Source organism: Lygodium microphyllum, chromosome 11 (genome assembly GCF_053477565.2).
Source record: "Lygodium microphyllum isolate KBCC chromosome 11, Lygodium_microphyllum_v1.1.10, whole genome shotgun sequence".
In the NCBI taxonomy this organism is placed as follows: Eukaryota; Viridiplantae; Streptophyta; class Polypodiopsida; order Schizaeales; family Lygodiaceae; genus Lygodium; species Lygodium microphyllum.
The window spans coordinates 123,029,532-123,173,710 of NC_141145.1; the positions used below are offsets into that span (position 1 = coordinate 123,029,532).

At 42.0% G+C, this 144,179-nt stretch overlaps 1 protein-coding gene across 3 annotated transcripts; it reads left to right on the forward strand.

The window, feature by feature from the left end:
- The first annotated feature begins 11,482 nt into the window (after positions 1 to 11,482).
- On the forward strand, positions 11,483 to 91,538 carry LOC148029322 (uncharacterized). Of its 3 annotated transcripts, XM_087688101.1 has the most exons (9): positions 11,483 to 11,724; positions 36,145 to 36,327; positions 63,977 to 64,261; positions 64,608 to 64,816; positions 88,302 to 88,350; positions 88,437 to 88,526; positions 88,888 to 88,950; positions 89,565 to 90,765; positions 91,397 to 91,538. In XM_087688101.1, exons 2-9 carry the CDS (start codon positions 36,160 to 36,162, stop codon positions 91,405 to 91,407), a joined length of 2,076 nt encoding a protein of 691 aa, XP_087544227.1. In that variant the 5' UTR covers positions 11,483 to 11,724; positions 36,145 to 36,159; the 3' UTR covers positions 91,408 to 91,538. The 3 variants fall into 3 exon arrangements, with proteins under 3 accessions (XP_087544227.1, XP_087544225.1, XP_087544224.1); XM_087688099.1 differs by lacking the exon at positions 91,397 to 91,538 and having other exon boundaries at positions 11,484 to 11,724; positions 36,142 to 36,327; positions 89,565 to 91,367; XM_087688098.1 differs by lacking the exon at positions 91,397 to 91,538 and having other exon boundaries at positions 11,484 to 11,724; positions 89,565 to 91,367.
- The last annotated feature ends 52,641 nt before the right edge of the window (positions 91,539 to 144,179 follow it).

The following is a 144,179-nucleotide window of genomic DNA, read 5'->3' on the forward strand; positions in this document are numbered from 1 at the left end:
GGAGTATAACATTCCATTTACACATAGATGCCTCTAAGTTTGCTATTGGAGATGTTCTATGCCAGCCTGGTGAACATAACCTTGATTACCCCGTGAGCTTTACCAGCAGGCAGCTCACCAAAACGGAGATGAACTATTCCACTATAGAAAGGGAAGGGTTAGCCATGGTGTTTACTGCGAAAAAATTTAGGCATTATTTGTTGGCCACACCCTTCGTCTTTTTCGTTGACCATCAAGCCTTGCTTTATCTTATGAACAAGCCGTGCACTACAGGTCGCATAGTGAGATGGTTACTTCTCTTGTTGGAGTTTGATTTTTCTATGGTTGTACGTAAGGGAAAGCAGCACTACATGGTTAATCACATGTTCCGCATACCCACAGGAGAAGTTGTTGGACAAGGCATACCTGACAACTTACCGGACGCTCATCTCTTTGGCCTTTCTAGCAAAGGAGAGTTGTTTAGGGCTGATTTTATGCCATATTGGGCCGATGATGTAATTCAAGTGCTAGAGAATGGTCTGCCTGAGAGACCTATTGAGAAAGCCAAGCTAAGGAGACTTATCTTAAAAATCCAGCCATACCAACTGATTGCCAACCAACTCTATAGGTTAGGACAAGACAGTTTGTTGCGTAGATATGTATGCAAGCACGAGATGCACAATGTATTGAGAGAAGCGCATGGCGGGATAGCTGGAGGACACTTCAGTGGGGATACGACTGCCCCTAAGGTGTTACAATCCCAACTATGGTGGCCCACCCTATTCCGTGATGCTACTAAGTTTATCAAACAGTGCGATGAGTGCCAGAGGACTAAGGTGCCCATGCACAAGGATAAGATGGAGTTGACCCCCATAATAGCTCGACAACCCTTCGAAAAATGGGGCATTGACTTCATTGGACCTATCAGTCCTACGGCATAGTACTCCCAGGCACGCTACATCATTGTGGCAACTGATTACCTGATGAAGTGGGTGAAGGCAAGAGCCACTAGAAAGAACGATGCTAGAACCACTGCGAAGTTCCTGTGGGATCTGGTCTTTTCACAGTTTGGTTGTCCAATCGAACTAGTGAGTGATCAGGGTACACACTTCATTAATGAAGTGATACCCCGCCTGCTCTCAACCTTCCTAATCATTCATAGTAGGTCCTTGCCCTACTACCCTCAAGCAAATGGCCAAGCAGAGTCCACAAATAAAATCCTAGTCAACGTCCTTACTAAAATAGTATCCACATCACGAAGAGACTGGGATAATAAATTGATGGCGGCCTTGTGGGCCTATCGTACATCTTATAAAACGGTCGTAGGACAAACGCCCTTTAGACTGACTTATGGAACGGAAGCCATTCTACCCTTAGAGTTCTTTGACCCTAGCTTAAGGGTAGTAGCTCAGGAGCGTTGGGAGGGAAGAGAAGCTTGGACCGACCGCTTAATGGAGTTAGAGCGTCTCACGAAGACTCGACTCTTAGCCACCCACGCTCTGATTTGTGAGAAGGCATGACGAAAGATGTGGTTTGACAAGAATATCAACTAGTGCAACTTTGATCAGAGGGACCTCATTCTACTATACTATGTGAAAGGTCACAAACATAAAATGAAATTTCAAGGACTGGGACCTTTTCGGGTACGTGCAATTAGTAGAATGGGCAATGTCGAGTTGGAAACTCTCAAAGGGGAAGGAATAGGATTCTTCAATGGTAGTTGCATGATAAAGCACTATCCTCCTTCCCATCCGTTGCATGAGCCACCTATGCTTGAAGCCCTGTCAATGTCTACGTGGCCACAATTACCGAACTAATAGATCAAGATGAAGAAGCAGTAGCACTCGCCTACCTACGAATCACAGTCACTGTAAAACGAACGTATTCTTTTGATGCCTTGATCGACGAAGGTGCTGACTGTAATAACTTGACGCATGACCATTGGACACGCATCGGTCAACCTAAATTACAACCCACAAACGCTAAACTCAGTCCATTTGGGGGTAACACTTACTCAGTCTTAGGAAAATGCAAAGTGGCTATCTCCATCGAGTCTGAAAGTATCCCAGTCTTCTTTTATGTGTTACCAAACACTAAAGGGACCGGTAATAAGTCACTACTAGGTTACACTTTTAAAAAACAGACAAACTACAATGTGGACTACAACCTAGATCGCATCCATCTTGTTGTAGGCAATGTGTGCATAGTGACTACTTTCAACAAGGGTTATCTTGCGCCCCCTACAACTGCAGAGCCACCAATAGAGACCCCTATGCCCACGCCCATGACCAAGCCTAAGGAGAAGGGCAAGGATATCTCACCCCACACTCAAACTGCTAGAATCAAGCCCACCCAGGCCATTCACAAGGACAAAGACTCCACACTCATATGGGTGCCAAAACGACGAGGGCCACCTCCTTGTAAACTGCAGAAATGTGCTTCTAAATGCAAAAACTATCAGACGCAGCCTAAGAGGCAGCTCAGATGCTATCGACATAGGCACACTACCACGCCACGATGGATCCCCAAAGATCTCTTGCAAGCACAAGGATACTATGAGGGCAACCCCTAGATATGGGTGCCTAAGAGTGGACATTCAAGAGGCTCAACTCTAAGCAACCCCACTCCAACTAGACAGGCTGGCACATACAAAGCACAAACTGCAAAGAAAGCTGAACCAGCACCAATGGCGATTAATGAATCCCAACACATTTATCGTCCCAAGCTAGATGCCTCAGCATTATCCAAGTCAGAGGACCCCCATGTCGGCTTGAATAGAATGCAGTACACCTCCTATGCCACTGAAACCCACTGCAACATCTCAAAGTGCTCTAGAGTGCAAAGTCCCATCTGTGACGCCAGCAATGGAGTCACCACTGTCCAACCCAATTGCACCATCACCACCAGTAGGTCTTAACCCTTCGTACGAAATATGATCTTTCCTTTCAGTGGTGGCCAAGGATCTCGCTGAGACCTCGGGAAATGACGTAGTGACATGCATCAAGGAGTTGGATGACACCTTCACCACATTCGCTAGGAGCTATGAGAGGCTTGACCTAGGACTTCTTGACAAACCCCTTGCTTCTGATGTTCATGCGTTGCCATGCACTTGGGAAGACTACGAGTTTATGACCATCAAATTTCCCAAAATTGCCACCGAATTAATTGCTAATGGAGAAATCTCAAAGGAGCAAGCTGTTCTCAGAAGACTAATCACCTCTTACCGCAAGCCTGCTCTCTCTACACCTAAACAAGAATTGGAGGAGCTCACGCAACTTGCCAGCTCTGCTTCTTCGTTCTTATAACTGTGGTATGCCTTATGACTCCAATGGGAGAAAAAAGGATGTTGTATCATGACCAATGCTAAGCAAAGGAGGGCAATCAAAACAATTGAGCACGACCCTACTTATGTGGCACCTCTTTCATTTAGGGTTTTGGCCATTACACGCAACATACACTTAGATGACCATGTGTTGGCCCACCCTTACATTGACCAATTCCTCATGAAAGAGGAGTTGCACGTTGCTAGTCCCCTCAACTCCGGGGGCATCCTTCATGATGTCTTGACCTACATCACTCAAGCTTCCATACGACCATGCAAACTTGATTGTCATGCCCAGCTTGAATATAACCCTAACCTTTATACTTGGCTGTTGGCCAAGTAACTCACCCCACACAACCCATGCGAGCCTTCCTCCTCTCCTTACTAATCCTAGGAAGGATTCCCTTAACACTTGAGGGAAGGGGGGGGAGCATATGAGATCCAAGTGATGTAACAAGATGTATAATGGATGAAAATGATCAACTGAATTCAAATAGGAAAGAATGCAAGGAGGAAATAGATGTTGGTTGTGAATTATTTCCAAGTTTCATTCCTCTGAATCAGCACTGCAAATTGTCACACGTATTCTTTCTTGGGTTTTTGTTAGTGATGAGTCAAGTTATAATGCTAATGTTGACTTGGTGTGATGAGAGGCACCTACCATGGGAGGACAGAGTAAACTCCCATTCACTGAAGCGGAGCTAACAAAGTATGGAATCAGCGTCGAGACGGGTGGATTTAGCCAATTCATGTTTAAGCATACCATGAATTTAGATGAAGCCATCTTGGAAAAGCCAGCCGTGAGGGAGCTGGTGGACAAATGTAACCTCCAAAAGTACATGGAAAAGGTTGGACAGGCTATAGACTACAACATGTGCGTGGACCTTTTAAGGAGCTTTGATGAAGGAAGGAGCTATGGCACGGTCACAGTAAGGGCGGGTGACTAAGAAAGAAGGGTGCAAGTGCCCCTTAACGCAGACATTGTCGAGAAAGTCCTGGGGCTTGTGCCCAAGAAATAGAGGCACCCAAAAAGAGATGTGTATACCATGATGGGAGTCAGAAAAGAGGACATGCACACGGTGGATGGAATCAGTTTGGCTGACATTCCAGACCCTGCGACAAGGATGCAAGCTAAGATGGTCCACTCCCTTTTCTCGGGCCACAGATACAACGCACTAATGAATAGAATCAGGGTGTCATTGTTGGAAAGCATCATGACAGGAGTTCCAGAGGAGGTGGATTGGAATGGCTTTGTCCAGAAAACTATCAGGAGTTCATCCACGCTCCTGGCTCCAGCCGCAGCACCAGCTAGTGGGGAATCTCCGACCTCTACCGCATGATCCACAAGAGAAAAACCTACCACAAAATCCTCTACAATCAGATACGAAGGTGTCCTCATGGCAATCATCGACAAGGCTATCAAGGATGTTGGCGTAGAGAAAGAGCAAGCTATGCACCAAAGCTCACCTCACCACGAGGAAGAAGGCTCGAGCGAAAAGACGGTAAGCTACAAAGGAGAGCTGAAAATACCACCCACTCAAACGGCCAAACCACAGAAGCAAATGAAGACTGACAAGAGTTAGAAGAAGAAGGAGAAAGACTGAGCAAAGAGGAGCGGGCCGAGGTGAAGAGGGCTCAAAGAGAGTCAAGGAGGGTGGAGGAGCAACAAAGGAAAAAGGAAGAGGAAGAACTCGAAAGAGTTAAAGAAGAGTCAAAAAGGGCAGAAGAAGAGAGGCAAAGAAGGACGGAGGAGGAAGCCAACGAGCTAAGGATGAAAGAATTGGCTGAGTTGGCAGAGGCCACTCGCAGATATGTTGAAGAAACCCATGGAAGAGGAGAGATCAACCCTTTGAGTCCCCACCATGAGGCCGAAGCAAGTGGTAGTGTGGAAGCGGCCCCAGTGATTGTAGGCAAGGGCAAGTCCCTGTTGCACCCCCTGCCTTCCTTCTTCGTGCCGGTGCCAACTGACACCACAACCGCCCCGCAACCCACTCCCTCTCTGGACACGGCCCAACTGATGAGTATGATGCAGATGCTTGTCAGTAAAGTAGCTGAGATTGTACCAAAAATCGGAGCAAAAAGACCCGCTACTGAGATGTTGAGTCTAGGAAAGATCCGAAATGGCAAAAGCTAGAGGCGTCAACCACTACAGCCCCTACTCCCATGCCACATGGTGCGGACTACGACGCTTACGTGGCTGAGCTCCTGGCACAGTTGGACAAGGCAAAGGAAGAAAAGAAGGTGGCCCTGGTGGAGTTGGAGAAGGAAAAGGAAACTTCGGCAACCTTGAGGCTAGAAGTTTCAAGGCAAGGAGCCAATCAAAAAAGGGAGGTGAAAGTGTTGCAAGATGAATTGGAAGCAAAAACGAAAGAAGCCCAGGACAATGAGAGCCGCCTAAGACAACGGCTGAAGGACGAAGAGCAAAACGTGGTGGCAGAGCAGCGGAGCTTAAAGTTGCTAATGTAGCAATATGCTGACCTGGAATAGAGAACTGCCAAACTAGAAAGGTATGGACAGTTAGCAACTCAAGAAGGCGAGCCAAGCGAGCGGCAAGAGAATACCATAACAAAGCTATGGTATGAACTCGAGAAACAAGACAGACTGGAGAGAGAGATAGAGTTCCTAGCAAAGGAAAAGCCGGCAATCCTCGCAGTAGAAGCATAAGGGCTGCAACAGGAGGCACAACAACTGCAAGGTGCTTTGGAGATTGCCAAGGAAGACACAGAGGCCCTCATGGCCATGGCCTTCACACAAAGAAGATTGCGCCTTGCGAAGATCCAAAGCCAAAAGCAGCTGGCGCAAGAAAAGTCACAACTAATTGCTGAGGCAGAATAGAGATTCAGCATCACAAATCAAGTGAAAGAGATTGCTGAAGCAGAATAGAGCTTCAGCATCGCAAATCAAGCGAAAGAGATTGTTGAAGAATAGATGGCTCGAAAATCTAGGGAGTGGAACCAACTCTGGGTCTTAACAAATGAACAGCAGCAGGTGGTAACCACCTTGGCAAGTGAGCTAGAAGAGGGAAGAAGGAAGATGGACAAGAGAGCCAACAAGTGGAAAAAGAACAATTTTGAAAGGGTTAGGCAATTAACGGAATGCTTGGCGGTGGCTGAGTGCAAGAGAGTGCTTGCCAAATCCAGGGCAGAAGCAGCCGATGTATGTGCCAACGCACAAAGGCAACCCTTTCTCAGCACAGTACTACATGTCACCCAAGCGGAGGGCAATGATTCAGTGGAGAAGGTAAGAAGAAAGCTAGAACTGACTACTCAAGTGCTAAGATATGGCCTTCAAGAACGAGAGCTTCCAACAGGCACATGAATCACGAAAGAGCAGCAATTTCACTACTTGTGTCGTGCCGGCCTCTCCACTGTTGAGCTTAAGGAACTTGGGTCCGAAGAACAGGAGCAACCACCACCACCACCACAAGTGGCCCTAGCAGTGGCCGAGCAGAATGTCGAAGAGGGTTCGGACTTGGAGCAAGATGCTAAAGAAGAACAACGAAGAATGCCCAGTCCGCCTCTACCAGACCTCCCGCCTAAAGAGCCTGAAGATGCCCACATGCCCGAGCACATTGTGGCAGCCAGAAGAAGAAGGGAGGAACTGGCAGAGGAAGCCCAATGCAAAGCATGGTCACTGCCCAGACAATTCCCTGAAGAGCCGGTGCCACTACGAGGGGATCCCAACCCTATCGATTGGCCTCAGGAATTGATCATATGGCGTGACCGGGAGTTCCATACGAGACCATTTGAGCTTTCATTTGCTTATCCACGCTCTCTGGACTATGCGTTGACTTTAGGCATTCTAGCCAAGATCAAGGACTTGGCCAATGATCTTACAAACAGGTGGATAAAAGAAAGGAGCCTCATAGTAACAAGGTGGAGGCAAGAGCCTATAGATTATTGGTAGGACAAGGTAAACAGGGTTCCCAAATCGTCCAAGGCTAAGAGGCATAGCCAAAGTGGCAGAGGAGGATTTGGGATTCCAATTTTGATGCCTGGACCACCTTCTGCAACTCACTTCCTGAAGAACGCAACGACCCTAGCTACATGCCCTACCCCTGTAGGCATGGAGTTGATTATGACCAAACCATTCATGGGGATTTTGACTTTCCTAGAATATATAATGTAAATGCGCGGAGTCCCAAGGAATGCCTAGTTTTTAGAATAGAGGATCTCCTCCCATCCATCAACCGCTTCCTAGCAGATTTTTCTTCTTGCTCGGATCCAGCCTTCCTAACCACCTGTAATTATCTTAAGCTTATCAAATTACTATTAATGCTGAGACCTACAGCCGAGGAAGCCCACCTCCCTCCCCTCTTTTTTGACATTTGACAGCCGTCTCACAGAAGGGAAGCTACAACTGTGACAAATGCCGAGCATCTTCATGAAGATCAAAGCATGCCAAAATCTCTCCCAATCATCAGGAATCAAACTCCATCATCTCTCATTCACAACAACAACTTTTGATTGTGGTCATCTACCCACCAATTCCACTTAGCAGCAACCCCAACTACCATACTGCTCCCCACCCCAGTGCCATGGGACTGGCACTTAGCTAGGAGGGGGGTAATGTTTACCGCAGCATAAAGGATCGGAAAATGGAACAGAGGTGCGGAAAAAATGGAAGAAGGAGATAACTAAAAGAGCACAGGACAAAGGAAGAAAAAAGTACCCCGGATGGAGGTCAGACCCTGAAAATTTGAATGACGACCTCTCCAAAAGACTACTAAAAGAGTAAAAGTGCACCATTAAATGTGAAGGCGCTCCCGAATCCTTATAAAAAGAGTGTTGGGCTCACTCCTATGCAAATTGTATGCATTAGTTTTGGGAATGGGATAAGTTAGAACGGTGGGAAATAGGAAAAGAGGGCAGGCTAATGGCCGGCCATGTAAAAAGTGGGGATGACCGCCCAAAAATTAGGGCATGTATATAAAGTTCAAAAGTGAATGAGAAGCTCATTCTTGTGTGTGGCCAAAGCTTCTTCTTCTTCTTCTCTTGTTTCTTGCCTTCTTGCTTGTGCTTGAGTGAGGGATTGAGGGAGTGTGAGGAAGTGAGGGAGTGAGTGTGTGAGAGTGAGGGATCGTGGAGAAGAAGCTCCCCATATTCTCTCTTCATCTTCTCTTCTTCTCTTCTCTTCTCTTTTCTCACGCGGCTATGGAGGATGGAGCTTGACGGAGAGGGCTTGAGGTTGCTTGGGCTTGCCCTAAGGATCATGGAGCTACCAGAGTGCAAGAGAGAGGAGGGAACTCAATCGAGCATCAAGGTAAGCTCACTACACCCGTAAGGTAGGCATTGCGCGTCGACTATGTGAGAGGTAGCCATGGCCACTCGGCTTGAAACACTTGATCAGTAAGTTGTCCGTAGGTCTCGGGGTAGAGCTCGGTAGCTCCCCTCCAGAAGATTAGCCCAACCCCCTAAAAATGTGTCGAAAATTGCACTGGCTATTCCTGGGGGGCTGGGGGATCTTCAATAGCCCTCGGGGGCACTTGGCAATGTCAAGGGGGACTCCAATGTAGCTCGGGAAGAAGCCGATGAAGGTCCAGAAGCTCGGGGAGGAGGCGCGATATCAATACATACCTACAAATGAAGGTGCCATGGCTGCCATTGAAGCTCGGGTTGAAGCTCTTCAAATCCGAGTTGAAGAGAATGCCAGGCAAGCTCCAATGCCTTTGCTCTGATACTAGTTGAAAGGGAAGGGGAACTCAAGAGGAAGAAGCTTGGCAGTGAGAGCTTTGACGGAGAGCAAGAGCCAAGAGAGAGAGAGAGACTCAAAAGTGGGAACTCCAACGACCACAATGTGTGGCAGGGCCTTCCTTAATTCAAACTGTCACTAAAAGAATAAAGAATAAGTGACTATGACGGACGCCCGCCACGTGCATTGTGCAATGGCGGGTACTGTTAATGTAGTAATACACGGGCGGCTAGGCGGAGGCACCTTTACCCCCAACATATTTGACCCTATTGACTTGTAAGATGTGCTTGGAGTTGATTTATAATGATTGTTCCCCCACCTTCCAAATTCTCCCCTTGGTACCAAGGTGGACTATGATGTGGTTGGGTTTACTCCTGAAATTTGACTTCTAATTTCTGAGATGGGTCCTCTTAGGGAGTTTGGTCTTGTGGTCCAAGAGTTGGTGGTGAGGTTGGTGTTGAATCTATCATGGCTCCCTTGGGTGATCCTTCTTCTTTTCAAATCTACTAATCTTTTAGCCATCCTTATGGCCTCAGCCAGACTTGTTGGTTCTTGTCTCTCTACATGCCTTCTAGCCCACTCATACACGTCAAATAGGAATCCATGTAATTTTGGGTCTATGTCCACGTTTGGGAGCTACAACATCAATTGCCCATACTTTCTAATGTACTTCTTCATCTTTCCTTGTGCTTGCTTGAGGTTTCTCTACTTATCATGGGAATGCTTGTCCGTCATGGTACTGGATCAATTCCGAGTCGACTTGGGGCTAGAGATGGATGATTGGAGATGGGCTAAGCATTAATGGTGGACTATTTTGTTGTCTTGAATCTAGTTTTAGAAACCCACAACCATTAAAAAATGGTAATTCTACTTTATAAAGGAAAAAATGCTTCTGTTTTAGGTTTGGTTGACCAAATGATGTTCATATTGTCTCCATTCTTGACCTCAACTCTTTCACTCTTCAGCTACCATCAGTAGGATGGGTGCATTCCCTCTATTTTTCTCCATGTTGTTGTGAGAAGTTGCATCTTAGCTTTGGGTGGTATATTGTAGGGTATCCCATGCCTCGACTCTCGAGTTGTCACTGTGGGGAAGTCGTGTTTTGCCTTTAAGTGGTGGTTGTGTCATGGAAAAGTCATGTCATGTCTTCATATGGTATGGCATGCTAGGGTCATTGTGTCATGGAGCATCATGCTATGGCATTGTGACATAGGGCATTATGAGGTAGGTCATGACGACACGATTTCGGGGCATTGGATCTTCTCTCCTACTTTTGTGAGCACTTCTTAAATCCAAGCAAGAGTTACTTTGATACCAAGTGTGATACACATGCACTCAATTGCTCACTCAACACGGCACAAAGAGGTAACACGATAGGTGAGAGCAAGGTATACTCTTGTATTATTCAATGAAAGAAATGGTACAACATAGGCCCATCCTAGGACTATACCCTTGTGACACTGCACATGTGAGGGTTCACTATTGGGTATAAGGAATCACACGAAGTGGAAACCAAGCCGGACTCAAATTTCATCATACAACTGGCCCACATATGTACTTTTTAATAAGTGCTCCACTATCACCTTACAAAAGTTTATTTTTGTTAGGGTGGTCTCACACTTGGGTGAACAATCGAAATGTAGAGGGAAGTGTTGCTTATATGTTGACTTCTTTTGCTTCTACAAATGTGTGTATGGACCGAAAAACTTGACCGCGGCTTGACCTTGGCACTTAAACACATACAAAAGCAACAAGGATTTGGACCTATAAGTTCACAAAATCAAGGTGATTTCTTTTAAATTATACCAACCACTATTTGAGGTGTGTGTGGTTGTTGCTTTTAAATTTATATAGTTATCCATTATGTTTGAAAGGTCTATGCCCATTCATTTTCAAATTCACTCACATTGCTCGCTCGATTGTGACTCTAACCGTAGTTAGGATGTTATATTCACATTTGTACTTTTAGGTAGTTTAGTATATTAAAGAATATCGATGATTACAAAATAGGAAACCTTAGGCAAAGAGTTGTAATGTGATTGCCAATTCCCTCTTATTGATTTTTCCCCATATACAAGACATGCAAGAATCCATTTTACCTTGGGCAAAATATATTCCCACTTAACCTCAAGATCCAAGCCTGCAAACACCTTGCTAGTTCTAGCTTTCCCATAAGGATTCCATGATAAAAACTCTAGCTACATGCATTCCAAGGAGCATAGCACCCTTTGCCATATGTTGTTGGCCAAAAACCACAAACAAAAACATCTTCTTGATCATCTCTCCTCAGGTGCAACTTATGTCGCAATAGTTGTTGCCAAACACCCACAACCTTAAATCCATCCGAAAAAATTGTCGAGGAGTTTCCTTGTCACCACATGAGCATAAACCATCGGTTATATCTCTTTTCTTCAATTTATTTGCCCTGAAAAGAGCTCCCAAAACAACTTTCTAGGGGAAAACTTTATATTTGAGGGGAAGATGCATTTCCCAAAGGTCGTGTTTTCACTCATGCTGATCCTCCATTAAAAAACTGTTCAATAAGTGTCCGTGCCTCGCTGTCGCCTTACAAATGTAGATTTTTGTCAGTGGCGATGTCATGCTTCAAATCGTCGTCTTCGCCTGCGGAAGCATCGCGGGGTGAATTTCTTTAGCTGTTGTTTTAGTGGCGCTTCTACCCCTGCCACCATTTCTCTCGTCTGTGAAACAATCCGACGCGCGAATCCTGACAGGTAAACAGCGACGCACTCTTTGTTGCCGTCTTACTCCACAAATCGTGCTGCTGCATCAATCATTAGTCTGGAAATATCTATCGTGCTGGCGGATCTGCATACCTTTAGTTTTAATTACGACTTTCGATTTGCTATTACTATTTCTCCCACGTTTCTTTCTTGATTGTTTATGTGTGCATCAGATGATAAGGCACCAGTTTTATGGATTCTGTGAAGCATAAATATCGAATGTGCTGTCGATAATCCTCAATCCAACAGAGCTTCTTTATTGCTATATTCCATGAATTTGATAGAAAGGAGATTGATGGATCGGTATGAGCCTATTCGTCTCACAAGCATAATTTGAAGTGAGGTTAGCAGCGTTCAGCAGCAGAGACACAAATGGGCTGTAGACGTGTACTGCCATCTAAAAGCACTAGTAGGAGAAGGCTTGAATTGATAAAGAGCCAAGGTTGGAGAGTATATTAAGCCGTCAGAAGGCTGTCAATATTAAATGACTCAGAAAATCATGCTATTTTTGAGGTTAACTGTATCTCTAGCCCGGCTTGTGGCCAATCACTCATATAAACTATGCTGATTTGAGGTAAAGCTCCATCTTGATCATTTGTTACTTTTCTTAACATCCAAATCAGCAAAGCTCCAGCTCGATCATTGTTGAGTCTTCCTAATACCACGTGTAGCTTTGCATATTCTAAAGTACCTCTCCTTGTCATCAATTTGAAGAAGTAGGGAAGGGTGCACCCAAGCCAATCTTGGGTAGAAGGTATTGAAGAACTACCCGATTGACCGCTTTGATCAAAATGTCTGCAAAATTGTTTGATAAATGCACAAACTTTAGGCCAATAGTGCTTAGCTCAACTTGCTCTTTGGAAAAGTGGAAGTGGACTCCCACATGCCACATCTGTGGTGTGATGATCGGATTGCCCGTAAGGGCAATGGCACTCTGGTTGTCGCAGTAGACAATGGTGGGAGAGTCTCAAAGGGAAGTGAAGCGCTGCTAGTAAGCTCCTTAGATACATGGCCTCGGTGGTTCCATCGAAGAGAGCCCTATACTCAGCCTCGCTCGTGGAAGCCACCATCGTCTCTTGCTTACGGTTGGACTAATAAATGGGAGCTGTATCTAAGGTGAAGAGGTAGCCACAATGGAAATGTTGGGTGTCAGGATCTCTTGTTTAATTAGAATTAGTGTATCCTTGCAAACATAAACCAAAACCATGAGGCCGCTAGCTCAAGATGTCTGTAAAGCATGTTAGCTTGAGAAGTAGCACCGTATTCTATTCCCTCAGCAGTCTACACAGAGCCGAGGCGCCTCTTAGATTGATTCATGTTAATCTTTGTGGGCCAACATCCACTGCCACCTTTAACAAGGCGTTGTACTTCTTTTTTATAGTGGATGATCATTTGAGATACATGTGGATGTACTTCCTCAATCATAAGTCCCATGCTTTCACATATTTTTCTGCTTGGGTGTTGCTGGTTCATATCCAGATGGGTCGTCGTGTTGGTGACATGAGGAGTAATAGCGGTAGTGAATTAATCTCCCATGAGTTCTCCAAGTTTCTACAGCAGCATGGCATCTCTCGCCAGCTCACCAACTCCCCCTCTCAGAATGGAGTCATAAAGGATAGAAACCAAACAGTCATGGAAATGATACACCCCACGATGTTCATAGTAGGGCTCCCTGAGCACCTTTGGGTTGAGGTTGCTAACACCGTAGTGTACATCCTCAACCCGTGCCCCACTGCGGCTCTTCCTCAGAAGACCTCATACGAGGCATTCTTTGTCTCTCGGCCTATCATATCCCACTTCCAAGTCCTCAAGTGTTGTGCATAAACACACACGCCTCATGATAAAATAGGTTGGCCCTTCAATGCGCTTACTTATAGGTCTGTTGAAGGGAAACTTCTTTGGTTAATCCATACTAGGCCAAACTTAGCTTAGTCAGTATTTCACAACACCTAGGATGTCACATTGGATTGCATGTCTTCATGTGCTACATTATTTAGGCGAGGAAGGCCCTCAACCTTCTCACTGCGAGACAACTCATAAAGAGAGTCGAGTCATAGCCAAGATACCGAAGGCGGAAATGCCAAAGACGCTCATTGTTTATAGGCTCCGAAGATGTGGTTAATGCCTGGAAGCTATGGAACATGGAGCCCTCGATAGACGGCTCGGTAAGAAAATGGGTCATGTACTATAGGCCATTAGGCTGTGCCTCATGGCAAGCAATCTTTAAATCAGTATGAGAGTCAAGGACCTCGACTGTGGTGGTTGTAAAGAAAATTGCTCGCCTCATCCAGTAAAGCTACTGAACAGATAATAAGTTCACCCCAAGCTGAGGGTCATGGTATACATTGTTCAGCAAAGCCAGATCCGGACCCTTGCCAGTGGCAAAATTGACGCAACCTTGAGCCTAGATATTGACCGAGGAGTTGTTTCCTATGCGGACCTGTCCGGTTGTAGGGGCTCGGGTATGGAAGATGTCCTCTATAGGAGTCATGTGATGTGTGGCCTTACCTGTCCACAATCCAAATAGGTGTTGATGTGCACGGTGTGACGAGCAGTAAGGTTCCTAAGGATGACCTAGGACTCCTAAAAGACTAGCCTAGGGGAAGGTAATGACCAAACTAGTCATAGATGCTATGAGGCATTTGATTGAGGGGGAGATCGAGGATCCATTGCATTAGTAGGCAGCCACTGATGAACGTGGATACTAGGGGGTGGAGAAACGACACTCTCTCCTTAGGAAAGACCCACTCATTGGAGTGCACCAATGGGCAACCACTGATGAACATGGATACTAGGGGGTGGAGAAACTGTGCTATCTCCGTGGGAAAGAATAGACTATTGAGGGAGCCAACTTAGTGTCCATGGAGTTGAATATCGCCCATAGTTGCCTTTGTGCGTCGGACAATATGATTGTATTGTGCGTCGGACAATATGATTGTATTGTACAAATTCATACACTACGGCACCGTACGATTTCGTACAAAAAAACAAGCCCTCTTTTACCACCACATATGTTGCATCTTCCCGCGTCTCCTTGTCAGAGTGCAGCGGTGCGGAAGCGTAAGACTGAAAAAGAGAGAACGCAGAGAGAGGAGAGAGAAAGAGAGTGGAAGACGAAGATCTGCTGTATAAAGTGTGCTGTATACAAAGATATGCAGATATATACACGGGCGTAGTGCGCTGGACTGCGTGTCTCCACCTCGACGATGCAACCTGCTGTTCACCTCGAAGTCCGTTGCAATCTGCACGATCTCCTGTTTGAAATCTGCGAACAGAGACAGAATGTGCACGAGCCTCCAGCCTGTAATCTGTGTACAGAAGTGTGTGGGCAGACTGCTGAAAACTCGGCTATAAATAGCCAGAATCTGGGCGCACCAAATAGGCAGGTCGGCTGCATTAAATGCAGCCGACTGTACTGTACCAGGTCGGACTGCCACGTGGCAGTCCGACTGTACAGTCCGACTGTACGGCCGATTGTACGACTAGTCTCTGATCTGCTAACACCCCCTCTCAGAGCCTGGGCGGGGTTGAAGCCTGAGGGATTCTGGAATGGCTCCGAAGTAGAGCCTGGGGAAGCGCCTTCGTAAACAAATCTGCAAGATTGTCCTTCGTCTTGCAGTACTCCACAGTGATGGTCTCATCCAGAAGCTTCTCTCTGATAAAATGGTACTGGATCTCTATGTGCTTCGTCCGGGCATGGAAAACAGGATTCTGTGCCAAGGCAGTGCAACTCTCATTGTCGCATTGCAACAAAGTAGGACGAGTCTGGGGGCAGCCAAGCTCCAACAATCTCCGAAGCCACACAGCCTCACGTGTGGTGGAAGATGCGGCCCAATACTCCGCCTCAGTAGACGAAAGGGCTACCGTGGATTGCTTCTTGCTACTCCATGAGATAACACCTGCACCCAAGGTAAAACAGTAACCTGTAGTAGACCGCCTGTGGTCCACATCACCAGCCCAATCCGAGTCGCTCCAACCTGGAAGTACAAGATCTGAACCACCTGTGCCTGTTGGATAATGAATCCCTAAATCAGATGTCCCCCTCAAATACCGAAGTATCCTCTGGGCAGCCTGCCAATGCACCGTCTGAGGTTCACTCATAAACCCCGCCAAGAGCCCAATAGCAAAACAAAGATCAACACAAGTGTTGAGGAGCCAAATCAATGATCCAATCAATTGACGATAGCGGGAAGCATCCTCCATGGGAGAAGCTGAATGGGAAGTGGCCTTCCAGTTCAGATCCATAGGGGTAGAAAGGGTCTAACAATCCTCCATCGCAAAAGAAACCAAGAGCTCTTGTACATATCTCTGCTGAGAGATGAAGATCCCCCTCTGAGACTGATAAATCTCATGGCCCAAGAAGAAATGGAGTAGACCCAAGTCCGTCATCTCAAACGTCCGATGTAAAGCTGCCTTTGTTTCTTTGACCTTTTGTGCATGATCACCTGTGACAATTAAATCATCAACATACAACACAAAAAGCACACAACCAGTCTCGGAAGTGTGTACATAAAGCTGCGGATCGGCCTTGGAACGCCGATATCCCAACTGTGACTGAAGGAACGAATCAATCTTCTCGTTCCATGCACGCGGAGCCTGCTTGAGGCCATACAAGGCCTTCGTCAACCTGTAGACTTGCCCATCTGAAGATCCAAAGCCAGGAGGCTGTTCTACATAGATCTCCTCCTTCAAATCACCATTGAGGAAGGCCGACTTCACATCCAACTGGTAGACAGGCCATCTCCTATGGCCAGCCAAGGCAAGAACAGCTTGAATAGTCGCCATACGAGCAGTGGGGGCAAAAGTGTCATGACAATCAATCCCTGGGCGCTGTGCAAAACCTTTAGCAACAAGGCGAGCCTTGTGCTTGTCCAAAGAACCATCGCTAAGGTACTTGGTCTTGAAGACCCACTTGACACCAATCACCTTCTTATTCGGGGGGCGAGGCACGAGATACCAAGTGCCATTCCTCTCAATAGCCTTCAACTCGGCTTCCATAGCTTTCTTCCATGGTGCGGAGTGTAAAGCCTCCTTCACGGAGGTGGGCTCTCGATCCTGCATGACACGGGTCATCAAACAATACTTAGAGCAAACAAGCTCTGTAGAATGTGCCTGGTGCCTTTGTGACCGCCGCGGATCATCCTGCGGTCCCCACTTCTCAGGAATCCCCTCGATCCCTGAATCACGGAGTGTGTCACGGGCCCAACGAGGAGGAGGTCGGACCTCTCCTCGTCTCTCTCCATCAGCTGAAGACTCTGGGATATCCACCGGTGGTAACTCCTCGGGGATGACCGGTGGAACAATAGACTCTGTATCAGAAACAGAATCGGAATCAAAAGGCGCGGGCTCCAAAGGAACTGTCGCGGGAGCCCAACTCTCCCCTGGATCTCCAAGAACGGGATGCTCCTCACCCGCTGTTACGGCCGGAATCTCCACGAACCGCACATCTCGACCGGTGTATACATCCCGCTTGACGGGATCATACAAACGATAGCCTTGGGACTGAGAGCTGTAGCCAACAAACACCTGTCTTCGAGAAGCCGCTTCAAATTTATCACGGGGAATGTGAACATAGGCATCACACCCAAAAACCCTAAAATAAGAAACATCGGGCTTAGTCCCAAAGTAAGCCTCAAAAGGTGTCATCCCATCAACGGCTGAAGTGGGGGATCGGTTAAGGATGTGGACTGCAGTAGCCACAGCCTCGGCCCACAGAAACTGAGGTGTCTGTCGGTGCTCCATCATGGTACGCGCCATCTCGATCACACTTCGGTTCTTCCGTTCAAGAATGCCATTTTCTTGAGGAGTGTTGGTATTAGCAAACTCCTGGTGAATACCTTTATCTGCACAAAAACGAGCAAACTCATTAGAAACAAATTCATCACCCTTGTCGGATCACAAGGTCTTCAATCTCCGGCCTAATCGGTTCTCCTCAAAGAGAAGCCAATCCTTGAAGTGGGAGAAAGCCTCTGACTTCAACGCCAAGAAATAGGCCCATGTCATCCTGCTGTAGTAATCTACGATCAATATGAAGTACGAGCTCCCTCTCAAGGACTCGTTCCTCATAGGGCCACAAAGATCCGTAGATACAAGCTCCATCGGTGAAGTAGACCGCCGCGAAGCTTTGTTGGGAATCGCATCCCTATGCTGTTTCCCACGAATGCAGGAGACGCATGGCTGCTGGCTCACCACTATGTTCGGCAACCCTCGAACAAGCTGTCCACGTGACGCCCTCTGAAGATAATCATAGTTAAGGTGACCAAACGGAGCATGCCATAGCTCTGATTGTGTTTGAGAGGTAAGAAGAAGAGTAGAGAGGGCGGTAGAAGACCTCAATTTTTAGATGCCATTCTCCTTATATCCTGATGAGAGAACCTTTTTTGACCCAGATCAAGGACTCGCACCGAATCACTGCCAAACTCCACCAAAAGTCCAAGAAAACAAATCTTATGAACTGACAATAGATGATACCCTAAACCTTGTACATGCAAGACCTCTGAGGTATGGGTACCACCACGTCCATCTGGAATAAGCTGCATCTCACCCCGTCCTGCAATAGACACCGAAGAGCTATCTCCAATGAGAATCTGCCCACGCGGTCACAACTGGGCAACACCATCTGATAAAGGAGTCATGTGCCGGGAGGCACCACTGTCTACGATCCACTCTCGAGCCTGGGGAGTTGCCATCGCAGCATCAGAAGCATTCAGTGTAGAGTCCCCAATGACAGCTAGATGAAGAAACGCAGTTGATGAGGGTGCAGCCACTGCTCCAGAATCCTTCGTGTCCGTCTTGTCTTTGTCAGGGCAATCCTTCTTCCAATGGCCAGTCTTTCCACAAATATGGCATGTGGATTCTTTGTCCTTGTCCTTGTCCTTGTCATTCTTTGACTTGTTATCCCCCTTCTTCTTCTTTTGGTCCTTCCCCTTCTTCTGAGAGGCTTGACCTGTCAGCGCCTCCGACTTGGAAGCATTGTGTCCCTTCAGTTGTTCCTCTTGGTCCAAGACCATAGGAACCAACTCTTCCCACCGAAGAGTGGACTCTCGCCCCGAAGCAATGAGGGCGGAGTAGAAAGCACCGAATCGTGGCGGCAACTGGGACAAGAGTGTGATCGCCATGTCTTCGGAGGAAATCGGCTTCCACGCATTGTGAACCTGCATCTGAAGCTGTCTAAGCTTGTTGATGTGCTCGTGCAACGAAGAAGACTTGTTCACGGACAAGGTCCGCATCTGTACCTCCAAAGAAACCCGCTTCATAAGGGTCATCCGGTTATACATCTGATCAAGCTCCAGCCATATCTCCCGAGCCACCGTCAAGTGCTCGATGCGGGCTATCACGGCTGTAGTACAAGACAGAAAAAGAAAGGAACGAATCCTGGCATTCAGTTTGTCCCAGTGAGACTGTGCCTTGGCCAACTCCGCATGAGCATTGGAAGAGAGTTTGGACTCATCTCTCATCGAGGGCCGGTCGATCTCTTGTACAAGCTCCGCCAAATCGTAGGACTCAAGGATGGCCAACATCATCACGCGCCAAATGTGGTAATTGTTGCCATCGAGCTTCTGATTTGTGGGAAGAGCCGGTAAGACAGGCACCTTCCGGTCCATTATTGTCTGGAACTCCAAGTCAATCTCTGTAGACATCTTCACCTATAACGCCTTTACAAATGCAAAAGCAGCCCCCTCTGACTGTGAAAACGCAGCCTGCCGGAGGCGATGAAAAAGTAAAACCTGCACTTGAAAGCTGAAAACTCAAACTTCCTCCTCGTCAAACAGCAGTAAACAGCAGCAAATCCACCACCTGGACTCCTTTCCCACGCGCGCACGCTCGCTTCAGCCTTGTTCTGAGGCACAGTCCTCCTGCTCGCCCTCGAACGCTGGAAACACAGCCTTGTGTCGCGATGGAAACTCCTCTTCAGGTTGGTTCTTCATTCAGTCAGCCCTTCTACATTGCTTTGATACCATGTCAGAGTGCAGCGGTGCGGAAGCGTAAGACTGAAAAAGAGAGAAGGCAGAGAGAGGAGAGAGAAAGATAGTGGAAGACGAAGATCTGCTGTATAAAGTGTGCTGTATACAAAGATATGCAGATATATACACGGGCGCAGTGCGCTGGACTGCGTGTCTCCACCTCGACGATGCAATCTGCTGTTCACCTCGAAGTCCGCTGCAGTCTGCACGATCCCCTGTCTGAAATCTGCGAACAGAGACAGAATCTGCACGAGCCTCCAGCCTGTAATCTGCATACAGAAGCGTGTGGGCAGACTGCTGAAAACTTGGCTATAAATAGCCAGAATCTGGGTGCACCAAATAGGCAGGTCGGCTGCATTAAATGCAGCCGACTGTACTATACCAGGTCGGACTGCCACGTGGCAGTCCGACTGTACGGCCGACTATACGACCAGTCTCTGATCTGCTAACACTCCCGGTGTTCGTTTGCACGTCTGTCTTGGGTGGCACTTTTAAGGGGGTGAAAAGCCTCGGATACCTCATCTCACCCCCTTTTCCAATTGTGTACTCCCCCCCTGTAGCCCTCCTTGGATTCCATCTAATTGGTAGCCCTCTTTGACTGTTGACTGCTCTTTGATTGTTTGACCCTTCTCTTATCTACAAAAGGTGCTCCTCTTCTCCATGCTTCCACACCAATTTAGCAAGCATTTGCGATTCTCATCTCCCTCTCTTGGATCTTAAATTGATTTGTGATTTGTAAAGCTCTAGCCTCTCTCTCTCTCCTTTTTCCCGCACCCTATCAAGGCTCAAGGCTCAAACCTCTCCCATCCCCTCTCTCGCACTCTTGCTCTTTCAACTTTACCCCAATCCTCTGCCTCTCTTTTAACTTTCAAGTTTCAAGAGTCAAGACTCAAGCATCTCACTCTCCCTCGGACCTCTCCATCTGTCATTGGCACCATGACTCATGAGAAGCATGAGGCCTTCAATTTGCATGCGATCCATGTGGAGAGGGACACAAAGAAGTCTAGCTCCCACCATTGGACGTGCAAATATTGTGGGAAGCGCTATACAAGTGGTGCAACCCGGCTTCTCCAACATCTTTCCAAGGTGGGGGGGCAAGTTGCTCCATGCAAGGAGATTCTTCAAAACATCGCGGATGAGATTCTCGCTAAGATGAGAGGGTTTCCACAAGAGGAGGAAGTGGCTTATCCGCACCAATTCCTATGCCTACTAATGAGGAAGCATTGAATGTGGGCATATCTTCAATTGATGTGGGAGAGGCCTCTAACATTGGTGGTGGGGGCTCCACATCCACATCCGACTTCCGTAAAAGATAGAGTGGAGGCTCATCTAGCATCAGAGAGACAATCCTCTCTCTCTCTCAAGCTCCTGGTCATGTGGGTGGATCGGTCGTCTTTCTTAGAGAAAGGCAAGGACTTGTAGATATTGAAATTGCACGAAGGGTGATTGAGTGTAATCTTGCATTCAATGTCCTAAAGCAAGAGGAATGGAAGAAGATGGTAAAAGTCATTGTCAATGTGGGTCTATGTGAAGGATGGACCGTTGTTACATACAACGACATGAGGATGAAAAAGATTGGTGAAGAGGAGGAGAGGATTGATAGAGCTCTTGGTCCTATTCGGGCCACATGAATAAAATATGGTTGCTTCATTCTCATTGACGGATGGAGTGATTGTAAGAAACGGGCCATCATCAACATACTCGTCTCATGTCCACTTGGCACTTACTTTTTGTAGGCCGTAGATACTAGCCAGAGGGGGAGGAAAATGATGGTTGCATTCATCTACCGCTGCATTCGGCATAGGGGAGAGGAAAATGATGGGCATATTCATCTACTACCACATTCGGCAAGCTATCATTGAGGTATATACATTGCCATTTAAATTTGTTTCACTTTCTTTCATTATGATTTATGCATAACTATCTATCTCCTTATTCTAATCTCTCTCTAATATCTATCTCGATTCTCTCTTTTCCCCCTGGTCCATATCTCCATCTCTCTTTATTCTTGAAATTTGAAAGATGAAACTTGAAAGGCTCAACTCTCCCTCTCTCTCTCTAACCTCCAAGTATTGTTACTTGTAATTTGTAAATTGTGGTTGTAGGTGGGCCCCTCGAATGTGGCGCAAGTTGTTATCGACAATGGATCGAATTGTTGGTGTATGGACCGTTTGCTTGAGATCGAGTTTTCCACGATTGCGTGGACTCCATGTGCAAGTCATTTGTTTGGACTTGCTCATGGAGGACATTGCGAAGCTCAAGTGGGTAAAGAGGGGTGGTCCACAAAGCTACATTAGTTGTCACCTTCTTCACGGTAAAGATAAAGGTGTTTGTGATATATCGTGAGCATAGCACACTCAAGTTGAAGAAGCCTTCTTTGACTTGGTTTGCTTATGTGTGGTTATTGCTAGAGCGCCTTTATGAGGTGTGGTCCGCAATATAGTGGTGTCTACTCTATGGAATGAGTGGGGTGAGCATGAGATAGCGGAGGCCAAAGCCATGTAATACCTGTGCCTTAATGAGCAGTTTCGGTAGAAAGTTCGTGCTGTTGTCATTGTCGTGACTCCCTTTTATAGGGTGTTATGTATGAGTGATTGGAAGGGATCCGCTATGGGTCTTCTTGTTTACTTCTTTAGAGTGTCGCTAGCGGTCATGGATGATAGAGAGTTGCGTTTGGACTAGCTTGCTTATTTGACTCATATAGTCCTTGTGGATGACTACAATGTAGTGGTGAAGGAGCTAGGAAGTTATGCAAATTAGAGAGGGCATGTGGCTTTTGCTTCTTCCACTTGTTGGAGAAGAGAGTCACTTGTGAAGCCTTTGTTTTGGTGGCAAAACTTTGGATACGCATTGGAGATGCTTCAGCCCTTAGCCATGAGGTTCCTTGCCTAGGATTACTCTTTGGGTGCATGTGAGAGAAACTGGAGTGCGTATTCTCTCATTCGTACGAAGATTTGCAATCGACTTAGTATTCGACAGTTAGAGCCGCTAGTCTATTGCTGCACTAACTTACGCATGACGAGGGCTATGATGAGCATGGGTAGTCTGAAGCAGGTAAAGTTTAAACACTTAACCATAAAATTTAAAATTCATTGTTTTAAACTTTGAAGTTTATACTTTACAATTTAGACTTTAGCATTTACAATCTTATGTGTATTTTGTAGGCGAATGTTGATACGTTCAAGTTGATGGTCAACACTCTTTAGAATGTACATCAAGAGGTGGACGAGGATGAGGAAATAGTTTTTGCAGAGCTCTATAGAGAGCTTATAGTAGTAGATACTCGTGACACTTGCAATCAATGTGTTGGTGGACGAGGAGTTCGAGTAGGTGGTAGCAAGGTCATGGTCAATCTGCGCCCTTCAACATGGAGGAGGGGTGGTTCGAGTGGCTTGTAGACATATGTAAGGCAGGGCTTTAGTAGCTTACATCTCGTGCCTCATGATGACAACTCATCCCCCCCCCCCCTCCCCCCGGCCCCCCCGGGTGCCTATATAGCCACCACCTAGGGAGCCATCATTCGATGATGTTGGTAAACTCATTAGTGAGGATGAGTATGAGTGTGTCTCATCATTCGATGCCGAGGAGTCATCTTTAGACTCTCTTGATGAGCACTCAGATGGTTCTAATAATGATGATAGTGATGCCTCATCATAGATTCATAAGTGTCTCTCTTTTTTGTATCTAATGTCATTGTATCCACATGCATGATGCCGCTATGATGCATCATCCATGAACCATCATCCACGTATGTACTAGATTGTAGTTGTATCGCATGTTTTGTGCAACCTATGCGACCGCGATGGCCATCCTCATGTATTCATCTTATTTTATAATGAAATGAATATTTTCACTTTAAACATGTGTCCTATCATTTAATGAGTTATGGTTTTTTAAAAAGTGATATTAATTTTTTTCGTACTAATATCGTACCGTACCTCATAAAATCATAAGGTACCATTTAGTACCGTATTTTATTGTATTGTGTTGTATCATACCTTTCGTACATGACAACTATGATATCGCCTACTAAAATTTACTCATTCCTTGTCATGTACAATCACCTATGGTAATCCATGCAACTTAAAGATATGCTTCATGAATTGACCAGCCACCTTCTTTTTACTTCTCCTTTTCTTTAAAGGAGGAGGTGACTCATTAGCACAAGATGGGAAATCATGCACTTGAGCAACCGAGGAGGGTAGTACAATGTGCAGCAGGGGATATCCCACACAATAGGTCCGAAGGAGAGAGAGCAACACACTTGTGGGTTTGTGTAAGGCACAATGTTAAAAGGATGGCATTTCCTCTAATGATGTACTAGGGTATGGTATACTTCTGAGTGTCTAGCGATGGCCTAAAACCTTGATGCGCATTTAAGACAATGTGTGCTAAGATTGGATCTAAAGTAAGGATCTAGATTGAAAGAAGATAAATTTGAATGTGAAGTTAAAATGGGAGGGAATAGTGGGAAATGTAAAGGTGAATGGAAGTACCAAACTCATACTCAAATGAAATAGGGGATGAAGGATTACCTCGTGGAATATATTTGAACATAGAGTTTTCTTCAAAACCATACCAATATAAATCTGCATTTCTATGGTGACTTATAGTTGTTCCTTGCATAACTAAAGGAGCAGTATAGAAAAAATTAGACTCACGTAAAAATGGATCATATAAACCTACCACTGGGCTTGGCTGTGAAGAGTTTGAACTATCAATTGTGTCTCGAGTAGATAGTCTTTCCTCAACTAAGAGGTGATCAATCTTGTCAACAAAGTGTTCCAATTGAGATGTACCTTGTGAAAGAGTATGAGACGAAGAATAGCTGTGGGCTATTGTGAATGACCCCTAAAAGAAAAGTTAGTAGATGGGGTATTACCCTCCAAGTCAAGACCATAAGGCTTTCTTAGACCCTCCATTGAAGAAGTAGATTGAGAAAGCATCAGAGGGTCTAAAGATGGAGTTGTTTGAGCCATTGTGAATAAGTTATGTGTTGTTTGTGTATCTTGCATAAAATCAAGCTCTCGATGATAGCCACAAGATACTTTGTAGAATAGCATCGGCTCTAATACCATGTGAAGATATGCTAGGGTTTGCACAAAGAAAACATACAATGTATAAATTCGGTTAAAACACAATAACTCAGTTAATAATGCAAAAAACGCAAAACGTAAAATGTAAAACACAAACAGAGAAGAAAGAGAACTCTGAAGTGAATGAATCAATGTTGTAAATGAATGAGAGAATCTACAAAATGCTCAAGGGTAGAGCTGTTCAATATTCGGTGGCTCTCATGGGTGCACGCTAAGGGAGGGGTCAATATGTGTTATCCACTAGAGACAGATCCTGAGTGCAGTAATCACCAGTTGGCGCAAAAGCTAATGAATAAAAGTGCTGAAAACACAAAAATGGCTTGCTGTAGATGCAAATGCAAATTAGGCCGATGCTGAAAAATGGAAGGGCAGCAGGCTGGAAACAATAATGTAGTAGTCTCTAGGGCTGGAATTGGTAAAGACAGCAATGTAACTGCTTGAAGATGATGGTAGTTGATCACTAGCAGCAGTGAGGCTAGGTGACAACTATAGACCACGTAGTAGTAATCGCTGGGTGGACAGCTACTGGAAGAGTGCTAATGGCCAAAACTTGCAAGACAAGGATGTATTGAATGGTGGGCAGCCTATCTATTTATAGATGTAGAAGGATCCTCCCAAATAAGGGTTTTGCTTATGGGACACAAAAACTCTCTAGGACCGCACACCATTTAACGAAACTTTTGGTAATTTACATGTTTTGGTAAAGAGCTAATCAGTTTGTAATGCACTTTTAGCTCAACAAGTCTCACTTGCCTCTCACTATGACAGCTCATGGAATGCCCATAGCATCTTAATTCTCCTCATTGACCCACGAGCTGAGTTTCCAGACATGTTCCACTTTCTAGCCATAGCCTTTTAACATCCCATTCAAGCAAGAGATACCCTCTAGAGAGCCGCAAGCTGACATGGTCTTGTTTGTGCAATGGTAGGTGTGTGTTTGCACTAGATCCTCGGCTCCTAACTTGAGACCTGTATCTCAGAAGACTTTGAATGTTGCGACTGATTGGGCCATCATTATAACTTAGCAGTGAGAACTCTTGACAGACTTTCAATGACACAATGGATTTGGTCACCATTATAAAGTTGACCAAGGTGCTTGATCCTTGAAGTGGGATCTTGTTTATCAGTGCACCCTGACCTATCTCATTAATTTGCTTCCCAGCCTGAACTCATACCAGTTTTTACCATACATAACAGTAGATACCCTTTGTGCATGTGATGGAGCAGGGGGAGGGAAAGTCGGGTTGGGGGGGTGTGTGTACTAATGTCTTCAAAAGTCCTAAAAGCATATGAAGTAAATATTACATTACTGATGCATATCATGTTTGGTATGGCAACAAAGCATAGTAAGAAGTAGAAACCTAAAACTACTCGAGCTAGAGAGAGGAGGGGCTCTTGTTTACTAGTTGCAATATCTCCTTGCTCAACTTCTGAATTGATTTGCTCTAGGTAGGTGGTAATGGTGTCGTACCGGTATGCAGACACAGTGTGAAAAACTCTAGAGTGCATCGTCATTCGGTTTTTTCATTAATCTAGAGAGTCAATGCCATATTAGTCATTAGTATCAGTGTTCGTAGTGTGGATGGTTTAAAAATACTAGATTTTTGGACAAGTTTAGCCTATTTTTGATATTTTGGATATTATTTCTTGTAAATATCCAAAAGCCATAGACAACTTCTAGAATAGAATGACATGTAAAAAAAAAAAAGCAAGTAGCTTTCAGCCATTTTTGGGGGATTTTATGCAAAAAGAAAGATTGACGAAATTGTGCAATGCGTGATTGCAGTTTACAAGCAGTAAACAACACTCCGAACTTGGGAGAAGAAGGAGTGATTTGGGAGAATTCTGACCAGGTATCCTAGTATTTTATTCCCCTTTCGGAGCCAATGGAAGTATTAGATTGGCGGTCTGAGCAGTAGAGAGGAAGCTATTGTTTTATGCACGTTTTTGGTCTACAAGAGATTTATTTTCTGAAGATGCATAAATAAATTGACAGGCTTTATCTCTATGAGTATTCTTCTGATGTGAAAGTTGGCAGCAGGCGTGTAGAGATGGGGGATTTTGCAGGTTCAAGTGGTGGTGATGCTTTACAACAGATGATTGCTTTGTTGCAGCAATAATAATAGCAGTAGTTGTTGTTACAACAGCAGATGCAAACTCGGCAGGAAGCAAAAATAATTGATTTCTTAGCTGTGAATGCACTGCAGGAAGTGAGACAGGAATTGAAGCAGTTTAAATGCCAAAATGTTTCGGCCTTCATCCGGTTGTATGAAGAAAAGATGTTGTTTCATGGGGTATGACAGTATGCATGGAGTTAATATTTCTCCCGTTTGGCCATGCATGCATTGCATGATCGGATTGATGAGTTACATAGAAGTGATGTTGATTGGGCAGCTTTTAAGAAAGCTTTGAGAGGAGTTTCTTGGAAGATGCAAGACTGGTAACTAAAAAGACATTTATAGAATGGGTTGAAAAGCCCAATAAAGGGTTGGTTGCTATAGCTTTGCTCTGTGAATGTGAAAGTTGGTATGTACAGTTGGATGCCGATGAGTAGCAATCATTGGAGAGTTAGAAAATTGATTTGTTTCTGAAGGCTGCAGATCCTCTCTTGCAAGAGAAGCTAACTGATCGTTTAGAAGATGCCCCTTCTGAAACGGGACTGAAATCGGATTGGGCTAATGTAACTGAGGCAGGGCATATGTTGGTAAAGAGAGAGTGGATAAAATTAAGAGGGGGTATAGGCACCACACTTGCCAGTGCTCAGAAGGGGGACTGAAATTACAGCTAAGGCGCTTGTGGCTATGGCAGAACAATCAGCTATACTTGTTGATCCGGCTCTTAAAGGTGATGCTGTGGATAAATTAGTCAAAGGCATGTGTGATTTAGGATTGAATTTGACAGAAATCTATGCAAAAGTCCAAAAGTTGAATGTTAAGGTAAAAGAGAAGGCTTGGTTTGGGCAATAGCCCAAAGACCGTACAAAGAAGGATACAGGAGGAGATGCGTTTGGCGTGACCATTTACAGCATGAAAAGTGAGATTGTACAGGCTACTGTGAAGCAGAAGCGAAAAGGTTAGTCTTTTGGAAAGATGGCAAAATACATGTAACAAAAACTGGTCTTCCAATAGAGCCAAATTTTGAAAACGGTGGCATGCAGAAGAGTTGGAAGATATGGCTGCAAGGACAGCATAGATGTAGCCACATATGGGTTGAGAATTGAAAGGATTGATGAAGCTTGTAAACGAGGCATGGTTGAAGCAAAATCTCGTATTTGAATGCAAGCATTAGATTGCATGAACAAGGACAAAACAACAAAGTCTGAATTGGTTGATACAAGTCAGAGTATACGAGGGAGAACAGGATGAAGTGCACTAGTAGATTCATTTTCAGCCTATGCTTATTTGGCTAAGCTTCATAATTAAGAAGCTCTTGTGAAAGAAAAGAGAAGAAGAGATGAGGACACTGTTGGTCCTTCCTCTTCAGGCCCATCTAAACGCATAACACGAAGTAAAATGGAGCATTAGAAAGAGGTTGAAAAAGCCATACTTGAGCATGTTATGGAGGATGCATCTCAAGAGAAGAAACAAGAATGAAAGAAAAGGGGCAAGTAGTCCGGTTACAGGTTACAATTGGATCTTGAAACTGCCATAAACCTTAAAAAGGTCTTGGAAGATTGCATACTTGGTAGTAGAGTGGAATTCACATTCGGCGAAGTTCTTGGAATCGTGAAGTGTGAATTTCATGATGCAATCATTGATATACTGAAACGAAAAAGACAGTTTGATGGTGAAGTTTTGCAAGCATTGATATAGGTTGACAAAGAAATAGAGAAACAACTTCAGAGGAAATATGATTATGCATGTAATGCTGACGTTGAAAATGGGTTAAATGGGAGTGTAGATAGTAAGCTTGTGGCTGAAATTGGTCTTATGGGCATCAGTAAGCAGAGAGAGAAGGCTATGTATAATGGGGATGTCCATCAACAAGTACATGAAGAAGAAGATGCTTATTTTATTCTAAGCAGTTATTATTCATGAACACATTGGGCTTGTGCTATAACTGAGATAATTATTAAAGTGGGAGAAAGAGAGACGCCTTGCATAGCTCTCTTGGATCATGGTTCCGAAATCAATGTTATGGCATGTAGCTTGTATGAGAATGCAGGTTGGCCGATTGATGTAGATCCAAGATGGCACATTGTCACAACTCTATAGAAACAGAATTTGTATCCTTTTTCATTAATTTGTCTATATAATGATTTATTAAATTTGTTTCCTTTGCACTAATTAGATATAAAGAAAAGTGCATTGGAGCTGGCCGCCACTGATGAGTGGTCACAGGTTATGGTGGACCCACGTGGTGGGTTAGAGAAAAGATAGTTCACACTTCCACCTATATGGCCCGATTGGGCGCCTGTGACCAGAACTCACGCATATTAGGGTTAGACTCGCACACAGAAAGGATTGATGCCTTGAAGTGTGGGCTAGATCCGCCAGAACAGACAGTTACAATCAACAAGATGGTATGATTATGAAATGCTTGTACAATGTGCATGTGTGGGCTGAAAGCTTGAAATGCACATTTCTTTGCATAGGAAAGTCACATGAAGATTCTGATACCACTGTAAATGCTTTGAACAACGTAGTATGCTTAACAATTATGATATTCGCTTGTTTTCGAGATTTAATGTAAAAGAGAATGAACACTTAAAGCTGAAAATGAAAATTACTCACAAAATTACAGCCATGAAAATGTAAAAGTAATAGAGACAAGATTGAGGGTTGAAGATGGGCAATCCCTCCCCGAAGGAATGTATTTCTGCTCAACCCAAGTCCCTTAGGGAAGAGCTCAGTTACAATCAACCTGAGAGTGAGGAGAAGTAATTCTCACTCTTACAAGATCATGCAAAGATGTACAAATACACATGCATTATCTATTATGCAATGATAAGAACTGATTTCTTTACAGTATGAGAGAAGAAAGAGGGGAAATCAGCATTTCTCCATCGTTGATCAGCAGTACATGGATAGGGCCTGCTTGTTGTTGCTAAAATGGAAGAAAGAGCTCGAGAAAGAGGTGTTGTAATGAATTTACAGGCTTGCTGTCCTGTAAAACAGCAGTGATAGAAGAGGGAAAATGGAGGAATTTGATAATGGAGAAGTGAGGGATGATGATGGGGATGGATGGAGCCAGTTTATGGCTATCTGTGGGTGCTGTATATGAGTTTACAGCAAAGAAAAATGATGTTGAATGAAGAAAAACGAGCTCTTATTTATAGAAGAGGGAAGAGCTAGTACAAAAGGGGAAAGTGGAGTAGCACAAGACAAGTGTCCAGCCACATGTCATGAGATGTGACAAGTGATGGGACACTTGGAAACTTGTGTGACAAGTGTCTTGACACTTGTCTCTTCTCTATGGCCTTCCTTTTTGGGCTGAATACTGTTAAGAATAGAAACAATCAAATTTAGTAAGCACAGTCAGAGTACATGAGTTTGCAGCAAAGAAAAATGATAGGACTAGTAGGTTGTTTTTATTCTTGACAGTATTCAGCTAAAAAAGGAAGGCCATAGAGAAGAGACAAGTGTCAAGACACTTGTCACACAAGTTTCCAAGTGTCCCACCACTTGTCACATCTCATGACATGTAGCTGGACACTTGTCTTATGCTACTCCACTTTCTCCTTTTGTACTAGCTCTTCCCTCTCCTGTAAATAAAAGCTCGTTTTTCTTCATTCAGCATCATTTTTCTTTGCTGTAAACTCATGTACAACACCCACAAATAGCCAGAAACTAGCCCCATCCATCCCCATCATCATCCCCCACTTCTCCATTATCAAATTCTTCCATTTTCCCTCTTCTATCACTGCTGTTTTACAGGACAGCAAGCCTGTAAATTCATTACAGCACCTCTTTCTCGAGCTCTTTCTTCCATTTTAGCAACAACAAGCAAGCCCTATCCATGTACTGCTGATCAACGATGGAGAAAGGCTGATTTCCCCTCTTTTTTCTCTCATATTGTAAAGAAATCAGTTCTTATCATTGCATAATAGATAATGCATGTGTGTTTGTACATCTTTGCATGATCTTGTGAGAGTGAGAATTACTTCTCCTCACTCTCAGGTTGATTGTAATTGAGCTTTTCCCTAAGGGACTTGGGTCGAGCAGAAATACATTCCTTCGGGGGGGGGGGGGGGGGTGGGGGGAAGGGGTTTGCCCATCTTCAAAAACCCTCAATCTTGTCTCTATTACTTTTACATTTTCATGGCTGTAATTTTGTGAGTAATTTTCATTTTCAGCTTTAAGTGTTTATTCTCTTTTATATTAAATCTCGAAAACAAGCGAATATCATAATTGTTAAGCATACTACATTGTTCGGGGTATTTACACACATGTGGTTCATCAGGGGATCTTTATGTAGCTTGTCCGAATGTACTCGTGACTGTTGGAGATGTTAGGGATGAATATCATTTTTTAGTACAGGATTCATGTAGTTATCCGGTGATTTTGGGGCAGCCCTATATTTCAGAATCAAGACTGGAAACAAAAGCCTTGGATGATGGTTCTTCATATGCTCAAGTTTGGAGTAAAGACAATACAAAGACGGTATAGTTTCTCACTGTTTGTGTGAATCATCCCCGCAATCGGGATAGGCTAGGGGATAATTCCATGCCACCTAATACACTTGAGTTTAAAGGTTTTTAGACAGCATTGTTGTAAGTGGAGGCTATGGCAATGCCTCTAGGAAGATAATTATGCCTCCAAGAAAGGGGGAAACTGTGTTTGTGTTTGGATTGCAAGAATGGACAGCATGTAGTCATGGTAGTTTTAAGAATATTTCAGCCATGTGCAGGGCTAAAAAGAAATATGTAGGATGGGCTGAAAAAGAGCTGAAGATATATGGTTTGATGGCTGCAAATGAAGGTATTTCAGGGCTGGTTTATCTTGATATAGTGCCTGAAATTTTTGCAGTAATTAATGCTGAAAACAGGGCAGAAAAAGAGGTTATTTATGTTGACACTTCAGAGATGTATGAAGTCATTCAAGAGTTTACTGAGCATGAATGTTATGGGCTGCAATATGTCTGGAAAATAGGGCTGAAGCAAGGGTGGATACAAAGTACAAAACAGTTACAAAGAAGGTTAAGCTTGTGGCTTTGCTTTTACCACCTGAACGTGATGGGTTGGCTGAAGAAGTGACTCAACAGTCTAGTTTACGGGATCCATATGGAGTAGGACATAAATTTATAGTTGAAACTTTACAAGAGCTAAAAATTGGTGATACAAGCTTCCTTTGGCTTGTTGAAAGAGCTTGTTTCTTGCAAATGTTGGCAAGTCATGGAAAAGCCTTTGCGTTTCAACCATATGAAATTGGATGTGTTGATCTGACCATAGTTGCACCTATGGTGATCTTTACAGTACCTCATGTGCCATGGAACTTAGAGCCTATTCTAGCGCCTTAGGCATATTTACCTAAGCTACTAGAGCTTTTGAATGAGAAGATTAGAATGCGGATTTTGGAGCTTTCTTCAACTCCATATTCGAATTGGTGGTTTACTGTTCCAAAGAAGAATGGTTCGAGGTTTATACATGATTTACAACCAGTTAATAGGGTCACCATAAGGAATGTTGGATCATGCTCAATAGTGGATGAATTTGCAGAAGCATTTGCAGATAATGCAATTTACTCTATGGGCGATTTATATTCAAGATATGATCAGTTTCAGCTTGCATTGGAAAGCCAGGATATCACTACCATGAAGACATCACTTGGATTGGTTAGGATGTGTACGCTTCCACAGGGAGCAATCAATTCAGTGGCACATATGATGAATGCTATGCAGAAAGTTTTTAGAGAGTATATTCCTCAGTTGACCTTACCCTTTCTTGATGATGTCTATGAGAAGAATGAAGAGTTGAATGAGTGTGGATATAGAAGATTTGTGGCTGATCATATTGTTGATTGTGATAGGATTTTGAGCAGTCTTGAAGAAGTGCATTTGACTTTGTCAGGAGAAAAGTCGGCTTTTGGAGTGGAGGAAGTATTAGTTGTTGGGCACATGTGTGGACCATATGGGAGAGTAAAGATTGATGCGATAAGCAGGATGCGGGAGACATGTTCAAATGTATGCGAGGTGAGAAGATTTTTGGGTGTATGTGTCTTTTACTTGATATGGATTCCGCATTTTGTTCATGTGGTTGAAAGTTTATATTAGCTCTTGGAAAAAGGGCAAAAGTTTTGGTGGGGTATATAGCATACAAAGGTAGTTCAGAAGTTAAAGAGCTTATTGATTTCAGCCCCAACACTAAAGAGAGCAAATTATGAGAATGGGCAATCTATTATTCTCACCGTGGATACAAGTCCAATTGGCATTGGTTGGGCAGTGGGTCAGGATGATGCTGATGGGAATAGGTATGCCATTCGGTTTGGAGCAAAGGTCCTCAATGAATGGCAACAACAGTATGCTCAAGTCAAAAGAGAGCTTTGGGGTGCAGTGAGAGCCCTTAAGTGTGATAGGGAGTATTTTATGGGAGCTCATGTAGTGGTAGAGACTGATTGTCTACCTCTATTGGGCATGATAGTAAATTGCTCAACTCGTGATATTGCCATGTTATGGTGGATTGCATATATAAAGTCACTTAACCCTGATTTTCAGCATATTGCAGGTAGAGAAAACCCCATGGCTGACATGCTTTCACGAGCAAGGTTTGAAGATGAAGAGGAGCTGATGGAAGATGAAGAGGACGATATGATAAGTGCTGAAAACGACTTTATGACAGCAAGGAATGAGTATGCAGCTACTGTTACTATAGGTACAAATCTAAAAACAGCAAGTACAGTTGTCATAACAGCAAATACAGCAGGTACAACTGTTGTAATAGGGATTTCAATAGTAAGAAAAGAGCTTACAGCCATGGAGAGGAGATGGACAATAGAGAGAAAGCATCATCAGTGTTATGCTTTAGTGAGAACACAATTTTTGAAAGAGTTGTATGAGGATGATTGGTTGAAAATAGGCCAATATCTCAGCCTCATGACAAAGAAGGTTGAGTGGTCTGAAGCTGAATTCAAAAGGATTAAAAGAAAAGCTTATGGGTTTTTCTTGAAAGACGAATATTTATGGAAGTATGCAAAGAAAAAGAGAGGAGCTTCAGTACGTGTATTGGGAGATAGGGCTTCTCAACAACAGGTGATGTAGGAGTTTCATGAAAGTTTATGGGCTGGACATAGAGGAGTTTGGGGCACATTTGCCAAAATCAAAGAGAAGTATTGGTGACAGAATATGTATAAAGATGCGGAGCATTATGTGAAATCATGTTGTGTCTGTCAGATGTATTTTGCGGTAAAGCATAGGGATGGGTTGCAACTGACTTATCCATTGTCTATGCATTACAAATTGGTTACCATGCTTACAAGTTTATGGAATATGAGATATCTTATGCTTGCACGAGAAGACTTGACAAATCAAGTGGAAGGTCAAACTCTTAGTACAAAGACTACTTAAGCAGTTTGTAGGTTCTTATTGGAAGAAGTTTTTTGCAGGTATGGTTGTGTTGGTAAAGTGGTTGTAGATAAAGGAGAATTGGATGCGAATGAGGCTCTTGACTTCTTTTCATGAGTGGGTATCAAGCTGGCTTTAACTTCAGTCTACAATCCTGAAGCAAATGGCAAAAGTGAAAGAGGTCATCAGTCTATCATTAAGGCATTAGCAAAGTCATGCAAGGGCAAGATGAAAGAGCGGCCAAGAATGTTACCCTTTGCTTTATGGGCTAATAGGACCACTCATAGTGCAGTTACAGGGTATATGCCTGCTGAATTAATCTATGGGGATAATAGCCAATCATGCCTATTGAGGAGACTATTACTACTTGGAGTGTTCTACTAGGGGAACAGGGCTTGAATAGAGAAGAGTTGCTGGTCCTACGCATTAGACAGCTAGAAAGAAGGCTTGAAGACATTGAGACAGCCATGAAAAAGCTGAAGACTGCAAGGATCAAGAACAAGAAGAGGTTTGACAAGCGACACAGGGTTCAACCACGAGCTATACAGGAAGGGAACTAAGTGCTGGTTTATGACAACAGCTTGGAAAATCAGCATAGTGCCAGTCGAAAGATGGCAAAGCGGTGGTTTGGTCCATATGTGGTAAGGTTTGTTTTTGACAATGCTACCTATGTATTAAATGAGATGGATGGGACAGCTCTAAGGATTCTAGTGGTTGGAAAACGTATCAAGCTCTTTGAACATAGGGAGTCTTCAGCATATGAGTTGGATACTGAGCATGAACATGAGAATATGGAAGAATAAGAGGTAGAAGATGAAGACATTGCCATTCCAAAGGATACTTCTTCTGACACTGTAGATCCATAAGACTTTGGCACATGTCAGAGGATGTGCAGGTTAAAGAGGGGATGGATGTCGTGCTGCTACGCGAACACAGTGTGAAAAACTCTAGAGTGCATCGTCATTCAGCTTTCTTATCGATCTAGAGAGTCAATGCCATATTAGTCATTAGTGTTAGTGTCCATAGTGTGGATGGTTCAAAACTACTAGATTTTTGGACAAGTTTAGCCTATTTTTGATATTATATTTTGTAAATATCCAAAAGCTGTAGACAAATTCTAGAATAGGATGACATGTAAAAAAAAAAAGCAAGTGGCTTTCAACCATTTTTGGGGGATTTTATGCAAAAAGAAGGATTGGCGAAATCGTGCGACGTGCGATCGCAGTTTATCGGCAGCAAACAATACTCCGAAGTGGGAGGAGTGATCTGGGAGAATTTTGATCAGGTGTCTTGGTATTTTACCCTCTTTTTGGAGCCAACGGAAGCATCAAATTGGTGGTTTGAGCAGCAGAGAGGAAGGTATTGTTTTATGCATGTTTTTGGTGCACGTTTTTGGTCTACAAGAGATTTATCTTCTCAGGATGCAGAAATAAATTGACAGGCTTCACCTCTATGAGTATTCTTCTACATCTTCTATTTCTTTAAACCCTTTCTCTTCCGTGTACTCTTCTCCGTGAATCTTCTCCCTTCACCTTATTGTCTCGCCAAACACTTCGACAACGGTTATTTGGAATGGTCATAGGTGAAATTTATCTCGAGGACATGGAAAACTGTTGCATTATGTGTGCCAATGCCCTTGAATGGGATGGTTGTGGAGTGTGTGGTCCATTATGCTTGTCAATGTGTGCAGGAAAGAATCAAGATATATAACACCTTCAAAAGGTCATAGTATGAAACCCATGGGACAGGAAAGCATTTTAATGTTGTGACAATGTCCTGTTTAATAAGTTGTAAGAAATAAGTTGATTGTAAAATGCTTTTGCTCAGCTATATGCTTATCTGGATGATAGCAGGAAAATTTAAAGAACATGGAAGAGTGTTGCATTGTATGTGCCGAACCCCTTGAATGGGTTGGATATGGAGTGTGTGGGCACCGAGATGTCTGTTCAACTTGTATAGCGAGACTGCGATTTATCTTAAATGACCGACAGTGCTGCATTTGCAAACAAGAATGCCCTTCAGTCTATGTTACAAAGGTATCATGGTTGAGTTCATACATGCCTTAATAATTTTGTTGACAGAATAACAGTCTTATGCAGGCTTGATGCTTGGAGGAGTAGTGAATGTATTGCCATTTCGATGCTTTTGTTTATGAATGCTTTCTTAATATCACACAATGCTTTTCCTGTTACTTTAGTCTGCAATTCATACCTTGACTGATTTTATTAACCAGCCCTCAGAGAAAGATATTAAGATTTCTGCTTGATGTCAAAACGAATTTGTTTTAAGGACAGTACCCAGGGCGTAACTTGAATGTCAGAGTACCTTAGGAAGTTTCTTAATTGCAGAACTTGGTAGTAGTTTGACCTGGTTCTTGTACATTTCATGATATGACATTATTGACATTGGTCATCTATGATAATCGTTTTTTGGGCTAGCTGCAGCTCTCATTTTTGCTAGAATTCTACAGGCCGATCATAAATTTTGATCTGTGAAGGGTCTTAATGATGTCTGTCAGCAGATAGGAGTGTGGCACTTTGAAAGCGGTGCCATATCTGAACTTGTACTTGTCAAGGCTGCACTACAGAAAGACTGGGGAAGAGAGTGGCTGATTATGTTACTTAACAAGGAAGCCATAAAAACATTTGAACGGTCTGTACAGTAATGCTAAAAGAAAGAGGAGATAAACATGTAGAGTCTTTTGGGTGATTCAAAGGGAATGGGGGGAAGAAGCCAGCAATGAGGAGTTTAAATCTGCCCCAAAACACATCGATCAGAGTACTGAGGAATTGCCTCTATGAGAATATGAAGCTGATCCCAACATCATGAGAGAGTGTATGGGATGACTTCAAAATGCTCTGCTGCTGTGCCCCACATGTGCTGTTTGCTGTGTTTGCTGGGCAGCATGTTGGGGGTCTAACTTGGACATTCATCATGGCCTATATCTGCTGGACTGCAGTTTTGATGCTCTTCTAACACTGCTAAAGGTGGTTGTCCAGCTGTTGGATTTGTTCTTGTAGCACCATGCCAAGTAATTTTGGTGGGCAGTGTTTAAGCTGATGCATTGCCATGGGCTACTTGGGGGTTTGAACTTTTGAAGCCATGGGAGCATCCTCTTTCTCAACCAACGTGTAGACATTGGAACCCATTAAAGAAGAATTGGCACAGGGCCTTTCAGATGTGACACCTTGTAAGATTGGCCATGATCTCTAACCTCATATAGTGTCAGTTTAATGACTCTGAAACCTGTTTACCTGGGAGCCCTCCAGGTCAACCACTTTGTATGATTCATACTGTGTGGCTAACTTAGGATCATGTATCTCCACCTTGTATATGAAATGACACATAGACATCTTCACCTGACAAATGATCCTGCATGCCCTTCCGCACTGTTTGTGTCCATAATCAGTGCCACAAACAATGCTTTGGCAAGTCTCCGCATGTCACTATTGGTGGGTTTCCTCTCTTCATCTGCCCAGACAACTGCCCATTACAAGGCCACCAAGAGCCTCAAGTGAGGGACAAGGAGCTTGGACCACTAGTGCTCCCTATCTCCTCCAAAAGACAAGCACCAAAAGGGCTGCATGATAATTTTCTCTGCTCAGTTCCTAGGCTTGGAAGGCCCTGCCAATCTTCTCCTGCCGTCATTACATTTCTAGAGTTTGCCACTTACGTGCATTGAGCCAAGAGTATAGCAACCAGCCAAGAGTGAGAGACAATGAATCACAGATGGATTAATATGGGTGTGTTCAATGTGCCATTATATATTCTATAATGTATAAGAGTCAGAGAGATTTGGCATGTATGAGGGCCAAGGGATTCACTATGAACACATTCCTAGAGAAAAACCTAAAACACTTTAATGGGGAACACATAAGCTCAACAACCTTAATGCGCTCCCTGCCAAGAGTAAACTAATGATATGATCTAGTCACCCAAGCCTGTTGTGTTGAATACTATAACTTTGTTCTCCCCTAGATTTACTGGTACATCTCTGTCAGTACAAGAAGGTCAAATAGCATAGGTGATATTGGGCAGGTCTCTCTATCAGAATGGCATTTTGGTGCCCATTCTCAGCCTATGACAGAATCATAGAGTAGTGCATATACCCCCCCATTGCATCTCATTTGGTACTCCTAGGTCTTGCAACCTCTTCAACAGTCAAGCATGTGTTATAGTGTCAAATGCGTTCTTAAATTCCACAAAACAGCAGTGGAGTCTCTTTCCATGTGGCCATCCTTCTTTATGATGGCTCTTAAGTGTAGGCACATGATCCAAGGTATTGTAGCCTCTCCTGAGGCCAGCCTACCCCAAGGCTTTATATCTATGCTTCTCTTACTCGAATACTCAGCTCATCCTGGCTATGCAGTGTCCAATCATGATTATTCAATAATTTTTGGGCAGCATAGGGTCTCTGCTCTTGAAAATTGGCAGAGTCATGTAACTCATTGTTGCATTCCGTTTGCATATGGAATGTCTGTATGGTATGGTACCGTACGTTCGTTCGGTATGGTTCTGTTCAGGATCTGTTTGTTCAACCTGTGGACACCACCATTCAAGCTTCACCTACACTTTAACCTTCCATTCCAGCTTCATCTACGCTTTCTATTCAAGCTCATTTACACTTTAACCTACTCTCCTTCTCCCTCATCCACCCTCCATTCAAGCTTCATCTACACTTTCCATTTAAGCTTAAGCTTCATCCACCTTCCATTCAAGCTTCATCTACACTTTAACCTACTCTCCCTCTCCCTCTCCCTCTCCCTCTCCCTCTTGCACGTACTTTGTTCTTTCATATTTTATGTGTGTATTAGCTGATTCTATATACAATTTTATATGTAGTTTTTAACGAACATACTAAACAACGTATTTTATTCTCAAAATTTTTGTGTATGTTCCATACCGTACATATTCACGTATTGAACGTATCATATGAATCCTATGAAACTACCTTGATCATGTTCTCAATCCAGCTGCTTGGAAAAACCCTCACCGATAGCTTTGTTCAACATGTGTATCAAGAGTGGAGCTACTATCCTTGGCATATGAATAGTGCTAAGCGACTAGGCCATCTTGATCTTGAGCACTACCTATGTGCAGTCTATCAATGGCCACTAAAACCATGCTCTATGTAAAAATTGCCCATGGTTGGCATGATGGTGGTGGGTGTGGTATCAATGACTTTCCTAGAACTTATACAAATCATCTAGGCAATTACTTTTAGAGGACCATTAGCTCTCCATGAGAGTTTAGCAGATATGTTAGTTCATGGTTAAGTTTGTACATGATAGAGAGGACTGGGCACATTCTAGATATTTTAGGCATTTTTTATTTGTCATTCTGATGGTGTTTATGGCATTTATTGCTGGCCGACCAGCATTAAATGATGGCCGACCTGACATCATTTATGGCATTATTTTTGCCTATTTATTCAGGCTTCTCCTCCACAATCATTATCATCATGCATCATCTGTCATTCATTATCTGACAAGTTCTGGTGGAGGGAGAGGAGCAAGTATCAGTGCCTTCATTGTCGGTGACTCACATTGGTTCTGTACTGTCTCATATCTTGGTATGTGGATTCCATTTCCCAAGTATCTCTTTGCTTCTTAGTTCTTTGTGCAGTGTTCTTTTCTTTTGTAGTCTCTCTCTCTCTCTTTCCTTTGTCTCTTGTGTTTAGCAGTCTATTACAGCAGCTTTCCACGCTTCCATCATTGCATCTACTTCTGACATGGTATCGGATTGCAGGATCATTGTTCTTGCCACTGTTTTACACTGTTTCAAGTCTGAATTTTGACTTTTCGTTTGTTGTTTGGACCTGTTTTGACTGTTGCGACTAATTTGGGCGACCATCTGATCATTTTCAGCCTGTTTCATCAGCGTTTGCAGTTTGCCATCTGCCTTTACAGATTTCTTGGGCTGTTTCAGGGCCGGGGACTTGTTATTGACCCTTCCGAATCTGCGTTTTGGGGACAGCAGGATGAGGCAACCTGTTTTCCTGCAGGTTGACTGCATTTATTGCAGTTCTTGTATGTGTTTCTCTTTTCTCTTTGTGCTTTCTTTCTTGCTTTGAACTTGTGCAATCCTTGTGAGTCTATCTTTTTGGCATACTTCTCTCCTTGAAGATCCCTTGTCTTCATCTTCTCTGTGTCTTCCTCATCATGGCTCCTCCAGCATCTCCTCTTGATGGTCAGCATGCTGTCATTATTTACTCATCTACAAGTATTACGTTGGAGACTTGTTGTGTTCAGCTTTAGGTTTCTGTGAAGATGCTATCTCTTGGTGCTTTAGATGTTTCAGTTTTAGAGAGGGGTGCATCCGACGGAAGAAAAAGACGTTTGAGTGCTATTATTGACTAGAAGGGACACCTCCAGAAGGAGTGCAGGACATTAGTAGCTTTATGGTAGGAGTAGGAGGGGATGGTGACAAAGGGTGATGATGTTGGGTGTAAAGGCCCTTTACGCTCTCCCGTGTATATATTACTTCACACATGTGAACTAACCCTAGCGGGTGTAAGTGTACTGCACCCTAAGTATAAATACATTCTTTTATTCTTTTTGTGTACCACACTGGTACACACCTATCGGTCGATACTCACTCTCACTGTTCAACGTTTCGACAAACGTTTGTGCTCTCTCTACTTCCGCTCGTACTCATCAAATTGGTATCAGAGCACGACGGTCCAAGTTGATGGTTTATGTAGGCAATTGCAACATTGACAACCATAGGCTGTAGTCGCCAGTTGCTGGTGACACCCACAGTTGTTAGGCCTAGGCGACAACCACAGGACTAGATCGACAGGGCAGTGACAATTGTCAGGCCCAGGCGACATGTAGGCAAGCAGCGCAGGCATCAGTTAGGGCAAGCGATAGGTGCCATACGTGTCCGGCGATAGGCCGGGACGGGCGGCTGACGACACACAGCCAGGCGGATGGGACCTGCACGTGGCTAGGCGGATGGGACCCGAACGCAATGACCAGCATGTGGCGTCAGATTGGGGGCCAGATGTCAGATGGGCAACTCATGATGGGGGCCAATGGGGCCAGGCGGAAAATGGGATGGCCAGATCAACGTTATTTTTAAATCTAAATTTTTTGTTTTCTCTCCCTTCTCTACCGGATGTTCGCATGCACAAGCATAGAACACAAATTTGTGCAAATTTGCCACTGAAAATTTGGGGCTTTTCCAGATTTTGTGCCTGCCACATACTTCAGTGACTCTAGACCCATAAATTGTAGACATTGAGTGCACGAGCATTAGAAAATTTGGGGATTTTCAAATGCAAGTGAAATTTTTGCTTGGTTGAGCCAATTCCTTTGGAATTTGTGCACTCTTGAATTTCAAAATTGGGGCTTTTGCAGAATTTGTAAAATTTCTGCAACATTTGCCCACAATTGATGCTGGGGAACATGAATTGATGCAATTGGGACAGCTTTATTGTAAAAATTTTGGGGCTTTTCACATTGGTGATGTATTTTGAGTTGATTTGAGATTGGATAGTGAAATTTGTAGCAGATTCATTGCTGAGTGGGAGATTTTTAAAGCTTTGGATGCTTCAAATGTTGAAAAAGGGCAGCTCCTCTTGGTAAATGTATTGCTGAATAGTCACTATGTAGTGAAACAGTGGTAAATACAGCATTAGGGTCATTGCATTTGGGCATTATGGTGATGTATTACTGAAGTGGGAGCTATCATTAATGCAAATGGATTAGATTTGATTCATGTATATGTTGTAATCAGTACTCGAGACTAAAATTGCAGCTAAACATCTGCTTCTTGGACACCTTGGAAGTACAAGAGTGTGTACTTACTGTTACAATCAACAACCTTGCTATTGGCTGAAAGCATTCAATCTTTTATTGCAGTTGTTTATTGCTGAAGATGGCTGGCAGTGCATCTACATCTAACACAAAGAATCTCTTTGAGATTTGTAAATTCGATGGCAATGGTTTTGATCTTTGGAAAGATCGTATGCAGGGTATACTCTTTCTAAAGGATTGTGATGAGCAGAACATAAGCCTATTGCTTTGTCAGATGAGGATTGGGCTAAAATAAATAAAAAGGCCATTACTTACATTAAAATGGCAGTCACAGATGATATCTTGGTTGATATAAAGGGGCTTGATACTGCCTATGCAGTTTGGGAGAAACTCAAGGCTACTTATGAGAATACAACTCCTGTCAATTAGATACATCTCATGCAAAAGTTGGTCAACTTGAAGCTTGATGAGTTTATGTCTACCTCAGAGCATTTGAATGCTTTTAGTGGTATTTTGAGTCAGTTACAGGATGCAGGCTTGTCAGCTTTTGATCCTAAATTGAGGGCTATCTTCTCGCTCATGACCTTGCCCGATCCATGGTTAGCATTGGTTGTGTCATTGAGCAATAACCACAACTTGACATTTGATGGTGTGTATGATTTTATTCTCAATGAAGAGATTAGATGCAAGGCAAGTGGGGAAAATAATGGATCAGTCTACAATGTAAGAGGAAGAAGTGAAAAAAGATCTAAAGCTACAAATAAGAAGAAAAATCACAGGAAAAACAAGGAAAAACAACAAGATGTAACTTGTTATCAATGTGGTCGCAAAGGGCATAAAAAGCCCGATTGCAAGTACTCTAAAAGGGAACAAGAACGTAAGAAGCAAACTAATTCAAAAAGCAAAAAGAATGAAAAGGATGGTAGCTCTACCCCTAAAGAGATAGAAAAAGCAAATGTGGTATCTAGTGTTGTTATTGAGGAGATAGAAGAGGATAAAGATGTTGATTTGCTGGTAGCATTTTCGGATCCACATGCTATGACAATGGAGGACATGTATATTTATAAAAGGGATGTGATAGATGCTTTGTTGTCAGCTCATGATGGTTTGTCACAATCGTGGATTGTTGACAGCGGTGCTTTATTTCATGTAACTCCATCTTTGGAGTGTTTTTCTTCCTATACAGAAGGTTATCTTGAAAAAGTCTATCTTGGTAACAATCATGCATGTGATATTAAAGGAATGGGCACCATACACTTGGCCCTTGAAAATGGTTAGGAATTGATCCTTCATGATGTTAGATATGTACTTGGCATTAAGAAGAGCTTGCTTCTTGGACAGCTAGATACCAAAGGTTACTTCACTACTTTTGGTGGTGGAATGTGGAAGATACAGAAAGGGTCTATGCTAGTCACTAGAGGTGGAAAAAAGGGGACTCTATATTATCTCTATTGCAAGACACTTCCTAGAAAGTTTATTGCAGCTGCTAAAGTGCAGTCACACATGGAGTTATGGCACAAGCGTCTTGGACACATGAGCCAAACGGGTTTGCAAGCACTTTCTTCACTTGGAAGAGTTGATGTGAAAAACTCAAAGCTTGACTTTTGTGATGACTGTGCTTTGGGTAAACATGTAAAGAGTCCAAGCTCTCATGGAGCCTCTAGGAAGGCATGCATCTTGGATTTAGTCCACTCTGATGTATGCACCATGCCAATAAAAATTCATAGTGGTTTTCGTTATTTTGTGTCTTTTATCAATGACCATTCTAGAAAGCTACGGTTTTACTTGCTTAAGTAGAAAAGTGAGGCATTGGATGCTTTTAAAGTGTTTTTTGCATTTGTTAATACTCGAAAGGGTTTAAAATTAAAATGCATAAGAACAGATAACGGGGGAGAGTATGTATCTAAAGATTTCAACAAATTTTGTGATATAAATGGGATTAAAAGGGAGCTTACCGCTCCTTATAATCCGTTATCTAATGGTGTGGCTGAGCGAATGAATCACACGTAACGTGAGAAGATTTAGTGCATGTGTCTACAGCTAATCTCTCGCAATAGTTTTGGGGAGAGGCACTTAAAATTGCGGTGCATATCTGCAACCGATCTCCACATTGTGTACTTGAAAGTGGCATCCTTGAAGAGGTTTGGTCTGGCAAATCTGCTTCATATGACCACTTAAGAGTCTTTGGCTGCGAATGCTATGTACACGTACCTGTTGATAGCAGAACCAAACTTGACACGAAATCTCATAAAGGCATCTTCATGGGTTATGGAGATGAGGGTGAAATGGGCTATGGAGTTTGGGTTCCAAGCATAAAAAAGGTGCTATGCAGCCGGGATGTGGTATTTAATGAGTCAAAGCTACTGAAAAATGTCACATCTAATGACTCAGACAAAAAGAAAGTTAAATTTCAGCATGATCAGTCACTTGAGCAGCCATCAGCCACTGAAAATTCAGCTCTTTTTGATGCTGATTATGACAATCAATATATCATATTGAGCCAGATGAAAATGGGCAGCAAGGGGATGCTGAAAGCACCAAAATCAGCATGCTGAGAATGAATTACAGCAGTTTGAAATTGTATTACAGTAGCCTGAACATGCAGTTCAATAGCCAAACAATGAGGTCATTAACATTCCCTTGGATGTGGATCCATTACCTGATAACGCAGATCATTGGGTAAGGTCTACATGTGTTACAAGACCTATACAAAGATTTGATCCTTCTTTGGACTGCATTTTGCTCATAGATGAAGGTGAGCCTCTTACGTATAAAGAGCTTTATCATGTGAATTGAATAAAAAGTGGGAGCTAGCTATGCAAGAAGAAATGAAGTCATTGTATTAGAATGATACTTGGGATTTGGTTACATTGCCCAAGGATAGGAAAGCCATTTCTAACAAATGGGTCTATAAAATCAAATGTGTGGATGGCAAACTCAAATACAAAGTCAGGACTTGTGGCTAAGGGCTATACACAAAAGGAGGGCATTGATTTTCAGGAAGTGTTTTCTCCTGTTGTCAAAATGACCACTCTTCGAGTGTTATTTGCCATTGTAGCATCTATGGATCTTGAACTTGATTGGATGGATGTTAGAATTGCATTCCTGCATGGTGATCTGGAAGAACAGCTGTACATGAAACAGCCCGAAGGTTTTGTTATACAAGGAAAGGAGCATTTGGTATGTAAGCTTAAGAGAAGCTTGTATGGTTTGAAACAGGCTCCTAGACAATGGTATAAAAAGTTTGATGCCTTCATGCTCTCACATGGATTTAAAAGTAGTGCAGATCACTGTTTATATGTTAAGAAGGTTGATGATGGAAGCCTTGTTATACTTGTGCTTTATGTGGATGATATGCTTATTGCCGGTAAGCATAAAAGCCAGATTAATGCATTGAAAAGATAGTTGAATTCAGCCTTTTCATGAAGGATTTGGGTGTAGCTGAACACATTTTGGGCATGTGTGTGACACGAGATAGAGAGCAGCAACTCTTATTTCTCCCACAAGAAAAGTACATCAGCAAAGTACTTAATTGTTTTTCTATGGCTGATGCTAAGCCTCTTGGTGTACCTTTTCCACCTTATCTTAAGCTTAGCAAGGCAGATTGCCCAAAAGATGATAAGGCAGGTAGCTCTATGAAGGGTGTTTCTTATGCTTCAGCTTGTGGCTCACTCATGTATGCTATGGTTGCTACTAGACTTGACATTGCTTATGCAGTGGGAGTTGTAAGCAGGTTTATGTCAAATCCTGGCAAAGTACATTGGGAAGCAATGAAATGTATCTTACAATACCTTAAGGGCACAAAGAGAAAATGTATTTGCTATGGAAAGGGTACGTCAGATTTGCAGGGGTATTGTGATGCAGACATGGCATGTGATTTGGATACTTGCAAGTCTACTAGCGGGTATGGGGTAGTTTCTTGGTGCTCTAGATTGCAAAAGATAGTAGCACTCTCTACCACTGAGGCTGAATATATTTCAGCCCCACTGAAGCTTCAAAAGTAGTTTGGATTGGTCGTTTGGTCAATGATTTTGGGCTGCCCACCAAAACACTTGTACTTGGATGTGATAGCCGAGTGCTGTATGCTTGGCTAAGAATGCCATGTTTCATGCACGTACCAAACATATTAATGTCCGGTATTATTTTATCAGATAGGTTTTGGATGATGGTCTAGTCACCTTGACTAAGATCAAATCATAGGATAACCCTGCAGACGTTCTCACTAAAAGTGTTGCAAAGGCTCCACATGAGCATTGCATTAGACTTGTGGGAGTCGGTTAAAGGTTCGTGGGAGTCGCTTAGGATCTTTAAGTGAGAGGTTGTTGGGTGTAAAGGCCCTTTACGCTCTCTCGTGTATATATTACTTCACACATGTAAACTCACCCTAGCGGGTGTAAGTGTACCGTACCCTAAGTATAAATACATTCTTTTATTCTTTGTGTGTACCACACTGGTAGACACCTATTAGTCGACTCTCACTCTCTCTCACTGTTCAACATTTCGACTCACGTGTGTGCTCTCTCTGCTTCCGCTCGTTCTCATCAGATGTCTCTCTCAGTGAGTCTTCCTGATCTCTAGGTCTAGGTTTTGGCTCCATCTTTGTGGCCTTGGCAATGGCTATAGGGACCTCCCTTCTAGGTTGATAGTACAGATGATGCGGTTATCCCTCACAACTCTCTAGTGCCGCAAAGGGAGTGTGAGAGGCTGGTGAGATGGGGTTGGTGAGCCTAAGCTCTACAGGTATACAGGTGCGTATATGGATTTCCTTGACGCATCGACCAAAGTCTGATAGGTTCAAATCCTGGAGCTGGGATTGACATCTAGGTTCATGATGAGCTGGTTCTTTGACAGAGAGCAAGATTGGCTCCTAGTCTGAGCTCACATGAGGGGACACTTTGGCGGTTTGGCCAAAGGTAGGGAATCCATGGTCACATATGTCCAAATGCATTTTTGATATGATGGTCTTGTATGCTACTGCGAGACATTGTTGATAGATATTGAGAGTTGCTATGATTCTTCTCTATTTTCAAGCAACACTAATACAATTGACATCGACATTAGATTCTCTTTGAGGCACCTTGGTGGTGCCTTGCACATCCACTACTTGGGTATCCTTGGTTTTACTCTGGTGGTCCTTGTTGTATGTACTATGATGGGCCATTATCATTGTTTCTTGTATTGTATCAGATCACCCATGATTTGAGAGAGGGTGTTAGCAGATATATCAATTCATGACTGAGTTTGTGCTTGACAGAGAGGGCTAGGTACATTCTAGATATTTTAGGCATTTTTTATTTGTCATTTTGATGGTGTTTATGGCATTTATTACTGGCCCATCTGGCATTATTTTTGCCTATTTATTTAGGCTTCTCCTCCACAGTCATTATTATCATGCATCATCTGTCATTCATCATTTGATAGGTTCTACTGGAGGGAGAGGAGCAGGTGCCAATGCCTTCACAGTCGGTGACTCTCATTGGGTCTTTACTGTCTCATATCTTGGTATATGGATTCCATTTCCCAAGTATCCCTTTGCTTCTGAGTTCTTTATGTTGTGTTCTTTTCTTTTGTAGTGTTTCTCTCTCTCTTTCCTTTGTCTCTTGTGATCACCAGTCTATTACAGCCGTTTTCTATGCTTCCATCACTGTATCCACTTCTGACAGAGAGGCTATGAAATTGAGATCGGCTCGTGGGTTTGTAGCCCAAGGTACCCAACATTGACAATGTGCAAACATACAATTCCAAGAACAACTCTCCAAATTGTGGTTACCTCACCCTTCTATATGGAGCAGGGATTTGGGGTCCAAGCCCATATCACGCTAGAAGGGAACCATTGGTAGGGATGAATGGTCCAGAGAGGGATCATTATGATGGATAGCATCCCGTGGAGGGACTATTGGTGGTGATGATAGCATGCATGGCCCACAACAAACCTTTAGTGTCCACGTGAGATTATTAGAATAGAGCTAGGTGCAACACCTCTTGAGATAGAGGTTCTTTTCTCAGATGGTGACATTCCTTTGCTGATTATGGGACCTCCCATACCAAAAATACTCTTACTTGGCACTTGTGTCTTCCAAACATTTGGTGGCCAAAGGGACATAGTGTTGGTATTGCCAAATGCACGCTTGGATGAGCTTTCATGAGATTAAGATTGAGGTTCTACAACCTTTTGATTATAGTGTAGATTGTTCTCACCTCTTACCCAGCCATCTAGAGCTGAACTAGGTTATATCGTTCAAAGTTGAACGAGGTTATTCGCCTAGAGCTGAACCGGTTGATTACAATGAATATTGTATGGTTGAATATTGAAATGACTTGGGTGAATCTACCCCAACAATTGGGCAAGATGACCCATTCAATGTTGACACACTTTCTATGCTTATATGAGGACTACTTCATCATAGGACCAACCTATATGGACAACTTGTCACAAAACCTCATATGTGCCATTATCCATAGGTCAAATCCTCACATCGCCACACAAGTTGAGAATAGAGATAGGGAGATTAGAGGACATACCCTTAGAGGATCTCATGTGCCAACTTTGTGGAATGGAGGTTGAGTGTTGAGGAACACATCATCTGCCAATGCATTGTGTGTTATGAGATGGGGAGAGATGCCGTTGCGTCTTTAGGGAGGGTTTTGGAACTCTATACTAGACCATAGAGTTTTGAGGATTAGATATGCTTGGGACTATTTTTATCATAGCTTTGGTGACATAGGGAGACCCACGAGAGAGAGAGAGAGAGAGAGAGAGAGAGAGAGAGAGAGGAGGGCAGTGCTCTGAGGTCAACCCAAAAAAAGAATCATGATTGACTTCTTTTCTAGGGTGAGTACATACACCAATATGAGCATCCTTCCCAAGTGCGTCACATAAGATTGCTCCTCTAGCTTAGAAAGACTATCATTGTGAGGAGTCACCTTGGAGCAAGCCTTGGCTGTAGGTATAGTGAGACACCCTAAACCTCTTGGGAGAGGCCCATCAAGGCATCTCACTGCCAATATGATAGAGATGATCTTGCAACGGTCCATGAGGTGGATACTAGAGGCTAGATTGACAATGATAATCTTATTGTGGTCATTGCTTCAATACTTCAGGCCTCTCTTAGGAGTCGATTGTTTTTTCACTAGCCTTTATCCTTTCTTTCATGTTTTACAACTATACAACTTTATCTCAAATTTTCATTTTCCATAGTCCACGTTTTAAATACCATAGTCTTCTCGGTCTCATAGTACTCTTATTGGATGTGAGCTGGTTTGATAGCTTTGTAATTCTGTACTCTATAATGATATTACACCTCACATGTATTACTTGTTTCGGTGTCATAGTGGCCTTTTGTAGATGTCAATACATCTTGCTGTTTCTCTCTCTCTCTCTCTCTCTCTCGTTGGGAATAAAGGGCCATCATGCCTTTTATATGTGCACGGGTGTGAACACACCCTTAGCACATTTGTACTTTCATATATATCTATCTAAAACCTAAAGAGGTACACTAGTCTTTTGTACCAAACATCAAATGTGTCGTGCTCACTCTCCTTTCTACTGCTCTCTACTCTCTGTGTGTGTTATTCGTTGCGTTTACTCTCAGCTCCGTTAGGCTCCATCAAACTGGTATCAGAGCATAGGTGTTGAATGCTCCAACAGTCGTGCAGGAGTCGGGACGATAGAGTTAGAGGTGCAACAGACTGCAAAACGTGTGGCACTAGGCATCACATTGAAGTACGTCTGTAGGCGTGACCTACAGGTCACGCAACGACTAGGCGTGCAGGCGACTCAGAGGGCAGTAGTCGGAGTCGCAATTGATGGGCGACCAAGCCGGTGATTGACCAGCGCCCAACGCAGGAGCGACGAAGCGAGTATGCAGAGGCGGACCAGGTACGCGTGTGACAATAGGACTCCAGGCGCTGGCAGGCGTGACAACCGTCACATGATGGGTTAGGGTCAATGGACCCCCCTTCCCGTCAAAAAATTTTTCCCCCTAAAAATCAGGTTTTTTCTTTAAAAATCCCTTTTACCCCCTTTCCTCTGACGGGCGTTCGTGTGTGTAAGCACAATTCAGAAAATTGGGCAGATTTGTGCCAAAAATTTGAAGATTTGTCCCGATTTGATGCAAGCAAGACACAATAGTGATATTTGTCTCAGAAATTTGTGACATTTTGCCTCCTACATTTGGGGCTTTTCATGTACATGCAAGAATTGGGCTGAAATTTACCCAATTTCTTGACATTGATGCACACTGGACCCCGTGCAATTTGGGGTTTTTGCTGTTTGGGCGAAATTTGTGCGCCCTTTGGTCATTTTATGTACATGCGGGTTTAATTCCATGCAATTTGGACATCTAGCACTTGGAAAAATTTGGGGGTTTTGCTGAAATTGCTCTATTTTGGCAAAATTGGGCTATTCTATGCGTGTCAGAGACAATGCAGATGCATGGTTGATGCTTTGAGCACAAAAATTTTGGGGCTTTTGACCGTGTGTGTCAAATTTTGTGCCCGTGAGTACATGTACAGCAGAAATTGCGGCTAAAATTTGGGACTTCTCATGTAATGTGATGTATTTGTCCTTGGAATAGTCGTAATCAGTTGTGGAGTGCTGTAGCACAAGGTTTAGTGCTTCTGAAAATTTATTTGGAGATCTGAAATTTCTGCTTTTATGTGGTCATTTGTTGCTAGTTGGTACTTGTTTGTACCTTGATCACTTGTGTGATAGTTTGGGCCTGCATTTGCTGAATTGATTGGTCACGACAGCAGTCATCTCATGCACATTAAGAAGCTTGAAGGAGCACATAACTTTGTAGTCTGGCAAAAACAATGCTATAATATCCTGTTGTAGAAGAAGCAGGCAAGGCTGATTAAGACCAAAGGGGCAAAGCCCGCAGATATGGAACAGGAAGATTGGGACGCGTTAAATGAGCTTGCACGCTCAACCATCGAGCTATCGATTTTTGACGCCTTGTTGTTTAACATTGAAGGTTTGGATTCAGCCTATGCTATTTGGACTTGACTGGAAGAACTGTATGCCTGGAAGAGTGCTGCAAGCAAAGTTTACTAGCTAAAAAAGCTTATGGATTTGCGTATGAAAGAGGGTACAGCAATGTCTACTCACTTGAGTGAGTTTAACTCCATTTTTAGCCAGCTGGTTTCCTTGGAGTTCAAGATTGATGAACAATTTGAAGATTTGGATTCTGCCTATGCTATTTGGACTCGACTGGAAGAACTGTATGTCCAGAAGAGTGTCGCAAGCAAAGTTTACTGGCTGAAAAAGCTTATGGATTTGCATATGAAAGAGGGTACACAATGTCTACTCACTTGAGTGAGTTTAACTCCATTTTCAGCTAGTTGGTTGCCTTGGAGTTCAAGATTAATGAACAATTTAAGGCTACATTCTTGCTTTGCACTTTGCGAGAGAGTTGGGATACATTCAGGACTACTATGAGCAATTCTAATGCGATGCTTTTGTATGCTGATGTAGAGAGTGCTCTACTCATGGAAGAAATGAATTGGTAGAACAATGCATCCAGTAAGTCTTCCAGTGCTTTGCATACTAGGGGCAGATCACAACAGAAAGGAAAATCTGATAGCAAGGGATGTAGTAAATCACATGGTAAGGATGTTGAATACCATCATTGTGGCAAGAAGGGTCACTTTAAACGTGACTACTACAAATGGAAGAAAGAGAAATGAAAGGGCAAAAAGATAGATGATAGCAAGGAAGAGAAGAAAGAGAGTCAGCCTAAGAAGAGCAACGTCAAAATTGAAGAGGTGAATGTAGTCACTCATGACAATGACAGTGGAAATGACGTAATCTTTTTCTCTTCACACTTTAGTACATATGCTTTACTTGCAAATACGGATGATGACATGCACACTTGGATTCTAGATTCAAGTGCTTACTTTCATGTAACCCCTCATCGTGAGTGGTTTTTTGACTATACAGGGGGTCGACATGGTATTGTCCATTTTGGGGACAACTATGTATGTGACATTGGAGGTATTGGCAGTGTGCAGTTGCAGTTTCATCATGGTTCTGTCTTCACACTTCAGCATGTACGGTATGTACCTCAGCTCAAGAAGAGCTTGATTAGTATAGGGCAGCCAGATGACGATGGATTTTATACCACCTTTGGTGATGGGAAATGGAAGATTTGTAAGGGGTCTATAGTGATTGCCAGAGGTTGTAAAAGTGATACCTTGTATCCTCTTCCATGTATCTAGTGTGCGTGACCATGTTGTTGCTGTGACCGAGCAACTGAGTGTTTCTTTGTGGCATGGCCGGTTGGGACACATGAGTCAAACTGGAATAAAAGTACTTTCTCGTTTGGGTTACTTGCCTTGTCTTCGTTATGCTGATTTTGAGCATTGTGATCATTGTGTTTATGGTAAACATGCACAGACGTCTCATAAGAAGTCTCTTTCGCTGAAATCTCCTTCTCCAGAGTTAGTACGTTCCGATGTATGTCAGATGCCGGGGTTATCTTTAGAGGGAAATAAATACTTTGTCACCTTTGGCGATGATACTATACGGAAGGTATGGGTTTACCCTATTCGTAGCAAGGACGAAGTGCTTGACAAGTTTAAAAAATTCTTGGCATTGGTTGAGAATTAGACTAATAAGACTCTTTGCTCTGACAATGGTGGGGAATAGTGTCCAAGGCCTTTCAAGCATTTTGTGACAACAAAGGGATAAAGAGGGAGCTCATTGCCCCTCATAATCCGCCCCAAAATGGTGTTGCAGAGCATATGAATCGGACCATTCAAGAGAAGGTCCATACAATGCTGTCACATGCTGCTTTATCTCATGGTTTTTGGGCAAAGGTGGTTATGATAGCCGTACACTTGATTAATCTGTTACCAAACAGGTTTTTGGGGGGCGGGGGAGTTCCCCAAGAAGCGTGATCGGGCAAGCCACCTTCGTATGCACACCTAAAATTGTTTGGCTGCTAAGGATTTGTGCACATACGTAAGGAAGAACACATCAAAATGGGCCAAAGTCCTGTAAATGTATTTTCCTAGGATATGGTGATGAAGGTGAAATGGGGTTTAGATTATGGGATCCCGAGAAAAGAAAAGTAGTACGCAGCAATGATGTTATCTTCCGGGAAGATTGCATGCACAAACAACCTGAAAGAATAGAGGAAGTTCGTAGGGTTGTATTCCGGGAAGAAATACCTTTTGGACAGCAAAATGTGCCCACTGTACAACAGCAAATACCTGCTGTAAATGAATTGGCAAATGCAGAAAATAATACTGGAAATGATCAGCCAGCCATCGCCCATAATGATGAGCCACTGGATGTGCAGGAACAGTGTCACAAGACTGTGACAACTATTACCTTTTTGTTGATTTCTTTATTACATATTTTATTTGGTTTTTATTTTTGGAAGGATCCCTCTTGAAATCTAAATGCCTGAGTTGCATGGCCAGTATGTGAAACGGACAGGAATGTCTAGTGAGTCAAGACTGGACAGTTAAGGTCGAGTTCAAGTCTGAAAGAGACTGATGGCACTGTAGATTGACAAGCCTGGAAGAGACTTGTGAAAGTGTATATGGACAAGTGTGTTGAAGAACTAGCCTGGAAGAGACTAGTTCAAAGTGAAGATGGACAAATCTGCAAGAGATTAGTCCATGTGGGGTCATAAGTGGAAATTCACTTTCAGTTGAGCTACATTACAAATTTGGATGTAGCCATAGTTTGCAAAGATGGTCAGAAGACTAGTGGGATGCAATGGAAGCAACTCCTAAAATTTAGGAGTTACTATTTTTAGACCTCAAAATCTGTTCGCGTCATTATCTTCGTTTTTGCACGAGGATTAATCCTTTGGTCTGTGCCGAGGTCAAATTTTGAACAGAGGATGGAGAATTTTAGACCGGAAGGATAGAACGGGAAATATCTTACAGTGCTGCCCTTGGCACAAATGTGTGCACTTACCTCTTTAAAGAGGGCTGGCGTGCAGTTTTTTGAGTCTTGAAGGGCTCATTTGAAGAAGGGGAACAGTGGCTGATGAAGAAAGATGGAGAGCTTGCCTATCTACCTTGATTATGATGCACAGAGGGCTGAGCCTGCTCTCTACTCTCTCTTTCTCTCTCCCTGACAGTATGGTTATGCTGCAGAATCAAGGGCCTTTCTTTTGATTCAGGTACAACTGTGTGGGAATATGCTGTTTTTACATGAGGCAAGAGCCTCTTTTCTCCAGGAAGAGGAGCAGTTGTTTGCTGCCCACAAGCAGGAACAGGTGAGGGTGGTAACCTCACCAAGCAAGTGTCTGAAACAGCATTAAATCAGTTCTGATTCTGGACTGTTCAGAGGTTATTTTAGAGCCCAATTGATGTCAGAATCAAGGGCACTTGGCCCAGATGATGCAAGACAGTGCAGGGAACAATATGAGCTGAGAACAGGTGTCAGAACAGGTCTGAATCAGTAATTACAGTGGGCTGAACAATACAGGGAACAGTATGAGTTGAAAACAGGTCTCAAAACAGGTCTGAACCAGTAATTACAGCAGACTGAAATGGTCAAATCTGCACTCCAACCAGGAGTTTTCAGACTTGGGAAGAGTTTCCCCTCCTGGTCAACTTGTTTTGGGTCAGTAATTGTACTATTATGCTGCCAAATTTCACCCAGAATAGGTGAAAGACAGCCCATTGTACTCCCTCTCTTTTTAAAAATAAAGAAATACCGCAAGGGGCGCCTAACTTAGGGGCCAACAGGGTGTCTGTGTGGCAACAGGAGCATTTTAGCTTCCTGTTTTTCTTCTTGATTCTGTGTCTTTAAGTTCAGGTGAAGTGGACGACTGTAAATTGGGTGAAAGCATTTATATATTTTGGTTGTACACTACCGCCCTTCCCAGTGAACAGGCCGGTTACAAACAGCCAGGACAACAAGCTGTTAATGCTGATTTGGAGGCTGAAATGCCAGGACAGCAAGCTGAAAATGGAAATTTGCAGGCTCAACAGCCAACAAACAATGATCATTGGGTTAGGAGATCATCTAGGGCTACTAGACAACTTGATAGATTTGTTCCTGGTGAAAACAATGTGGCTGATTATGTCATGTTGACAGACTGTGGTGAACCGTCTTGCTTCTAGGAAGCAATGTACAGACAGCACAACAATAAATTGTATAAAGCCATGTTGTCAGAGATGGAATCTCGAGAAAAATGGCACTTGGGACTTGGTGCAGTTGCCTAAAGGGCAAAAAATCCTTCTATGCTAATGGGTTTACAAGATGAAGGTCACTTCTGGTTCCTTGCCAAAGTAAAAGCAAGATTGGTTGTGAAGGGTGCAAGCAGGAACATGGAGTTGACTTTGATGAGATGTTCTCTCTTGTAGTCAAGATGACTACATTGAGAACCATTTTGGGCTTTGTTGCAGCTGATACAGATGGATATAAAGACTGCATTCTTACATGGTGATCTGCATGAAGACATATAGCGTGAAGGGTTTGTGGCAAAAGGGAAAGAGGAAATGGTATGTAAGAGAATAGTATCATAAGTTTGATACATTTATGCAGTCTCAAGGTTTTCATAGAAGTCAAGTGGATTACTGTTTGTACACCAAGAAGGCAGTAGATGGCAGCTTGATTATCTTGGTTCTGTATATAGATGACATGCTGATTGCTGGCAGGGATACTTATGCCTTAGACTCACTGAAGCAAAGTCTTCATGGCAGCTTTGACACGAAGGATCTTGGTGATGTAAATCACATTCTTAGCATGCGAATACTCAGAGATAGGTCAAAAGGATTACTCTATCTATCTCAGCAAGAGTATATCTCCAAGGTTTCGCAACGTTTCAATATGGAGGGGGGGAAAACAATTGGGGTTCCATTGCCTCCATATGTGAAACTCAATGCAGAGGATAGCCCTACATCTGATGATGAGAAGGTTGAAATGGCCAAGATACCATATGCTTCAACTGTTGGCAGTTTGATGTATGCTATGGTTGCTATATGTCCTAGCATTGCCTTTGCAGTGGGAGTGGTTAGCAAATACATGGAAAACCTTGGTAAAAAGCATTGGGAAGCAATGAAAGGTATTATGAGATACCTCAAAGGCACAAAGGATTGGTGCATTATCCAATCGAAAGGGGTTAGTGAGGACCCCACCACCGCGCGCCAAACGTATGACAAGAGCGACCAGATATTTTTAGCGAGCGGGCAAGAAATAAATCGATGTCGGGCCGATTCCACAGTAGTGGTGTAGAAGAAACAATTGCCGTTCGAGATTCGACGCTGGGAAAGGGCCGAGGCAAGAGGAAGACCACCAATCGTCACCCGCCAAAGAAAGACCTTACATTTGAAAGGTGTCTTATTCAACCAGCCCTCCATCATAGTTGCCTTCCACCATGACTGAGATTTCCGCAATCCCCATAGAGTATTAGCTTTAACACCCAGTCATTGATGATCTTTAATCAGAAGATGATACACCTGATTAGCAGAGGTCTTTTCCAGACTCAACCGGCTTGCAAGGTCCCAGTCCTGCCAAGGACGATCCACAGCAAGGGCAGGAAAGGGTTGCCTGCTTTGAAGCACTAACAAAAGCTGTTTCCATAAATCACGGTATCCACGCGGGATTCTGAAAAGTGCCCTGGCAGTACGAAACGATGCGAAGACATTACGACTGGCAAGGGTGGCGTCTGCAACTGAAATCACACCCAAACGGGCCATGCGGTTAAATTTGGGTTTGAGCTCATGTTTATCTTCCCATGAAAGTAATCTCGAGACTGGCAACAATTCCAGTTGAAAGGAGTTAGTATGCAAGCGGTCCTCCACAGGATGCCAACGCGCCTTTTGGAGCACCACTTTCCAGGAGCCGATCAAATGCAGTAACAGAGAGGAGGACGGAGTGGAAAACCGAGAGTCTGCATTAAGGACATATGACCAGGAGCTCCGAAGTTGTGTATTACCATGCCGAAGCTGGCTGTCCTCAAGAAAATAACGGGCTATAATGGCCCACAAGTGTTGATCCACACACATAGCGCGAAAAAGAGACCAACGAAGTGCCAGCATATGAGTTTTGGCATCCAAAATAGCTCCACCACCCAGGCGCTTGGGGGTATATGTATGTGACCACGAAATCCACGAAATACCTGCGTGCAATGAATCCTTCTTCCATAACATGAAACGAATGGGGCGAGTGAGAGCCTTCAAAGTAGTAGGAGTCCACGGCAGCAATGGCAAGAAATATGTGAGTATTGGTAGCATAATTGTCTGAGCCACTTTGAGGCGGACATGGAAGGGTCACGCTTGCGACTTCCAATACATAAACTTAGCTGCCAATTTTTGTGAAATCCACTCCAGTAGTTGCTTTGGCCGAACATCAACACCCAACGGGTACCCAAGATGCCTGACAATGGAGCCACGGGGAACAACCTGACCCTGCCAACCCAATGACTGTAAATCAGACTCCGTGTAACTGAGAATGGCGGATTTGAAGGCATTGATGCGAAGACCTGAAGCATGACCAAAGCGCGTCCAAACATCTAATGCCTTGCGAATGTTGTCCTTGTCCGTACGCAAAATTATACAGCTATCATCAGCCAAAGATTGGCTAATGAAGTGCTGTCCCAAAGGAAGAGACAATCCGGCCAGCTGAGTAGAAGCTGCCATTGTAGATAACATTGAAAGAACCGGGTGGGTCGCCAGGGCAAAGAAGAGAGGACTCAAAGGGCAACCTTGTCTCACCGAGCGTGCAAGGACAAATGGCTCTGTAACCCCACCATTGAGCATAACGCGCGAAGAAGCCGCAGCACTAATGATGTAGATCAATTGGGACATCCGAGTTCCAAAACCCATAGCAGACATAAGTTCTGCAATGAAAGACCAGTCTAAATAGTCAAAAGCCTTTTCCAGATCCAATTGAATCAATACCACTTCCTGACTAGAGTGCCTTGCATTGTCAATAGCCATTTGCACATTTAATTTATTATGCAGAATGTTGCGGCCCTTAATGAAACCATATTGAAGAGGACGCACAATAGCTGGAAGGTGCTTGTGGAGCCGATTTGCCAGCACTTTGGAAAAGATTTTATACATCGAACCCATCAAAGAAATTGGTCTTCAATGTTGCAACATTGACGGCGAAGGAACCTTTGGAAGCAACTTGATAAGGCCTTCTTTCCATGAGGAATGCATGACCCCTGTTTCCCAAACCTGCTGAAACATAGCCGCCAATGGCTTCACCAGTTGGGTAGCCGAGCTCTCAAAGAATTCATTGGTGAGACCGTCCCAACCAGGGCTTTTATCCTTAGGCAGGTGTAACAAAACATCCATAACCTCCTCCTCACAAATATCTGCCTCCAAAGTAGCTTGCATATCAAGTGGAACCTGATGGTGGACCAGATCATAGAAGACTGAGCGTGCATGCGTAACCTGGTTAAAAGGCGACGGAGAAGAACCAAGAAGATCCAGAAAATAATTCGTGCACATATTGACAATGGTCTGCGGATCAGTGACCATGCAACTTTCTGAATCCTAGAGTCTAGTCATATTTTCTCGAGTAGGAGAAACATGCAAGGCGCGAAAGAACTTATGAGTCTGACAAGTACTATCTTGTAAATTGTCAGTCAAGTTGTGCAGTTTGTCTTGCTGATAAGATTTCAACTGAAATTCTTTAATAAGATCAGCCAAATGCATTGCTACTGATAGCAGAAATTCATCATCTGGGGTGTCCACCAGCAGCGAACGAACCAAAGCCAGTAAGTCCTCCGCTGCGTGTCGACGCCGCCGACAAATAGAGGCATGATGGATCCCATACTGCCGAGCAACCCGCTGCACATTAGAGAGCAATCGTGCAAAGGAAGCCGAGCCCTCAGCGGCGAAGTCGAATAAAAACCTCTCAATCAATTGCTGCATATAGCCCTGAAAGATTGGATGCTTCAAATAAAATGAGTTGAAATGTAAAGGGAGTCTATCTAGCAACTGCATAAAAGGTGCAATGGGTTGTGCAAGTATCTCAAGCTGGAGAGGGAAATGGTCCGACAAGGCATATTGCTGCAAGACTTTCATTTCCAGCATCTCAGGAAGAAAATCATCATCCTGCATGATATACATTCGGTCCAACCGCGACCATGTAGTTGCATATTGTGCAGAATGAAAAGTAAACCTTGTAGAAGAAGGGTGGAGCCAAGACCAGAGATCTTGCTTAAGTGCCGCAAGAGCAAAGGCATTCCACACCCGACTTTCCGGAGCATCCATCACCAAATGCCCTGAAGTGGACTGAGAAGAGTCAACACACATTGAAATCCCCCATCAAAAAACCCCTTCTGCCAAGTGACATGGAGCTCTGCAAAGTCTTCCAAAGATCTCGTCAGGATGAAGGGTCATTTGGAGCATAGAGGCCGAGCAACCATAAGATCTCTCCTTCAAATAAAACTTCGATTACCACAAAGCGGCCCTGTACATCATTTTTAATAAGAACAGGCTGGTATTTCTCATGGACAATCATAAGCACGCCAGAATAGTGCATAGCATGAGTCCCTACATAAAACAAGCGAAACCCATGGCAACCACAACTTTTCTTGCTTCACCGTGACTCTTGTGCTCAACCACACACACGACATCCCACTGATTCTCATGCAAGACAGTCTACATGGCATGTTGCTTATGGCGAGAACAAATGCCTCGCACATTCCACGTGGCTATCTTCATATATCTTCAAAATGAAAATCAGGAACGAGGCACTGCTTGCCTCGATTTAACCTTTTCTGCTAGAATGTCAAGGACACCTTCATCCAAAAAATCAGCTAACACTGCAAAAGAATTCTGACGGCCCACTTTAGAGGTAGATGGAATATCCACTGCCTTGGGAGTGGAACGGGGATAACGACGATCCCAGGGTGTAATCACATTACCTCTAGTATCAAGCGCCAACTTAGCAGGTGGGCCCTTTGGATCGTCTGTATATGCTTTCCTCGTAGACTGATTACGGGAAGCAGAAGGAACCATAGTACGCGCAGCATGCTGGGAAGAGAACATTTCTTTCCTACGCATATACGTGCGCACGGAACCCTGTGAAACATTAGGCCCAGAATCCGCCAGGGCCGCATTCAACTTTTTACATTTTTTTGGACGTGCCTCTAGCCAGTCATTGCTACGGGAATCCAAACCCAGGACCTGTTGTTTACCTTTATCCAAAACATTAGATGGCTGGGTGGCCTCCTGCCATGGAACATCAAGCACCATGTCATCCGTAGGCAGCACAACATGCGCATCATCTGAAGACGGTTGCCTCTCTGGGCATTCGGCCATAAAATGCCCCAATTTTCCACACGAAAAGCAGTGTCTTGCAAAGTTGCCCCATTTCAAGCGAAAGTGCAAAGGATGCATGCCAGAGCAATTAAGGCGAAGCCACGCAGGGCTTTTCCTGGCAGTGTCCCATAACATACACAAACGGTTTCGATTCAGGGTCATTAAATACCGAAAAAGAGCGCAAGACAGTTTTCGGGTCCACCGTGGCTTCCAGAACTTCTTCAGTTCCCGAGTCAGAAAAAGCTTCATGATTATGCTGGACATAATCGCCAAGCAGAGTATTGGCAAACTCCAGCAAATGCTCCCAGTCAATCTCCTGCGAATCCACAAAATCAGAGGCAACCTGCGCATAGGAATGTTCTTGAGGACCCATTGTCTCGTCAGAAGTATGCTTGGAGCGTTTGCCCGCAGGCGGAAAGTCAGAACCAGAAGGCATCTCCTCCGTGCAAGGAACCATATCCTCCGGTTGCTCTGTATCAGAATCCGGACCAAGGGCTCCCACCGTCTGGTCGATAAAAGCCATATCCAGCCAGCCATGCTTCTGTCCTCTCTCTCTTTCTCTCTCTCTCTCTCTCTCTCTCTCTCTCTCTCTCTGCCTGCTGCCTGTGAGTTGCCTGCAATCTCACCTGACGTGACCTGTCCTTGCAATCAGATTTCTCTGTCCTTGCAGATTCCTGTATGCAAGCCTTTTGACCGCAGGTCTAAGCCTGTAAGTCTGGGGGCCTGTAACTGTCTGCGTTTATACCCTGCAGGAAGCTGCCCAAGTGTGTGTTGAACTGAAGCAGCAAAATGTGTGCCTGACTACCTGCAGAAGGGCGCACAGGGACTGCGCTGAAGTCTGGGCTGCTCGCACAACAGGTCTGTACCTGACTGGCAGGGAGAAGGCTGTTCACACAGGGCAGGGCAGAACTGCACTGGCGTAAGGTCGTCTGGTGCAATCAATTTGTCTCTCCTCAACAAAGTCGTCCCTGCAGATTCACAGTAGGGTTGCAGCAGATCTGGAGGTCCCGCAACAGCAAAAGCCAGATACCCAGAACGGCAGGCAGTTCATGTAGGGATGCAGGGCCCACGAACAGGGAAGAAACGCTGAAATCGTGCCCTAATTCAGGGCAATTAGGCAGCGCTCATCTCCACACAAGCCTGTCGAGGTGGAACGACAGCAGCAAGGAAAGCAGTTGCAGACAAAGGAAGGCAGGCGCATGAGGGAAAGCAGACGCAGATGAAGGAAGGCAGGCGCACGAAGAGAAGGCAGTCGCAGACGACGCTGGGCTTTAACGTGGAGCCCCAAGGCGGCGACCTGCGCAACCACAGACAGAATCTGCAGGGGCGACTGACAGAAACCCTAGACGGGGTCCCGTCGCATCCCCACCAGCACGCTCGCCATTGATCCTGTTTGTCCCGTCTTTTCCGAAGTTTCTTCTTCCTTTCTCTTCTCTCTCTGTCTCTCTCTCTCTCTATATATATATTATATATATATATATCCAATTAGTTGACTAAAATATAATCTAAGTTCCAAACTTCATGCTAGTCTTTTAGAAAAATATATATCCAATTCCTAGACTCTCTCTGAGATCTAGATGAGGGTTCGTGTCTATGTTGGTGATCAATGGACACATCACTCAGGCAGAATAAGACTGGTGCATACTGGTTCTAGGGAGAGCCATGTGGGTCTTTGTGAGAGTGCATGATGCAGTTATTGATTTGTTGGCTGTTTATGCCCCAACCGGCCAAAGCGAGGGGAGACAGTTTTGGACTACCCTCAATCTTTCCCTACCCCAGGTTGATCAGTGGATAGTAGGCGGGGACTTACAATATGGTGGAGGCCTTGGATGATCAGAGGAGGTGCACAAAGATCATTAAAGGAGGAGCAGACTGCATGGGAGGAGTTCCATATTCCAGATCAGAGGACAAGATCGTTGGCTCTTAATGGAGTTTGGTACATCCATGGGCTTGCTTTAGTTGTCCAGGATAGAAAGGGCGGCAGGTGTCTTTTCCAGGATCAACAGGTTTTAAACTTTTATGTGAAAGGTTGGGCCTGTGAGAGCGATGGCCCAGCTGCCATTATCCATGGCGCTACTATCCCAGATCACTTACTGATTCAACTAGTTCTTTTCGAGAGGGTCAAAGGACCCCATTCTATGTTAGGATTCCAGATCACTTGTACCAGGACAAGGATTTTACAGAGTCAGTTGGGGTCTAGACGTTTCTCAGTTGGACAGGCTGCTAGATACTTGGATGAGAGCCTCCAGGAATAAGCTTGTTCTTCAGAGAGAAGGCCACAAGGAGGAGACCATGCCTTCTACAGAGGGAGAGGACGGCTATAGCATCACTGGCTGCACTCTGAGGGAGGAGAGACATCCAAGTTGTAGATGCGTGGCTAAGAAGATCCATGTTGCCAAACCAGAGATAGATTCCAGAAGGAAGCTAGATCGGATTACAGATTTCATGCAAGAGCTTCCTTTTGGACTCAATCTGGAGAAAGAGTTAATAGATACTTCTTTGGCACTGTACGACCCAGACACTCTAGACAATGAGACTCAAGAGAACTGATGGATCCATAGCTGGTTACAGAGTACTACATAAGTTATGTGAGGGATAGAAAGCTAGTTTGGCAGAACGCCAAGAGGGTGGTGACTGACAAGATGAGCAGGCATTGATGGCTTTGCTGAGGAGGAGCTTGAGAAGGCACTTATTGCTGCTGCTTGGGCAGCCGGTTGAAGATCTTTTACTACTTTCAATCATCCCTCAGCTTGCCCCTGCTCCTCATGGGCCTCTCTGCCCTTGTCTCTGTCTGTCATGAGTTTGCTTTCTCTGTCTCTGACGTTGCCTTCTTCTTTGTTTGTCGATGTATCTTCTCCAACGCTCACTCCACTCCTCAGATTCACTCCCTCCCCCCCCCAAAAAAAACAAAAAAAAACAAAAAAAAAGCCCCAATCTCCACACTCACTTGTCCTCTCACTCTTTTTGGGGTCTTTATATGGTTTTGCAATGTGGAGGCTTTAAAGCTCTCACAACTCCAAGGGCAGAACACAAAATCCAAACAGCTAAAAAGCCTAAACTTTAATGCCAAAAAACTAACAAATGCTTTTGAACCTTAGTGCTTTTGACTCTTCTCTAAAGCTGTGTGCTGTTCCAGCATCCAGGTGGCCATGTGTTGCAGTGATTTGATCCTCGCCTGGCTTCACTTCACATAGATCAAGGCCATCATGGCAGTCCATGAGGTTGTCCTCCTCCTGTTGATTTGTGCCAGGTCTGCACATTGACAGCATCAGGCCTTATATGGCTGCCTCTCACATTATTAGTACTGAATAGCTTTCACAGGCTGTCATCTACATCATGTCCTCCATGTCAGGCCATCATGAATCATATGTACCATGCTGGTTGCAACATCATCAGAACTTGCTTTTCAGTCTAGTATCTACATGTGTTTCTCTAAGAAGCATCAAAATCCACACCAACAAAGCCAGCTATGCAGATTAGTGCACATGTATGAGAACCCCTCATCAAATCCAAAGTAGTCTCATATATGCTACCTGAAATGACCCTTGGACATAGCTTCATTATTGAAACATCCATCAGTTCCTGTTCTACAGATTTTTGTTAGATTCAATGTTTGTGTTGCTGGCAGTGTTATTTGGAGGTATATAAAATGACAATTCTCTCCTTGTTGGTACAGGCTTTAGGAAATTTCACAAAAGTTGTCGATAACTTCGAAACCTTGAGTGAACAAAAAGATCTGTTCTATGATAGCAATTTGCAGGCATATTTTGATGACGAAAAACATTATGGCATGATAAAAGCCATGTGCAGGCTTTCCTGCAGTGTATGTGAGAAAACAGAAGTTGCTGGAAAAGATTTTGTGAGAAAGGGTTTTGTTTTTAGAAACCTGGATTTATTGCGCCGCCACCTTGCTCATGTACATAAGGTTCAAATGTGCTTCCTTTGTTTGGAAGGGAGGAAGGTGAGCGATTCTCACTCTTTTACATTTGCTCAAGTTGCTACATAACTTTGTATTTGTTGCTGGTCATCTCAATTAAGTCGATGTTTGCCCATTGATGAAGGGTTTGTGAGAAAGTAATAGTTAAATGCTGGATGGGGAATTCCTCTTGGAGGGTAGGTGAGTGCTAGTGCAAAGGTCAGGACGTTTATGCATGAATTTGGAACAGAAAACTGAGAGCAAGGAAAGTTCAAACCTTCATTAAGTATGTGAGATTTGGTGAAGTTCTATACAAATGTTTGAGAAGATAGTTATCATGCTTTCATATTACTGCTACTTTTTGCATTCGTCATGACAACACAAAATGCAGGTCTTCATCTGTGAGCAAAAACTTTACAGCAAACAACAAATTGAGCGGCATTTATTGCATGGCGATTCAGAGATTGATGGCAATGATGAAGATCGAGGAGGTTTTACTGGTCACCCATTATGTAAATTTTGCCGCAGAAGGTTCTATAGTGATAATGAGCTTTATCAGCACATGTCTACAGATCATTATACTTGCCACATTTGCCAAAGGTATAAAATTGGCATCACCATGTCTGTGTTGAACTTGTATAGTTGCTCCTTGAATTGTTTGACAACAAGATTTAGCAAATTGGGACCCTTCTCAAGGGTTGCTCATTTGTCACTTCCATAATCCTACAGGACTGCTTGCATTCTTTGTGCAAATCTTTGCCATATCATCCATTATCTACACTATAAGTGAATGCATAACATCACATACCCTATCACTGTATTGCTTTGGGATGGAGACCTATTCTGTGCCAAACCAATCTATCAAGGCATGAATGTTTTCTAAATCTATCAATGCATGAATCTTTTGCAGTCCTCAAAAAGCAAGGAAAGCTTCCATCAAGCCTTTTTAAGAGGATAGCCAATCAGAAAATTTATATTCTTCATAATCTTAAAGAGGCTAAATAGTATGGGTTTTACATATGTTTCATGTTGGGTAAAGTCATGAGTAAACTTATGTTGCATGCATTTGTCAAAGATGCAGTGGGTAAGCACAAGATTGTGCATTTTACTTTTATGGAAAGCAATATCTTGTCTCACAATGGTCAGATGTTGGACCTGTTTATTAGTTGGTCACTATGGGAGGAGCATGTGGGGGACTGGTCATTTGCATATGTGATGCACTGGGACTCCCATTTCAATCCTGCATAGGAATTCAGTACATTTGTGGAGTGCAGATGACTCTTAACTCATTGTTAATATTTATTTTAGCTCACATTTCTTCCTTGGTGCAAGTGATGGGCAAAGTATCATGTATACAAAATAGGTCTCTCCTTACTTCTGGAAGAAATGTCTCCTTTAACTATGATATGGAAGATGCAATCCCTGGATGCCTTACATGTAAACATGAATGTAGGCTGTCCTTATTGTGTACAGTTCACAGTTCTCATCCTTTGAAAATGCTTGTTACAAGTGTAACCAGCTAGGTTATTTTCACATGCAACGTATGATGGCAAATGAACAAATTAACTGAAACAGAAGATCAACCAAGGTACATGAATCCAACACATTTTCCAGTTCATCCACAGAGATCATGAGATAGCTGATGTAGGGGAAGTTACTCTGATTTGGTAGATCTCTACTGTTCAGCCAGTGCTATATTTGCCTCTAGTGTTCCGCATCACTAGGAGCAAAAGCCTACTAGTATGCATGATCAGCAACAAGTGGATGGATGCACTATGCATCATACCAAAACTATGCAACCTTCTTGTACTGCACAAAGATAAGGGATACTTCAACCTTCCTTCTATCAAAGGTTCCACAATCGGGTGAAGAGTACACCAACAGTTTTTGTAGGATGGTTTTACCATGGAAGAGAACGAAGTGCTTGTTCTTGCACTATCAGCCTTTGAGAGAATGCCTAGGTTATTTTGCAAGACAATCTACGATGGCTACCAAACAAGTGGAATAAGATGCCTAGGGTATGCAAGAAGTTCAAAATGTAATAATGACAGCCACTACTTAGTCTCACTCCAATAAAAAAAAAGAAGGCAAGGCATTTCTGCAAAAAGTGTAATGGTCTCTTTTCTTATCCTTTGGACAAGTTGGCTGAAAAAGACGAGCAACCTAGGAGGGCAAGTCCAAAACATATGCAAGTTCATCATGATTCTGTTAGAAGTGGTCATATCACAGGTTCATGGGAGCCCATGGCCTAATTTATGGCACTCTCTTTATTCTTTATTTGGTAATTGACTTATCATTATCTTTGTCAGAGTGCAGTGAATACGGAAGTGCAGAAATCTGCAGTCAATAAATGCTGAAATGAAGAGGGCAGATATACAAGGGCTGTCGATGTGCAGATATACAAGGGCTGTCAATGCATCTCCTCTAGCCAAATCTCTCCGACCAATACCTGAAAAGCGAGGAGGGCTGGCTGCCAGTGGGGCACAGATTGCCCAAATGAAACGCCATAAAATAATGCAGTTGGCCAGTAAAAACTGGCCTACCTGATCAGCAACCAGCCGACAACATCATAAATGCATAAAATAATTTGTGCTGACCAGCCTGCCTGCCACGTGGCATAGTCCCCTACCCGAAAAGGTGCCCGTACACTGTGACTGCTGGAAATGGCCACAAACTGACAGGAAAAATGCGTAATGCCCTCCAAGAGTATCATTGAGAGAATTGACTACACCAATAGTATCTTGAGAAATGCTAGTCCAAGGGCGACTAATCTCCAACACTCCCTCTCAGATCCTAGACGCGACATAAGGCTCAGGGGTTTGGAGTGTTGTCGGAGAACAACTTGGGGAAGCGCCTTTGTAAACAAATCTGCGAGATTATCCTTTGTTTTATAGTAAACCACATCACTGGTCTTATCCAAGATCTCCCAAATGAAATGGTACTGAATCTCAATGTGCTTCAACCTAGCATGAAACACTAGGTTCCATGCCAAAGCAATGCAACTCTTGTTGTCACAATCAAGTGTCATAGGATCTATTTGAGGATAGCCAAGCTCTCCTAGTAACCTTTGAAACCACATTGACTCCCATGTTGTAGAAGAAGACACTTGATATTCTGCCTTTGTGGAAGAAAAGACAACAGTGGGCTGCTTATTGCTACTCCACAAGATAACACTTGTACTCAAAGTAAAGCAATATCCTATTGTTGACTTTCGTTGGTCAACATCTTCGGCCCAATCTGAATCTGTCTAGCTTGTAAGAACCAAAGGAAAATCTCTACTATCTGCTGGATAAAGAATACTAAGATTGGGGGTTCCACTTAGGAACCGCAAAATTTGCATAGCAGCCTTTCAATGTACGATCTTCACTCATGAATCCAGCCAACAAACCTATAGGAAAGCACAAATCAACCCGAGTGCTAAGAAGTCAAACCAAGGACCCAATCAATTGCCTATAGTAGTTAACATCTGCGGCTTGAGAGTTGCATGGGTTGTAACTTGCTAGTTTGGATCCATAGGAGTAGAAATGGCCTTACATCCCTCCATCTCAAATGTGGCTAAAACCTCTTCCACATACCATTGCTGGGAGATGAAAATCCCCCTTGAAGTCTGTTAAATCTCATGGTCTAAAAAGAAATGAAGATGGTCCATATTTGTCATCCTAAACACCTTGTGTAGTGTTACTTTAGTCTCCTTGATCTTTTGGGTATGGTCACTTGCCAAAATAAGATCATCCACGTAAAGCATGAACAACGCATACCGTACAATTGAGGTATGGACATACAACTGGGGATTGGAAGAGGAATATCGAAATCCCGACTTCCCTTGAAGGAACAAGTCTATCTTCTCGTTCCAAGCATATGGAACTTGTTTGAGGCCTTAAAAGACCTTTAACTTATACACGTGTCCATCTGATGAGGAACAACCAGGAGGTTGCTCAACATAGATCTCCTCCTTCAAATTACCATTGAGGAAGGAAGACTTTACATCAAGCTGATAAACCGGCCATCACCTATGGTTGGCTAAGGCAAAATGGCTCTAATGGTAGCCATCCAAGCTATTGGTGCAAAGGTATCATGGAAATCTATCCTTGGCTGCTATGCGGAGCCCTTTGCAACGAGCCATGCCTTGTGCTTATCCAGAGTACCATCACTGTGATATTTGGTCTTGAACATAGTCGCCGTCGTACGTCGTATGGTATTGATCGTGCCATACAATTCATACCGTACGGTATTATATGTATCCATATGGTTTTGCATGAAAAAACGGGCCCTCTTTTGCCGCCGTATTGGCTGCACCTTCTCGCGTCTCCCCGCATTCTACTTGTATGTGTGTGCTTTGTGGCACTTTTGGGGGGGAGGGGGGGTGGGAAGCCTTGGATACCTCACTATGCACTTCTCTCCTTCCCCCCCCCAAAGCCTGCCTTGGATTCCATCCAGCTAGTAGCTCTCTTTGACTATTGACCCCTTGACTCTTTGACCCTTCTCTCATCTACAAAAGGTGCTCCTCTCCTCCATGATTCCATACCAATTCAGCAAGCATTTACCATTCTCATCTCCCTCTCTTGGATCCTGAATTGATACGTGATTTGTAAAGCTCTAGCCTCTCACTCTCTCCTCTTTCCTGCACCTTATCAAGGCTCAAGGCCCTTATCAAGGCTCAAGGCTCAAGTCTCTCCCATCCCCTCTCTCTCACTCTTGCTCTTTCAACTTTACCCCAACCCTCCCTTTCTCTTTCAACTTTATCCCAACCCTCTCCCTCTCTCTCAACTTTCAAGTTTCAAGAGTTAAGACTCAAGCATCTTACTCTCCCCGGGCCTCTCCATCCGTCATCGGCACCATGACTCGTGAGAAGCATGAGGCCTTCAATTTGTACGCGATCCATGTGGAGAGGGACACAAAGAAGTCCAACTCCCACCATTGGACGTGCAAGTATTGTGGGAAGTTGCTCCATGCAAGATCCCTCAAAACATCGCGGATGAGATTCTCGTCAAGATGAGATGGTTTCCACAAGAGGAGGAAGTGGCTTATTGGCACCAACTCTTATGCCTACTAATGAGGAAGCATCGAATGTGTACGTATCTTCAACTGATGCAAGAGAGGCCTCTACCATTGGTGGTGGGGGCTCCATATCCGCATCCGGCTCCGGTAAAAGACAAAGTGAAGGCTCATGTGGCACTGAAGAGACAATCCTCTCTCTTAAGCTCCCGGTCATGTGTGTAGATCGGTTGCCTTTCTTAGAGAAAGGCAACGACTTGTGGACATTGAAATTGCATGCACGGTAATTGAGTGCAATCTTGCATTCAATGTCCTAAAGCAAGAGAAATGGAAGAAGATGGTAAAAGCCATTGCCAATGTGGATCCATTTGAAGGATATAGACTGGTGTCACATACAACGACATGAGGACAAAAAAGATTGATGAAGAGAAGGAGAGGATTGAAAGAGTCCTTGATCCTATTCTAATTTCTTGCCTTTTAAATTTGTTTCACTTTCTTTCATTATGATTTATGCATAACTATCTATCTCCCTATTCTAATTTCTCTCTAATATCTATCGCAATTCTCTCTTTCCCTCAGGGCTCCAACCCCCATCGCCCTTGATTTTTGAATCTTGAAAGTTGAAACTTGAAAGGCTCAACTCTCTCTTTCTTTCTCTAATCTCCAAGTATTGTTACTTGTAATTTGTAAATTATGGTTGTAGGTGGATTCCTTGAATGTAGTGCAAATTGTTATCGACAATGCATCAAATAGATCAAGTTTCCAACTATTGTGTGGATTCCATGTGCAAGTCATTGTTTGGACTTGCTCATGGAGAACATTGGGAAGCTCAAGTGGGTAAAGAGGGTGGTTTGCAAGGCTATATTAGTTGTCATCTTCTTCACAGTAAAGGTAAAGGTGCTTGGATGTATCATGAGCATAGCATACTCGAGTTGAAGAAGCCTTCTTCAACTCGGTTTGCTTACACGTGGTTATTGGCTGGAGTGCCTTTATGAGGTGCAGTCTGCCAGATAGTGGTGTCTACTATATGGAATGAGTGGAGTGAGCATGAGACAAAGGAGACCAAAGCCATGCAACACTTGTGCCTTAATGAGCAGTTTTGGCAGAAAGTCCGTGCCATTGTCATTGTTGTGACTCCTTTTTGTAGGATGTTACGTATGAGTGATTGTGAGGGGTCCACCATAGGTCTTCTCGTTCACTTCTTTAGAGCGGCATTGGTGGAGACACGTACTTGTAGAGTGATCACAGAGACACAACATGCACATGTTTTAGAGATAGCAGAGAGAAGATGGGCATGGATGCAATAGCCCATCCATGGTTTTGTTGCATTGTTACATCCAGCCTACAAGTCACCAGCTGCGTTTGGACTAGCTTGCTTATTTGACTCGTGTAGTCCCTGTGGATGACCACAATGCAGTATTGGAGGAGCTAGGATGCTATGCAGATTAGAGAGAGCATGTGGCTTTTGCTTCTCCCACTTGGAGGAGAGAGTCATCTATGAAGCCTTTATTTTGGTGGCAAAACTTTGGATACGCATTGGAGACCCTTTAGCCCTTAGCCATGAGGGTCCTTGCCGAGGATTGCTTTTCAGGTGCATGTGAGAGAAACTGGAGTGCCTATTCTCTCATTCATACGAAGATTTACAAGCGATTTAGCACACGACAGTTAGAGCGGCTAGTCTATTGGCGCACTAACTTACACATGATGAGAGCTATGATGAGCATGGGTAGTCCGAAGCAAGTAAAATTCTAACACAACTATAAAATTTTAAATTTTTTGTTTTAAACTTTGAAGTTTATACTTTACAATTTAGACTTTAGCATTTACAATCTTTTGTGCATTGTGTAGGTGAATGTAGATACATTCAAGTTGACGGGCGACACTCTTCTGAGTGTACATCAAGAGGTAGATGAGGAGGAGGAGATGATTTTTGCAGAGATCTATAGAGAGCTTATAGTAGCAGATACTTGTGACACTCGTAGTCAACGTGCTTGTGGGCGAGGAGTTCTAGTAGATAGTAGGAGGGGCATGGTCAATCGGTAGCCTCCAACATCAAGGAGTGGTGGTTCTAGTGGCTTGCAGACATATGTAAGGCGGGGCTCTAGTAGCTCACATTTTGTGCCTCATGATGACATCCCCCCCCTTGCCTATACAGCCGCTACCTAGGGAGCCATCATTTGATGATGATGGTAACCTTATCAGTGAGGATGAGTATGAGTGTATCTCATCATCTGATGCCGAGGAGTCATCTTCAGATTCTCTTGATGAGCACTCAAATGGTTTTGATGATGATGATGATAGCGATGCCTCGTCATAGATTCATAGGTCTCTCTTTTTTGTATCTACTATCGTTGTATCCACATGCATGATGGCACTATGATGCATCATCCATGTATGTACTAGTCTGTAGTTGTATCGCATGTTTTGGGCAGTGCATGCAACCGCGATGGCCACCCTCATGTATTTGTCTTATTTTGTAATGAAATGGCTATTTCCACTTTAAACATGTGTTCTATCATGTAATGATTTATGATTTTAAAAAAATTCATGCGATTTTTTTTTTGTACTGATATTGTACCGTACCTTATAAAATCATAAGGTACCATTTAGTAATGTATTTTATTGTACCGTACCATATTGTACCTTTATACCTAACAATTATGGACTTGAAGACCCATTTTACACCAATTGTTGAGCTAAAACACGCTTTACAGCAGATGAGCATCTTTAAACAGCCCCAAAACACACTTAATTAATGAAAAACACAAATGTGATGTACAGTTCGAGAGAGTTTGAGTGGTCCCCCAAAACCCTAATTTTTGGGGCACCCTTTAACATCTATAAATAGACAAGCTACCCACCATCCGGCATCATCCTTTTGTGCAGGTTTCCCACTCTAGTGTGCAAATTTCAGCCATCAACCACCTACCATCTGTTGTCCAGCCATCACTGATTGCAGCCCGTCACCATCTAGCCCTAGGCGTCCTGTTTTGAGCCATCGCTCTGTTGTTTGGAGGTTTCCATCTACTGCATCATCATAGCACTTGATCAGTTTGCGTTTTCGGCATTTGGTGCCAGGTTGTCGTTGCTATGTCTCCCATGGGGTGACTGCTGCAGTACATTTGTTTTTGCTGTCCAGCAAGCCGTCTACATCAGCAAATACCTCTCCTATTCCTCATATCTTCACACAATCACCTTAGTATGAATGGATTGAGGTAGAAGATTCCAAGTGCCATTCCGCTTAATAGTATCCAACTCTTACTCCATAGCCTTCTTCCAATGTTGTGATTGCAAAGCCTCCTTTAGGAGGGGGCTCCCTATCTTGTATGGCATGGGTTATCAAACAATGATTAGTACAAATAAGCTCGATAGTATGTGTTTGGTTTCTTTGAGAGTGCCATGGACCATCTTGCGGCTGCCACTCCTTAGGGATGCTCTCAATCCTTGAATCACAGTGTGTCTTGAGCCCAATGAGGAGGCCAGATCTCTTCTCCACGCATTTCATTTGCTGAAGTCTTTGGAACATCCATTGGCGGTGGCTTTGTCGGGGAAGTTGGTGAGGAAGTAGTATTTGTTAGCACTCATGTTTGTCATGCCTTGTCATCTCTTGTCTATGAGCCTCATGAGGACTTTAGGAGCTCTGATTTGTCTGTCACCTATTTTAACAGAGGAGGTAGCTCATTCTAGAGTACTTGGTTTATTGCCTTTCAGTGCATTTTCTCCTCTAGGCGGGATTTTGTGTGCATTTCTTGGGCAGTTTCTATATACAATAGTCTGCCTCACTTGACGGACATTGTTCACCCTTTTTAGGATTTTTTTGAGTACTTCTTGCATTTTACTAGCATTAAATGTTGGTTAGACTAGCATCAAATTTTGGTTGGCAATATTTTTGGCCCATATTGTAGTTGGCCAGATTTGGGGTTAGTTGGCTATATACGCACTCTAACTCTATCATCTTCCTCCATCTCTAGTGCCACCATAATCATTAGCCTAATCTAGTGCCCTCACTAATGCTGTGGGCGGCATGTAGGGACTGATCAGTCTTCCTTCTGTATTCAACTTTCTTTCCTTGCTCAGTGTAGATTTCTTTCTTCTTTTCTTGCAGTCTCTCTTTGTTTCTTTGTCTATGTGTTTGTGTTCCTCCTTTCGTTGCACATATGTTGACACGGTATCATTGCGAGAGAGAGAGAGAGAGAGAGAGAGAGAGAGAGAGAGAGAGAGAGAGAGAGAGAGAGAGAGAGAGCACTTCATATTGCCAAGTGGCCTTGCCACATCAACGTTTTGCTGAGAACATAGCTTTCTTCTTGAAGATAACTTCTTTGTGTAGGTGACATTATTTCTACCCCTGGTGGACCTTATACATCGACTTTCTTGTGATCTTGTAGCCATTTCCTCCTGTTTTGGGGCTGTCTGCTGTCAAAACACAAATTTCTTGTGGGTGTCTTGCAACTAGTTTTGTGGCTTTGATAATACAAATGAGGAGTCTTCTTCACACTCGTTTGAATGGTAGTGAGATTATCACGAAGACTATTGTGTGGATTGTGAAGCATAGAGGTCACCTAGTCCATTTGTTCAAGAACCTCTCCTCCCCATTCTCTTGATATCTCATAGAAGGCTCGTTCTGCTGGCCTCCATATGCCATCAGTGGCACCCTCTATACAGGTGCCCATACTCCCTTCTTTGCCTGAGGAAGATCGGCTTGATTTTCCAAACTACTCGCTTTGGTTGTGTAAGGTGGAGTGTATCCTTGTACCTTCAATCTTTGGAAGTTTGTTACCCACCCTGTTTCCTATCCCATGGAGGATCTCACCATTGGATCATTAATGGATGGTGTGGCCTTATGGGATTGGCTTAACTCTAGAGCTCAAACTTTCCTCTTAATGAGCTTACAGGATTTTTGTCCTAGCGTATATGCGTAGGTTGCAGAAAGCAATGGAAGTGTGGACAAAGCTTTGCTTTTTGTACTATCATAAAACATTTGTCCATTGGATTACTCTTGAGAAGAAATTATGGATACTGCTATTGATGATTTTCCTTCCATGAAGGATCATATTAACAGGTTGGAGGATATTAGGGATAAGCTTATCCTCATCCGAAGATGAAGCATCTCCATGAGGCGCGGGCTTCAAAGGTATAGGTGCTAGCACCCAACTTTCTCTTGGATCTTCATGCATGGGGTGCTTCTCACCCCCCTCTGAGGTTGGAACCTCCACAAACCGAAGATCTTGACTCGTGTAGATATTCGGCTTAACAAGATCATACAGTTGGTAACCTTGGGGCTGCAAATTGTGACCCACAAACACTTATCTTTGGGAAGTTGCTTCAAATTTATCATCTGTGTCTTTGGGATGTGGAGATGGAGTCACACCCAAAAACCTTCAAATAAAAAACATTATGCTTAGACCCAAAATATGCCTCATAGGGTGTCAATCCAACAATGGTTGAAGTGGGGGATTGATTAAGGATGTGAATTGTAGTAGCCACAGCCTCGGGCGGGAGACATTGAGATGTCTATCTATGCGTCATCGTGATACAAACCATCTCAATCACACTTTGGTTCTTCTGCTCCAATATGCCATTTTCTTGAGGTGTGTTTGTGTTTGCGAACTCTTGATGGATACCATGATTTGCATAAAACATAGAAAGCTCATTAGAAATAAATTCTCCTCCCTTATTTGATCATAATGTCTTCAGTTTCCGGCCTCATCGGTTCTTCTCCCTTAGCATGAAATACAAGCTTCCCTTAAGGGAGTCCGTTCTCATAGGTCCACAAAGATATATAGAAACAAGCTCCAAGGATATTGAAGACTGCCTCGAAGCCTTGCTAGGAATGGCATTATGATGTTATTTTCAACGAATGCAAGATACACATTGTTATTGGTTTACCACAATGTCCGGCATACCTCGACGAGCAAGCTATCCCCTAGATGCCTTCTATTTGAAAGGAATCCTTGTCAAACTCAACTAGGAGGCCAAGGTTACAAATCTTTTGTATCGAAAGTAGACGGTAACCCAAGCTTGGCAGATAATTACCTTGGAAGTATGGGCACCAACTTGCCCACTTGGAATAAGCTGCTTGTTACGTCTCCCATAAATAGGAACAGAAGAGCTATCGTAAATGAGAATCTACCTATGCAAAGGCCGCAAATGGGCAACACTTGCTATAGGAGTCATGTGTCGAGAGGCACCACTATCATTAATCCACTCATGAGGGTGTGGGGCTATTAACGCAACATCAAAAGCCCTAGGGGTTGATGCCTTGATCACCTCCAAGTGGAGGAAGGTAGCTGATGAGGGAGTCTTGCATTGCCACAGATGTGACAAGTGGAATCCTTTTCTTTACCTTCTTCGATTTGGCCTGCTTCTTTTGGTTCTTTCCCTTCTTTTGAGGCCTGTCAATGCCTCTGATTTGGAAGCATTCTTCCCTTTCAATCATAGCAGCAAAGAAACACGTTTCTTTGAGTTTGAAACTTACAAAATGTTTCTTATAGTAAAAAACACTTTTTTTTTTTTTTTTTTTGGTTCATGAGTCGAAATCTAAAACCACGGTTTTTTTGACAAAAACTGTTGGGCAATGCTAGACATGATAATGATGATAGGTAATGACTCTTTAGGGCTCAAGATTTTGTATAAGAGACTAACTTTTTTGGGATTTTGTTTAGTTATTGAATTTTGTCAATCTTGTAACTATTCTTGTCTTTTGATTATTATATGCCTTTAGTATCATTTATGAGATATTTATGATATATTATGATTCATTCTGGATTTTGACATTTTGTCAATTTGTTTTGGAATGAGAATCATGATGTTGCAACTTGACTTAGTCCATACTCTACATGGGCTATTTACATATTTATTTCAATTTTCTTTGTGTGATATGTATGAATCACAATGTTTGAGTTTTAAACCATAGTATAGCTTGTTGAAACACTAACTTTGACATAAGTGACAAGTCAATAATGAATCATGGATATGTAGCATTTTATTCTCAATTGTCTCTCATGTATTATGACTCAAGCTTTATTGGCCTTTCTCTATTTAAGAGAGAGTTCCATAGAGATTTAGATTCTCTTTCTATAGTTAAAACTATAAAAATCCCTAGATAAAAAAACCTATGTTTCTTATTTTACTCCCTTTTGAGAGAAACTTATGAAACACGTTTTTGATGTTTTGTTTCTAAACGTTTTTGACATTTTTGGCAGCTATGATTTCAATTGCTCCTCCTAGTCCCAAACCATAGGAACCAACTCTTTCCAATGAAAAATCTTTGTCCTCCTTGAAGCAATTAAAGCCGAGTAAAATACATTGAATCACGGTGGTAATTGAGAAAGAAGAGTTATCGCCATGTCCTCCAAGGTAATCACCTTCCTTGTGTTTTGGACCTATATTTGCAATTGCCAAAGCTTATTGACATGCTCGCATATAGAAGAAGACTTATTAGGACTCAAATTCCTCATTTGGACCTCCAAAGACACCCACTCTATCATGGTCATCCGATTGTAAATTTGATCAAGCTCCAACCATATCTCCCGAGCCATAGTGAAGTGTTCAACATGAGCAATGATGGTTGGAGTGCAGGAGAGAAAGAGGAAAGAATAGATGCAGGTGTTCAATTTGTCCCAATGTGCCTGTACCTTCATCAACTTGGCTTTCTCATCTGAAGAAAGCTTGGAGGCATCATGAGTTGTAGGATAGTCTATAGCCTTGGTCATGAGCTCTACCAAATCATAAGACTCCAATATGGCAAGCATCATTACGCACCATATGCAGCAATTCTCCCCATCATGCTTTTGATTTGAAGGAAGAGCCAACAACATGGGGATCTTATGTAAAGAATCCTCCCGATCAGGTCTGCCCATGATCAATTAGGCTTTCTATGTTGCTCTAATACCATGTTAGAGTGCAACGAATGCAGAAGTGTTTGGACAAGATTGAAAGACAATGAACATGAGAGAAAGGGAGAGAGAAAAGAGACAGAAGAACACAGAAATCTGCAGTCAATAAATGCTGAAATGAAGAGGGCAGATATACAAGGGCTGTCGATGTATCTCCTTGAGCTGAATCTCTCCCACCAACACCTAAAAAGCAAGTGAGGAGGGCTGGCTGCCAGTGGGGCATAAATAGCCCAAGTAAAAAGCCATAAAATAATGCATTCGGCCAGCAAAAACTGGCCAACCTGATCAGCAACCAGCCGACAGCGCCACAACTGCATAAAATAATTTGCACTGACCAGCTTGGCAGCTACGTGGCATAATCATTTGCCTAGAAAGATGCCTGTACACTATGACTGCTGGAATTGCCCATAAACTGGCAGGAAAAATGCGTAGTGCCCTCTGAGAGTACCTCCGAGAGAATTGACTGCACCTATAGTAGTTTGAGAAATGCTAGTCCAGGGGATGATTGATCTCTAACAATCTTCTGGTTTACCTTTGTTGTGGTTGGAGTCATCGTCTTGCGTTTTGACTTGTCAAGCTGGTGTGCTGCAGTTGTCTTTGACCTGGTTACTGTTACATTGGCTGTCGCCTATGACCTGAACTTGCTGCAAGATAATCATCATGTTCTGCTGCGTTTTTTGTTCCAATTGCATTGAACCTGTGATTGGATTATTGGAATTTGACATGCATCCTTGCATTGACTTGCGTGTTGTGTCTATCCTTTGGTTGATGTGGCTGCTCGTTGCTACTGTTCTTGGGACTGGCATTTTCAAAGACTGTTGCTATTGTGTCTTGTTTTGCTAATGCTTCTATTGATTGGCATTTTGTAACAATGCTTGCGTGTTATTGTGTGGTTCATATTTATTTACATTTTTCCCAATGTTGAGTTTTGATCGGCAATACGTCGTTGGCTTGTTGGCCATTGACTTGACTTTGACTTCCTAGATAGGAAGGCATTAGTTCATGTCGTGACGTGACTTGCTGATGGGTTGCTTTTGTCCTTTTGGAATCCACACTTGTTCCTACATGGTTGACTTATTTGAGTGTTGTTGTGATTGCTCATAGGCATTTAAGAACTTTTGTGTTTTATCTTTCTTGTGCAAGCATGATCACTTGATCTATTGTCGAGTTTTTTGTAGGCTATTCACAATCTATTTGCTACTCTCTCCCAAACAAGGTATTATGCTTCCATTCTCATATTACTTCATTATGATTATATTGATGCCCTTGTGATCGCGAAATTCATTCTTCTAACATATCTCATGAGGCTTTGGTTGAGTGCTATGGTGCTCACTTGTGCTTTTTAGAGTGTGTTGGATTGCTCCCACCTATGGAGGAGTCTCTACTTCCATCATGATGTGGCTGCATCGTGGTCATACACATGAAGTTGAAGAGAAGAAATGGTGTGGCATAGTGTCACATTTGCAAAGAAGGGAGATATGAAAGACATGTTGCTGTTTCGTGTGATGGATATCATGGTTGTGCTTGGTGGAGCATGAGGCCACATACATGTCTGCATCATCTTGGTTCGCTTGGGGTATGCTTGAGTGGATGGTTCTTCTTGCCTCTAGTGATGCTGCATACCCTCACGTGCTCCTAGCCAGAAGGATCAAGTGTGGGGGTGGAGAGAGGGCATGTTGATGCTCTTTCATTATTGGTGGATTTGGTGTGTGTCATCGACTTCGCATCTTTTGGTGATCCAAACCTTGGATTGGTGTGTCCAACACCAAGTTCATGTTGGGACAAGTGACATGATTTGTTTGTATGGTCTCACATGAGGGGACGTGAAGGGCATACATATGCTCTAGTGGAGGAATCTCACTGTCACAACAAGCTATCCATGGAGCTTGTGTGGCTACAGGAGGTACAAGATGGTTGACTTGACTACTTTGCTTTCAAAGTGGAATTATGGCATTCATACTTCTTCTTTAGGGTGCTTTCTCACCGAGGTGCATCCAGTAGAGTGCACACTGCTAGAGTATCCATGGTGCATTCTGAGTGTTCTTGTTCGTTGCTTGTTCACCTATGCTTTGAGAGAGGGTGTTAGAAGTGGTCATATCATAGGTTCATGAGCGTTCATTGCCTAATTTATGGCACCCTCTTTATTCTTTATTTGGTAATTGGCCAACCTATTTTGTGGTAGGACAACTTCTTTATTTTGTTGAGCTCAGAGGTAGCACGAGGATCGAGACACGTAGTGCTTACACACAACAGAGAGACAGAGAGAGAGAGTAAGAGTGAGCACGACTTTTGGGTACAATCGAGAGTGTACCACTTTAGGCTTTTAGATAGATATATATATGAAAGTACAAGTGCTAAGGATGTGTTCACACCTGAGCACATTTAAAAGGCACGAGGGTCTTTATTTCCAACAATCTCCCACCTAAAAGCAATGTGCCTTAAGAGGAGAAAATAATCAGCTAAGTCGTATGTACAAAGCTGAAATACATATATCTATCCAACTCCCATCATCTGTCGGCAATGAGCAAAGCGCTTGTTGGAAGACTGTTTGTATGCACTTTGACAAGCTCAATGCTCTTGCTATCAAGTACTTCTCTAATGAAGTGGTACTTCATCTGTATGTGCTTTGTCTTTGCATGAAAGACGGGATTCCATGTTAGCATGATAGCACTTTGACTATCACAATGGAGAATAAGTAACTCTGTAATGCTAATCTCTCCCACCAGATGTGAAAGCCATAAAGCCTCCTTGCATGCCTCAGTGGCAGCCACATACTCTGCCTCTGTAGTAGACAATGCAACACACATTTGTAGCCTGGAGATCCAAGAGACTGCTCCTCCTGTGAAGGTAAACACATATCCAGAAGTGGACTTTCTACAATCCATATGATCAGCATAGTCTGCATCCGTAAAGCCAACAACAATTGCCTTCTACTTTCCAAAGCAGATGCACAACTCATAATACCTTTCATTGCTTTCCAATGCTTTTTACCAGGGTTTTCCATGTATCTGCTAACCACTCCCACTGCAAAGGCAATACTAGGATGTGTAGCAACCATAGCATACATAAAATTGCCAACAACTGAAGCATATGGTATCTTGACCATTTCAGCCTTCTCATAATCAGATGTAGGGTTGTCCTCTGCATTGAGTTTCACATATGGAGGCAATGAAACCCCAATTGTTTTTCCCCCCTCCATATTGAAACATTGCAAAACCTTGGAGATATACTCCTGCTGAGATAGATAGAGTAATCCTTTTGACCTATCTCTGAGTATTCGTATGCTAAGAATGTGATTTACATCACCAAGATCCTTCGTGTCAAAGCTGCCATGAAGACTTTGCTTCAGTCAGTCCAAGGCATGAGTATCCCTGCCAACAATCAGCATGTCATCTACATACAGAACCAAGATAACCAGGCTGCCATCTGTTGTCTTCTTGGTATACAAGCAGTGATCCACTTGACTTCTATGAAAACCTTGAGACTGCATAAATGTATCAAACTTATGATACCATTCTCTTGGTGCTCGTTTCAGCCCATACAAACTCCTTTTGAGTTTACATACCATCTTCTCTTTTCCCTTTTCCATAAACCCTTCAGGCTGCTACATATATATGTCTTCATGTAGATCACCATGTAAAAATGTAGTCTTTACATCCATCTATATAAGCTCCATATCTTCAGTTGCAACCAAACCCAAAATGGTTCTCAATGTAGTTATCTTGACTACAGGAGAGAAGATCTCATCAAAGTCAATTCCATGTTCCTACTTGTACCCCTTCGCAACCAATCTGGCTTTGTACTTTGGTGAGGAACTAGAAGTGACCTTCATCTTATAAACCCATTTACATGGAAGGGTTTTCTGCCCTTTAGGCAACTGCACCAAGTCCCAAGTGCCATTTTTTTCAAGAGATTCCATCTCTGACAACATGGCTTTATACCATTTCTTGCTGCCGGGTCTGTCCATTGCTTCCTTGAAGCAAGACGGTTCACCACAGTCTGTTAACATGACATAATCAGCCACATTGTTTACACCAGGAATGAATCTATCAGGTCAGCTTGCTATCCTGGCATTTCAACTTGCAAATCAGCGTTAACATCTTGCTGTCTTGGCTGTTCCTGCACATGTAGTGGCTCATTATCATGGGCAGTAGCTGGCTGATCATTTCCAACATTATTTTTTGCATTTACATGTTCATTTACAGCAGGTATTTGTTGCTGTACAATAGGCACATTTTGTTGTCCAGGAAATATTTCTTCCTGGAATACAACCCTACGAACCTCCTCAGTCTTTCGGGTCGCTTATGCATGCGATCTTCCTGGAAGATAACATCATTGTTGTGTACTACTTTCCTTTTCTTGGGATCCCATAATCTATATCCCAATTCACCCTCGTTACCATATCCTAGGAAAATGCATTTACAAGACTTTGGGTCAAGTTTGCTCCGTTTTTCTTTACGAATGTGCTCAAAAGCCTTGCAGCCAAACACTTTCAGGTGAGCATATGAAGGTGGCTTGCTCGACTACGCTTCTTGGGGAACTCCCCCCCCAAAAGACCTGTTTAGTGACCGATTAATCAAGTGTACGGCTGTCATAACAGCCTCAACCCAAAAACCATGGGGTAATGCAGCATGAGACAACATCGTATGCATCTTATCCTGTATGGTCCGATTCATACGCTCTGCAATTCCATTTTTGGGTTGATTATGAGGGGTAGTGAGCTCCCTTTTTATCCCTTTGCTGTCACAAAATGCTTAAAAGGCCTTGGACGCTTATTTCCCACCATTGTCAGAGTGAAGACACTTAAGTGTCTTATCAGTCTGATTCTCAACCGATGCCAAGAATTTTTTAAACTTGTCAAGTACTTCATCCTTGCTACAAATAGGGTAAACCCATACCTTTCGTGTAGCATCATTGACAAAGGTGACAAAATATTTAATTTTCCCTAGAGATAATCCTTGCATCTGACATACATTGGAATATACCAACCCTAGAGGAGAAGATTTCAGCGAAAGAGACTTCTTATGAGATGTCTGTGCATGTTTACCATAAACACAATGATCACAATGTTCAAAATTAGCATAACGAAGACAAGACAAGTAACCCAAACGAGAGAGCACTTTCATTCCAGTTTGACTCATGTGTCCCAACCAGCCATGCCACAAAGAAACACTTGGTTGCTCAGTCATGGCAACAACATGATCACTCACACTAGATACATGGAGAGGATACAAGGTATCACTTTTACAACCTCTCCAAAGGTGGCCTATGCTAGATCCATTGTCATCCAGCTGCCCTATGCTAATTAAGCTCTTCTTGAGCTGAGGTATATGTCGTACATGCTGAAGTGTGAAGACAGAACCATGATGAAACTGTAACTGCACACTGCCAATACCTGCAATGTCACATGCATAGTTGTCCCCAAAATGGGCAACACCATGTCGACCCCCTGTATAGTCAGAAAACCACTCATGATGAGGGGTGACATGAAAGTAAGCACTTGAATCTAGAATCTAAGTGTGCATGCTATCATCCGTATTTGCAAGTAAAGCATATGTACGAAAGTGTGAAGAGACAAAGAGTACATCATTTCCACTGTCACTGTCATGAGTGACTACATTCACCTCTTCAATTTTAGCGTTGCTCTTCTTAGGCTAACTCTCTTTCTTCTCTTCCTTGCTATCATTTGTCTTCTTGCCCTTTCCTTTCTCTTTCTTCCATTTGTAGTAGTCACGTTTAAAGTGACCCTTCTTGCCATAATGATGGCATTTAACATCCTTGCCATGTGATTTAGTGCGTCCCTTGCTATCATATTTTCCTTTCTGTTGTGATCTGCCCCTAGTATGCAAAACACTAGAAGACTTACTGGATGCATTGTTTTGCCGATTCATTTTTCCATGAGTAAGCACTCTCTACATCAGCATACAAAAAAATTGCATTAGAATTGCTCATAGCAGTCCTGAATGTATCCCAACTCTTTGGAAGAGTGCAAAGCAAGAACGTAGCCTTAAATTCTTCATCAATCAAGAACTTCAAGGCAACCAGCTGGCTGAAAATGGAGTTAAACTCACTCAAGTGAGTAGACATTGCTGTACCCTCTTTCATATGCAAATCCATAATCTTTTTCAGTGAATACACTTTGCTTGCGGCACTCTTCTGTACATATAGTTCTTCCAGTCAAGTCCAAATAGCATATGTAGAATCCAAACCTCCAATGTTAAACAACAAGGCATCAAAAATCGATGGTTGAGCGTGCAAGCTCATTTAACTCATCCCAATCATCCTATTCCATATCTGCGGGCTTTGCCCCTTTGGCTTTAATCGGCTTTGCCTGCTTCTTTTGCAACAGGATATTGTAGTATTGTTTTTGCCAGACTGCAAAGTTATGTGCTCCTTTAAGCTTCTTAATGTGCATGAGATTACTGTTGTCATTGCTGCCAGCCGTGATTTTCAGCCCAAGTGTGACCAACAATTCAGCAAAAGTGACCAAGGTACAAACAAGTACCAACCAGCAATAAATGACCATGTAGAAGCAGAAATTTCAGATCTGTAAGTAAATATTCAGAAGCACCAAACCATGTGCTACAGCATTCCACAACTGATTATAGCTGTTCCTAGGGCAGATACATCACATTACATGAGAAATCCCAAATTTTAGCTGCAATTTCTGTTGTACATGTACCCACGGGCATAAAAATTAACACGCACTTTCAAAATCCCCAAATTTTTTGTGCTCAAAGCATCAACCACACATCTGCATTGTCTCTGACATGCATAGAACAGGCTGATTTTGCCAAAATAGAGTAGTTTCAGCAAAACCCCCAAATTTTTCCAAGTGCTAGGTGTCCAAATTGCATGAAATTAAACCTGCATGTACATAAAATGACCAAATGGTGCCCAAATTTTGGCCAAACAGCAAAAGCCCCAAATTGCATGGGGTCCAATGTGCAACAATGTCAAGAAAGTGGGTAAATTTCAGCCCAATTCTTGCATATACATGAAAGGTCCCAAATGTTGGAGGCAAAATTTCACAGATTCCTGCAATTTCTGAGACAAATTGTCTTGTTGTGCATCACAATCCCCAAATCCGGGAAAAGCCCCAATTTTTTGGCTCAATTTTGCACAGATTTGAGATCTGTGCCTTCAACGCATCAACTCCCACCAAGACAAGTGGTAATTGAAGAAAAAAAAGAAAAAATTTTGATTAAAACAAAAAAACTGACGAGGGGGATCTATTGACCCTCACATGACTGATGGTTGCTGTCGCCAGCCCATCATGCGAGCGTGCGCCTGCCTGCTGGACTTGTCGCACTGTCAACGCTTGCCCGTTACTCCTACTGGACCTACGCCACTTGCACACATGCCACCCGCCTAGTTGTCGCTTGGTTGTAGACCATTGCCTGTCCTATCAATGCTTGGTCTTACAGAAAACGTGCCCGCTGTTCCAACTGCAGCCGTTGTCTACCCTCTCGCCTGTGACTACTCTTCAACAGCTGCCGTCGCCTGTCCAGCCGGCGTGAACCGTTGGCAATCTACACTTGCTTGATGCCACACGTTGCCCAGTCACCACGCTAGTCACCCTTTGTGCACGTGGTCTTTTGCCTCAGCCCGACACACAGGTCGCCAAGAACTCCAGTTGTCTTCTGGTCTTGTCAGATCTCAAGAAGTGCGCAAAACCTGATGGCTCTGATACCAGTTTGTTGAGCTCAGAGGTAGCACGAGGATCGAGACACGCAGTGCTTACACACCACAAAGAGATAGAGAGAGAGTGAGCAAAGTAGAGAGTGAGAGTGAGCACGACTTTTGGGTACAATCGAGAGTTTACGACTTTAGGCTTATATATATATATATATATGAAAGTACAAGTGCTAAGGGTGTGTTCACACCTGAGCACATTTAAAAGGCACAAGGGCCATTATTCCCAACATATTTTTGTCTATAAAAGGAGGGAGTGTGGCCACAGTCCATATCCATTCCTATACTTGCAAATTCTTGGCGTGGAGAGAGGGAGCTCGTGGAGTCTGTGAGTTGGCGCTCAACCATTGTACTCTTGTCATAGTGGATTCCTATTCCCAATTACATCTTTTGCATTGTTTGTTTCATGGATCTTGTGTTCTTTCATTATTCCGTTTCATGTTTTGCTCTTCTAAGAGATTCTAATGGGACCCATGAGATGATAAATGTATGAGATGGTGCTCTAATTCTAATGGAGCCCATGAGATGGCAAATGTACAAGAAGTTACTCTGATTTGAGAGATCTCTACTGGTGATCCAGTGCTATATTGGATCTAATCTTTAGTGTTCTGCATCATTAGGAGTAAAAGTCTACCACTATCACATGTTCAGCAAGTGAATTCTGACCCTACAGTTGGTGTGGATCACTAAAATTGTGCAAGTTTCTTGACATTCCTCGTGTGAGAGATTGTTCCTCAATCTGACAAAAATTAGCCATGTGGCCTTGGTTGTTATCTAAAAATAGTGCAGCCCGTTATAATGGCTTGTATTGAGTTCTTTCCTTTGTTTATCATATGGAGAACAATTGATACAGATGCATTTATGTGCATGTCCATTGACACATTTTGTAAAATGACCTTGCAAAAGAAAGGCATAAGACTGCTATTTTGGAAAACTACATTGTGGAAGAAAGGCATAAGATTGCTGGCAGTAAATAAATGAACTCTCCAATGCTGCAAGGTGGGCTGAATATCTTAAGACACCCACTACCACGTGTTGGCACTAAAAGCTTGTTGTTCGTATATGTTCAGCAAAGAGAGGGCTGGTGAAACCAGCCTTCCTTTTCTCGGATAGGTTAGTGTAAAACCCTAAAGCAGCAATTATAGCAAGCAATAAATTACAAATTTGAAATAAATACTTTACCACTTAAATTTGGAGACGGTCAACACCCAATTGGCACTAAAACTGGCGCCTTGCGGTATTTCTTCAATTTTATTTCTCCAAATCTGTAGTACACAGAGAGGATGACTAATTTCTCTACAAAATTGAGAACATTGGGCTGTCTCAATTGACTGGCAGCATCAAGACTCGATTTGCCTCTTGATTCCAAGTAAAACTGAGCAAAAATTGGGCTGGGAACTCTTGCATGCAGGTCCATCAAATGGTAGATGAGCAATCCCGTTCAGACCTGTAAATTCTTCAAATTTTCAACAGCTTCTATTATCACTGGGCTTCAATCTGAGGGCACATTTCACAAGATGGTTGAGAAAACCTTGAATTCAGCAGAAATTAGGGCTTTTGATAGCAAATTCAATTTTATCCATTTCAGATCTGTTGAGAAGAGATAGAAAATTGGCAGAGGAGAGAGAATTTGATCAATTTGATGCCTAGAAGCCTTCAATCTTTTGTCCCTTGATTTGGACAGCCATAAACTCTGTCAGCTGCTCCTGCAGAGGCTGAAAATGCAATTAGCTGCAACTGGACAGCTTCTATATGCTTATTGCCTACTGCTTGGGGACCTCCTAATGGCTGGTGCCTGATTCCTAACTGCTCTTTACTGACTGAAAAACTTTTGCCAGTGTTTCCCACTGCCTAACTTGGGTTTTTGATTGTCACTATGCGCAAAATAACTTGCACTTCACATGTGCACCTCAGATATGCACAACTGAGTCAAAGCAATAAGTTAAAATTACATGTCCCTGTGACAGGTGGTCATAGATGCTTGCTTCCATCTGCATGAATATGTCTGCTCCACCATTTGGAAATAGGACTTTGTTCCCATTGGGAGGATGTTTTTGGTTGCTTTGAAGGAAAAATAGATGGCTTCCCTTTCTCTTCTCAGTTATTTTGAATTGAAAAACGATGTTGATGGATCTGAAATGGATGCCAAGCAAACTTAACAAACAAATTCTATGCACCTTGAAATTATTCATTGGAGCAGATTATTTGAAATTTTCATTGCAAAGAAAGGAATTACTTTGTATACAGGACGTAGTGGATGATCATGGTTGTGTGATCTCCTTGATTACCACCTCTAGTAGATATTATTTGGTATGCATCATAGGTGAATTGGGAGGAACTCAACGAATTTAGTAAGCCTTTTGAACTAGTTTCTCCAGTTGATCTAGAGTTTTCAATTGGTTGGTCTGAGTCTGCAGTGTGATTTACCCGCATCTAGAATGTTATACTTACAATCAATATTTGCAATTGTGGTTCATTGAGATATTATACTTCGACTTGGATAAAAGATCACGCTAATGTTCTGTGGCATCTGGCAAAGCCTCTAGAGTGGTGGAGAAAAATTCTGAAGAGTATATGGAGATGTAAGCTTTTGCTCAAATCAAGGCTAGGCTGCTTCTGGAGTCTGGAGATATTTGGTGGTTGTATTGCCCTCTAGGCACTTTTTGCTAGGAGAGGCATGGCAAGTTTTGCTTGTACCTGCTACAATGCACCCATGGAAATAGCCTTTCAGCCCCATGGCTGCCTTCGGCATATGCAAGAGCACACTTCCTTTTCATAGTTTCAGCAAAATGTTGCATTTTACTCCCTTTGGGTTTCCCCACAAACTAGTACACGTACACGTTTGTTTGTGCAGATTGCTGGTTTGGAGCACTGCATGAATGGTACAAGTTTTCATCGAATGTATTCTCTTTGCAAATGGCAAAAAAGAGTTTCAAAAATCTGGACTGAGGAGAACCTCTTTTTTAAATTTAAAGAGGTATCAATCTGGCGCATCTAAGGTGATCCCATCTTGAAAATTTTGAAACTGTCAGCATATATAACCACTAATTTACTGAGTTGTCTTCATCTCTCAGCCTCCATTTTCGTTCTTTTAGCTTAAGTAATTATTTCAGATTTTGGAATCTATAGCTGTGAGACTGGATAGTTTTCTCAATTCATTTTTGGGGTGTGATCGTAGACTCTATGGATTTTGTTGAGTCTTTGCACCATTGCAACTCTTGAAACTATTATCTCAGATGGCTACACTTCCTTTAATTTCTCTTTGACAGCCTTGTCAATCCAGACCTGGCTTTTATCTCTTTCATTAGTATTTTGACTTTCAGTGTGTAGACATCTTGTATGCTAGTATTTTCAGTACAACAGTTTCCACAAAAAATAATGTGCATTCCATACATTTGTTCATGGGTGTGTTTTGCTTTGGGTTTATTTTGTTCTTTTTGGGATGTTGTAGGGAGGTGGGTTTCTACTTTAGAAGCTAACACATATACATGTTTGTTCAGGTTACACCCTGGGCGCTACGATTACTACAACAACTATGATGATTTAGAGGTACATGGGGCATGTCCGTGTTAAAATTATACCATATGTCAGCCTTGATGTAAGCATACTTTCTCAACTGTGCATTCATGTGACAGGCTCATTTTCGGCATGTACATGCACTATGTGAGCATCCTGATTGCCTGGCCCAGAAATTTGTGGTTTTCACATCCGAGGCAGAACTCAAGGTAACACTTGGAAGTGTTCTTTCTGATGGAGTGCTAGTTTCCTGTTTCTCTACTTTTCTTGTCATCTTGTCCTTGCCATTGAAGAGTTTTTTTTTGGTGGGAAGAAAAAAGTGTTGGCACTGTTTGGACTTGGTTGTTCATTTAGTGGGAAGAGGAACTTTAATGCAGCTATATGCTGAGTGGTTGGTACAATAATGTTTTTCAAAGTTTGGTGGAGGCTTTTACAGCCACTTGAAAGAAATGATCCGTCCACTTCTTTGACAATGATCTTTAAATGCATTAAAATGGTTGTATCCATGGTACTTCAGAAATTCTTTCAAGGGAGGAGAGTGCTCATGTTAGTATGCTGCTTTCCTTGCAGAGGCACAATGCATTGGTCCATGGAGGGAATATGTCAAAAGCACAGCGGAATGCCGCATTGCAGGTATGTTTCTACTGAGTCTTAACAATGTATTGAAGGCAACAAGTCCTGATTTATATCGTGATTGCAGTAAATTGATGCCTTTTAAGTATATGGAGTCCTATAATGTGGAAAAAAGATGTCAACATGCATGCATGCAGTTTTGGCCTGGTGCAACCTGTGCGTGCAAAAAGCTTGAATTTGATGACAGCATCAAATCTGTATGTCGCTCTTAGTGCCAGTTGTTTCAGGAACAAGTAATTGCTGGGAACATATCATTTTACTTACAAGATGCAGCTATTGCTGTGGAAAAACTGGTCATTGGACAGGAACTGCTTTTAAGCATGCCTTAACAGTGCTCTAAAGACTAAGTGTTTCATGCCTGTTGATTCCTAATACTCCTGCATCTGAAAACCCCTGGGCTGCCAATGCTGGACTGAACTTGTTAAGCCCACTACTTTGGTGTCATAAAAAAGAGGGTTTTAATAAAAATTTCGGCTAATAGATGGTGTCCCCACTCACTATAGCTGATCCTAATCAGTCTCCAGAGGGGTTATTTGGATATAAAAAATAGAATATAACACGTGTTTCACATGATAACTGTCTAGCCTTTATTGGGTGTCCATTTTTGCTCTCAGATCCCAGTGAGCTTTCAGTACCGTCGGCCAGGTCAAGTTCACAGAGGGGGTGGATCATCTCGTCGTCGTGAAGGCCGTTTCAATGGACAATTGTCAACAGAGCCTCAGGTTGATGATGGACAAGTGAGAAGAAATTATCCCAGTGATGAGCTTGTGACATCTGTTAACACAACAAACAGCACTCAGCTCCAGAACAATGAAACAGTTGCACCAACGCTATCTCTTATGCAAGCATCACAGTCTTCTTCCACAACAGAATTGTCAAATGCTCTGACTCAACCTCCTCGCTACCTTGCAGCTGTCAGTGGTAGTGGCCCTTCCTCTTTAAGAGTATCGGCTTTCCCTCCACTTCCAGGCTCTGATAATGCTCTGCAATTACCCAAACAAATGCCTAGAGGGTCTGCAGTTTCTATGGCTACACTGCTTAGTGGTGGTGAAGTGAGGAGATCAAGTAAAATGCAACAAGGAAGATCTGAAGGGGAATCTCCAAGCAAGCTCCCTATATCAGGATTATTGAATCAATTGCCGCAAGTCTCAAACAGCCAACAACCTAACGGACATTTGGAATTCCATAGAACATTCCCCAGTTTAGTCGGTGAAACTAGTACACATGTGAATGATACAGTGCTTGGATCTGCACCTGTTTCAGGTGAAGCTAGTAGTAGCAGAAGTATGACAAGCAAGAAGAAAGATGTGTCTAAGAATGGGTCATCTGATGGGAACAATGTAGAATCAACTGTGCATGACTTGGATGGTCTTCAGTTGACTACTAGTGGAGCTCTGGATGATAGTGAAGTAGAAGTCTTGTTAAAAGATGGGTACCGTGATCTCAAAGGAAAGAAGAAAGATGGAACATCTACGTATGAGCTATCACTGAGAGAAAACATTGACAATAGCAACCCAGTCAAGGTGCTTGTAAGTGCTAGCAAACCTTCAGAGATGGATGAGTCCAGTATATCTAAACAAGCATGGAATTGTGCTGTCTGCACTTTGGAAAATAAAGGTTATAGCAGCCATTGTGTTGCTTGTGGAGCTGCTTGCTCTGATGTCAAGCCAGAGAGACCTGAAGTTGAAGCATCTGGCAAGAAGAAAAAAAAGTCTGTTGTGAAGTTACGCTTCGGAGATGGATCAACCGCTACATTTCTGGACTCTGGAAAGAAAGCTTGGCAGTCTGATCCAGAAGCAAATGTTTCAACATCAGGTACTCATGGAGTTTGGCAGAAAGGTGGTTTGTAGCTTCTGATATATGAGAGATGGTAGCTTCTTTTACCTGCTTAACTTGGTGACATAGCTCAGCAATATTGCCATACAACAAAACCCATTGGACAAAAGGGCCAATAATGCAAAGGTTTCATTGAGTGTTAAAAAAGGTTGAACATCTTATTACAAACTGTATTTTCAAGTCAGACAGGTCGCATTTATTGTGGCATGTTGCTTGTGCTCAGTTAAGTTCAAGCAGAACCCAATGCCCCACACTGATACTGCTTTGTGCATCATTAAACCTTTATGACATACAGATCAAAAGAGCTCTCTGAACTTCCAATTATGAGAGGTCCCACATGGACTGGGAATGGCCAGAGTCTAATAAGCTTTATCATGTCCATCCTCCATCTGAAAATAAGTGGGTGAGAGGTCCTGCTTGCAATGGCAACGGCCGGGATCCAGTGAGATGAATAGTGTGCCTGTTTCCAGCTGAAAAGAATGCATGAAGCTGGGTTGTTATAATGAATCTGAGGTCATTTTGCTGAAAAATATGTATGTAAGACAATTGTGTTGGAGATCGTAATCTACAATCACTTGATATGGCTTTTTATACTCTTCTCTTGATGCAGGCTATCTGTAACTTTTTCTTTGTTCCTGGGAAGATATATCATTCTCATGAATTCTGCACCTTGCATTCCCATAATGAAATTGGGAGCTACAGATTGTTTGGGGAAACAATCTTTTGGTCCAGCTCTGCAGCTTTACAGATCTTTGCTGATTTGCTATCTTATATTTGTGCATCTTCCCAGGGCACACTGATCCAAAAGTTGACAAAAATGTTTGAAAACTGAGTAGCAACTTCGAGAAATTTCCTTCCAACAGAAACTTGGTGTACTGTTTGGTAATAGTTAGAATCATAATGAAGTGGGCACTCTGTTGTACAAGGCTTGGCTCAGGACACTAGAAGCTTGGATGCCTTTTGCTAGGTGTTTGATGGAAAAAGGTATTACATGAGTGTAATATCTACCACAAGACATCATCATGAACTCTTGGACTATTTGGTAGCTTGTGCAATAGAACTAGCAATGAACATTTGGATCTTAAGAGAACTCAAGCAAAACTCCCATTTTTCTCAGCAAGACTGCATTTAAAATGGACCTCGTAATGGACCTTGTATTTTGTCTTGAATGTAGGAAAGCAGTTTCACGGTCTGCTGCAGGGGTATGAAGGGTGAAGGCACAATGGTCTCTTTGCAGTCATGGTATCCTCTTCAATTACCAACGTTGAAACTTAATGTAACTTGCATAAGAGGCTAGCCCTTTGTTTGCATTGTTCAACCAGGTTTGCCTTCAATCTAAGCAAATAATAGGTTCTTGCATCAAAGGTGGTATTAATAGTGCACAAAATGATGTTTGTGCAGTTTGTGAGACGAGCTTGCAGTTGGATAGCACCTTATATTTGGCATTGAAGTCATCTAAGTAGATCAATTGAGTTGTCAAGACTTGATGTCTTCACGGTCACAGTAGTGTAGCCCCTTGATAACAAGTGCCCTTGTAAAGAGGAAGACACGACAAATCAACTTATCTATTCTAAGATATTGTTCCCTTTTCTTCATCATAACACGTCATCCACTCACACCCCTTGCCCCTTGCAATACCAAAATTGTAAGTGGTGGTGCACCTGCTTGCAATGTCAAAATCTCAATTGCATTGTCTTGCTTTGTTGTGTTTTGAGTGTGGACCATCCTCTTTTAGATTTATATAAATGCTTATCCGGCCAAGCTTTAAGACGGGTACGCAAGAGACAACTTGAATAAGTAGTAAGTGGGTGGGTAAGGGAAAACTTGAAAGTTGTAACAAGGTGGAAAAGGATGTTACTTATATGTTGTTTGATTATCTTATTCATAGAGATTCTAGTTCTTGTTTGTAAGTGCCCAAGTTGTAACAAGGTGGAAAAGGATGGTACTAATATATTGTTGATTATCTTAATTAAAGCAATGCTAGTTCTTGTTTTGGAGTACCCATAGCAAGTAAGCTTCTTTGATCTTGACCATGTGTTGCTCTTTTGCTTGAATTTGAACCTACTACCATGATTAGGATTGTAGTACTTTGGTCATTCAGCCCTTCTAGTTCTTTTTCCATCTCACAACTCTTCCTTGTCGCTCATTAGCTTTAATGTGAGATGATGTTTAAACCTTGGGCTCAAGAGTGAGGAAAGGCAAGAATAGGGAGCATATCTAAACAAGAGAGCAAAGAGGAGTCTAGTAACTACAACTACACTTTTGAAGCACAATTGAAGTTTATTAGTGTGACAATAGTGATGCCATTACCCAATGCATAACTTTTTGGAATAAAAGATCCAAATGGACCTACCCAACGTTGGAGGATTCCCATCACAAAATTGCCATTCAACATGAGAGAGGACAATGAGGCTTGGAAGTAATTTTGTTATTAGAGAGCCCATTTGACTATTGTAGTCTTAGCCATATATTGATATGCAATGGAAGAGGAAAGAAAGGTTGCTCCTTTTTGGCTTTTTGTGTTTTTGTGTTTCTGTGTCTATTTTTTTGGTTTTATGGGGGGACTTTCCTCTTAGTAACAATCCATTCCTCAAGAACATGGTAAAATCATAAGCCATGGAGAGTAGGGATACCAGTGTAATGAAAAGCATCTAGCCCTCTGTAGTGGCATTCACACTTCAAAAATAGTAGCCAAGTGGAGCCATTGAAGGGTGGACTTGAAAATTTGATTGAGGATAGGGTCACCCTATTTAATCAAGGATCAAGAACTTCATCAAGAAACTCTTGGTTGGTAGAACTCTAGCTCCAATTTCATAGCAATTTACTAGCATAACTTCCAATCCCCACAACACTAATTGCACAAAGTGTTGAGAAAAGTGAGCAATGTTTTGAGTCAAATATGTGTGTCATAAATATCAATGCTAATACTAATATTCAAAGTCAGATAGCCATTTTAGACAAGTATAAGATTGCCAAACATTAGCATCCACCTTAACTCTAAGGCCATGTCCTATATGTAGAGAAATGCGACAAACAATTCAAAGCATGTGCCTTCCAAAGATCATCGATGTATGTTTGACACATTGAGAAAATTGAGTCAAAACATTGAGAGTTTTCAATGACCTATCTTAGAAATTCTTGATTTTGCAATGTGATGCTTGTATGATGAACAAAACAAGGGAAATTGTGGCACACGTCTATGTATAAACATAATATAATATCAATGTAGCTAATGCAATTTAGTAAAACATAAGGCTATAATGGGTTGAGGAGAAAAAGTTTACCATTGTACAAATTTCTAGAGTAAGGTTTTCTCATAGGTACGAAAGATTTCCTTACTAAAACAGAAGATAGCAAGATGATGTAGTCACAAGGGTTTGTTAAGATAAAAGTATAGGTTCAAAGACCTATTAAAGCTCAAAACTTTACTAACCATAGATAGTACTCAACATCAAAGATATTAGTTAAAGGGAAAGTTGACATAGAAATCCATTGAATAAACTGTTAGGATAAAACTTCAATCTTTTTAGCTTTTTAGACTTCTAGAGGCATACCGTGATAGATAAACACCTTCGTCCATTTCGAGCACAATTAAATTTTCAGAGCACAAAGGTTTTTCTAACAAATATTACATTTTTCTTGTAGAAAACCAGTAGGATATATTCAAGCCCTTCCAAAACTTCTCCACCATAATATTTGTTTTGGTGAAGCTAATAGAGATTCACTTAATGATCTAGATGTTTAGACATTGTGAGTAGTGGGTGTATGGTTGTGTAGATCCAAATGAATGTGCTAGATATTATTATTTATTATTCTAAATGTTTGTGCATGAGGCCAATACATCTACAATTTGAAGATATTTGTAGATCTACAAACATGGATGCATGTGGCAAGATAGCTATGTACTCTATGGTGCACATGTGTGCATGCTATGTGTGTGTACATGCACATATGTACGTACATGCATGTGCACATGGGAGTGCATGTTTGTGCATGTGTGTGCACACATGTATATGTATTGATACATTTATTCACTACCAAACAGTTAATAAGGTGTAAAAGGCTTTTACAAAGTTTTTTCGAGGTGAATATTGATATTTTTAACAAGAGGTGCTTTATATGAGTAGACATTGTAAAGGAAAGAAAAATTTATGGATTCTAATCACTCCAAATGGCTAGGGATCTAGTTTTATTGGCACACCATCTTTTTTCTATTCTTCCTATTCCAACTTGTTTCTCCCCTGCCACCACCACTCACTCACTCACTCACTCACTCACTCACACACACACACACACACACACACACACACACACACACACACACACACTCTCTCTCTCTCTCTCTCTCTCTCTCTCTCTCTCTCTCTCTCTCTCTCTCTCTCTCTCTCTCAATACATCTATGTTTCTTACCTCCTCTCTCTCACTCACCCCTCTTGTTCTCATGCATTAAATCTAAAACCAAATCGCATTGTGAATACAAACTTGGATGGGGCTCAAAAACAACAAATAAGGATTTTTTTTTGTTAAGTAGAAACAAATACATCCACTTTAGTCTCCATTGCACTAATTTATGCCAAATGTCCAAATGGAATTCCCCACATGCAACACAAATTAATCCATATGTCATTTTCAAATTAATTGCTAGTAGCAATGGATGATGGTGTTGGTCTTACTTTTAAAAAAAACCAAGCCTCCATAATATAATGTTTTTATTTTTTATGGGTTTTGTCCATAGTAAAATAGGTCCTTTTCATCTTCCTCATCTCAAAGGCCTTACCACCTCATTCTGTACTCAACAATTTCAAACCTTCATCACTATCCTCATTGCTATATGCCATAAAAAACATGCAATCTTGTTTTAAAAAAAGATAAAGTAGAGAGAGAGAGAGAGAGAGAGAGAGAGAGAGAGAGAGAGAGAGAGAGAGAGAGAGAGATTGGAAAATCTACAAAGCTAAGAGTTGAAGGGATAAGTCCTAAAGACCAAAATAAGATCTAGTTATGTCCATATGATTAATGTAGTGTTTGCTTATCTTAATATTTCCCTCATTGGATGTTGCAACAACTCCTCTAGCATGGGAGGATGGAAGTATTTGGACGATAGTTGTCTCCTACATGGTCCACAATAGTGGCTCCAATCTATCCCAATATGTGGATAGTTGGGTCATCTTCCCAAGGATCATGGGATCCTTATTACCATCTTTACACATTGATGAAAAGAGAAAAAGAAACAAAGACGCTACAAAAAGAAAGAGCACCAAAGTAAGATCACAGAAACCAAGAAAGATGGACATAGAAGCCCCTTAAGATAAGTGCTAGAAAAAGGAAGTATAAAAGTCAATGAAGGATCACCTAGGGAAAAATCTTGTTGGTCAATTTTTTTCTAGATAGTACAAATAATTTTGTTGATAGTCAACCAACAAGTGTTGTGAATATTACAATGGGAGTGGATAAAGACAATAGTATACAAAAGCATACAAAAAACTAATGGATTCTTATTCTCTCCTCTATATTGCATGTGCAAGAGGATAGATATCTATACAAGATAGTGGTAGGTGAGTGGTTGCTACCATCTACAAATATCCTAATCATGTCTCATGATTCTAAACATCTTATATTCTAGATACCCATCTTTGAGGTTGTTATGGGAGACCTTTGAATATGCATTCACACAACACATTATTGGCATCCCCCCTCAAAGGGATTCCCATAAGCATACAAGTAAATTGAGCACCCTCCATCGTGAATATTGAAAATAACCATCCTTCCAATGTATTTGAGAATGTGATCCATATGTGGAAGACCAAGATTGTCAATGAAAATGTCCTTAATATGATTGAATATTGGGGTGAAGTCAATGTGAAGGAAAATATCTTCAATTAGTGTGGTCAAGACATGGATGAAACTTCCAATCACTCAATGTGGCTAGGATCGGAGTTGTAAGTAATTAAAGAGTTATTACCAATGTATTGATGATTTATTTTTACCTTTGATTGGAGTTTTTATCAATACCCAAAAAACACATCATTAAAGCTAGTATTAAAGAGTTCCAATCGATTAATAACATAGTAATTGTACCTGGTGATACAAGTGAAGATAATAAAAGTAGAAATGTTGTTAGTAAAATAGACTAAACAGATGAAGATAACCTATGTATGGTCATTCCAGGTCTATGCATGCCCAATATAGTAGTTATGAAGTTAATAGAGCCCAAGATAGAGAGAACACATGATAGATGAAGACTAAAAATGGCCAAATTGATAGCTCCTCCCAAAATGACTTGTTATACCACTTAAGGGTGATAAATCATTGAGTTTCGACTCAACAAAGGAGATTGAGCACCAACCTAGGTATACTCCATTTAACCATTCATTGCACAATGATAGTATTTGAGATATGAAGGCTAGAAGTTGAGATTTTTTTTGTAGTCATGAGAGATCAATAGGATGAGATTGATAGAGATTGACATATTTCTCTTGAGAGGATAGTTGAGACAAGTTCATGTTGAAAGACAATGAAGAATCAATAAGAGAGGGTAAATTTAGAGTGTTGCACAAAAGACGAGGAAGAGAATAAAACATAGATCCATGTGATAAGTACCTAGGGAAATGTTGATATAAAGACCTATGATGAGTGCCTACTAGGTAGTAAAACATAGATCAATGATGTTTGCAAGATGATACTTTGTGGGATGAACCCTAAGCCTTCATCTTATAGAAGTCGTGTATTGATAGTCTTGAGTGACAAGAGACACATGATTTCATACTCATTTTCTGTTAATGGAGACTCTTGAGTGATGTTGTGCTACATAAGCTCACCAATAGGAGTTTGGGCACCCTCTAATTCATTCAAGAGGTTCAACCACGAACTACAACGGCTACCTCTAATCTAGCCTCTTGCACGCTTTACAAATACCAAGATTTGTTTGTAGTGACCTTGCATGGCCTTCCCTTAAGCATGAAGGATACACTTTGCAATGCTCCATGATCCACGAGTATACTCCTCTTGTTCTCAACCCTTTATGGCCTTAACATGAAAGAAAGGAGCATGAGCATAGGCATGAGAGAGTGCTCAAGAAAAGGATGGAGGCTTCACCCACATGGTCACACACACACACACACACACACACATTCTCTCTCTCGAGCTCTCACTCCCTCCCTCTTTCACAATAGAAAGCAAGAAGGAAAGTATACAAAGTTTACACACATGAATAGCCTTTCCCATTCACCTTCATCCTTTTTATACAAGAAATCTAGGGTTAAGGTTTTCCCATTCCCCTAAGGCATCCAACCCTCTTTTTGGTCCAACGACCTGTCTCCCCTTCTTGCATGCACCTAGACTTACTCTAGTATTGACTAATTTGAACATTTATAGCCTTAGGTGCTACTCAATACCAATACAATTCACATTGAGGGAGCTTGGCTCTCATTATAATGTTTTATACAATGATTTCTTCTCAAAATTTACTAATTGCAACAATTTATCTTTTTATTTTCAAAAGTTATGGGTCTTCCATAGGTCTTTCATCTATATGCTATTAACATTTTTTCCCCTCCTAGATGAGTGCCAACCCCATGGCGCTCATGCCAGAAGTAGCGTTATGTGGATGGCAAGAGATGATGGGACAATCGATGAGGATATCTTAGTGGAGGAGGGACACTGGTTGTTGGTGAAGGACAGGATAAAGAGACTAGAGCTTGTAGGTTGCGAGGACGAAGTGAGATAGTGGTTGTCGTTAATGGATAAAGCCATGGTAGTCATGGGCCATCAATGTTGATGGGTCTTCAAGGGTCCAGTCTACTTGTCATGTTGTTGTGCTCTCCCTTAGGGGTGTGTCTACCTATCCACTGTAGTGAATGCCATGTATGCTATACAATTGGGAGGTGGGTGGAGTTCCAAGTATGTTTGAAACATTGTTCCTCACTTGAGGACTTAGTTTTTGGTAAGAAATTAAGGTGTTATTCTAATCTTAGGGTGACAAGTCTAGGGAGCTTGCTGAAATTGTCCTACCCTTGATGTGCCTTGAGATTGTGATGTGGGGATGTGGGCTAGGGGGTTAACCCCTATGTGTAGTGGTTGTGTGTTGCCTCTCTCTCTCTCTCTCTCTCTCTCTCTCTCTCTCTCTCTCTCTCTCTCTCTCTCTCTCTCTCTCTCTCTCTCTCTCTCTCTCTCTCTCTCTCTCTCTCTCTCTCTCTCTCTCTCACTCAAATAAATAAAAGTAAAATTTGACAACCATCACACTACTTAGGGAGTGGCTTGAGTACATGTTGGAGATACCTTGACCAACTCTAGACTAAGTCACTTTTAACCAAGTTCACAAGCCAACTCATATGAGTTGTTACACTAGATAGGTCGGATTTATCGCTAAGATGGCTCACTTTGACAAACCTTCCAAGATTTTTCTTTGGAACCTTGATGATAATCCAATGGAAACTTATCCTAATTCTAAACCAGCTAAATTCCCATGGTTCAACTAGCATTGTAATATCATACTACTACTTTGAAAAAAATCAATCATAGAGCTAGGTCACTAGATAGGCACTAGAAATCCAACCTAGAATCATCTATGGATTCTCTCCATCTCTCAAGGGTTACTCCTCATAAATTAATGAATCAAACATTCAAAAGAAATAACCTAACATCCAACAAAAAAATTAATCTCATTTTTTAAAATACGAAGCCTGCTTTGTAAAATGTTATGTGTCATTGCTCATTAAGTAATTAAAAAATTAATTTACTTTAGGATTTCAAGAAGAACACTCTTCCCTTTCTCTTTCCTTTAGTTAGATAGGAAACAAAGATAAAACAACTTCCTTTCTCATTATTCCGCATATACACACATAGTTCATTTTATAACCCCCAAATTTACCCCTAAATTATAAATGTAAATCCACAAGCCCTTCTCTCTATATCCTTGCTTGAACAATAAAGTTGTACTCAATTTGAATGAATGGACTTTTAACATTCACAATCCATGTTGAGGTTTACCCTCATACCACCAATTTGGTGTGAATGGAAACATTATTTTTAAATATGATGATAAATTTGTATGTGTAAATCATTTAAATAATCTTTTAACATAAAAAGAATAAATTATATCAATTTAAATATTCATTTTATAGTATGCCTCAACCCAAATACCCTTATGAACTAGATCTCAAGATAACAAGGATGTTTCCATCTAATGTGCATGTAAAAGATAAAGGTTTTTCAATTATTAGACTTTTTAAAATTTATTTAATTTTTTAACTTGTAAACATTTAAAAAATGTAAAGAAGCTCAAGAATAGAATTAATTACATTCACATGAATTATCATATTCTTTTGAGAATATCATATAATTTTCCATGAATTAAAACTATTATATTTACTAAAAATAAAATATTTTTGAATTTTTAAATATAACATACTAACTTAAAAATACCAAAAAAATCAAATGGACTTTCAGTAGCATAAAGAACTAATTGTGTGTGTGTGTGTGTGTGTGTGTGTGTGTGTGTGTGTGTGTGTGTGTGTGTGTGTGGAGAGAGAGAGAGAGTAATATGCCTATCATGTTTCTTAAAAATTTCAAAAATGTATTTTTTAGTGCTTTTTGCACTTTTGTATTTTTATAAATTCAGATAGAAATTAGTAAATACCATCAACCGTATAGAGTGGAAAAAGGGGGTCTTTGTGAAGTGTAGAAAAATTTAAGATGTAAAGAATTTATCCATTCTCATGTTCATAAGAGATGAGCACTTTTACTGAATATCTCGGCAGTCATAAGCTATGTCTTTTGAAGGATTTATCACGCAGGTCCCGACAAGGGAATGTTGATCAACCAAGCCCCACATAGCAACTCTCGAATTTTCTATTATGATCTTGGTTTTGCAACTCCGCTAGAATGGATTTTAAAAGCTCCATGCACGAACTAGGCTCTTGGGGGCTCTTTTTAATTAAACCTTTTAACTAAGGTTGAAAAGTAACTGAATTATATAATCTTTCTCTTCCCTCTCATGCATTCTCAATGGCTATCATCATACTTCACATGGTACTGAGAGAATGATGATAACAACTACGACAATGGAAATGTGGAAATGAAGGAGACATAAGTGGAGAAGATGACAATGAGGAGATGATGGCACTGATGAGGAGATAGATGATGGCGATGTCCCCTTCCCTCACTTGCAGAGAAATGGCGCCCCCTCCATCCTCCTCCTTGGTGCCGCGCCCCCCCCCCCCCCCCCCCCAAAGATCATGCCTCTTCTCCCCTAAAACTTCTTCATTACGTTCTTCCCATCATGTTTTCCCCTCCTTATTTCATTCTCCATCGAACCTTTAAACCTTTGAATTTCTCCTGCCCTCTCTTACCACCTCTAAGTCCCCCTCCTAATCTCCTTGTCTTGGCCTTTTGAGAAGTTGAGTGTTCAAACATCTTAGCTAAGATATCAGTCACCTTGCCTAGGCCAATGAAAAGATAACATATCCAGTACATCAGCATCTCTCATCTATGCTATTTCTAGTCAAAATTTCATGGAGAGATTCTTGTTACTTAGCTATCCTACATCGCTAAAGAAAGTGGCAAAGATACAAGATTATACTCTATTAGATTCCCATTCGATCATCCACACATCATCCCCTATGGATAGACCCTTAAATTTTCTTACTTATAAAAAAAACATTGCCTATAGTTTAGGTTTTTTCATTGTTTCAATAATATCTCATATTTGAATGCTTTATAATTCTAGTGATGTTCCTTACCTTTCATTTCAAAAGAGAACAATCAGATGGATTAAGTACAAAACAACCTATATATGGGTATTGACATTGGATATCCAAAGAATTATTGGTATAAGCATTTGGTAGCTCCTAAACCAAAACAATAGCCAAATCTACACATGGATCATACACTAACATTACAACATTAATGGGTTAGATTTATCAATAAAGAATTTCCATGTGAAACAATAATTCTAGTACTCCCATGGCATAATCTCGAGTTGCCTCCCTATTTAGATATAGTTTTGGTTATCTATAATCTTAGAGATAAAGAGGCCTACCAAAGAGCTTGCAGTATTCAAATCATACTCAAAAACACTAGCTCACCATCATTCGGCTTAAGAAGCTTCAAAAGTTGAACTTTCAATCCTTTTATTTCTTTGGGTTCAATCCACATTACCCTAATTAATAATTCTTCACTTGTGTACACAAATAAATTTGTGTAAGTTTAGCATCCAAAAATCATTAGTTCCCATTTATCAAGCATGATGTGGCCAATGTGTCATATAGTATTGTGTGTAACAAGTAACAAATTATGTAGCAAATAGACAAATGAAAATCCATAAAAACAAAAAAAATTAATAAAATTTTATTTTCAGAGTAATGAATAAAGTAATCATCGTAACACCATGAAGATGATGGATTCTCCACATCCATGCTCACATAAGTTAGATTCTAAGGAGTGTAAGACCAAAACTTTGGTGATATGCGCACACACTTCCTTTTACTACCAACATTACTAATTGCACAAATGCCATGACTGTAACTTATCTTGGAGATACCATAAGGTTGGAAAAAAAAATTGGAATTTGATAGTCATATTCATCACTAGAGTATGATCTCTCCTCTCCATTGTGTGATAGAAAAGTTTTTGCCAAAACTAATCCTTTTTTGCATGTCACACTAAGCCAATCCCAAAAATATTAGCCAACATTGCAAAGGGTTTATATAACCCCAATGCTAGCTAGAAAGCCAAGACCATTGTGTAACCATGTTGCCCTAGCTCATGCAATGTAGGGAAAATTCCACATCTCCTTGTATAAGAAGATTGTACATGGTGGAGGGTTGTCGTTTGTAAAAACTAAAACATATGAACCAAGTTTGCCTTCAATGCATTTTTTTTTCCATTCGAAATATCAACTTTGGAGAAGATTTTTTTTAAACCTTCACAACTTGGGCAATAAGCCCATTTAGGAAGTTGTAATGCAAAGACCTCAATTGACTAACTTTCCACAACACCTGACTGGATGGACCCTCAATTGTTTAAATCTATTAGGGAAGTGATTTGACTAATTCAAGCTTGTTTGCGCCAACAATTCATGACCAACACGCTTGTCCAAATGGTTGCCACTCATGTCATAACACAGAGACCATAGTGATAGTGGTTGGTTCCTAATTAGTGCTTCACAACCATAGCATGTCCAATGCTTCATAACCCATTCATCACTAGTAGTTGAAACCCAAGAACCTTAATGTCAATGTTTTCCAATCCTTGCTTGTTGTATTGTGGAGTCTAGCATTTGGATCCTCACAAATGTTTTTTCATTATTTGGGCTTTTGATCATTTGGGTCCCTCTTGAGAAGAAACACCTCTAATGGTCCCTCAACTTTTGGTTTCATTGAACTATCTCTTATAGTCTCTCAACTCTTTAGGTGTTTTAGCTTTCCAGATGGGGAGGGGACTAATACAATAACAACATAGATGACACACTTTGGATTGTAAGAAACATTCATGAAAATCTAATTAGGTGTATTAGTGGTTACAAAATAACTTAGCGGAAGTTCTAAAACAACTTTAGAGGTTTGATGCCTATGGAGGAAGATCAAAGGTACTATATGCAAAAATAGTACTAGCCATACATTTACATTTGCATGCATTTGAGATGATGTTATAATGCTTGTACTAGCATGGATTTGAAGCCACATTGGATCAAAGTGCACAATCCACCACATTAGCTTTTAAGCACTTTGTAGAATTAAATCTTACATCCCTAGTTCATCATTAGACACTTTATTGACCTTATCAACCTTGTGGTTCTTCTTGATGACATTAGATCTAAATCCTTTTGGCTTAGATAGGTGTGCCTACAATTGAAATAGCCCATATAAAATGTACAAATACATGAGCATATACACATATAGACACACATAAATATGCAATACAAGGCACATATAGATAGAAGAACATGTGAGCATTGCATTAAGTATGAAAAAATAGATTCCTTTAAGAAGTGCCCTTTTATAAAGTCAAGCTCTCTCCCTTCCATTGTAATGGATACTCAACCATATGCATCATTGGTTCCAACTATTCTTAAACCATGTGTGACCCACATTACACATAATGAGAATCCTTTGGGTAGAACTTACCCTTAAGGATTGACTATTTTGGCAATTGGTTTGAATGATTATTTTAGGTTTACATTTCTAAAATTAGGAAGACAATCTAAACCCCTTACTTTTTAGGTGTGAAGGGGCAAGTGTGGTGGTGGAAAAAGTGACCTCCCCTAAAAAAAGAATCTTTTAGGTTGTCCTATCTACTAATTGGAAGGTGACTCTATATGTTATTCGTTTTAGGGATTCCAATATAAGTTTTTAAAAGAAAGCATAATTCTAGATAAGTTGATAGCCACTTAAAGGTTCTCCTCTCCATCCATAGGCTAGGATTTCACACCAAGATTCAAAACGAATACATCTTACAATATTTTAATCTAAAATATCTACTTAGAGAGTACCAATAGCTAAAGAAAACAATCTAAAAACCCAACACTTTGATGCCATACCCTCAACAAAGGGCACAATATATAAAGCAAACAATCTAGAATTCATTAGCAAAACCAACATGTTTTGGAGATGCTACATTGATAGGATTCTCTTTATGCTTGAGAATAGGCCCTTGGAGGTAGTAGAGGTGGCGTAATTTATAATGAGATCTTTAGACGTGCAAATTGTTTGCAAAGTTGAACTAGTCAAACATGGCACAAGCTCCTCAGAAAATTCCATGGGAGTGTCGGGCAGCGACATATTCATTTCTCGATAGACCGTTAAAAGCGAGCCTGCATAGCCGATGGGTGGGCACCTTACACACTTGTGCATTATATATCAAAGATTGATCCCAATATTCTGTTGGTTTTGCATAGCACTTTCTCAGAGAAGGCCTCATGGCCAATTGCCTGTGTTAAAGCACTTACAAGGATTCTTGGATACTCAGGTTTGTAGTACAATGCGCACAGAGTTATGTTTTTGGAAAAGACAACAGCCATCTGAATATTTGGTTATGGTCCCAGCTTCTTTGCCTCCAGGGTTGGATACTTCCTAGCATACTCATCTTATGTTTTAGAAGCAAACAAAACAGATATCAAATCCATAGCTAGATACAAGAGAAGAAAGTTTTTACATTATAGAGGAAAAATGCCTGAGGAGAACGAGGATGTAAAGGCTCTTAAAAGCTAGCCATGTAAATAATATTTTAAAAATAGTATTGGTATTTTATATTTCACCACATTTATAGTGTTCTCGATCTTTGAGGTTGTCTTCGAAAAAACCAATTGAATAACTCCTGAAGGGCATTGGTTTTTGTTGCTCCTCCTCCATGTCTGGTGCTCCGAAAGAAACACATGCATGCTTGATAGTGAGATTTCTCCATATCTTGGCTACCGTAAGTTGCTAGGGGCCCTTGCTCTTCCACAAAATAAGGCCCATGAATAAGAAGAATATGATGTGACAACCCAACAAGCAATAATCAATTTAAATCATTAAACATTATTTTCAAAGCAAAAAAGTTCAAATTTATGTCTATCTTACCAAGTAGAAAGTAATATCCTTTTCTCCCCAAGCTTCCTTAATTGCTTGAATAAGATTCACAATTAAACGTTTGTACTCTTCTGAATAGTTGTTATCTTTTGTTCCTTGAGAATTTTTAAAAATATGTCAAGGTGTCTCCAAACCTCCATTCTTTGTAGGAATGTAATTCGTGGTGTGCTAGCCACATTTGTTGTGGTTGCACACAAATCTCTCTAGCACTCCCACAATGCGTTCATTTGTTTACCAGTATGATTTCTTAGAAATCGTCCAGCTTTTACACCCCCCATAGAGACATCTGCTAAGACCTCTCTTGTTTTCCCTGAGGCTATTGGATCCTTTCTCACGTGAACTTGACCTCCATGAAAACCCATTTTTGACAGTAAAGCCTCACATTTATCAATGCAATCATCTGACAAAGATACTAGTTTTATTGAATATGCATAGTCAAGATGCAATCCAAGCAACTTATCAATTATTCTAATATTTGCATGTAATGTACAAATATGAACATTCCTTAGAGACATTGAGAGAATAGGATCCCACAAGTCATGCACGTTTTTGAACTTGCTCAAATCTATAGAGTTCCGAGTTGGGGCTCTTCTTGCTGGCCACAAAGTACTCCATTCTTTGGATCCCAAACTCTCCATGCAATAAATACAAGGATATTTTGCATTGGCCCCATTACTTAATCCAAGCATACATTTGATACTTTTTAAGTCAGCACTCATATGCCATTCAACATTAAAATTACCAACACCATTGACTATCAACATTTCACCTTTAGTTTGAGACTTTATAATATCAGGAATACTTGTGTGAGAGAATAACCATTTAAAGATTTCATGACTTTCAATTGGTACTTGGGCCGCACCAATCCACAAAAGCTCCATCTCAAATTGTATCTTAAACTGTTGTTCTTTCCCCCTACCAGTACTGTAATCCAATGCCCTATTCATGATACAGATGCTGACTCTTTCTATCTTTTGTCCCTTTTGAATCTGTGCTTCATCCAATTTTAGTGCAAACTTCAAAATACCACCACATTCTTGGACAGTAAATTTATACATATGGACCATCGCAATCTGGACTCTTTTAAGATCAATCCAAATATTATTAAATGTGTTGTATTCAAAAAAGGCCTTTGTTTTATGTTTTTCATAGGGCATAGATCCTTCTATATGGATATACTCTCCAAAAACATATGGAATCCTACGATTCATAGTTGTCCTAGAAATTGAAACTGCAAGAGGCTGAGGAAAACCAAATGCACTTATTCTATGACATTTAAGATTTGTAAACCACAATTTAGAGAGACCATGATAACCTCTACAACTGATACTCATACTGTCACATGTCTCCACTATTTCATTTGGTTTAGCTGTTCCTTTTAAATATTTCACTAGCTCTTTTAGAGTTTGGCTTCTCAAGTCTACATTTTCAGGTGATTTAAGAATCCTAATAATATCCTTCTTTGTCATGGTTTCTTTAATAAGCTTAATCCTCTCATCATTCTCTCGAAAATTAATACCTAAAATATTAGAGACACATCTCTTTGCAAGATTTTGTCTCCTTTTCTTCACCCAACTACACAAGTCCATTATATTTTTAAGTGGTCTTTTTCTCTGTCTAAATCCTATTGGAGTTTGTTTCAAGCGCAATAATTTTTCTTGCAATGATTGATTAGAGTTTTCTAGATTATCAACCTTGTTCGTTAGCTCAGAAATAGTTTTTTGTGCCAATGTTAATGCTTCTTTCATTTCATGCATTTGTTCTCTAAATGTAAAAGATACAGAATATAACCTCATGCAATAGCTAAGCATCCCATCACGACCATCTCCAACATACCTTATGAAGTTGTGAATATTGTAAAAAGGAGGATGTTTACATGTAGAAGGGTCTAGAGGATAAATATTTCCATCCATCCATAAGTCTACATGCTTCTTTCCTTGTAATCTACTTCATTCTTATCCAACAATGCTCGATGGTGTATACTCCTCCAAGATGAATAGACAGGATCTAATTGAATAGTAAGTCTATACTTGCGTGGTGGGGTTGCGCTTGTATTGCTAGAAGAGGTACTCGTCAACATTTTGGTAGGGAACCCTAAACGGGGCAACAATATCACATAGAAGGAAATAGAATCACAAGAAAGAGAGGGATAGAAAATGAACGTCGAGTAATAAACGAGCGGTGTCTTTTGGTGCGAAAATTCAAAAATACAAGATTGTGCAATTTCCAAGAGAATAAGACTGAAAAGATGACACTTAACGTCCATTAAAGATTGATGATATTTAATACCCGACCTCTTAAATGAATCATACATTCTCTCATTAATCATGTTCAAGCAACCAAATTTGGAGGGTTTTTCTATTCTAAACCTCTTCTAATTAGCAACTTAATCATTTTCTTATGAGTGCCGTTTTGAAACGTTTTTGGCCCTAATGGCTTCCAAGATTGTGGCTATGGCTGCCATGAAACCCACAGTTAGGATTTGACTCTGTGGGAGCAGCCGAAGAAGAATTTCAAGAAACCCTCCTGGGTGGAGTTAGCCCACTTTGGGGGCTACCAAAGCCCCATGGTCGCCATCATTGCGCCTACTACAAGCTGCGCCACCGTACGAACTGCTCGACTGTTCAAAACTGCGCCAATCTAACAATTTTCTCAATGTCGTCTTCTATGGTGCCAAATGTTGCTCTTTGATGTGCCAGGACTAGTCGACTTGTGTCAAGGAAGAAGTTAGTTGAAGCCAGGAGCTGAAATGCTCTCCTTTGGCTTCCCCAGGTCCTCTAAGGTCAGGGGGTCAAGCTGGCTATGGAGTTTGAAGGTCCAAGATGAGAGAAATGAAGATTTTCTTATGCACTTAGTGAGGCTAAGGTTTGAGTAAGCTGAAAGGATCAAAGGAGGCTTTGATACCATGTGGAAAACTAGAGTTCCAGTATGAAAAGTGTGGACAAGAGGGAAATAAGACCTCAAAGTACAAGAACAAAATTTTGTTTACTAAGTTGCTCAAAGTACAACTTGGGTACACTCTATCTCACATTGATAGTGACCCATAGGCTATTTATATAGCCTCTACCTGGCTAGGGTTAGGGCTTCACCTATCCTTTAGGCTATTCACACCCATCTGCCCTCATACACCCTTTTTTATGGTGGGTTCCTATGCCTATCTTCTAGCACTATCATGCTTTCTTCTAACTATGTAGCAGTCTATGTAAACATGTGCACTCACATAGTAATTGCACCATAACCTATACATAAAGTGGTATAACACTCTGGATTTTTCATTGAGTTTGATCCATCTCCCAATCTAGCAAAACATCTTATGTATGCAAAAGAAACTAGCACTTTGAGACCACGAGAGGTTTTTCTAAAGAGAGTGAACCTGGAGTGGAAGCATGCAAGCAAAAGCAAGAGCTATGGTGGAAGGAGCAAGAGTAAGAGAGAGATAGATAGAGACAAGATGTGGGAACTCCAATAGTCATAATGTGTGATTGGCCTTCCCTTTATTCAAATGTCACTAAAAGAATAAAGGATGAAGTGATACTGATAGAGAGAGATAGATAGAGACAAGATGTGGGAACTCCAATGGTCATAATGTGTGACTGGCCTTCCCTTTATTCAAATGTCACTAAAAGAATAAAGGATGAAGTGATTGTGATAGACACCCACCACTTGCAATGTACATGTGTGTGGGTATTGCCAGTGTAGTAATACACAAGCAGCTAGGCACACTAGCACCTTTACCCCTAACAATCTCCCACTTAAAGGCTAATGTGCCCCTACTGAGGAGAGAATGAGAAAAAAGTGACAAAGTGCAAATGTACATAAGTACAACAAGATGAGGAAAGACACCATCTCATCCAACACCCATTAACTTTCTAAGGAAGGCAAAACACTCCATTGAGAGACTTTTCGTGAGCAGATTTGTAGGATTTTGGTCATTTGAGATCTTGACAAGGTCAATAAACTTGTTCTCAACAACCTCTCTGATGAAGTAATAATGGACCTCAATGTGTTTGGTATCTTCTCATGGAAGACCACTAATTGGATATCACTCATACAATCTAAATGTAGTGTAGGGACCAGAGATCAATAATATCAAGGTCAAACGGCCTAACCAGAGAGCCTACTTGCCAGCTGGAGAGAGAGTTGTGCATCTCCAGTAAAGGTGAAGACATCCAAGAAACAACACCTCTAGTAAAGGTGAAGACATAGCTAGAGGTGGACTTCCTATTGTCTACATATCTTGCATAATCAAAGTCAGTGTATCCCATGACTCTTGTATCTTGTCCACCATAACATCTGCACATAGCTATTGTACCCTTTAGGCACCTCATGATACCCTTGATGGTATCCCAATTCCGTTTGCCATGTGTAGCCATATAGCGTGCCACATAAGACAAGTGGCTATCATAGTATACATCAAACTACCCCCATGGTAGATGCATAAGGGATCTTGGCCATGTTAGCCTTTTGCTCATTAGACTGCAAACAATTGGCCTAATAAACCTTCACATGAGAAGGTAGAGGATAGCCAATAGGCTTACCATCATGCATATGAAATTGCTTATCAAGGACTTTCTGGATATAATCCTTCTGGTTGTAACATATAAAGGAGCCTTTTACAGCTATCACATGTGATGTGCATCCCAAGAATATGCAAGGTCCCATGTCCTTTATCTCAAAGCTCTTTTTCAGTTGAGTTTTCAAGGCATCTAGCTCATCATGAACTCTCCCAACAATAAGAATATCGACCATATAGAGTACCAAAATCATAAGGCTGCAATCATGAGTCTTCTTCATGTATAAACACGGATTCATAGTACTATGCCTATATCCTTGTGAATGCATAAAAGCATCAAACTTGTGATACCATTCCCTAGGTGCCTACTTAAGGCCATAAAGGCTCTTTCTCAACTTGCACACTAGGTATTCCCTTCCTTTTTCTTCAAAGCCCTTAGGCTACTACATATAGATTTCATCATGCAAGTCCACGTGTAGAAAAGTTCTATTTACATCCATTTGATAAAGGCCCGGATCTAGCTAAGCAACCAATCCTAGTATCAAGCATAAGGGCGTCATTTTGACCACATGAGAAAAGACTTCATTGAATTCAACACCATATTCCTACTTTAAAACCTTAGCTACCAATCTGGCCTTATAAGTGAGCTTGGGGCATCTAGGGATACTTTTTAGTTTGTATATCCACTTGCATAGCAGTGCCTTTCTGCAACTAGGCAAAGGAGCCAAATCCCACGTATGGTTAGTCTGGAACTCCGACTACATAGCCCTAATCCATGAGTGACTATCATCCAATTTCTATGACTAATGGATCCTAGACCCTTCTCCTATTGTACATAACTAAACCACTAAACCATTAATCTCATTCGTATATAACAATAAAACCTTGAAAACATCACACTATGACCTACTCTTCCAAGCTAGAAAGCTTGCTCCAATTTGGCAAGGGTGAGGGAGACCAAAGACCACAATCAAGATATCTAAACATTCAATACCTCAAAAACTAGGAGACTAACTTCTAGAGATCAACTTCCTAGCCATAAGGTCAAATTGCCAAGACCAAGCAACTAAGAACTCAAGCAAGGAATGAGTAATTATGATGTGAAGGTAAGAATATGTTTAAGATTTTTTATTCCAAGCCTGAAATGGTATAGTCCAAGTCTTTAGCTATGGAAATATTTGTTGGTATAAGAAAATAAAATTCTTTTTAATAAATTTCTTGTAAAAAATATCATGGAAGTATTTTTGGCTTGTAGAGTCAAGACATTGAACAACAACAACCAAGGACTAAAAATAAGCATGTTCTCATCAAAGATTTCCTAAATGAGGATAAGGCTCTCTTCAATGCTCAATAATAGGCTAAGTTTGATTTTGGGCTCTTAACAGCATAGAGAGATTGGTAAAACACTACCAATCACTCAGGAAATTAGTGGCAAAGTGTGGATTGACTACCTATATCAGAGCTAATGGTTGCAACATTCAGTTTTTAGCTTATGAATCAACCATATCTACAACTATAATCCTAACAAGAGAGCATTCAAGTTCAAATACCCCATCAAAAAAGGGGAACTTTGGGAGAGCCATGAAACAATGATTGAGCTCAACCCACAAGTGGTGGAAAAGACCTTGGGCATAAGGGCAAAGTCAAGGAAATATGTGAGAATTAAGGAATTGGTATAGGTGCCCCGATGATGGAAGGACCTCATCCTAGGAATGATGGGGTACTACTAGCTTGTGTGCAAGCCGAGGAGTTACAAGACATAGGAAATTCACCATTTGTTCACTTACAACACCCCCTTCACGACTAAGTCTAGAGTACCTAGATGGCTAATGGAAGACATTAGAAAAACAAGATCTTAATGCTCTTTGGCTAGATCACATCACTAAGTCTCTCGTGGAAGCCCACAAAGTCTTCTACTAGGAAACAAATGCCAAACTAAGCCACATGGAGGCAAAAGATACTATTATGAATTACATTAGTATTCTTTCTCAATTAATAGCCATCGCTATTGGAATCATCACGAGATCCAATGTGGTGCCACATCCATCACCAGAACCATAGGAGCAAGAAGGAAGACAAAAGAAGAAAGAGCTAGAACAACACTTATAGCAAGCAAAAGATGTAGAGAAGACAATGATGACAATGATTTAGAAGATAGGAGTTTGCTCGAAAAAGTTATTGATAGTCCAAGGAGGAGTTTGACAAGAGGGAAAACCTTACGAGGAAGCAATGGAAGGAGTTTCAAATAGCCATAAGAGAATCCTTTGAGGAGTCAATACATAAGCAAGTGGGTGAGATCATAATGGAGAGAGGAGAAAGGAGATCCAAAAAAGGGAAAGAAAAAGTAGCCGAAGAATCTCAGCCAGTTGGCATAACTCTCCTTCACAACTTAAAGAAACAAATGGAATAAATGCAAGCATAGTTCTCAAACCTGGCCAAGGCAAAAAGCTTCACCATATGCAACCATTGTAACATTGCAAGAGAAGCATAATCTAGTTGAATCCACCTATAATACACATGAACATCCTAAGAATAAGGCAAAGCAGGTGGATTAGAAGCCTTGGAGCGTATATGTGATGAGATAAAGCAAATGTTCTCAAGTAGAAATAAGAGATTCGAGATAAGATGAAAGAAATTGAAGGCATTTACAAGAATTTTATCATAGAGTCAAAAAAATAAGTATAAAAGCTCCAAAAGAAATTGCAAGAAAAGGAATCTACTCTTCAAGAGAAGGCCATGGAACTTAGCAAAAAGAAGGTAGCATTAAAGGCTCTAGAAGCAAAAGTGGGTAAGTTATGCAAGTGTTCAAAATGGATCACCGGCTTTGACAAAACTCAAACTCCAAGTTTCCCAAGAGGATGCAAACGTAAAATCATAGAAATGGCAAAATTAGAAGCACATGCCGAGAAAGGGTCAACGAAAATTAGCCTAGATCTACAAAAAACAATAACTACTAGTTTGACTCGAGCACTTGACTTGATGGAAGGGAAAACACAATGGCTATGTGGAATGACACTTATGAGGCTTTCTAGTGACCTAGGAACCACATTGTTTGGAGAACTTTAGCATAAGGTTCAATTGGATGCTTATAAGTTCATCATCATGGACAAGAAACAAGAGTTATTCAAAGAGAGAGTATTATCAACCTGCATTCCACAAACACAAGACCTACAAGAACTCAAGACCTAGCCTGGAATGGTTACAGGCATGTAGTAAATCAAAGAGATTAACCTAATGTCTTCAAAGCCAACCAAGCAGGATCTCATTCATCACTTGCAATAGAAGGGGTATGAGGACCATGAATTGCAAAGCAACGGGGCTATTGCAACCTAAACCACCCCCTCTAGTATTTCCTATCATGTCCAATTTTAGCTAGTCCAATGTCTTAGAGGTTTTATGAGGTTTATGACATTCATCTATATCTCAAAAGGTTGAGACAAGAAGGTTAGGAGGGGGATTTAGAGGTTGGGGGAGGGGGTGGAGGGGAGTCAAAGGTTTAAAGATTTGATGGAGAATGAAATAAAATGGGGAAAAATGATGGAAAAGACCTCATGAAGCTGTTTTAAAGGAGAAGAAGTGTAATCCTAAAGGGGGCACCATTTGTCTACAAGCAAGGGAAGGGAAAATTGTCAACATCATCGCCATCATTACAATCATTATGCTTATCACCACTCTCATCATCATCACCATCTATTTCTTCATCTATGCCATCATCTTCTTACCAATCATTGTCATCTTCTCCATTTATATCTCCTTCATTTCCACATTTCCATTGTCATAATCATCATCATCATTCTCTCAATATCATTTTAAGTGTGGCACCTCATATTCATACACTCATAGTGGATGTTGAGAATGCATGACAGGGAAGAGAAAGATTATAATTAATTTTCTTTTAAACCTTAGTTAAAAGCTTCATTAAAAAGATTTCCCAAGAGCCTAGTTCATGCATAAAGTTTTAGAAATCCATTCTAGGAGAGTTACAAAACCGATATCAAAATAGAAAATCAAGGAGTTGCTATGTGGGCCTTGGTTGATCAAGATTCCCTTCCTCAACTTGCTAATCTATTCCTTTAATGCAAATAGATAATTTAAATTATTTATGCATAAAAATTTATAGTTGTATTTAGAAATAATCTTTCCATTCACACCAAATTGGTGGTATGAGGGTAAGCCTCAATGCAGATTGTAAATTCGATTAATTCAAAATGATTTCAACTTTGTTGTTCAAGCAAGGATATAGAGAAAAGGGCTCATAGATTTAAATTTATAATCTAGGGGGTGAAATTCAAGGTTATAAAATAAACGGTTTATATGTGCAAAAGAGTGAGAAAGGAAGTTGATTTATCTTGTTTTCCATGTAGTTAAAGGAAAGAGAAAGGGAAGGATGTTGTTCTCAAAATCCTAAAATAAAGTAATTCTTTAATTACTTAATCACCAATGACATATAATGTTTTACAGAGTGGGGTTTCCTACTTTAAAAAATTAATTTGTGGATTTTTACTAGATGTAAGGTTATTTCTTTTGAATGTTTTATTTATTAATATCATAAAAAGAATTACTTTATATTAAAGAAGGAATAAATCATAACAAGGAATGTAAATAATGAAACTTGTAGATCACTCAATTTACTTTGTTGAGACAAACTTTCAAAAGTTCAACAAGAAACCAATCCTAGATAAACCGTCAATATAAGTGATAGAAGTAATTTATGAGAAGTGGTCCCTAAGAAATAGGGAGAATCCATAAATGATTCTAGGTTAGATTTCTAGTGCATATCTAGTGACCTAGCTATGATTAATTATTCAAAGTAGTAGACCAATATTACACTACTAGTTGAACCATGGGGATTTAGCTCGTTGAGCAAAATTAGGGTAAGGTTCTATTGGACTACCATGGGGATTTAGCTAGTTAAGCAAAGTTAGGGTAAGTTTGTATTGGAGTATCATCAAGCTTCCAAAGAAAAAGCTTGGAAGATTGATCAAAGTGAGTGGTGCTAGTGACAAATCCCACCTATCTAGTGCAACAACTCATACAACTTGGCTTGTAAACTCACTTAAAAGTCATTCAGTCTAGAGTTGGTCATTTTTTGGTGTATTTGCCAAGAACCAAGCACATTGGAAAGGTGTTGAATATCCCTAGAAATATTTAAATCCTAGGTGTGTTCTCGTGGAATTCATAAGTGAATACGAAGTCTCTTTCTTAAGAGAATATTTCTCAAATTTTCCCCAAGACTATCAAAGGCAAGTGTTAAATTGGGCAAGAGATACAAACTTAATCGAGAGTGGAAAATATCTTGGCATGAAACTAATTGTAGATATTGAACAACTATCTACTTGGAGTTGGGGGCATAATGATTGCTGGGGGTTAAAGGCCGCCTCTGCCTAGCCGCCTATATTTGCTTGTATACAAACTTGCACACTTGTACACTACAAGTGACAAGTGTCCATCACTATCACTTTATCTTTATTGTTTTAGTGACAAATAGAATAAGGAAAGGTAGGTCACACATTGTGATTGTTGGAGTTCCCACACACCAATCTCTTTCTTCTTGCTTGAACCCCCATAGCTCTTGCACTCTTGTTGCTTCCACTCGTGCACCTTCTGCTCACCTTTAAATTGGTATTAGAGTGGGCATTTGAGGAGCTTCTTCATCAATAGTTTTAACCTAGATCCAAAGCTTCAACTCAAAGTTTCATGGCAGCCATTCTTTCTTTCTCTCCTGAGGTATGCATTGAGCCTTTCCTCCTCTCGACATGTTCCATCTTGCTCCCAATTTGTCAAGGAGCTTCCCCAAGACCCTTTGAGCATCTCCAAGTCAACTTTGAGCTCATCATACACAATCAGTGGGCAACAATAGATAGCATGATTTGTGCCTAATGTGCTCCTCCCTTTTCTTGATTTGTAGCATCTCTCTTGCAACTCTTGGAGCTCTTCGCTATTACGCAAAATACTTGGCATTTGTCCCTACATCATTGGCTTCCATTTGGTTATCATTTGAAGTGCTCTCATCTCAAGTATAGTACACCTACTATTACATCTCTAAAATAGTGTTTTTCTTAGGGATTAGAGCTCAACATTGCCTCTAGTGATGCTCATATCCATGTATGGGTACTAAATCGTTTATGAATGTATTGAGGTGATATTCATGATATTTTATGATAGTGAGTGCCATGGGACTAGCACTCATCTAAGAGGGGGTTATTGTTAACCCTCAGACGAATAAGGTGGAAAATTTGGAAAATCTAAAGCAAAAGATAAGGCCAAGGCAAAAGTGAAACGAAAGACGAAGGTGCGCCAAGAAAAATATGGAAACACAAGAAGTGCAAAAAAGTCCTAAATCAAGGAGAAATGTGCACAAGAAAGAGCGCAAGTCAATACTTTTATAAAAGAGTGCAAGGCGCACCATGATTTATTTTAAGAGCATCGGGGCTCTCACCTTGCTGCCGTGCAAATTGTAAAGGTAGATGGGCTGTAGAAAGGAAGCTAAGAATATAGGAGGACAATGGGAAAAAGGGCCTACGGTTGGCCATGTAAAAAAGGGGATAAGGGGATGACCGCCTAAAGGGATTTAGGATTTTGTATATAAAGTTAAAAACTGAATGAGAAGCTCATTCTTGTGTGTGGCCAAACGTAGCTCTCCTCCTCCTCTTCTTCTTTTTCTTCTTCTTCTTCTTCCTCTTCTTCTTCTTCTTGCTTGCTTGCTTGTTTGAGCTTGTGCTTGAGAGAGGCAGTGTGAGAGTGTGAGGGAGTGAGTGTGTGAGGGTGAGGGACCGTGGTCGAGAAGCTCTCCATCTTCTCCTCTCTTCTTCTCTTCTCTTCTCTTGCTCACAGCAATGGAGCTTGGAGCATGGAGCTTGAGAATTGAGCTTGCTTGAAACTTGCACTTGGATCGTGGAGCTACCAGAGTGCTCGGGAGAGGAGGCAACTCGATTGGGCATGGAGGTAAGCTCACTACACTCGTAGAGAGGGATAGCGCGTCGGCTATGTGAGAGGTAGCCATTAGTGCTCGGCTTGAAACACTTGAAAGAATAAGCGGCTCGTGGGTCTTGGTGGTTGAGCTTGAGCTCACCTCTACATTTTGGTTCTATTTCCAGGACAACAGATTCAAGCCTTGAGTGCTTGCATGCTCCGAATCGAGCATTGAAGTAGGGTTTTCCCCAAATCGGTGCTTGAGGCAGATAGGTAGAAAGCAAGTGAGTTTGAAGAGATATTCGATCTCCTTGGAAGTAAGTTTTTGGTTTTTTTGATTTGGGAAATCATGTTAGAATAGTGTAGGTATTTGCTTTGTGATTTGGATGCATTAGGATAGGAAAAAATAAAGAAAAAAAAGAAAAATAGGCATTAGGGTTTTTACTATCATAATGGGGCAAGAGGGTTTGATTTGTTTGCCGATTTGTATTTTGGAGTTTATTTGCTATTCCAAGTATACACAATCCCTCATTGGGGTCTATTTTTACATTCTGAAAGTTTGTGCAACCCCTCATGACCAAAATCGTTAGAATCGAGTGATTTTCGTCATCCTTGGAAACTCGTCCACAAGAATCGAACACTGTTACTAGAGTCTATTTCCCAAAATCGGACTCAGACACGGCCCGATTCCTAGAATCGGACGGTTTGATTTTCGGACCAACCCATCCTGTCCGATCAGACATAACTTGTCCAATTTCAAAAATCGAACACCCCATAATTGGACGTCTGATTCCCAGAATCGGACTCCCAAAATCGGACGCACGAAAATCAGACACACAAAAATTGGACACAAAAATCGAACCATCTAGAATCAGATATCTGTCAAATCAGACACATGAAAATTGAACCAACCCATAATCGAACCATCAAAAATGAATGGACCACTTGGACTCGGATTGTCCAATTAGCCAATCAGACCAACCCAAAATTGGACCTCCGATTTTGATCATCGCACTCCTGACAATCGAACTCTTGAGAATCGGACCTCTGAGAATTAGACAAAAAATAGTCAAAATTGGATAAGTGAATAGAATATAGATTTGACACATTTAAGCCCTGAAAACTGACCCAGAGACCATATAGAGCCGAAAGCACATCATATATTTATCACTAAGCTAAAATCTAGAGCAAATAGTTCAAAACTTGGCTATGAACGGTCCTTCAAATTACGCATGGTATTTAGCATAACGGACCTACGGGGGCCGGGGGGACTGCCCCCCGGACCCCCGCAGAGGTGGCTCTGCCCCTCCACACCTCCCCCAACTAGGCTGGAGAGAAAATGCATGCCATGACAGGTCCTCCAAATTTTATCCTAGTGTAGTAATGGCTCTGCACAAGCATAGATTCTCACTTCCAAAACATCAATGAAAAGCCCATACTCGAACAAAGACAAATAGAGACCCTAGAACCTCAATGGGCGGCCACACCACAAAGACATGTATAGGTTGCATTCAGACTACATCTAATCAAAGCAGAATGCAACAACATCTAGCTACAACTGCGAGGATGACTAGACATGACATTCCTAATTATAGATGCACCTTGAAAGGCAATGCACAGACAACCCAAGACATCAATGGAGAATCCATATCTGGTTGTGCAATTGGGGCATCAAAGGCATGTATCAGAAGTCTTGAATTTATAAGCTAAGATGCTCTCATTGATGAAGGAGCACATTTTAATATATTGACCTATGTAGCATCATGGACCCTACTAGACCAACCAAAACTCACACTGACTAATGCAAGTCGTGGTCCTTATATGGGGGACACCCACAAGCACTTATAGGGAAGTGTAAAATCCTCGTAACTAATGAAACGGAAAGCTTGCCTATCCTATTCCATGTTCCTCAAAATAGTGCTAATTGTGGAAAGGAAACCCTCCTAGGGAGACCCTTCAAAAGGGTGACGAAGTGTGAGGCCGATTATGTAGCACAGAGGATACACTTGACACTACCAGCTGTGAGGATAGTCACAACCTTTAGTAAGGGTGACCTCATCTAACCTCGAGGGAAAGACAAGGAATATTCTGACGTACCTGGCAAGCCTAGTAACGAGAGCAAGGACTTATTAAAAGAGTTGATACAAGCGCTTGTTGAACATAGAGAACCAGTGAGCAAGGCCATGCTTGAAACAAGAAGGCTAGGAGACAATGCCAAGGATAGGCTTTGGACTTACAAATATCGTAGAAGACCACAAAAGAAGCCCAAGACTTATAGATGAAGGTATCGATGGAGAGCAGGCACAACGCCGTGATGGATATCCAAAGTGTTGCTACGTGCTCAAGGGTATTACGCAGGTAACTAATGGATTTGGGTACCAAAACCCCCTGCTAAACCACCTCTATCAGTTGAAGGCCAGACCATATCAAAAGTAAAGAAGCGCAGGAGAAAATCTAAATGAAAATCCAAGTCTCGGGTCAACAACATTGGAATAACTGAGCCCCTCACGATTGAAATCAAGAAACCAAACAAGACTATTGAAAAGGTAGATCCTCGGCCTAGCATGCTTAAGGAGTGGATGTCAAATATAACCGTCGAGTGTGCACAAAGACTGTTAGCACCCAAGGAGCTTTTGACTTCCCAAGAGGATAAGGAGCACCGCAGGTACAATGCTACTCATGATAAGGCTGATTGCTCAACAAAGCAAATGGCAGAATCATCTAACAACAACGAGCAAATCTAGCTAGTGCCAAGTCCACCTAGGAGTCCCAAGTCTCCTACACCTTCTTTCCCTAAACCGACACCGAAAGCACAATAGCAGTTGTCAAGTACAACTAGTCAATCCCAATATCTATCTCCATCTAAGATTCCAAATGTCCAAGATGCGGGACACGACACCAACCTTAACTCTCAGCCTAAGGATATGCATGTGCCCACTGTGATTAGCTCAACTGATCCTTCGTTTGCACAAGTGAATGCGCAAAGGGCAACAAAAGACATGACCACTTCTGATCTGCCTAAGGACTTGACACCGCACTCTACCAATAGTAGCCAGTCAACTGAACTAGCCACTACTACTTCCAAGTAGGAATCACAGTAACCACAACCTTTTCCCATGACGATGCCCCTTGTGGAATGTGTCCTTAGCAATTCACCTACAAAAGAGATGTCAGAACCAACATCCTTGACACCTCTAGCACTTCCAAAGCACCTAAAGCCTAGGCTTAAGGAGAAATCTCTTGAAGATTTGGCCAACGAGATGGCGCATCTAACCAATGAACCAGAGATGAAGTGCCTGATGAAGCTTAATCACAAGTTGATAGGCATCACACATGTGTACGTCCATGTGGATATCGAAAGGCCAACACCAGAGCACACAAAGCTCATAGCCGAACCCCTGACTTGGAATGAGAAACGACATGTTTGCTCCCACTATGTAGCTGTCGTTGAAGAAGTCATAAAGGACATCCTAAAGGCCACAACTAGAGAATTGTGCTTGATACTCTCACTCTATATTGCTCAATGTGAGACAAACAGGGAAAATCTCGAAGCAATCAAACGAAAAGGAAAAGGACAAGGTAATTTTGTGTAGAAATGGTACTCTAACCAAAGTTTGGTAGCCAAAATTGGCCACCGACTAATGACACTCGCTGAGCGAAAGGAAAGCCCTTTGGACATCAATACATGACCCACATACATTGCCCCAACCTCATTAAGAGTGTTGGCAATGGTCCATGAGGTCTAGCTTTCTGCCACTATCCAAAAACATCCCTTGTATGATAAAGTGCTTCTAGAAGAAGATCTACATGTGGCTAGTAGGCTAGGAATAGGGAGCATGGTACTTAATGTTAGCACATATGTCTTTTGCCTCATTCAAGTCCGTGCAATCCTAGATCTTTATGCTTCCCATCAATATATCCCTGACTTCTTCCCTAGTTTCATCCAAGCCTACATGACAAGAACCTAAACCATCTCTTGGTTCTACACTCTAAACACAACATCCACTTTGATAAGAAGCAATGGAGGCATGTTTCAATGGGTAAGGACAAAAGTCTAGAGAAAATGCCCGACCAGGAGTAACTGCCAATGCAATCGGATGAGGGGCTAAACGGAGGGGAATTAGCTGAAGAGTTAGACTCTCCAAAAAGAGAGGCAATCATACCCTCACAACCTAGCGAGGCTATTCAACAAGCCGCGGCTATGTCCCATAAAGATATGCCAAAAAAGATAATGTTGAGGCCCAAGCAAGCACATCAATGGCTGACCCAATTCATGGTCCTAAATCTTTAAAGGATACACCTCAATCACCCAAGAAAAAGAGGAGAAAACAACAAAAACAATGGCAGTTGCAAGTGGTTGTAGACGCTAAGAAGATTGAGACCAAGAGTGCTGAAGAGCTAAGGAATAAAGCATCTATTCCATCCATGAATAAACCCATTGCCATCTCTCCTAACAGCGATGAAGCCTCAGACACATCCGTGTGTTGTGATAAGTCAAAGCAACCATTACCATCAATGATTGCTTGCAACACTCAATCCGCCGACAATGGAACTTGCATTGACCAATCAAGAGTGGATACAACACTATCAAAACAGGTTGACAAAACTATACCAATTACATCCGAGAAGAACCATGACACAACAGCAGCAAAGCCTTAGGAGAAACATGAAAACCTTGAGGATATAAGCAATCCTAGTGTTGACCAATCTTGCTCATCTAGGCCTAAGCCCCTAGGTATGCTAAAGCCTAGGGAAACTCCCAGAACCTTGCATGAGATAGCAACTGAGCAAGCCTTCATAGAACATATAAGTGTCATAAAGTGCTTGACCGAGTTGGAGGCTAAACTCAAATTATTCCCACATTCTTACGTCCTTGCAGACATGGGCACATTCCCTAGGGAGCAACTTGAGGAATATTTGTCATATCGGTTATATTGGGGAAGAGCAAGAATATCTTAATGAGCATTATGACAAGCTCCTACATGAACGCATGCAACTCATCTTTGACGAGGAGGCCGACGAACTACGCTTAACTGTGACATTCAAGGAAGCGGTTTGCCAACCAAATCTCTTAGAGATAGAGCAACTAAAGCAACAATCAGAAAGTGGAAGTCAATTTGAAAAATGTTGGTTTGAAAACAGTACTACAATGGCCAAACTTGGAGCCCAGATTATGATAGTCTCAAAGGAGCAACTTGCCAAATGGCAATCTCAAAGAGACCCAACCTATGTGATGCCAACTTCCTTTTGAGTACTGACTGTCGTTTGGGGTATGGACTTAGCCACAACTAGCCAAGAAAACTCTCTGATTGCTAAAATTCTCATAGAGAAGGAGCTACATATTGTGAGTAGACTCGGACAAGACTCAAACAAGGTACCATGCTACTCGATGTTGTAAAATATATATTGTTATTGAGTAGGCTGCCACGATTCCTAGATGTGTGTGCCACACTCCAGTATAATCTTAAGTTCTACAATTGGTTTTTATCCTCATGAAGTGACATGGATTCATAAATATGTACATAAATAAACAATGAGTTTTGTGATTGTGTATAGATAATACCAAAAAAGCAAAGCTAGCACACACACAAGCAATGAAAATCAAGCGCAGGTGATATGCATCGAAGTCAACACCATGGGATTCAGATAAGTGATGTCTCTTTGAGTTGCACTTGTTCATTATGGTGGTTGAAGCATATGACTTGCATGTACTCTCATAAGTTGCCAAATGAATGCACGAAAATACAGGTCTCTGTACGAAAGCATTCAATGTCCAAGTCACCACAAGACTACCAACCCCACAAAGAACCATCATAAAGAAAGTGATATAAATACTAAGAACAAAGAGCCATGACGGAAGCCCCGCTGTTGGAAGAGAAAGTCACACCTACTAAAAGCACACATTGCATTTGAGCATGGCCCAAAGCATAGTCATTGGCTACTCTCTCTTTCTTGGCACCAGACTCTACATTCGGGGCAAGATCAAAGTGGCAAGCTCCTATTCACACCGGAAGAGAAAGCAAAGTACGGCTTAATGGTGGAAATGAGGGGTTTTAGCTAGCTTACATTCAAGCTTAGCCTAAACCTAAAAGATGTTAAGAATCATGTCATGGGGGGACTTGCTCAAGATGCTGCGCCGAACACACACAAAATGCACAAGGAGAAGCTCACTCAAGAGACACAAAGAGAGATGGAGGCCAAAACGTTTTCTTGCTGGTTTCTTCTAGATAAGATACAACATAAAGGAAAGTGGCCTACTAAGTCAAACAATGCATAACCGACTACACTAGTCGACTGGCGCTATAACTATGCCAACTGTAAATAGGTGTAACAACCTGGATATAATAAGTAATGAGTCAGTGGCCATGTGAGAGTCATAATGACCACCGACGTGCTAAGTGTAGATGTGGGGACCCATCTAACCAGGCGGTCCATCATCAATGTCTGCATGTGTTGAGCTTGTCATCTCAACAAAAGATGCCATCATGGAGAAGCCAGTCACAACTCCTGGACCAGTGCAGTCTACAGAAGTATATAGAGAAGGTCGTGTAGGCTATTAATTACAGTAAGTATGCAAAATTTTCGAGGAGCTTCGATACCAAAAGAAACTGTGGCATGGTGACAGTAAGAAGAGGAAAATCTCAGCAAGTAGAGGTGGAGTTGAACCCTATGATGGTGGACAAGTCCCTGGGTTTATTAGCCAGCAGCAGGATTGAGAAATGCCCAAGGAGAGATATGTATAATATGCTAGGGGTGAGCATCACCAATCCAAGAACAAGAGGGAGACAAAGTCCATAAGGAAAAGTAGGATAACATGGAGAGAATTACCAATAAAAAGGAGAATGCCATCTCAACAGTAAGAGAGCAAGAGGACAATCCGTGAGCAACAAGGCTCAAAAAATTGTCAAGTCAAGCGGAAAGGAAAGATCACACTCTCAAAACCCCCATAAGAAGAACTCGATCCACCTCCAAAGAAAATAGAGAGCTGCAAAGGGTGGAGGAGGAATCGAAGAGATTAGAAGAAGAGTGCAAGCAAACGCTAGAAGAGGAGGAAGAACAACTAAGGCAAAAAGGGAGGAGGAGATTACCCTAATGAAGATGGAATCAAAGATTTAGCCTACAAGCTAGCACATCATTGCAACATGGACTCCATGCTATGACACCTAAGCCTAACACTGGCTTAGGAGTAGAGGAGCAATGTGCTCCCCTAATCTCAACTAGCTGAACCTCATAGGGAACTCTCCTTACTAAGGGCTTGGGGAGCAAAAACAACTGTGGAGGCGAGCACAAGCTCAACCGCCAAGACCCACGGATTGCTTATTGTTAAAGCGTTCCAAGCCAAGCACTAATGGCTACCTCTCACATAATCAATGCACTATCCATCTCTACGAATGTAGTGAGCTTACCTCCATGCCCGATCGAGTTGCCTCCTCTCTCGAGCACTCCAGTAGCTCCACAATCAAAGTGCAAACTCCATCCTCAAGCTCCACGCTCCAAGCTCCATTGTTGGGAGCAAGAGAAGAGAAGAGAAGAGAAGAGAAGAAGAGAGGAGAAGAAAGAGAGCTTCTCCACCACGGTCCCTCACCCTCACACACTCACTCCCTTGCACTCTCACACTCCCTCTCTCAAGCACAAGCTCAAGCAAGCAAGAACAACAAGAATAAGAGGAGGAGGAGGAGGAGAGCTACTTTTGGTCACACACAAGAATGAGCTTCTCATTCAACTTTATATACAAAACCCTGAATCCCTTTTGGACAGTCATCCCCTTATCCCCTTTTTTACATGGCCGGCCATTTCCTAGGCCATTTTTCCCATTGTCCTCCTATCTTCCTAGATTCCTTTCCACCACTCATCTACCTTTACAATTTGCATGGGTGAGAGCCCGATGCTCTTGTGCCTTGTGCTCTTTTATAAAAGTATTGACTTATGCTTTTTCTTATGCGTCTTTCCCCTTGATTTGGGACTATTTTGCACTTCTCGTTTTTTTGGATTCTTCTTTGGCGCACCTTTGTCTTCCATTTCACTTTTGCCTTAGCCTTGTCTTCTGCTTTAGATTTTTCGGATTTTCCCCCTTGTTTATTTGAGGGTTAACATTACCCCCCTCCTAGGCAAGTGCCAATCCCATGGTACTCACCGTCGTGGATAGCAGGCTTTGGCATGCACCGAAGACATGGTTGAAGGGACATATGTGGTTTGCCTTGGAGGAGTTTTACTGGTGGTGTGGATGAAGGTCATTGGGGGCATGTTGGTGGCTTGGGTGGCTAGTGATCGGGTTGTTGGAGTTGGAGAAAGGGCTATTCGTTGTTGGGAATTGCACAGGGGGTGGGCCCAGGTGTTGGTTTGTGGGGATTCTGCACATGTTGGTTCTTTGGTGGGCTTGCATGATGAGAATGGATGAGAGTTCAAAGTTGAGTGGTGATGAAGAGCTGTCAATAATTTCATGGGAGTCGTCAAAGCCTGAAATTGAAAACCTCTCATATGGTCCCTCTCTAGGGGTAATACTAGTCTTCTTATCGTGCACAAGACGTAGTTTGATTAGTTTGGGCGACATGTCAGACTCTAAGTAAGCTGAAAGTATTGTCCTACACTTGAGGACCCAAACTATGTATATATTGTGGTACAGATATTATGTGAGTATACGTACATACTTAATTCGTAGTTAGGAGATTGCTGGTCCAGTTCCTCATAGCAATGGGTGGATGAAGTGAGGTTTCAATGGGGTGGAACAAATTGTTGATGTTGAGGAGAAGTACACAAGAAGATTTGTTGATGCATCATTTTTTATTTTGACAACACGATGTAGCATAATTGAGCTTATTGATACCTTAACTTTTGGTAGCTAGCGGCTAGTTGTGTTGTTTGAAGGGTATGGTGTACTTTCCATGGTCTTTTATGCCTTTCTTACCACTATTTATTGCAATGGTACTGAGATGGAGTGCGAAAAAAGAATCGTGCAAATGGGTTAGGGTGGCAAGTCTAACCATAGGCAAGACAAGCTCCCTAGGTATGTCTTGCCCTTCATATGCCCTAAACAATTGTGGGGGATATGTAAGGGGCTAGAGGGCTAGGGACAGAGCCTGTAGACCAAGGTCATTGGATGTACCTAATTTGAGGATCCCTAGGTGTTGTGTTGTGATCGTGAGTGCTTTTTTTTTAATAACATAAATACAACCATTGCAATATGTTGAGGCTTTCAGCCTTTCATTTGGATTGGGAAATGTCGAGATCCAAAGGCTATGAAAATGGATATTACAATGATGATTGTGTTACTAGTCTCGATGCTAGAGGAACAGTTGTTGAGATGGAGAGAAACACTTGAGATTTTGCAAACCTCTTTGTAATATGTGAGATATCGGTACAATTGAGGTAGCAACTGTAGTGAGCCAAATGTAGAGTTTGGCCAAGAAAGAGAGAGTAGCCAATGACTATGCTTTTGGCCATGCTCAAATGCAATGTGGGTGTTTTGCAAGGGTGATTTTCTCTTCCAGCATTGGGGTTCCGTCATGGTTCTTTGTCCTTGGTATTTTTGTTGCTTTTCTGTAATGGCTCTTTGTGGGGCTGATTGTCTTGTGGTAACTTGGACATTGAACGCTTTCGTACATAGAGACCTATGTCATCATGTTTCCACTTAACAACTCGTGAGAGTACATGCAAGTCATATGTTTCAACTATAATGAACAGGTGCAATGCAAAGAGACATCACATATCTAAATCCCATGGTGTTGACTTTGATGCATATCACCTGTGCTTGATTATCTTTTTCATTAAAGATGTGAAATGTATTAGAAGTAGGTAAGGCAAGTTTGTACAGTTAGAGAACCTATCCCTTTTAACCACCTAAAGACAAAAATTCATGGCAAGATAGCACTTGGTAAGTATCTTATACAAAATAGGGGCTATTCTATTTGTATGAGGCGAGGTGAGTTTGGGTGACCAAACGACTGGGGCATTGCTGATGGTGAGCTCCTATTAGGCAAGGCAGAAAAGGAGACATCGGGTGGAACCCAAATGGTGTAGTCCCTGGCCGCTACCATATCAAGAATGCCTGGAACAATTCAACAATTTCATTCTTGATTTTTGCTTCTTTTTCCTCTTTCGAGCATCTGGTGCATGAGCGTCTAGGGAAGGTCTGCACATTAGGGGTCGCTACCCTCCGAGCATTCCTTTGAACCTTCCTTTTCTTGGTTTGGGGAGCGTTCGGCCTGCGCCCAGGGAGATGCCACTTTGGGCCTTGTCTCGGCAAGTGTCTCTTCAAGGTGGGCACATAGTGTTCTAGAGATGAAGCCTCCGCCATGTGCTCCTTTCTGTAGAGGAGAGCTTCCTTGCAAGCCAGCAACATGGGGTGCTTCATGACTAGTGAGGAACCTGCAAAATGTGAACCAAGGGTTAGACCCTAAGGCAGGATAGAGCTATTCACATGAGAGAGATTACACAGCGGGTTAACATGCGCATATGACAAGGAGAGGTGAGGCGAGGCATGATGTATTTGCTATAGAGGGACGGCCCTGGTGATGATACTGTTGGGGTAAAAGGCCTCTAGGCCTGCCCATGTACACTGTGATCGCCTATTCTTTATTCATATATAATATGATAGTGCAATAAGGCTGTCAGTTCAGTTGGACAGCACCTACATGGTGTGTGCTCTTCTCTCCTGCATCTTCCTCTTCTCCTTCTCCACTGCCATTGCATCCCCTTCAACTGGTATCAGAGCTTTGGATCAGAGTTGATCGTGGAGCTTGGCCTTGGCATTACTTTAGCCCGGATTGAAGACCTAGAGCTTGGAGCTTCAATGCCAGCCATGGCTTCTTCCCCCCGAGATATGCCAATTTTTTATCATAGAATTTTCTGTAACAGATCAAAGTTGATTTACAGCAAGAAAATGTTATGCTCTTAGCTTATGTGATGCTCCCGAGGCTTGATATTTGATGCCCAAATGCTTTGGGGATGTTTGCCCAATGTTTTGAAATGCTTTGGGATTTGGTTTGAGCTTCCATAGCTTGATTTATGTAGGGATTTACTACTGTACACTGTTTGGGCAGCAAGGTTTTATCAAGGACAGCTTATGCATAATGCTCTTCGTTGACATTCGGGTGTCTTGTTGGATGTATTGATGCTTGGTCATCATGGTTTATGCCCAGATATGCTATTTGAGAGCTATTTATTCTTGATTTGGATGCGGGCACTTCGTTGTTGGTTGGGATTTATGCTACTTTGGTTGACAGGTTATTTTACCTCCAATTTGGTTATGCCTATGGTCTATGGGTGCTCCCGACTACTCAGGATGGTATGCTGATGTATTTGGATGATGCTACTTTGATGTTTATGCTCCCGGATGCTTCTTGAGCAAAGAGTAGAGCTCAATTCTTGGTTCACTATCCTTTTCTTTGCAACTAGCATTTCACTAGCTGTTGGTTATTGAGATTTCATTGCTCATTGATGCTTGGTTCTTTGCAGGTTACTCCTTGATCACTAGACTTCTTGATAGTGCTTGGGTTTAGCATTTATGGCTTTGTTGCTTCTGTGTTACCTAACTTCTATGCTAGTTGGGTTGCTTTTGCCCATACATGTCAAAGAGCAGTTGCTCTTGATGCTTACCCGGCTATACACTTTGTCTGTTGCCATGTACTTTACAGAGCTACTTATTTGGATGTTGTTGTATAGATACTTGGGCTTCTCCTGGAGCTTGATCATTGTAGGACCTTATGCCACTTACCGGTCTTGCATTGACTTGGATACTACTATGTGGTCTGATGTACTGCAGAGTCATGCTTGCCATTATGGTTATGGGCTGATTTCATGGCTGAATACCATATGCTCTTACGACATATATATTATGCTTTACCATAATGTGGTTGGTTATGTCATGCAGTTGGCTACGACTCTTCTTCATGTGGGAACTTTTGCCTCCTTGGTTGATGCCTTTATGTCCTCCTGTCTGTTGAGGTTTCATGAGCCTTTGCAACATGCTTCTACCACTTATGTACTTACAGATGATTGTCTTTACGAGCAGGTTCCCTCCGTTGGGATAGCCCTCTACTACTTGAGCTCTGTGGATGCTATGGATAGCCCTATTCATGATGACTTGGATTCCTCTTCGTCTTCTACATGTTCTTCAGTTATAGATGTATGCTTCCATTGTGGAAAGCTTGGGCATGTTAAAAGAAATGTTTTAGATGGATTAGAGAGCAACAGAGTCTAAGATGGACTCGACATGAGCAAAGAGTCAGTGATGCAGCAGGTATTACCACTCTTTCTAGTGGTGAGGTACATGCAGTTATCCATGATAATGCAGTTGAGCATGTCCTCCTGTCATCTAGTTTCCCTACAACTTACTTGCTCAATGATCATGCCCATGCCTTTGATTGGCTTTTCGACTCTATGGCATCTTGTCATGTTACCCCTCATAGAGCATGGTTCTCTTCTTGCAGGGAGGTTGATGGATATATTGATCTGGGCCTTGAGCACACTTATGCTATTGTTGGTAGAGGGGACATACACCTAGCTTTGCCTAATGGGACTTCTCTTATGCTCAGGGATGTTTTACATGTTCCCATGCTCAGTAAGAGCTTGATTTCTGTTAGTCAGTTGCATGATGCAAGTTACTTTGTTTCTCTTTAGGATAGGTCATGGAAGATCTGTCGTGGTTGCTTGGTTTTGGCCAGAGGTTCTAAAGTTGGTTCTTATTACCCAGTGCATGTCTCTCATGTGGGAGATTCTATGGTTGCAATTATCCAGATACCACATGCATTGTTATGGCATTATCACCTAGGCCATATGCACCATAGAGAGATGAAGATCTTGTCTCGTTCAGACTCATTATTGCCTCCTATGTCACTTACAGATCTTGATGCTTGCCCTGATTGTACTCTTGGTCCTTGCAGAGCCCCCTTGGCTTATGGTGATCATACAAGGTATGCTCCTCTAGATCTTGTCCATTGTGCAATATATGGACCTCTGCCTTCCCAATCACTTGGTGGACCATCGTACTTTGTGGCTTTTGTTGATCATGCTACCCACCGTGTTTGGGTTTTTCCCTTGGTGCAGATTGAGGATGTTGCAGTTATGCTTGATAGATTTATGGATTCTGCTGGTAGCAGGCCTAAGTGCTTGCAGATGGATTATGAGAGTCGTGCTCTGTCTTCCAGCTTTCAGACCTCTTGTCAGTACTATGACATTGATTTCTTGTGCCCACGGTATTATGGGATTGCTCATGGCATGTGCCTGACCTTACAGGCAAAGGTTGCTTCTATGCTTACCACATCTAGGCTGTCTTATGGCTTTTGGATTGAGGCCCTTATGACGATAGTCTATTTGGTTAATAGGATGCCGTGCTTGACCTTGGATGGTATTACACCCCATGAGGCATGGAGTGGCATGCAGCCCTCCTATGATTACTTGAGAATGTTTGGCTGCCAAGCATCTGTATATATGCCACATGAGCCTATGTCATGTAGATGTATCCTCCTTGGTTATGGAGATGGTGGCTTTAAGGCCTACAGATTATGGGATTCGGATGCCCAACAGGTCATACACAACCGTCATGTTGTCTTCTATGAGACACAGACACCTCTCAGGCCTCTTGATGAGCATTCAGTACACTTTATGGCTAATTTTATAGCAATTATAGTGCAATTACAGCAAGTTGTTTATGCTGAAAATGAGGCACTTATTGGCCCAAATGTCATAGATATGCATAGCAATCAAGGTCAAGATGTTGATGTCAGTTGTTGCTAGACCCCTTGCAGGCTCATGAGAGCTGTTTTCTTATAGTTTTGCAGGCTAGATAGCCAGCCATATGTCAATCTTTCGCTTTGCTGAGGCTACATGTAGTCTTGAGACCCCGTTGGATGAGTGTCTGAGATGTTGGCTCTCTTTCAATGATTGACTCTGGAGAGTTTGACTACTCTCCGCTGTCTGGTATGCGCCATGGTGATGCTATGCGCGACTTTGATGCTTTATAGCCGTGCATTGATGAGTTGTGCTCGCTTCATGAGAAGCATTCTTGGATTGCTCCATTTTATGGAGCTGCGGGATCGCTTATCTCCTGGATGTCATGGACTCAGGGATGCTTGATTCTTCTTCTAAAGAGGTTTCCGACACTTCTTCCACAGCTCGCTTTCCGATTCGGTGTTGGATGACATGTCATGATTCCTCACCTTGTCTTTTTTCTTTTCTTTTCTTTGTTTTTACTCCCCAACCACATTGGCATTTTAGTGGGAGGTTGTTGGGGTAAAAGGCCTCTGGACCTGCCTGTGTACACTGTGACCGCCCATTCTTTATTCATATATAGTATGATAGTGCAATAAGGCTATCAGTTCAGTTGGACAACACCTACATGTTGTCACCTACATGCTATGTGCTCTTCTCTCCCGCATCTTCCTCTACTCCTTCTCTATTGCCATTCCATCCCCGTCAGATACTCGTCCTGCCCCAAGTGTGCGACGGATTCCAGTCATCAGTAGTAGCAGATATTTGCTCATGCTACGTTGTGTGGATTGGCAATGATGGAATGGAGTAGGGCTCGTCCCTTAAAGAATAGAGCGAAAAGGGGAAAAGCCTATAAGAGGGGATAGCGCCCCATCTGTTCCCTCAAAGGTGTTGGCCAAGGCTTCCAATGGTGGCAATGAGGGCTGCATGCCCTCCATCTCGAAGCGGAAATGGTCACATGACTTCTAGACACGTGGTGAGGGGAGGACCTGGGGAGCTCAGACTGTCAAACCCAAATTTTTCTTCCTGCACTTGACTATCATTGCTTGTGTGTGTTGGTATTATTTATACACAATCACAAAACTCATTGTTTATTTATGTACAATTTATAAATCCATGACACTTCATGAAGATAAGAACCAGTTGTAGAACTCAAGATTGTACTTGAGTGTGGCACATGCATCCACCAGTACTCATGGCAGCCTACTCAATATCAACAGATATTTCGCAACATCGAGTAGCATGGTACCTTGTCCGAGTCTACTCGCAACATGTAGCTCCTCCTCAATGAGAATCTAATCAACCAAAGAGTTCTCTTGGCTAGTTCCGTGTAAGTCCATACCCCGAATGGAAATCAATACTCGAAAGAAAGTTGGCACCACATAGGTTGGGTCTCTTTGAGACCGCCATTTGGCCAATCGCTTTTGATTGTCGCTTTAATTGCTCTATCTCTAGGGGATTTGGTTGGCAAAGCACTTCTTGAATGTCATAGTTAGGCATAGTTTATCGGTCTCCTCTCGTCAAAGATGAGTTGCATGCATTCATGTAGGAGCTTGTCATAGTGGTCGTTAAGATATTCCTACTCTTCCCAGGATAGAGGATATGGCAAGTATTCCTCAAGTTGCTCCTTGAGGAATGTACCCATGTCTATAAGGACATAGACACGTGCAAATAATTTGAGTTTAGCATCCAACTCAGTTAAGCATTATGTGACACTTTTATGTTCAATGAGAGCTTGCTCGGTTGCTATCTAATGCAAGGTTTTAGGAGTTTCCCTAGGCTTTAGCATAGCTGGGGACTCAAGCCTAGAGATGAGCAAGATTGGTCAATGCTAGGATTGCTTATGTCCTCGGGGTTTTCATGTTTCTCCTGAGGCTTTGATGCTATTGTGTCATGGTTCTCCTCGGATATGACTGGTAAACTTTTTTCAACCTATTGTGACAGTGTTGTATCCACCCTTGATTGGTCAATGCAAGTTCTGTTGTCATTAATGGATTGAGTGTTACAAGTAATCGTTGATGGTAATGGTTGCTTTGACTTATCAGAACACACAAATGTGTCTGAGGTGTCACCGATGTAAGGAGAGATGGGAATGGGTTCATTTGTGGGTGGACTTGATGCTTTATTCCTCGGCTCTTTAGCTCTCTTGGTCTCAATCTTCTTGGCATCTACAATCACTTGTAACTGCCATTGTTTTTGCTGTTTTCTCCTCCTTTTCTTGGGCAATTGAGGTGTATCCTTTAAATATTATAGACCTTGAAGCAGTCGTTGATGTGCTTAGATGGGCCTCAACCCTCTCTTCCCCTAATGTGTCCTCATGGGACGTAGCTGCAGCATGCTAAACAGCCTCGCTAGGTTGTGAGGGTACAACTGCCTCTCTTTTTTGAGAGTCTAACTCTTCACCTAATTCCCCTCCATTTAGCTCCTCATCTGATTGCATTGGCAGTTGCTCCAGGTAGGGCATTTGCTCTTGGCTCTTGTCCTTACCCATTGTTGGAACATGCCTCCATTGCTTCTTATCAATGCAAGTGTTGTGTTTAGAGCTATTTTTCTCTTGCTTAGGAGGTTTGGGTGACTCTAGTGTGTAACCAAGAGACGGTTTAGGGTTCTTGTCATGTAGGCTTGGACAAAACCAATTGAAGAAGTTAGGGTTGTATTGATGGGAAGCATAGAGATCTAGGATTTCAGGGTCTTGAGTGAGGCAAAAGACATATGCGCTAACATCAAGTACCATGCTCCCTACTCCTAGCCTGCTAGCCATGTGTAGATCTTATTTTAGAAGCAAGTTATCGTACAAGGGATGTTTTTGGATAGTGGGGCAGAAAGCTGGACCTCATGGACCATTGCCAACACTCTTAATGAGGTCGGGGCAACATACGTGGGATCATGTATTGATGTCCAAAGGGCTTTCCTTTGCTCAGCAAGTGTCATTAGTCGGTAGCCAATTTTGGTTGCCAAACTCTGTTTGGAGTACCATTTTTGCACAAAGTTGCCTTGTCCTTTCCCTTTTCGTTTGATTGCTTTAAGCTTTTTCTTGTTTGACACACATTGAGCAGTATAGAGTGAGGGTATCAAGAAGAATTCTCTAGCTATGTCCTTTATGACTTCTTCAATGACAGTGCTACATAGTGGGAGCAAACATGTTGTTGCTCAACCAAGTTAGGGGCTCAGCTATGAGCTTTATGTGCTCTGGTGTTGCCCTTTCAATATCCACATGGATGTACACATGTGTGATGGCTGTCAACTTGTGATCAAGCTTTATCATGCACTTCATCTCTCGTTCATTAGTCAAACGTGCCATCTCCTTGGCCAAATATTTGAGATATTTCTCCTCAAGTCTAATCTTTAGGTGCTTCGAAAGTGCTGGAGGTGTCAAGGGCATTGGTTTGCAACATCTCTTCTGTAGGTGAATTGCTAAGGACACTTTCCACAAGGGGCATCATCATGGCCAAAGGCTATGAATGCTATGATTCCTGATTGGAAGTAGTAGCGGTTAGTTCAATGGACTAGCTACTATTAGTAGACTGCGATGTCAAGTCCTTAGGCAGATCGGAAGTGGTTGTGTCTTTTGTTGCCCTTTGAGCATTCACTTGTGTAGATTGAGCATCAATTGAGCTAGCCGTGATGGATTGCACAGAAATATCCCTAAGTTGAGGATTAGGGGTGTTGTCATGTCCCGCATCTTGGACATTTGGAAGCTCAGATGGTGATAGAGATTGGGATCGAGCAACTGCACTTGATGACTACTGTTGTGCTTCCTGTGTCCATTTAGGGAAAGAGGATATAGGAGATTTAGGACTCCTAGGTGGACTTGGCACTAGATGGAAGATTTGCTCATTGCTATTTGACGATTCTACCATTTTCTTTGTTGACCAATCAGCCTTATCATCATGAGCAACATTGCACCTGTGGTGCTCATCATCCTCTTGGGAAGTCAAAGGCTCCTTGGGCACTAGTGATCTTTGTGCACACCCAATGCTTACATTTGATATCTGCTTATTAAGCATGCTAGGATGAGGATCTACCTTTCGAGCAGTCGTGTTTGATTTCTTGATTTCAATCGTGAGGGGCTCAATCATTCCAATGTTGTTGACTCAAGGCTTGAATTTTCATTTAGATTTCCTCATTTTCTTCTTTGCTTTTGATACGATCTGGCCTTCAACTAATAGAGGTGATTTAGCACAGGGCTTTGGTACCCAAATCCATTGGTTACCTGCGTAATACCCTTGAGCCCATAGCAACACTTTGGATATCCATCGTGGCATTGTGCTGGCTCTCCATCGATACCTTTGTCTATAAGGCTTGGGCTTCTTTTGTGGTCTTCTATGATATTTTTAAGTCCAATGCCTATCCTTGCATTTTCTCCTGACCTTCTTGTTTCAAGCATGGCTTCACTCACTAGTTCTCTCTGTTCAACATGCGCTTGTATCAACTCTTTCAACAAGTCCTTACTCTCATCACTAGGCATGCCTGGCATGTCAGAATGTTCCTTGTCTTTCCCTCGAGGTTTGATGAGGTCACCCTTACTAAAGGTTGTGATTATCCTCACACCCGGTAGTGTCAAGTGTATCCTCTGTGCTGCATAGTCGGCCTCACACTTTGTTGCCCTTTTGAAGGGTCTTCCTAGGAGGGTTTCCTTTCCACAATGAGCACTATTTGGAGGAACATGAAATAGGATAGGCAAGCTTTTAGTTTCAATAGTTACAAGGATTTTACACTTCCCTATAAGTGCTTGTGTGTGTCCCCCATAAGGACTAAGAGTTGCATCAGTCGGTGTGAGCTCTGGTTGGCCTAGTAGGGTCCATGCTTCATAGGTCAATATATTAAAATCAACTCCTTCATCGATGAGAGCGTCGACACAGTGCTCCCTTTTTGCGATGAGTTTGACCCTAAGATAAGCAGGCGATACTATATCTTCATCTTCCAGGTCTTGGCTTAAATTTAGGCCTTCTAATACAGGCCCTTGAGTCCCCGACTGCATAACCAAATGTGATTCTCTAATGATGTCTTGGGTCATCTGTGCAGTGCCATTCAGGGTGCATCTATCGTTAGGACTATCATTTCTAGTCATCCTCCCAGTTGTAGCTTGACATTATTCCCTTCCACTTTGACTAGATGCAGTTTGAATACAACATATACATGCTTTTGTGGTGTAGCCTTTTTCCCTTGTTGACTAGATTGGCCCATTGAGGCTCTAGGGTCCCTTTTTGCCTTTGTTCAGGTATGGGCTTTTGGTTGTTGTTTTGTAAGTGAGAATCTATGCTTGTGTAGAGCCATCACTACACTAGGATCTAATTTGGAGAACCTTTCACGGCATGTGTTTTCTCTCCAATTTACCTGAGGGAGATGCGGAGGGAGCCTCTACGGGGGTTGGAGGGAACACTCCCTCCCAACCCACAGGGCCGTTACACTAAATACCATGCGCGATTGGAAGGACCGTTTGTAGCCAAGTTTTGAACTACTTACTCTAGATCTTAGTCTAGTGGTAAATCTATAATGTGCTTTTGGGTCTATATGGTCTCTAGGTTGGTTTCAGAATCTACAGGTTAAAAATTTTGAAAAAATCCAAATTTGGTCCAACAAGTCCAAATTGCAGGGGCCGAATGTCCAATTTAGCCTATCGCAATGGTCGAGGGCTAAATGAGAAAGGGTCGAATGCAATTGGTCCGAATGTTAAATTTGGCCAGTCCGAATGTGGTTGTCCAAGGGCCGAAGCAAAATGGTGGTGGGCCAAATCGACTGGGCTGAGAGCCGAGTGGTTTGTCCGAATGGGTTAGGCCGAGTCAACAGGGGGCCGAGGGCCAAATATCAAGTTGGTTTGAATGGTTGATTCAGACGAGCCGAGCGATGGGCATCCAAGTGGTAGTGGGCCAAATGGCAAAATATAGGAGGGCCAAGGGCCGATCTGGGACTCGGTCCAAAATCACCGTCACTCGGACAGGCCGAATGCAGCGCAATTCTGGCTGACGCAACGATAAATCGCTCAAATCACACAATTCACACACCTCTAGATCAAAGCTATGGATAAAGGAAAAGAGTTGTATATACCTAGAATAGCAAATAATTTCCAAAATGCAAATCAATGGACAAATCAAACCCTCATGCCCTATTATGATAGTAGAAACCCTATTGCTTATTTTTCTTTGTTTTTGTGCATTTTTTCCTATCCTAATGCATCCAAATCATGGAGCAAACACCTACACTTCTCCAACTTACCTTTCCAAATCCAAAAACCAAAAACCTACTTGCTAAGGAGATTGAATACCTCTTGAAACTCCTTCGCTTCCTACCTATCTACCTCAAGCACCGGTTTGGGAAAAACCCTACTTTAATGCTCGATTCAAAGCGTGCAAGTGCTCAAGGCTTGAATCTGTTGGTCCCGGCAATGGAACCAAAATGTAGAGGCGAGCACAAGCTCAATTGCCAAGATCCACGGATCACTTATTGTTCAAGCGTTCCAAGTCGAGCACTAATAGCTACCTCTCACATAGCCGACGCGCTATCCATCTCTACGAATGTAGTGAGCTTACCTCCCTCCCTGCTCAATTGAGTTGCCTCCTCTCCCGAGCACTCTGGTAGCTCCATGATCCAAGTGCAAGCTAGCTCCATCTTCAAGCTCCATGCTCCAAGCTCCATTGCCGCGAATAAGATAGTAGAAAAGAACAAAAGAGAAAAGAAGAGAAGAGGAGAAGAGAGGAGAAGAATGAGAGCTTCTCCACCACAGTCCCTCACCCTCATACACTCACTCCCTCCCACTCTCACACTCCCTCTCTCAAGCACAAGCTCAAGCAAGTAAGAAGAAGAAGAAGAAGAAGAAGAAGAAGAAGAGAGCTACTTTTGTCCACACACAAGAATGAGCTTCTCATTCACTTTTCAACTTTATATAAAAAACCCTAAATCCCTCTTGGGCGGTCATCCCCTTGTCCCCTTTTTTACATGCTGGCCGTGGCCTAGGCCCTTTTTCCCATTGTCCTCCTATCTTCCTAGCTTCCTTTCCACCGCCCATCTACCTTTTCAACTTGCATGGGAGGCACTCTTAAAATAAATCCTAGTGTGCCTTGCACTCTTTTACAAAAGTATTAACTTGTGCATTTTCTTGTGCATCTTTCCCCTTGATTTGGGACTATTTTACACTTCTCATGTTTCCAAATTCTTCTTTGGTGTGCCTTCATCTTCCATTTCACTTATGCCTTAGCCCTGTCTTATGCTTTAGATTTTTTGGATTTTCCCCCTTGTTCATTTGAGGGTTAACAACAACAAATGCAGCCACCTCAACAAGAGCCATTAGAGTCGGTCCACGAAGAAGGGTGTGATTCTAAATCAAATCAACAAAAGAAAGAACAAGTGCAGGAATCAAGCCCCCTCCATGGCCACAACAAGTACAGTCAGAAGAAAAAAGGGCTCCATGCCAAGCCATGCATTCCTTGTGGTAAATCTCTTAGGCCCCCTCGAAATGTAACTACTCTAAAGCATCAAGATGATGTCTAGCGTGTCCCCTCCCAATGCATCTCCAAAAAAAAAAGGAAAAAAAAGAAAGAGGAAGAGTAAACAAACAAAGACTCACACAAAGGAAAAGGAAAGAAACAATGAGCTTTTCTATGTATATCAGAGTGCCACAAACAATGCACCCAGGGGTCCTCTAGTTAGGCATGTCCAGTGGCCTTAATTAGCCGTCTAACACCCTAGCCCTTCCTGTCCACCTACTTCACACTTAGGGCATATCAAGGGCAGAACTCACCTGGGGAGTTTGTGCTCGCCTACTGTTAGATCTATCTCCCTAAGTGACACCCACAACACCTCCCACATACACAAACTGGATCCTCAAGTATGGGACAACACCACAGGCTCCCCTGAGGTTTCACCCAACTCCCAGTTTCACTAGCACGGAAACCATGCAACACTGCACAGTGAGATAGACACACCCCCAAGTAGTACACTTCCTTTTTCTTTTTCAAGCTCAACAATGGCGATCCACCACCGACATTGAAGACCCCCACTACTAGATCAAATCTAATATCGGTCTCCACAATCTAATCTCAATGTCAATGAGCTCAATTATGCTACATCGTGTTGTCAAAAGCACAAATAATATCTTAAGAAGCCTTCAAGTGTACTTCTCCTCAACATCGACAATTTTTTCCACCCCATTGAACCCTCGCTTCATCCACACATTGCTACAAGAAACTTGACCAGTAGTCTTCTAACTACGTACTATCTAAGTATGTCCGTGCACTCATATAATATCTCCACCACAATCTATACACAATTTGGGTCCTCAACTGCAAGATAATACTCTCAACTTGCTTAGAATTTGAACTTGTCTCCCAAACTCATCAAACTACGTCTTGTGCACGATAAGAAGACTGGTATTATCCCCTAGGGAGAGACCATGTGAGAGGTTTTCAATTGCAGGTATTGAAGACTCCAATGAAAGTACAATCAGCTCCTCATTAACACTCAACTTTGAACTCTTGTCCTTTATCATCATGCAAGCCCACAAAAAAATTGTCACCTGCAAAATCTCCAAAAACCAATCTTTGTGGCAGCCACGCGTGCAATTCCCAATAAAGAACAACCCTACCACCAGTCAACCGGGCCAACAATGTGGCCCCAACCAATGACCTTCACCCATACCACCACCAAACCTCCTCCAAGGCAAACCACAACAGTCCCTTCCACCCACGTCTTCGATGCATGCCAAGCCCGCTACCTATGATAGTGAGTGCTATGGGACTGGCACTCTTCTAAGAGGGGGTAATGTTAACCCTCACATGAATAAGGTGGAAAATCTAAAGCAAAAGACAAGGCCAAGGAAAAAGTGAAATGGAAGATGAAGGCATGCCAAGAAAAATATGGAAACACAAGAAGTGCAGCAAAGTCCTAAATTAATGAGAAAGGTACACAAGAAAAAATGCAAGTCAATACTATTGTAAAAGAGTTCAAGGCGCACCGTGATTTATTTTAAGAGTGCCGAGCTCTCACCCGTGCAAATTGTAAAGGTAGATGGGCAGTAGGAAGGAAGCTAAGAAGTAGGAGAACAATGGGAAAAAGGGCCCCGGTCATGTAAAAAAGGGGATAAGGGGATGATCGCCCAAAAGGGATTTAGGGTTTTGTATATAAAGTTGAAAAGTGAATGAGAAGCTCATTCTTATGAGTGGCCAAAAGTAGCTCTCCTCTTCTTCTTCTTCTTCTTCTTCTTCTTCTTCTTCTTCTTTTTGCTTGCTTGAGCTTGTGCTTGAGAGAGGGAGTGTGAGAGAGTGAGGGAGTGAGTGTGTTAGGGTGAGGGACCATGGTGAAGCTCTCCATCTTCTCCTCTCTTATTCTCTTCTCTTCTCTTCTCTTGCTCGCGGCAATGGAGCTTGGAGCGTGGAGCGTGGAGCTTGAGGATCAAGCTTGCTTGAAGCTTGCACTTAGATCGTGGAGCTACCAGAGTGCTCGGGAGAGGAGGCAACTCGATCGGGCATGGAGGTAATCTCACTACACTCGTAGAGAGGGATAGTGCGTCGGCTATGTGAGAGGTAGCCATTAGTGCTCAGCTTGAAACACTTGAAAGAATAAGTGGTCCATGGGTCTTGGTGGTTGAGCTGCCTCTATAGCCATGTAGTGTGCCATAGCTCCTAATAGAAATGTTATATCAAGATAAGTGGCTATCATAGCATACATCAAGCTATCCACTATGGATGCATACATAAACTTGACCATCTCCACTCTCTCATCGTCTAACTGTGGACAATTGGCCTGACTAACTTTCACATGAGAAGATAAAGAATAACCAATTAGCTTACCATTGTGCATATGGAATCACTCCAATACTTTGTGAATGTATTCCCTTTGGGATAAGTTAAAAACTCCCTTAGAGTGATTGTGCATAATGTGCATACCAAGTATGTGTGAAGTCTATCACATGTCCTTCATCTTAAAGCTCTTGTTGAGCTAAGTTTTTAAGGTATCCAACTTAGCATGAGCACTCCTAGCAATAAGCATATCATCAATATAAAGCACCAACATAATAAGGCTACCATCACAGGTCTTCTTTGTGTATAGACTCAGGGAAATCTTTAGCCTACATTGAGCTTATTTCAAGGAGTATTCAGCTCAATATTCAGGCATGGAAATACAAACACATTTTTTCAATTGTGGCCACTTTCAAGCACTTATGCTTGCTCAACCACTCCCCAGCATTGGACAAAGCCTTTGGTATTGTTTACCACTCCTCCTAGCATTGACCATTAACATTGAGCATTGGTTTTGAGTCATTGAGATTCAGTTATTAACTATGCAAACAAGGCAGCATGCTGTCATAAAACAGGGATGGCCATATCTTCAATGTTTGGAGCTCATATATGCTTGTCAGGATACCCATATACCTATGCTTTGTTGCCAGATACTTGAGGGATCATATATCATTGGTTTGAGATGCTATTGGACTGATTTGAGCACTCTTTTAGCTCAATTTTCTCATAGATATCACTAATGTCATAACAGGGTTGAATGCTATTTATCTGGAAAATGTCATACTCTTGGCTTATGTGATGCTTATGGGATGCTCATTTGATGTTGGACACTTGGGGAATGTTTGGCCAATGTATTGGAAAGCTTTTGCACTAATTTAAGCCCATATTTAGCTCAATCTTACTATCATTCTTACTACTATAATAAGCAGGGCTGAAGGTTACTTTATCAATGAAAGCATATGCCTATTGCTTGATGCTTCTTCCTGGCTACTTGGGATGATACATTGATGTCTATGGTTGATGCCACATGCTTGGCCATGCTCCCAGAATGCTTTTGGGCTTTGATTGAGCTCACTTTTTCTCAGACTTGACTATCATTTTACTGTTGTACATACAGTGGATAGTAAGCCTTTAACAAGGGTAGTCTATGCCTAATGCTCTTTTATGCTATTCGGGCATTCTATCAGATGTATTGGTGCATGACATTGAAGCTCTATGCTTGGTTATGCTATTGAATGCATTTGAGCTTTGATTTGAGCTTAAGACATTTAACATCTCTTCAATTGCTTCATTAGATACTTCAAAAATCTATGATATTTTTAGGGCTTGAGGCTTTTATTGGGTCTTATGCTCCCGATTATGTACTTGATGTATCTTGGATGCTTGGATGTCACTCACATGAGGATTTGAGCTTTGTTTGCTCATCTCGCATCTGAATTTTGTTCCAATGGGAGCCACTTACTTGACACTTGGATGTTACATTGAGCTTTAGATTTTATTTCCAGTGAGCTTAAGTATGTTGTACCTCATTTTTAGCATGTTGTCATTACAAAATGGTGTATTATTTATGAGAGCAATCTCCTCCATTTGATGCTATTTTGGTCATAGTTTGTGGATAGGTCATTATTTGGTCTGTACCTCTTGTTTTTAGCTTGTTTTGGCAGTGGTTTTGGGGCTATTTGCAGGTATTACAGCAACCTATTTGGTCTGTAGTATTGTGCATCTTTTTCCTATAGTATGGGTAGTCATTCAAATGACAGTGCCATCTTCAACATTGAAAAGTTGGATGGCAGCAATTATGGCTATTTGAAGACCCAAATTTGGCAATTTTTGGTGCAGAAATCTCATATTAGGCCACTAAAATGTAAAAGCATTAAGCCTGAAGGCCATGATCAGGATGTATGGGATGACTTAGATGAGCTTTGCAGGTCCACGATTATCCTGTCCCTCAACAAGCATGTTTATTATAATGTTGTCATAGATGGGCAGTCTGCATGGGATATTTGGGAGAAATTTTGTAATCTCTATGATAAGTAGAGCCATGCTTCTCAAATGTATTGGCTAAGGCAACTTATGGACCTTCATATGAAGGAAGGTACCAGTGTTTCTCAGCATGAGTGAGTTTCATGCTATCATTGGCTAGCTGTCATCATAGGGTATTGACTTTTAAGGACAATCTTCCACCTTTGTTCTTGTTGGTCACACTACCTGAGTCTTGGGACACATTTCATATTGCTATATGTGCAAATATGCCCGAGAATGGGCTAAAAATGTTCAATGTAGAGGGTGCACTCTTGACAGAGGAGATAAATAGGAAGAATGTGGATGCTTCTTGTACTTCTCATGCTTTGATTGTTTGAGTTGCCATGATGGTAAGAGTAGGAATGACCGCTATGGTAGAGACTCGCAAAAGTTTCATTCTAAGTCCCGTGGAGGACAGTCTCATAGTAAGTCCTATGGACATAAGTCTGATTTGACATGCCATTATTGTGGGAAAGCAGGACATATCATGCTATAGTGCCATAAAATGTGCAATGACAAGCACAAGGAAAAGGGCAAAGGGAAAGTGCAGGACAAGTCGGATGATCACAACATTGTCCATGTTAAGTCCAATTTTAAGATCGAAGAGATCAATGTGGTGTAGCAACCTAACTCTAATGATGATTAAATACTTGCAGCTTCTTCTTTGGATGAATCACAATTATTTGATGCCTTGCTTGGTTTTACTCAATGTTGGTTGATGGATTCAAGAGCTTCCTTTCATGTGACCCCTCATGGAGAGTGGTTCCACTCCTATCGCAGCAGTATGACTATATCTATTCGGTTGCAATTTGGTTCAAGTAGTATGTTTACTATGCATAATGTTTGATGTGTACTGGCTCTCACAAAGAGTCTTATCTCTGCTAGCACACTGGATGATGAGGGTTACTTTGTTTCCTTTGGGGATTCTTCTTGGAAGATCACCTATGGAAACCTTATTATGGCATGTGGTGCCAAATCTGGCACTTTATATCCCTTGGTTGTATTCGAAAATGTAAACCATGTTTTGTCTATTATTGTAGTTCCACATGTATCTCTATGGCATCATTGCATTGGGCACATGTCTTAAAGGGAATGAAAATGCTTACTCGTTTGTAGTATCTTCCACCCCTTGACTATAATTGTTTTGACTCATATGATCATTGTTTGTATGGCAGGCAAACACATAGTACGCATAAGAATTGTGGCACTTTGCACATGGCTGAGCCTTTGGCTCTTGTTCATTCTAATATCTGTGGACCTGTGTCCTATCAGTCATTAGGAGGTACCAACTACTTTGTCATGTTCATTGATTATTACTCACATAAGGTTTGGGCATATCCCATAAAGCTGAAATCTGATGTTTTGTCTACCTTTCAGCATTGGCTTGCATTGGTTGAGAACTACAAGTATAGGCTGAAATACCTACGATCAAATAATGGGGGTGAGTATGTCTCTAAAGCCTTTGAGTAGTTTTCTAATGAAAGGGGTATTAAGTGTCAATTGACCGCCCCATACACCCCACCCCAAAATGGTATGGCTAAGCACATGAATAGGAAATATAGGAAATGATCCATAGTATACTTAGCTAAGTAGGCTTACCACAGCAATTTTGGGCTGAGGCAATGACTACTGTTGTACACTTGATCAATTGATTTCCTTGCTATTCTATTAACTTTCAGGTTGCAGAGGAGGTGTGGTATGGAGAAAACCTCCCTCATATGATCATTTGTGTGTCTCTAGTTGTGTGAGACTTTCTGCCATGTAACCAAGGACAAGCATACAAAACTAGATCCTAAGTTTGTGAAATGCATCTTTTGTAGTTCTTGTGATGCAAGTGAGACGGGCTATCGCCTATGGGATCCACAAGCTTGGAAAGTCATCTGGAGTCATGATGTAGTTTTCCATGAGGACAAGATGCATAAGCAACCTAAGCGGATAATT

Bases quoted from the DNA above. Each gene is read 5' to 3' on its own strand.
- LOC148029322 (XM_087688099.1), top strand. From the start codon at position 36,160: ATGGAAGAGTGTTGCATTGTATGTGCCGAACCCCTTGAATGGGTTGGA. The intron at 88,351-88,436 runs GTACATGGGGCA...TTCATGTGACAG, and splicing joins ACAACTATGATGATTTAGAG to GCTCATTTTCGGCATGTACA. The intron at 88,951-89,564 runs GTATGTTTCTAC...TTTTGCTCTCAG, and splicing joins AGCGGAATGCCGCATTGCAG to ATCCCAGTGAGCTTTCAGTA.